Raw genomic sequence first — 124,233 nt, forward strand, 5'->3', positions numbered from 1 at the left:
TTTATTTTGTTCAATTATTCACTGATCATCCAGTTAATGTAGATTTGTTTATGGAAGTGTCTCGTTTTTTTAATGAAATTCATCGTTTCAACGCACAGAACATAAACACTCATTGAAGAACTAATCTCTCTCACGTGGCTTTTGTCTTTGATTTTTGTTTTCGAACTGCCTTTAGTTTATCGAAGTGTCCGGCTTGCTCCTGAGTCAACAAAACCAATAGAGCTGATCGCGAAAGCATCCGAAGGTCAGATGAAAAACAATACAAGCCCTTTTGTTTGAGGGGAGCATAATTAAGTTCAAAGGGCATTTCTTTGAACACTTCTAAAGTTATAAAAAAGGAAACGCAAATAATAAGTTAATGAGTTTATGAGAAATTTTTGCTAAATATTTAATATATACCAGGTACCAGAAACATAAAACCAAGCCCTCAATTGCTCGCCTGAGTTCACTTCACACAGATTGTTCAAGACCTGGTGATCTAGTTTTTGACACCACTTTACCCAGATTCAAACATGGCGTTTATTTTGTCAAGATAACCATTCTGACGATGTTTCATCGAACCTGAGTATTAAATGTTGTCTCTCGAGTGGTGACAAGGTTGTTCTAAAATTTAATCTGTTTACCTATGTTTTGGACGCATGTGGCCCAGATTCAAACTCAACGTAGAAATTGTTAAGATAAGCATTCTGACCAAGTTTCTTCAAGTCCGAGTCATACATTCGGCCCTTAGAGTTTCAAGGTTGTTCGAAGATATGATTCGGTTACCTAGTTTAAACACGCATGTGATTCAGATTACAAACTCGGCTAAGATATTGTCAAGATAAGCATTCTAAGTTTCATCTAGATTGAGATATAAATGTTGCATTCGGAGTGGAAATAAATGTTTTCAAAGAATCGATCTGGTAAAATGGGTTAGATAATGTCGTGATAAATATTCTGACAAAGTTTCATCGATATTGAGTCTCATGTGGCCTCTTAATTGGTAAAAAGATTTTTTTGCTCAGATTTGGTATGTTGACCTTGTTTTTCGACGAACAACAGATTTAAACTTTTAATAGATATTGCCAAGAGAAACATGCTGAACAAGGGTCATCAATATTGAGTGCTAATTGTGACTTCTAGAGCAGTAACGCGGTTTCTCTTAAATTTGACCGGGTGACCTTGTTTTTGGACGCACTTGACCTAAATTGAAGCTTTCAAAATATATTGTCCAGATATTCCGACCAAATTTCATCAAGACTGAGCCATAAATGTGGCTTCTAGAGAGGTGACAAGGTTTTTCTAAGATTTGACCTGGTGACATAGTTTTAAAAAAAAATCATTAGACAAAGATTCGAAATCGGCCAACATGTTTCATGATAAATGTGGCTGTAGACTGGTTAAAAGCTAAAATTTGACGACGCACAACGGACAACGCACACACCGAACAACGCCGGTCATAGTTAATCACAAAAGCTCTTCTTTAGCACTTCGTGCTAAGGTCAGCTAAACATTATCAAATATTTAATACATATTAATGATTATGTGAATCTGACAAAAACAATACATATAATTAATGGCACTGACGTAGGTCAAAGTACATATTTCTCCCCAGTAAAAAGCTGTTTAATTAATTGAAAATACATTACATATACATATAGTGCATAAAATGCTGTCTTATTGTTTCATCACAATAACATTCATGAAAGTAAAACAAAATTTGCAAAAATGTTAGTATAATACGTGTACCACCAGTTGGTATTTAACATAGCACATGTCTAAAGTAAAACGGTTATTACTTAATAAATCAGTCTTTTAAAGTTACACTATTTTTGAGTAGTGTAAGTTGTTTTCGGTTGTCTTGAATACATCTATGTGAGTGGTATGCCTGAAATATAAATATATCAGGAAAGACTATTTTAAATCTTAATATTTATTTTGTACAGTCACTTAAAATAATCACTTCTTATAATGAAGCTGTACCCGTATACATAGAAGGTGGGGTGTGTAACTACTGTAACTTCTTTATATTATTTACTTACACATTAGTGTAATGGCCAATCGTTTGTATTTTGTCTGATTTGGTATACAAAAAGGTGAAGTAAAGATCTCTGTTATATACACTTTTATAAAAAAAATGTTTAAAAGTGTTTCAGCTATTTCAAGCTGCAATAGTATCACATTTTGTGTGTACTATCTAAAAAGAACATGGCTGGTCGCGAACTGTTAATCAATAATACCATTCGCCCTCCAAACAGCTACGAATATGAGCTCTTTTTAAATAAATTTTCTTTTAATACATGATACTTGTCATACTTGTATATTGACACTGTTATACAAGCTTCAGGACATCTTCAAATGTCCATAAAATAAGTTTAACCAACTAAAGGACATGGTAACAATTGATATTCGTTGTTTTATTTGAATATCAATTTTCATTCAAACAAAATGATTTATGAATATCGGCGTATTGGACAAATTCTAATTTCAAAACTCAAAGATTATGATAAAGCTGCTTATTTTCAATGGATACAGATTTTCTTAATGATGCGAAATAAAGAAATGTTAATGAATAAAGATGGGTGGGCATTGTATACTTACCAGTGATTGATTCGATCCATTCCTGGTGATAGATGATGTTCACATAGATGGCAGGGGCATTCTTATCAGAGTCTCGCAGTCCCCAGCTGGTCACACCAAACTGTTTGAAACGGCCTGAAAAGGAATACGTGTCATTAAAAATCAGTATAAACGGTATAAAGTTAGTTTTTTAATATTTCAAACCAGTATTTATCTACTATATTTTACAAAAGTTACTATATACAAAGCGCAATTACATGTTCATACTGTAGGTATATCTTTAATTAATGTAATGTATAAAATATTCTCCAATATCGTATACAACAGACTATGCAAATGGGCAGATTTAAACAATAAAATAGCGGAATCACAAGCCGGTTTTCGCAAGGGATATTCAACCATTGATAATTTATTTACTCTTCAAAGCATGGTTCAAAAATATACGTGCAAACCTGGTGGTAGGTTTTATGTGCTTTACGTCGATTTTCAAAAAGCATTCGATAGTTTGATTATTCATAGACTATTTACAACTATGTGTAAAAATGGTGTTAGAGGGAAGCTTTTTCAAGTATTAAAATCCATGTATTCAAATCTACGCGGATGTGTACGGATAAATGATAAAACTGTCACGCAAAACTTCAATATAACATCGGTACTAGGCAAGGGGACGTAGCCAGTACAGTAATTTTTAACTTATACATGAACGAGTTGTCTACCTTTCTAAAATCTAAAGGTCATAGGGGTATTTTTATCACCGAAGACATTTCCAATATAATTTGCATTCTTTTTGCCGATGACGTTGCGAGCTGCGCTGATACTGCGATCGAGCTACAATCACAATTAAACTCTATATCGGAATTTTGTGAAAACACTGGTATGACAATTAACCAATAAAAGACGGAAATCATTGTTTTTAGAAACGGAGGTCCGCTAAGATCATACGAACATTGGGTCTTTAAAAATAATCCCGTAAATGTCACATCTGTATATAAATACATGGGTCTTCTTTTTACACCTAAATTATCATGGAGAAAAGCGAAAGAAAAACTTGCAGCCCAAGCCCGAAAATCTATTTTTGCTATTAAATCATACCAAAGAAACTTTGGATGTTTTTCATACACTGAATATTTAAAATTGTTTGATTCAATGGCTAAACCTATACTAACATATGGCTCTGAGATTTATGGTATAGAATTCTCAGACATTCTCGAAAAAGTAAATCGAGTATTGTAAATATTTTCTTGGTGTAAATAAATCTGTAAATGATAGCATTGTACTAGGAGAATGTGGTAGATTACCTCTGTGTATAGAACATCATGTAAAATGCGTTAAATATTGGTGTAAATTGATTAGTATGACAGATGCTCGATATCCTAGCAATTGTAATATTATGTTAAAGCGACGAAATGACGAAATCGAAAGAACTAATTGGGTGACATCTGTAAAAAATATTTTGTACCGATATGGATTTGGTTATGTTTGGATAAGTCAAGTGATAGGAAACGTGGAATTATTCTTAATGTCATTTAAACAAAGATTGATTGATTGTAATTTACAGAACTGGATTGAAACTATCGGAAATTCATCAAGATGTGATACTTACAAACAATTCAAATCTTTGCTAAACCCAGAAAAATATTTGTTTATCGACATACCATTTTATGTTCGAAGTCAGTTGCCAGATTCCGTAGTTCAAGCCATAAATTAGCAATTGAAACTGGTCGAAATTCAGGAATTTCAAGAGAATACCGAATATGTACATATTGTTCCGTCTATTTTAATAATGTATGTATTGAAGATGAGTTTCATGTATTTTTAAATGTCCCAGATTCAACCAAGAAAGGCAAATGTTTATCTTTTCATGGTACAATGGTGAACAAAATTTCCTAAATTTTTGCAATCTTATGCAAATTTCTGATAAAAATAAATTAAAAAGCATAGCCTTTTTTATAACTGAAATAATGAAAAAGAAAGATGTAGCACAAAATTGATGTTCAAACTTTATATAATCACAACTCAAAAATAATAATATGTTGTTACTAATATATGCTGTATTTTGGGCCGGTGACCTTTGTTTACGAAATAAACTTTTTGTCCTTGTCTTGTCTTAAATGTAAAATATTTTTGAAACTAGAGCAGTACAGAGCGAAAGTTGGTTTGAAGAATGGCAAATTTCGGCAACCTGGTTGTAACTTTTGAATTTCGCTTCTTAACAAGAGAACGAATTGACACACTCATGTAACAGTAGTTTTCAAGTAAGGTCTCAGTACAATGTATTTTTATATAACGTTTCATAAAAAGGTTGATTCATTTCCGATAAATTTAGTAAAACCGATTTTCTAAGCAACAATGCCCTTAACCATGATTCCAAACATATTTCAACTATCAAACGTGAAGTCACCATTCATGTTTGGAGTTTCATTATAATAGCTTATGTCACTTTTGGGTAATATTGTGGAAACAATTTTTCTTATAGGTTATTTGACGTTTCACTGTACAATACGGAGATATATTTGGACGAGCACACAGATTGAAGTCATATTGGAAGAGCCGTTAGGCGAGTCCAGTAGGACTTCAAATTGTGTGCGAGTCCAAATATATCACGTATTGTATAGTTTAAACGTGTAATACGCTTTTTATTCTATACCTCTTTCTTTAGCTCTCTGTATGATTTTAATTTTAAATCTGATTTTAAAATGCTTTAATTGTAGCTATGCTATTTTCAAGACAAGCGCTCGTGTGAATCGATTATTGTACATTCGGATACGTTTTCCCTGTAACGGCTTTAATCGTTGTAAAACAGCTGCTTAGTACATTAGTACTCAATCTGCAATATGGAAAAAATACATACTTTTTGGATCCAATACCGGAATATATTGGGCGGTCATGTGGGTCATATGAAGCATGCGCATTTGATGAATTTATTGGATATAAAATAATATCTGTTATTACGGTGACATTGACAGTGAGCACATCAATCCTCTATGCAATCTACAGCCAGGTTTTGGCATATATATTTAAATATATGTATATCGGTGCATTTATTTAATCAAACGTGTGTAGGGTAAAAGAGCACAATAAGCTTCAGTCACTCGTAATGATATATTCACCTATGACGTTTCAAAATGATACCTCGTGTACCATATGCGTTCAATTTCATCAAAAAAGAGAACAATGAACAGAGGTTGATAACCAAAGAATAATGAATTGAAAGTAAAGGAGTTTGTTACTGTACTTTTCCTAAATGACATCAAACCACTAAATTACATGTTATGAACAAAAGACATTCTCAAATTGAATCTGCTGCAACTACAAACCTTAAAGTCAACAATCAGTTTTTGTGCACCGAGGTCAATGCCTGTTATAGTTCAAGAGTTATAGCCCGGGAAAAAACAAGAGCAATAACTCCATAATAATGATACGCAGAGTAATGAATTCAAGCACATGTTCGTAATCTTTCTTGAACCTTGTTCAGTCTTAATATTTTGACGATTTACCGCTGCATATGAGAGAAATGTGAATCATAAAACGCCCACTGGTAGCTGATTATTTATCAGCATTGGTTAGGGGCTGTGGTAAAAACTTGCGACTTAATTTATAATCGCCTGTGGTAATAACAATTGTAACAAAAAACTTAATCTATGAAATACCAGTATCTAGTAGTTCTTTAAAATACACTTAATGAAATATAGTGATTTATAGATAAATTATGAAATAATTTACCATTTTCGTCTTTGCAAACCATTGGGCCACCACTGTCACCCTGTAAAGGTTAATGAAATCTAATCAATAACCATATTCATTTATTATATAAATAATAAAATAATATAATTACATACTCAGGATATTTTACATTAACATATATATTTAAAATCAGTGTAAGTGTTCACAGCTTAAAATAACAAAGCAATCGTTGGGTGCCAAGGATCTTATACAGGAAGTCATTGATTACCAAGGAAATCATACGTTAGGAAAATATTGTTGGTAAATGACGTAATATGTTGCAAGGGATTTCCATGGCTATTAACAATAGTTAATAATGGTAAGTTAATCGTTTTATTGATTATCATAGTTTGTTTTTAGACGTCATTACTGTGCCCACAAAAATCTGCACTAGAATAAATTACGCCGATATTCATACACCTTATTTTAATACTGTTAAGTTTCATCCAAAATCCGTAACACACAGCACGCAAAAACTTTTCAGGCCCTTCCTACTTGAGGCTCGTCACAAACGTTTTGATCTGTCATAGCATCAATACAAAAGGCTATTTTAAACGATGCATAATTTATTAATAAGTAGATCACTGCATGTTTTCCATACTTTATGATGATGTCATATGTCAAGTATCAAATACATTTCTAGGAAATGGGAAAGTATAACGCTTCACAAACTATTGACATTTGATATCCAAGACATGCACTGTTGTTTAAGAGGTCATTGGAATATAACTAAGTAACAAGTGGATCACTATGCTGTGAAATTGTTTCTATCACATCTGCACTTTATGGAGATGATATAGTTCTACATTCAATTCAATCGCTAGAGAAATTTGGAAGTAGTTTTCCTAAAAAATGTTATGACAAAACGACCAATAGGACTCTTTCATATTCCTCCACACACTTAATTAACAACATCATCACACTTTCATACAGAGATTTATCTTTCAGGCATAACATCAATCATTTCGCTCCGCTCTTTTACTCGGGTAAAGAAAATGTGTTGCATGGCAACGCCAATCTATGTTTAAACATGATACGTACATCGTTAGATGGAGCATATGGCTCCCGGTTTTCCAAACACAATGCGTCGTCAGCAACATATGATTTATTCAGCTGGAAGTACATCAGATTGTCGCACAGTTGAGGATCTACAACATGGACTTTTGATTCCTTCAGATGCCGATTTTCTTGGACTTAAATGAGAATAGGATAAATGTCATTTCTTATGTTTACATACAACAATACATTTATTTTTTATTTTTAGACAACATTAAAAAGAAACAGAAGATCTGAAAATCCCAAGATCTAATTGAGAAGGACGATCTTTTGAAAATTAAAAAAAACCCAAATCAATTAAAAGCAAACTATTAGTAAAATACACCATTTAGCATACAATTGCTAAACAACATGTATTAAAATCATGAAATGTTCACATAGGGGACTAGGATGAACATAAGCTTTGTCAAACACACAAAGCCAGTGTCCTACTTGAGTAATGATGTCGGAGCAAGAACGCGATTTTCGTATGTTTCATAATGCTATCTTAAGAATTGTTTAGGATAATAATCAAGTGTTTCAAATTATTTCTGTAAACATATTAAATGTGTTTTTTTCTGACAAAAACACCAACAACAAACAAACACACAGCATGAAATAATGTGCATATTTCTCATACTTAAATTCTTTTTTATTTGTTGTTATATCCATACTTAAATCTGCACTTATTTTTGTAACCATATCAATCAAAACAATAAATATCAAAATAACGTACATAGTCCACACATGGCCCTGTATGCACTTAGTTTTTCAAATATCTATGTAACCTTTGACATTTTTGAGGTGTCACAGGATGCGGCATTTAGTTTCATTTTATTTCTTTAACAATATAAATAAATATTTTCTGACAACAAACCACCCTCTATCAGCATATAGTGTTTCATAAATCTATCTTGAGTGCTTTTAGAATTTGCGCAGTATAAATATTTTAGTATCCACAAACTGAGTTTTATCATTCTAGCTTAAGTACTTTTTGAGTAATCAAAGGATTTATATTTTTCGAACAGTGTTTACGTATTTATGTAATCATAGAAACCACTTTTTTTTCTAAAAAAGCAGACTACAAAAGCTTGCATATTCTTCATATGGCCCTCTATTTCCACACGAAGTTCCATAAATCTAGTGTTAATATTGTTAAGTTAACGCAGTATACAGATTTTTTGGACAGTTTACTTTATTTTGTGTAACCATAGCAATCACAATTTTGTTGGACCAAAAGATCTTAAGTAACAGCGCATATTCCTCATATTGCCCTCGATCCACATACCAAGTGGCATCAATCTACTTTAATAACTTTTGAAGTCATCTTATCAATCAGATTCAGACGGACCAGGTGTAAAACTATAATCTCATCCTGTGAAACCAGTAGTATTAAAAGACAAATATCAACTATAGAACTGGGATAAGACAAAGGATAACCTTGGAAGAAGTCCGTCTCTTGCTTCCCAAATCCAGTGATGTAACATTCCGCCATTTCGCCTTTGTCAATGATGTCCGTGTAGCTTTTTGCATTCCCCAAGCAGACAGGCCGTGTATAGTTGTCTGTCATTGGTTCGTATGCCATCTCCAATAGTGCGAGATCCGATCCGTTTGTGAAGCCATTCGATCCGGTGTCAAAGTCAGGATGACGATGTATGCGTGACACGTCGATTTCCTGAGAGTAGTTTTCTAATACCTCTGCCATAGTCACTCCAAATCGAACATAGAAAGACCTGAAAAAAGAGCATCAACATTAATAAGGTATTTCACGCCTGGTAATTTTGATTGATCTGAACCTTGACGTTCTAAAACATTGCACTGCCTTCTTTGATTAAGAAAGCTTAACAAAAATGTATATTCGGTATTGGTCAAATTAAACTTGAATTTACAAACTTGGCCTGAAATTGATATTGTAGAGGAAAAGTTATCATTTACTTGAATTTGAATGTAAAGTAGTGCGAGGTAACAGGAATTTTTCGTGTGATAATGTTAGTAAACTTTGATGATTTGAATAATTGGCATGGTTAGACTTCAACTGATGATCAATCAACTACATAGGCATTGTAAAAACGAGACTTTTTAAGAGAAAACAAGACAAGATCTTACTACACAAGTCCATTCAAAAGTAACCAAGTGACAAGATCAACAGTAAAACATTATGCATTGGATATATTGATCAACATCCGTTTCAATTCTTTTAAATAACAAATAACTGTCATATATCAATTTTTGTGCACCAATGTTTATTATATTTGAATGGGCCTTTTTAACGCATACACACAAATAACAACATAAAAAATTGCATTTTACTTTTTCAAAAGATCATCTAAAACCCTTGAGCACATACCCAGTAGATTCAATGCAGTGGTACGCAGTGAGAACCCATTTTCTCCCAATATATGTTCCACCACATATATGCCGATTGTTGTATCGCAGGCTGATCTGCCAGGGCCATTCACCTGGCTGTGCATCCCTTCCATTCATCACAAGTGGGGAAATAAAGTTTTCCAGGTACACTGGACTGCCACATTCTGAAATTTAAAAAAGTTTTAATAAATGTGAATAAAACAATCTCAACCGTTAAGAACTCAATCTTTCTGCGCTAATTCACAATATTATATGCAAGGTTTCCACTGAAACACGATAGTTTATATTATATTCATCACAATCTATGGCATTCTGTATCTTCACTCTTTAATGATCAGCAATACGATGTTCATTATCTACATATCACAATGTACTGCAAACCTTATCACGACAAGGTCACGATACTTTATACACTGCATCCCATCTAGCGGTATATCACCATCGTTATATCTGCTGTATTAATATATGTTATACACTGTTTGTCCTCAATATAACAATGTAATGTACACTGTATTTCTGCCTAAGAATCATCTGCTATTCACTGTATATCCGCTGTATTATAATAAGCTTTTCACTTTAACACTGTATCATTATTTCCTATACAATGCCTTTATACACATACCACAATCTGCCGTACTCTATATGCGCTACATCACGATCTGCAAGATCCTGTATCTCTTTTTGTGTCTTGCACTTTACATATGTTGTATCTTGACCTACTTTAAACTGTATTTCTGCTATATTTTTATCTGCTATTAATTGCATCTCTGTGATATATTGATTTGCTAATAACTTTAACGCTGCTATATCATGATATGCTATTGACTGTTCCTATTTTGTATCTTGATCTGCTATTAATTGTACCTATACTGATCTGTTATTAACTGTTCCACTGATACGTCTTGATATGATATTAAATGTTCTAATGTTATATCCTAATCTGTAATTAACTGTACTTCTGCATATCTTGATATACTTTTAACTGTAATTATGCATATCTTAATCTGCCTTAAATGCACTTGTGCTTTATTGTGATCTGCTAATAACCGTTCTTCTGTTATATCTTGATCTGCCTGCATAAATGTATCACTGCTGTATCATTATATGCTATCATCTGTATCTTGTATTAATAGAAAAACGCGTCATCAATAATGTTTACAAATAATAGTTTATGATTTTTTGATTACGATATATAAACCAAACAAACCCACCTGGCATAGAACACTCCAACACAAGAGGGTAACATCTCCTGTTATGTAAGAATAAAACATTGATAACATAGTTATGACGAATAATATATTTTTCTTGAATTTTCTTCATTTTGATAGCAAATATGCTATTTTGTTTGAAAAGAAACTAATATTTAAATTTAATTTTCCAGATTATATATTTTCTTTAATGAAGCCCTTTTTTAAAACCACTTCAGCAATTTCAAAATCATTACAAACGCATCTAACAAACACACATTTAAAACACGACAACCACAAACAAAAACACGTATCGGAAAGAACAAAAAATTAACATTCAGTAAGACAACAGAACAGTAATAAAGGTTGAGTAAGAAACTGTAATATTAAATAGATAAACAATTAATGAGCTACAACATGCGTCTCGCCCTTGAAAAATCACAACAGACCAGCAACACTTCTTACTGATTGGCTCTAGCTATCCGAATGCCGCGTACAACAGAGCTGCCATTGGTGGATGGTACGACATGCAGACCATCAGATATTTCTGCACGACCGTACTTGATTCCTCCTGCTACTATTGTACTGAAAACAGTAAAAAGATACGTAATACTGCAAACAAAGTTATTATGTCCCGAGCTTTATAGACCGAAATAAAATAACACATAGTAAAGCGGTATCATAAGCGCAATTATGACTCCTCATTATACGGATCTAGAGGCAAAAGAAGAAATGGAGAAGTCTTTTAATTGTTATTGAGGTCAGTTTAATATTTTAATTTGGATACTCGTTAGGTAGGCATTGATATTATAGTATGATCAATAAAGACATATGCACACACAAATGGAAACAAGTATGAAAGTTTATAAGCATTACAAACCAAATACATGTACAACAAGATATGTGTTTGTCAGAAACACTATGTCCCCTTCTGTGCCGCTTTGAAGCTATATATTTGACCTTTGACCTTGAAGGATGACATTGAACTTGACCTTTCACCACTCAAAATGTGCAGCTCCATGAGATACACATGCATGCAGAATATGAAGTTGCTATCTTCAATATTGCAAAAGTTATAGCAAAATGTTAAAGTTGGAGCAAAGAAACACACACACCAACCAACCAACAGACAGGGCAAAAACAATATGTCCCCCACAATAGTGGTGGGAACATACAAATCAGACCTGTAAAGAGTTATAACCAACAAAAATATAAATCGCTTGCAATCATAAATGACACTAAAGCATTTATTGGGTTAGTAAAATACTCTCACCCTTTGCCAGCAAAGTTGCACACAGACTCGGCCATTTGTCGGTTAACATCATTCATGCACACCGGCTTCATGACTCCATTGTGTGGAAGGTATACCATGTTTGTCTCAACAATGGCTGAAACAACATCGATAAAATACCTCTTCCAGTTTTCTAACACACTGTTGATAGCATCAACGTGACTGTTGGAACTTACATTTCTTTGTTAGACTTACTAACATAGTCAAAGTTATTCAGCAATATTTTACATGAAACATAACACGCAAAAAAGAAATCTTATTAAAAGGGCAATATCCCCATAAATTGATTGGATCAGAACAACCTGACATCTACAAATATCGACCCTATAACACTCAACGATCATGTATATTAAGTTTCAGCGAAATCGGATAATTATATGTTCTAAAGGTTACGTGTGGAAACTACAAAAATGACTATAAATTAATACTAAATAAAAAGGCAACAACTCACTGAACAAATATTGGAGCCAACGACTTAACATAGGCGCATGTCAACCCTTAATATCAGGTTTTATCACTTTCCGATCATTAAAGTAAGAGATTTTTCTTTGAAACAAAGTTTGTAAAGGACGTAATGACGGACGGACATCAAGAAGAAAGATAAGAGGAAATACTTATTGGGGGAAATTCCGTATACAATCCCACACATTCAATTCAATGAAAAAAAATTGGAATGGACGCACGAAAAATGTGGGTGCAATTTCATATTTTGGGGAGTATAAAACAGGTAATTAACGATATGAAAAGCAGAGAAACTTACCACATCTGTATTCATCGGACCCATCACTGCAGTGTTTGATGCCATCACATCTTTGAGATTTGAGGACACACTCATGGTTCATACATTCGAACTTGTTTTGGTCAGTACATGTCTCTGAAATAGTACAAGGATTATGTTCTCATAATAATATCCCGGTTTAAATTAAAATCAATCTTTTTTGAAATACTACATATTCGTAAATAACAAAATCCGTTTTCTATTCAGATCGTCCGTCTAGACAACTTATTTGTGAGAAAGAATAAGCGTAATAAAGAACGCATGCTTTTTTAATAGAAAGTATTTGCAACACGTAGGAAGCCATGGGAATGTGTAGATTGAACAATAAGATTCATGAACAGTGTTATATCAGAAAGTAATATATAAGAAAGATAATATTACGGCATTGCTTGTCGATGCATTCATCGAATGTTTTTCTGCATCTGTTATCATCAACCGCGTCCATATCACAGACTGTAAAGATCATACGAAAATTATCCTCAAGCAAAAACAATCATGTCATGCCACACATTACATGCCATATAATTTCCTTTATCCTATAAGTACAACCAATCCGTTAGTAAACTAAGCCCAGTCAGGGCATCTTCTTGCGCATGTCACGTTTGTTCATATGTGTGTTAAGCCATGTGCCATTAACATCTCGTTTATCAATTATGCACATGATATTCACCATTGTCTTCTACAATTTTTTTTAATGAAAAATATATATTTATTCGCCATTTCAACTTATCTGAAATATACTATACATCTCAATAATAAATATTACTTTTGTTACAATGAATATATTCACGAGTTCTAATTTAAATTTAAATAATTTTATGTGTGTTCGAGCATTGCTTTTACATATGGCATAGCTTTTATTGATATGCAATTTCCCGAGCTCTATGTTGTTCACACACTAAAAATGTGAGTATTGAAAGAATGAACATAGTAATGTCAAATTTTGTTAAATTGTATAATACGTAATGGGTTTTGTTGTCCACTTCTCTCTTAATTTCACGACTTATATTAAATGTTTGAAGTAGTTTTTCAATAAGCTAAATTTTAAAAGTTTAATTGCGCAATTATTCAAGTCACTTCTATTGTAAAGTGTGAATAAGCACATACAGCACTCCATCTCGTCCGTGTTGTCCGGGCAGTCCGGCAAGCCATCACAGAATCTTGTGTTTGGAACGCATGTGTTCACCGTGCCTGAGCAGAGCCTCTCTCCCGAGAAACACGCTGTGAAGAAAGTATTAAGAGGTCAGTACATCTCAAAAGTTTTGCCTGATTGTTACATAAGAAATGTATAGGTCGAATGTGTCACCTAACGCCTGATAGATAACGTCAAAAATGTGTGACTATGTCACAAAACAGACCATCAGCTCTTAGAAGTCTAAGGCTCACCATCTGCAGTTTGTTTTCATCTTAACTAAAAAATAAATACAAGAACTATGTCACAACCGTGACTAATTACTCCGTATTTCCTTGTCAGCTATGTTAACGCGCAAATGACGTGGAACTTTGTTGATCATTTGGCATAAAAAAGTGTATTGCACAAATAAACGTCGTGGTCGTGACATATTTGAAGTTTCGATTAGAGTGCTAAATAATTGTCGAAGCAGTAATTTGCTTCATATATTTGTAACATCTAAATGCGGACATAAACATACCCATATCTTAAGTAACTCCATACAGTGTAAGTTATCTATAGAGAAAACAGTATGACGTAACAATGTTCCGTTTTTATCAATATATAATGAAGTCAATATATTGTCGATATTACCGATATAATGCTAGCATTCAAACTTAAACTTAAACAAGAAAGCTATAATGGGTCGATATTGCTCACATGGGTAATTTCGTATGTACAGATTCGAACTGAGGGGTATGATGTGAGAAAGCTTTGTGACGGACCACTTTTAAATTCGAATATTATGCCTCTGACCCTTGCGATTTTAGAAAATGTTATGTACACTTTATGTTTCTATGCTGTTGACCATATGACCCCTGGGTAATGACCAGTTTAGACCCCTGAACAAACTATTAAGAGGACAACTTGACAATGTAAAACATCAGATATCAAACCCCTGATCATTGTTTTGTCTTCTTCATGAGTTCTAGATTTAGCTCTTGTGACCTACGTGTGCAGCTGACCAAAACCTTTTGAACAACTGTGAACGAGTGTCATCTAAGTTATTTAAGGATCAATCGTGTAATATTTCTTAAAATCTGCCCAGTGACTAGGACTAGTTGTCGCTTTAATGAAAAGTTGTCGGACGACTGACGTCTGAAGAAACACGACAAAAAAGGTCATCTCAGTTAATCAATCTGAGCTAAAATAAAATACACGTCCAGAACAGCTTAGTAAAAGACAGCAACAAAATGCGGAACAGAAATGTGACAAACCATAATTTGAGCAGCGAACTCCCAGTGTAGTTGAACAGCTGTAAGAATATGCCGTGCATGAACCGTTACTGCACGAGAGCTGCACAGTGGAGCCATACGTATATCTGGAGATTCTATATGCCTCCACACGACCCCTGAAATTTTCATATTCGATGATGACGATGACACCTTATAATGCTGCTGATGTTCTCATGATAAATACAAAAAAAGGTTTAACTATTAAATTACTATTGTTAATAATTTTAAATATTGGCTTAAAAAAAATATTGAACAACCCATTCTCAACTTTATGGTATGGCAAAATAATATATATGTTTTAAATTTCAATAAACATGTATAATAAGCATAGGCTTCTCATGGCGGTATGGCAAACTGTTTAATGATTTAAAGATATTAAGCCAAGGGCTACCAAATGATGATGCAGAATAAAAAACACTGAGGGTTTTGGTCTGAGAAGATTTAAAAAAAAGTTTGCATAATAAACAAATAAATTATCTGAGCTCCGTTGTGTGGCCAGTTGCAACCAACGGGCATGACTTAAGTCAAAAGTGTATAGGGCCACAATACGATGTTTAATTCCAAAAAGGTAAACATCTGAGCATTGCGATTGAGAGGAGTTTTTATCTTAAAATCTATTTCTAACTATCTGGTGACCAATATATGGAGCGGACATGAACGAGTTTAATTCTTTGAAATAGTACCATCCTAGGATGATTCCTGGTGAATGAAAAATACTCAGAGTTTAGAACATGACATGAGCAAATGGAGGACGCACAAACGGACAAAGCAAGATCGACGAAGGCCATGTCAAAAGCTCACATTGTGGAAAACAGTTGAGCTGAAAGTATATACATACACAAATCCATCCAGTTCACAAATGGTGTTGGAGACTGCAATCGCAGTTGCATTTGATGACGGATAGCAGACTTCTTTCCACATCCCACCCATAAAATAGCGCACTTCGCCGTAGGTTCCATCACCCCCAGATAGTTCAATAGCACCGTTTGGACGACGTGCTGGTAAGTACATACACATTGTGAGAAACATTTATTTACTTATCGTGTCATGCTTCCCCTTTCTTTTTTGAACGATTGTAATTACTTGTTCGACACATATATCTTATCATCCATTGGCAGCTAAAGACATATGATGAGTCTGGACATATGGCATGGTCTCTAACCTTTCCACTTGTCGCAGAAAACAGAAATTTGCAACAATTTCTGATAATTTGAAGTTTTCTGTTAAATTACTGAAATTATGAGATCAAAGCCACTTGTTTTTGTTCAGACTTTTATTGTTTTTCAGTACATACATATTTGCGTTTGCGTTGTGTTCTATTACACGAATTTGCTCTATTATTGAATTCTTTCGTTTGTATGATACCTAAGCAAACTCAACTCCAAAACCATTTAACTAATTAATTTAAACCCGGTTATCTCATCCTTATTGCACCGAAAACTTAATGCATTTCTCCGAGACGCTCTCGATCCCCTTTCCTGTGGTTTGTGGTTGGAAATCTCGAGCTCACTGCCACAAAAGAGATCGAACCTGGCACATCTAGGCCTGTACCTTGCAATGCGCTTAGTGAACTTTAAAAACTTACCACAGTTAGCCTCGTCTGTACCGTCAAGGCACTCCCAGTTTCCGTTACAGACAAAGGTCTGAGGAATACAGACAGAGCGGTCTGCACACATGAACATGGAAGACGTACAAGCTAAAAAAAGAACAATACATTATTTACTTAGTTTACAATTGACCGTTTTTAATTCATTATAACGCGTAAAATATAGCTATTGGTAAGGTGTGTTTTCATTAAATACATATATTTCTGATAATAGATTTTACATGAATGTGTTTATTAAAAAGGTAAAACGATCAAATAAAGATAATTTAAGAAGCTATTACTGTACAATGCTTAGCCGATTAGCTGATTGTCAATTGGTCAGAATAGCCTGTCATGCATACGGGTTTGAACAATGTTTCGTGATAATTGGATAAAAAATTGTTAGAGAACGGAAACAGCAAAAGAAGCTGATTATTTAAGGATCGTAAATAATTTGATTTATTATCAAATAAGCCAATATATAATACCAACAAACAACTTATGATGACTTTGTTTTAAATGTATAGTATGTCACTGATATATAAATAATAAGTACATTTCATAAAATTGTCTCATATTTTTATGTAAAAAATATTTAATGAACCAACAACTCCATCAATCTTAACCCAGACAACATACACTGTACTATGCGGCAAGCGCCCACTTGGTAGCTGATATCGTCAACGGCAACAGTGCCGGGCCAGGCTGTAGGGGGTTCAGAGACGATGGCGGTGATCTTCAGGTACACCTCCTGATTGCCACGTACTGGAACCCCGCCCTGAATCCAAGTATCGATCTTTCGGTTCACCTGGTCATACCTATAAGTAAGGAATATCATAAGAGTACGTGGTTGCACGACAAGGGACATATATATATATACAATACACACTAAGGAAGCTATATGCACATTTACAGCGTTATTTCAAATAGTTGAGCTGAGAGTACACGACTTTCTAAACAAAGCTGAAATATTGTGAATGCAAACAATAACGTAATTGCTCTTAATATAATTGGAGAATATGTTATCCTGAAAAACTAACATTATGTCACTTACACTTGTATTTACTACTTGACAAATTGTAGTGACGGAATAATTTGAAAATAAACGCATGTACACTTCTTTAAAATTTGGATAATTTTTGTTTCAGATCAATACCAAAAATGAATTCTTATTTGCGCGCAATAACTCTCGTGAATGTCAAAGGAGTGAGGCAACCGTTTTAAACCGATATTGCAAGCCTCGCCATTTAATCTGCCAAATCAGATTCTGATATCACATGATATCAAAAGTCACCAACCATATATTCTCTGTTGACATCTCTGGTTTGCATAATTCTTGTTTTACCTTAATGTGTAGTTATTATGTTTTCTTATTTCAAAGATTGTAGCAATTAATCCGTATGGTTTAAATACCAGCGCAGCTCCGTTACACCATTGCTGTACAGTAGGCGGACATAGATCTGAGCGGACAAAGCGTCTGGTTGAGTGGCGGTTCCGTTGAGGTAGTACCAGAACTGGATGCAGCCATCTGTGTTGAAAGTCTCCCTCGGTGAACTCAGATGTCCCGTATGTGGAGCGAATGACGAAGAGTGGACCAGCCATTCGGAGAAGTGAGCAAAGTGCCCTTATTTAGAACACAAATAAAACTGGTTACTTTTAATGGCCATTATTTTAACAAATATACACGTTGAGGACATTGTATTGATTTAGTACAGAAATAGGACATATCGTTCAGGTAACTAACAAGTTTTATTTGTTTCAACATAAATATATCGTTAAAAATCGGCCACACAAGATGTTACACATGCGTAATCCTGTAAGATAATGTGAAGAAGTAAAGCATATAAATTGGTCAGTTGCAAAGGTGAACATATTATGTGAAATTTTAAAAAGCTATCAGCAACTGATAATCATTACTTAAATAACAATATATTTAATTAATAATAACATATGTTACCAATGCATAGCCAAGAGTTTTCATCTGTGCATATAAACAAAAAACAGAAAAAGAGCTTTGTCACAAAATTGCATATGAGGTCAGATATATTTAATGGTGAGGTGGAATAGAATTTTTGAATATTCAATAAGTTATCATTCTCCAATTAACTGTGATCGAATTCTGGTTTCAGCCGAAGTAATTGATATACCCATCCATCATTCAATATTATACCCTCGTCACATCGTGCGGATGTTCTTGCTGCTTTCTAAAGGCGACACAGGTAGGATCACATAAAAACGGCGTGGGGTCATCAATCGAATGCATGCAAATGGTACCCAAGGCAAAAAGCGCCAGGAATACGGCGACAACAGTGGGTAGTATTCTCTACATATATTTAATGAAACACCAAAGGATGCCATAACCGCAGTGATAACGCAAAGAATATCAGCGGGACATGGAACAGAGGTTGTAACAGTCACCGTTTAAGCCAGAAGAAATTGTTTATAGCATGATAATACCATAACGACAGACAGAGTGATGAGCAGGGTTATTCAAGTTATATTTTGATGTTTAAACAGCATAGCTTTCATAAAAATAAATTTTAATATTTACCTCGATCATCTCCGAATGTCTTGTCGTATGGTGGTATCTGATGCGCATATCCGCCCCGTCTACGCCATTGACCGTCGGGATTGGCGAAAAGATCATTGGGATTAATAAGGTCATACCCGCATGCTGCTGCATCCTCAAAGTCACATGGGATCAGGTACACTGGATGTAGGTACAAACAGTTGAATATGAAATACAACATCACCTGTATAATCCGTTATAATTGCAGCCCTCATTTGTTTCTTAATATACAAAGTTCTATGGCATTTAATATTGAGTTTGATGAAACGTTCAATCCAAATACATTTGTATCGTAAAACGTTAGACTTAAACGTTTCCATAATGAACTTTACTGTCAAACGCGGTTGTTCATACAGTAGTTTGTCTAAAAGAATGCCATTGTTTCTAACTTTACTAAAACCCCTTTTTGAGAATAGTTATAATCCATCGAAAACTTGTATAAGAGAATATCAGTAAGTTCAGAATTAATAAATTGAACATGTAAAATTTTAATACGAAAACGCTCAAGATAACCGAATAAACACATTACAGAAAAGGGATAAATCAGACCTAAAATATATAAAAATAAAAAGATAATAAAAAATTAAATATACTATTGCTAAATGAAAAACATGATAAAGTTATATCAAAATAAGTCTATAGGCTCGATTTATAACTGTAACAAAAAAACTACTGAATTGAACAATAACTTAAGAAACTTAAAAAGTAATCTCGTCTTACTTTCTCCACAAACTGCCGTGCTTTCATCTGATTCATCATCACAGTAGATACTTACGATCACATGTGTTGTGGTCACCATAGCATTTACTGCCATCGTTACATTTGTAAGGCGTAGTTGATGGGCAAACTGCATATACAACCATAGTTGCTAATATTGTTTTACAACCGTTTAATTAAAGGTTTTAAGTTGACCGATCAAAATTTATCAAATGTTGCAACTACTATTTATATATATATATCGAAAGCATTAAAATTATAGTTTGAACTGCATGCATGTATAACATAAAACCAGTCATTCTGCTAAAGTATAAGTATATATAAGAAGTTTATTTGTCCCGTTTTTTTAAGTGTTTCCATTACTTTATTAAATACAATACATTGCACTCCTAATAATGCATCTCGAGTTTATTTTTCTCCTTTATGTATAATGTTTTTCGTAGTTCGTGTTCCAACCAATTCAATGAAATATTACAGTAGATCACCTGACAAGTTCAAGTCACACCGTCCGGTTGCCAGGACTATGTTGTCAATAGCCACGAATGGCTGCCTGTCAAAGGGATCTTCCGTATATCCAATGAGACTAGTGCTTATCAAGATCTCCCATGAGCCTGCAGGAATTGCCATCTGCAACAAGTTGTAAATGCGTGATTTACATATATCAGTATATTAAATATTACAGTAGTTAAACCGTCACTATTAATATAAATAAATGTATACAATACATGAGATGCAACCGCTTTCTTGTGGTATTCTGCAACAACGCTAGCTTGATTTGTAATTTGTCTCAAATGTATTTAATTAACAAAATGTCTTGTTCTCACCTGACCAGGTCGCCATTGGCCCTTCCCTTGATTGACATTATAATCGCCCCAGGTATGGTTTTGGGCACCTTCTGTTGACTGGATAAGAACGGAGAGAGATTCCAGGGAGCCGGCGTACGTGAAATAAAGACACGAGTCCTCCTTAACCGTGAACTGTATGGAGCTGGCAACGGACAGGGATAGGCTGCTTCTTGATGTGATTTTTGTCACAAGCATATGGTCCCCAACGGCTTAAATAAAACAAGAAGTTAAGGTTTAAAAGAAACTTGCATCTGAGTTTAAGAGTTTAAGTTGTTTCTAGACATGAACTTTGTCATCATTTTGTGTTCACGCATGACTGAAAATGAAAAGATTATCTGTGAACACATCTAATTTCTGTTTGATATTTTTTGCAACAGAAAGGAAAAGGTCGGTTATTGAGACAAAAGGGCGTGACAGGAAATGGCCATCTTCAACTGATCAGTTTAAGCTATTATGAGAGTTGACACAGTAGCTTCAATTTCTGCAAAACAAGTGTACCTTAGTATAGGGCCACAAATTGCTCCAATAATAAATAATTGTGTATAACAAATATTTTTGGTTGTATGGAGCTTGTTAAAATTAGGTGAATCAGCTAATTCTTATCTATACCATTTATATAATTTTATGGAAACCTAAAGCGAAGCGTTGAGTTGATTTATTAATTTAAATCAATTATAGAGAACACCGATAATATGGCAGATAATTGAGAGTAGTTTATTAAGTTTGAAATCTTTTCTGGTTTACAAGTGAATGTGTTGATCTTTATAAATAAATCTTTATGAGCCTTCAACAGTCAATAGATCGTAAACGAAGTAATTTAGCACATAACTGTAGTCAGGTGGTATAGCTAATTTGATTTGTGTCCAAATAAATTATCATAAGATTTAGTTCTGATTTTTACAAAGATTACCTGGTGAAATAGTAAACGTGTTGTTCCCCTGTCTATACGTGTGTGACTGCTGGCGTGTCCACCCTATAGAAGAAACCGGGCTAGCCGTATATCCGCAGTCTGAGGTCGAGAAGTTACACGAGATGCTGAAGCCTATAAAAGAGATACAAAAACATGAGCTCTTCACAAATACGTAGCAAAGGGAATGGATATATTTGGTTATTATTGATGATGTGTCAAAATTATTGAAATATTTTTTTTTTTAGTTTAAGTGTTTTCTCGCAAAGATACTCCAAATATATATTCAAAAATAAATGTATTATATATTGTGCACAATTTACAAAGTTAAAAAGTCAATTATTGCTAAACTTTAACATATTATCATATATTATAATGATTTGAAAAAAACAATCAACACAAGTATTATTTTATCAATTAAACAAGTTAGAATTTTAAGAAAAGAAAATTTTCCTTATGATAATATGAATCAGTTACATAAATAGTTTGCATAGAGTATCGTTTGTGATAATATTGTATTTAACATGTATTTAACATGTTGAAACAGTTTAAAAAAATCATTATCGCTTACCACAATCAAGTTCATCTTCACCACCAAAGCAGTCCATGACCTTATCACACACGCGCCCGGTCGACAAACATTGCTCGGCGCAGCGTGGCTCACACATTAAAACTGCAAGAACACATATAATTTTGGATTTGGGTTTCAGTATTGCTGACCTCGAAAATAAATAGTTAAATTCCTATAGCCATACATATTACCTATAGGTTCGAGATAACAGGACTTTAAAAATAGACCGAATCCCACACAAACCTTGACACTGTCCTGATAACATTCCAACTTCCTCAATCTTTACTGATGTATTCTCAGAGAAAAACGAAAGTCTGAAAGTAAAAAAAAATCTTAACATAACTTTCTAGAAACTCATAATCAGATATTGATATTCAGCAAAATAATTATGAATTTCTGAAATCTGATTAGTCAGGGTTATATAAATAGAGAGAGGAAACTTCTTCAGAAAAAAGTTCTCCAGTTTTGATGTAAAACATATATTTTTAATAAATGTAAATTATTGCTTAATTATAAAAAAACTAGTGTTTTAATATAGTATGTATTAATTCCTTTTATTTTTCCAGAGTTGAATTAAACTGTTATCATGTATGATTAATTTTGAAAGCATGTATATAGTGTTATATTAAGACTGCATTTCGTATTTGGAAATAAATTGCCATGTTTTTCTATTTGGCGTTGAAGTCCGGCTTCCTCCACCCTGTCTACCTCTCACATCAAATAATAGAAGCCGTTACTCAAAATTAAACAAACCATCAACATTTGAATGAAAATTTCTTGGACAAACATTTCGTGATTAAACAAACCCGTTAAAAGTGTTGTTACAGAAAAGGTACAGCTTAAGAAAACAGTCCGACTATGTTAAAATTTCATGTATACATATTTCTAGTTTCTAATATTAAACATAATGTTTAGTCACGATTCGTTATACAAAAACGGTAAATTTGGTACTATTTTTAAATTCTGCATTTTCGGTAAAATTATCCATATCCTCTGCACAATTACTGTTTTAGAATAAACCGCACTGTATTTCCATTATTGTGCATGTATATAAAATACAAATGGCGCGTCGCGTTAGAAGAATGTTTTGTGATGAGAAGGTTTGTTTCTGCTTGTATAAAAAACACAGTAACACGACTGACTTCCTTTAGGTTACAAAACATTGCTGTTGCATGTATTCAATCAAACCTGTTTAAAGCACGGACTGTAAATGTGCCAACTAATCCTGTGCCATTTCCGTTATTGTAGAATTTACGGCGCTCAATGTTGCCCGTCTCATCTTCAGCTTCTACGACAAGCGTGTCTTCAATGCCAGCGGAATACTCTACTGATATGCAGGTGTCACCGTTAGACCAGTTCACTGCATTCATCGGAGCATCAAGGCGCCCAGGAACGGAGGTTGAGATTGACCCATCTACAGTCAGATTATGTCACTCAATAATAATGTGAAAACCTACACACACGTTTTATGACAATCATAGCACCTTAGGTTTAAATAATTATACTATTTCAATGACAAAAAATAAATAATTTTTGACAATGAAATAATATATACATATATAACGTCACAATAAAAAAATAACTGCTAACATAGTTCACATTTGAAAATTATTGTACGGACCTTTTAACTCCCAACTTCCACTGGTGTGAATGTATCCACATGTTTCCGTCTCAAAACTGCAAGCTACTGACTTTACTACAAAAACATAATGAGGATTTAATTTATATCAAAATAAAACAAGATTACAGAATGATAACGTTTTAATTCACTTTGTCTGTGAATGTTTTAACAAATTAATTAACCAAGGAAACAAATATACCAACACCCGAATTAAACATTTCAATATATGATCATATAATTGAACATTTCAACATTCAACTGGTTCAAAATATAAGCAATTCAACACATACACTTGAACATTCGATATCATATTTTAATATCTGTCTGGCAATAGAATACCTGGACAAGGTCCCTGGAACACCTTCACATTGTCGATAGCAATGTCTCCAAATTCACTGTCTCCTCTGACAGCTCGGAGGAATATATCTCCCTGGAAACCATCTGGCAAGTCATAGCAATCAGAATCCAACCAAAGATCAGTATTGAGCGAACGGAATGCTACGAACAGGTCCTAAGCTCGAGCCTCGTGCTTGAATAAATGTATCAAGTCGACCGACTCCGGCGCCGAGCATGTGATAGGAGAACATGTAGTGCGCGTTGGTGCTATCTGTTGGCATGGTGACGTGGAACCACACCATAGATCTGTGTCCAGCATCGCCCATTGAATTATCAACATACAGGTAGTAGCCTGAAGGAAAATATGACGATGGCATGCAAACAGATAAAGTGTCCCGAGAATTGCATAGACAGTAACCAAAAAATAACAACCTTTAAGACAAATCAAATAAAATCTTTCAAGACAAATCAAGCGTTAAAGTCACTTTATCTTAGCATGAACATAAATAGTAACATTTAAAAATTAAACAAAAAAATGTAACAGGAAAATCAGAATTCTTCAAATTCTTAACACAATTATTTTATTACAATTAAAAAAAAATCGCACAGCAACCGCGAACATTTTATATGGTTGGAAATGATTAAAGAGATACTGATCTAAAAACAGGCTGGTCAGACAAACCTGTTGGTGAGCCATCTGCGTCTGCCGAAGGCCCAGTCAGCAAGGTGTCTGTGTTTCCATAGTGACGGGTCCAAATGAAGCCAGACCCGGCTGTGCAATTCACATCGTAGTCACATAGGTGTGGGTTGGTGAAGCTGCACATGTTCAGATCCTGAAGTCCCACTGAAAAAAAAACAACAGACGGTGTTTCAATGTGCGTTTTTATAGTTGGCAATTGGTTGGTGATGATTAATTGCTGCAGGGAAGGTGTTAACAATTCTGTGTTTACTGATATCAAAACAACAGCAACAGCATGACCAGAATGTTGTGAAAGGAGAACACAATTTGCAAATAACGCTTGTGTGCTTATTATCAGAAGTTATCAATATTTTATTAAAGAAAATCAATCGAAAAGTTAATTTCTCTCTTGATGACTTCTAATTTTCTAGTTTTCAAGTTTTCGTAATTTAAAACAAATCGTCCAAAAGAAGGCTAACTTACTTGTGCAGTCCCTCTTCTTAAAGGACACATCATCGACGTAAATGATCTGGCTATAATATGACGTCCCAGATCCCCTTTGAGTTGCAACAAATTCAAACACAGCAGAGTCGTAAGTCTCTTCTATAGGGATGTTAAATAAAGTCCAGTTTGTTTCAGTATTTTCTATTTCAAACATACGAGTGGAATTATCGGGATAATTTGCCTCTAGTGTAAGTACTATTTCATTTCTACCGGTGCTTTCTGTGTAAATGTAATAAAATTCCATGCACTTGTAACGTTCATCTTCGTGTAGAAGTTCAACCGATGGTGTTGATAATTTAGAAGATTGGCCTTCACTACCATAGTTATTGTATAGATACATCGAATAACCTGGAATAAAAAAGGTCAAACTTAATAATCCATAAAGCTATTAGTTAACAAAAATGTTAACTTCATTTTACTGCGGAGGCCATTGTCAAGCCTTGTACAAAGTGTAAACTTTTACCATATTGCTTTCGACTTACCATATCCATTTGCATTACTGTGGTCCATGTTGCTTGTCCTGTACCAATTCAGGGAGTAGTAGGATTGTTGTACGGTGTAGTTACATATTGAGGACATCTCAAAGTCACATGCTGCAGGATCTGATATGAACATTATGTCATTATAATAAACATAACATCAATATCGTGACATTCTTATTGCTAAATGTCTTTTTTTCATAAATAACAAATATGACCTATCATAAACATAGCGATACTTGCGTAAACATAAAGTTGTAAACTATGGCACTTTAATAAACATCCATATGATACAATTGTCTGAATCATTCTAACTATATCATAACATTAAATTGATATACACAGTGCCCCAATATTTTGTTAAGGCCATGGCCTTACATTGGCATTATCATTAACATATTGTTTCGTCGCATAAAATATCAATATAAATATATGCATCAACACGTGATTCAGTTAACATCTGGGTGTAATCTACGGGTAGAAAATATATCGTTCAACCGGCAAAAATAATAATATTTATAAAATTTATATTTCAGAGTACTGATATTTTATCTCTGTGTCATAAATCATAATGACCGACATCCGACACCCGACCGATGAACCGACACAAATAGAATAACTTCATTATCCCCCTCTCACATTTCGTTTGCTGGTGTATAATGAGACCATACAACCGTGCAAAAAGGTTAATGAAAATCCACTATTTGCAAAATAATGTGGACGTCTGACATGAACCTTTCAGTTGGTTCAAAAGGTTAGCGATAATCAAGAAATGTTGCAACACTTGATGAAATAATTTGACTTGAAGAAAAACATGCCAGTTGATACCAATGAAGGTCGGCATAAATGGTGCTTACGTGGGCAAGCTGTGTTTCCTAAACTGATGTCATCGATGTAGATCTTTCCTGACGATAAACCAGTCTGAAGAATGAAGCTCACCTCTGTGAACGCAGTCTGGGCAGGAATGGGGAGGCATATTTTTTCCGTTCCAAATCTAGACTTTTTATCTGAGAACAGCAGTTTGGATCCAACTCTGACCTATGCGAACAAGGAATGAATCAATCCATGTTGAGGCAGACATGTAGTGAATGGTGTGAATACTTATGAACAATAACGATATATGGAACAAGAGCTCTACAACCACAACGCGTCCCGTTGAGGTAATAAATACTGTAATAAAATGTCTTTTTTGTGTGAACATTAGAAGAGAAATGCTTAAAATTGCCGGTTTAGAGCAAAAGGTATTGCAAAAACTATTAACGATAAATTAATGTTCATTCATGCCGAATCATTATAAACTTAATTATTACAACCTTATTAGTACGATCTAAGATATAATAACAAATACATTTTTGTCATGAAAATAGGACAGGGACGTTTGGATGAAGACTGAACAGAAAACTTCTCGAATGATACTATTTACGTTTACCGAATTGTGAAATCAATTGTTCAATGATAAGAATGAGATTTGTGTTTGGCACTACTAATCTTGTACAATTTTTCCCAGATATTTATCAGTGAAAAAGTATACGTGATTATACTTCTAAGCATGGGGATTTAATCACATCTAAAATACACATCATTTCAATTATGCCTAATGTAGAGCGCAGACATGATTTATTGTGCGTCATTTTAACGTTTAACCTTAACAAGAGATCTTAAACTGAGAGGCAGCCATCTGAGTTTTGCGCACAACTCACACAGGTTAAATTTCGTGTTTAAATTTAAAAATGTACGGGAAAGTTATATTCTTGATAAAGTTCGCCACAGTCTATTCCAACAGACACACATCAAAAGAAAACCCAACTGACTGGGAATGAATTATTTCTATAAAGGTCCTCTACCCCCTGCTTAACGGGGACATAATGACATTTCATAAAATTTACTTTGAGTTGCAAGTCGTTGGTTCTTATTCCATAACCAGACTGAGAGTATCTAAACGCCAGGAACCATGGCAGTGATGCATCCAGATTAGGAGTGGACATGTTGAATGAGTGCTCCAAATCTTGAAAAGCATTTACTGCATCCCCGATGAGCATGTCTGAAAATAAACATCATAGTGAAAAGAACTATATTAAAATATTAGGATGATGCTGATTTTAAACTTAACTGTTATTTGTTAAATTTATTGTTTTAATTTAAGTTCAAAGTGTACTATACATAACACTGAACATGATACAGTAAATAAATGGACTTTGAAAGCAACAATTATATAAACACAAACTGATTAAGCATTGTATGTGAAGAAAGTCAATATAAAACATTTTACTTTCTGCAATGGACCACACGTCCTGTTGTACACAGATGGAGTCTCCAAAGGCACACACATCAAGGTTGTCGAGTCGGCAGATACTCTTTGGGAAGGTAGCTTGAAAACAGAAACACATTTATAAAGACTTCATGAATTTTGAAAATCATGTTGAAGACTTTAAGATATTTTATCTCTGAGTCATAAATAAATACAGCTAAATCCAGTCCCAAATACTATCAAATTGAATTTTCAACATTTTCAAAGAATACATTTTGCTGTCAGAAGACTCAAAAGAGTCAAATATAAAAAATCTCATAAATTACATGTATATCAAAGTCGTTATTGAAGCAACCTTAGTCTCAATTGTTATCTCAGAGAGATATTTATTCACATTTGACATTTATAAACTCACCGATACTCACAATGCATAACACTGATTTTGAGATGTTTACATTATAAGCAAACAGTTGGTCCTGAATTCTAAGGGCAAATAAATTCAATGTCTTAGTTAGAATGATAATATGATATTTTGTATTAAAATGTAGAATAAATACAATCGATATAGGAGACCTATGATATGTTTAACTCCCCTTTTCAAGAATATGTTATTTGACTGATTTGCGAGCTAAATTGGATCAAGATAACAGTGAGGTCAACTTAAATGGAACGATGTAATACGTATCCAAAAATAGTAGAACGCGGTTGTGATGGTAAATAAATGATAAAATTTAGTTAAATGAAAATATATCCAAATTAGTAAAAGAAAATTTCCAAAGCTATATTCGAAGATATAGGTGGATTAGAATGTGTGGATTTGAAAAATGCACCGGAAAGAAATCCAGTTAACTTCTGAATGAATCAAATAAATAAACGCTAATGTCAGACATAAGGGATTGATGGACATACACAACATCAGACTTAACAGAAAGTATAGTTAACCTCTTATGAAATCAAAGTGTGATACCATACTAAACAGAAAGTGAGGTAAAACCGTGCGAAATCAAGGTAAAACAGGTCATTAATTACGAATGGCTCCTGAAACAAGACATATACCTGGGCATCCGTTAGCATGAAGCTTCACTTCTTTCAGACTCATAATAAATGAACTGCTTGATGATGAACCGTTAGATGAGATGTCATTGATAGTTAGCCGCTTGAAATCGAACGCAAATTGTGCGTTCTTTCCGGAGAGATTTGGCAGCTGCACACATGCAGTATACAAACCGCTGGACACCGGAATGTGCCCAAATGGAAGTACTGTCTCTGAACCATCGGTTCCCTAAAACATCCAGGACACTGTTTTGACGGTATGAATTCAGGTATTATCAACAATATCTATCACAACAGTAAGTTTATCGTAATATACAATCGGTGATTCTACAGGACACCTTCTAAATGGCCACTTTCACATGGCAACTTCTTGAGACTTATATTAACCGGGGTGGAGGATCACGTGACTTTATGGGGTTCACAAAGGGATGTTAATGAATGTAAACACACCGGTAATTGATGCTTTTTAACTAAATAAAATAACTATTTACAACTATTTTTCTTAGGAATTTCAATTAGTGCATAAAAGACATAAAAGTTTTTTATGCAGCTTTTGGCAATGTGAGAAACATCATAATTACTGTATTTAATAAGACTGTGTTTTTAGCCAATAACTCGATTTTTACAGTCATTCATATACACGGTTATTCCACACGCAACGTCTAATTCTCGCACCGATTTTAAACGTATTCAATAATAAATTCTTAACTCTTAATATATCGGCACAAACTGCAAGTAAAACTGTCTTGTATGCACTTAAGATTTTAAGATAACATTAGATATTTGCAAACATAAAGTTGTTAACGGTGTGTTTTCATTTTGTCTTGCTCGTGTGTTAACCCCGTTGATCATGCACCCTGTAAACATGAATGTAAACCTAGAATGGTTAAAGTAATTATGATGGAGGTTATATTGTCGTTACTAAATGTACTCAGTGAAACATTTATTATCTGTCACATGAAAACATAGCATGTTTGACATTGTGACTTTATAGGAAAAGGTTGTATAATGAAAACACTTGATATTATACTTTTGAAAAATCATCTTCAGAACATGACGAAATAAGCTGAACTAAAATCAACAAAACATTGTAATATACCTGCAAACTGACGGAGATTTGTTGTTCCTTCCCTGATACCATATAGGAAAAGGTTACGTAAGATGGTGTCCGGTACGAGAAAACAGGGGATAGTATCATTCTGCTGCGAATGTTTGAATTCGTTGCAGCCAACCCTGTCAAAACATTTATAATAAGTCATGTTTTAATATGAAAAAAAAACACAAGAAAAGATGTTCGTCGGGAATTAATTACATGTTTTATCACATACATGTTAAATGAATAACAACGTTCTTTAATATTTCATTAAAAAAATCATTTCTGCAATTTAAATTCATTTTTATATTAAATCGATATTCATCAATCACATCATCAGTGCTCTCGGTTTATTTAATACGTACTCAAAACAAAATTCAGAATGGTGTGTGTTCTGATAAAAATAGTTTAACTATTTCATATCATTCTTCCTATCATATACTATGAGGTAATGGATTTATCGTCCAATGTCCACTGTCAAAATAACATGAACTTATAATACAAAGGTGCGTGTTACCGTATGCATAATGCAAATAGAAATCCGCGTGTGAATAACGATAGCCACAGTCTGACCCGGACATGTTGCATGAGATTATCGGCATTGCTGTAACACATAAACATTGAAAGAAACGTGTATAGACCTTTCTCAGAGATCAATGCACAATTAAAAAAGAAACGTGCATTTATTTTGACAGAGACCAATGTTCAAGCAAACATAAGCATGAATGGATATTCAATAAAAAATAAATGTGCATTGATATTTCCAGAAATCAATTTTCAATAAAATAAACGTACACTGAACTTTCGCAGAGAACACTATAGACCTAAAATGTAATGTGCATTGACATTTTAAAGAGATCTTTTTCTAAAAGGTTTCTCGCCTTTTTTCAAAGTGTTATTCATAACACACAACAAAATTATAAAATGTAATGCTGCAATCGTTTGTTAAATTAAAACCTAGATGTTTTTACAAACGTCCGAAAGCATATAAATATGTCTCAAAGGAATGGAGAGCAAGTTGGTTCCTTTTTCCTTGTTCCTTATTCCTTATTCGAGTAAGGAATAAGGATCAGTTCCTCATTCCTTATTCAAGCTTAACATATTTGATATAGGATTTTATAGAATAATAATGCATACAATTATTAAGTTTATCAAACTAAAATACCTCAAATAGATTAACTGTATGAATAACGTTACATATTCATGCTTCTTTTAAATAGGATTTGCATAGGATTTATTTTAAAACCAAACCGCCATTTTCTTCTTGAAATATTAACCTCACATCAACAAAATCTAAGCATGTCACATTATTTTACATTTATGTGATATAACAGTTAAATCTAGCACATTTCAAAATGTTTTTTTATTTATAATCTAGTTCCTTTTTTCGCGGCTGAATTTGGAAACCAGTTCCTAATTCAAGCCGAATAAGCCATTTGCTTACTTTAACATCAATGATATCGAACCAAAGTGAACCACATATAAATAAACGTCCTAACATATATAGGTTGAATATTTAAAAATCTTATTGCAATGCATTTATGCTTAGTTTTTAGAAATGATAATCCAGTCTATTATTCAGTTTGAATAAGGAATAAGGAACGGGTTCGTTTTTTTCTAATTCAAATCGAAAAAGGAACTGGAATGTTCTTTCGATAAATTATAAATCAAAATAAACCAACGAGACAAATAAATCAACGAAAATCCGTGTAAATTTAGGATGGGTTATAAAAAATAATAATAACAGTATATTTATACTTTGTTTTACTTGACGATAACCTAGTTTCTTATTCGAATAAAAAAAAAGAATATGGAAAATGTGGCTTATTCCTTATGCGAATCGAATAAGGAACTGGTATTTTCAATCAAGGAAAATCACTGAAAATGAAGGTTGGGTATCAAATAAAATATTATCTGAAGTACATTTCTACTTAGTTCTCTTTTGTAATGATAGCAAAGCGCCCTTTTCGCGGCTGCATAAGGAAAAGTTACCAATTGCACTGACTCAAAGTAGGACTGATAACAACCGAGAATAGCGCCATTTTGTCGTTTCTCAAACCTTTAATCGTGCGTCAATGTTGAAGGTCGCCGGATGTGCCGTTGGTATCCAAAAGCGAGAAAACGCGCTTTCAGAGATAGAAAAACTATTGAAATGAAAAAACACCCAATTCGATGAAACTTTTCTGTGTAATAGAGACACCTTGGCCGCTGCTTCCGGTGCTGTCTTGCCTTGATGGTGACGTCAGTGACGTCGCACTAATGACAATGCTGTTCGACGGCGAAGGGCTTTTTACCATCAATCAAATGCCGTTTTGCAGATCCCACAGTCGGAATTCGTGTTCCGAGGTTGAAAGTCGCCGGATGTACCGTTGGTATGCATTAGCGAGACAAATGCGTTTTGATTTAGCTTTTCAGTCTGCTTGAGGCACCTGGACCACTGCCGCCTCCTGTGCAGTATTGCTTTTATGTTGACGTTTTGAAATCACTTTGCCTTATTTATAACATCATTTGGTATCTATTTACGTATGGGAACGGAATGAGCTATCTTAACATGTTAGTATTCAGAGTCAGATACGACTTAAAGAACTGTCTCAGATATATAAATAACCAATGTAACACAAAACATCGCCAAAAATAACGAATATAAAGTTGCGCAATGCAAGAGTGATTCGAATTTAAGTATCCTTAAGTTTGGCCTATGAATAAGGTATTGGTAATAGGTCATTTCCTTATTCAGAAGCCTGTATTTCAGACGATCACGTTCGGATATTAAAAATTTAGATTTTGTGTGTGTGTTATTTAAGCTTTGTCATTTTGTATCGACGTATTCTGTCGCATTTCTATTGTATATTCTATTTAACGACAAATGCTGAAAACAAGTATTATGAAGACGATAAAAGAAATTGTAATGTTTTACTCAAGCATCAATTAAAATAAACCAAACATTACTTAATGTCAATGAAAACCATGGTATATGTAAGTTCAAAATTGAAAATATATATTGCTTTATATTTCTACCTAGTTTTATTTAATGATAACACTGTCCCTTATTCGGTTTGAATAAGGAATAAGAAACTGGCATGTTATTACTATTTTGTTTTACTAAATTGAACCAAAGAGACCAATAAATGAATGAAAATTATTGCAAATTTAGGTTGGGCATTAAATACATTCATTGCAGTACATTTCCACTAAGTTTTATTTAATGATAACCTAGTTTCTTTTCCGGTTTAAAAAATGAATAAGGAACTGGTTCATTAATCCTTTTTTAAATCGAATAAGGAACTGCATTTTCTTACGCTCAGAAAATAAAATAAAATGAACCAAAGTGACCGACCAATAAATCAATGGAAATAATTGTAAATTTAGGTTTTCAGCCGCGAAAAAGGAACTGGATAATCAAGAAAAACAAACATGTTGAAATGTACTAGATTGCACGTATATATCCCATACAATGTAAAATAATGCTATATTCTTTAGGATTTGTTGATGTGAAGTTATAATGCGATGAACAAAATGGCAGTTCTGTTTAAACAAAAACTCCTATGTAAGCGCGGAAGAAGAAACATGAATATGCAACGTAATACGTACAGAAAATGCATTCGATTTATTTTGTATTTATTTACTTAAGAATTGTATGCATAATTAATCTGTAAAACCCTATATCAAATATGTTAAGCTTGAATAAGGAATGAGAAACTTTCCCCTTATTCCTTATTTGAATACGGAAAAATGAAATAGGAAAAAGGAACCAACTGACTCTCTATCCCAAAGCACGCCTTGCACACTAAAACGTATTGGAATTATGCTTCGAACGAAAATTAATATGATTAAAAACAAACGATAATAACTCCATGAATACACCTTCTAGTGCATTACGTTTAAAAATAAGCTACATCTACTTAAATAGTCTATTATCATTTCCCTCGATTAAATTTAAGCTTGAAAATATACAATTAATCAAAAATACGCAGAATAGAGTAATTGTCTTTTTGTTCTTTATTTCTCTGCAATGGTGTCTCCCTAACTGCAATTGTTTAGTTGGCAGCTTTCTCGGTCTCAGATTTATTCTTCGTACTTAAAATGCATACTTACAATTACAAAGGTAAAATAGTATGTGGTTCAGAGCAATTGTAATTGTGCACCTATTTTTACACTTACCTCAATTGGGTTCAAACAGGAACAAGTAACTCTTGCCACTTACCACACCGCAGACCAATAAGCATTGGCTGATTTTCACACTTGCAGGACGATGCTCCGAAGCTCGGATTGCATCCATCGTACCAATTAAATCTGCATTCCTCCACTTTCTGTGCAGAGGAGCTGCAGGTCAGCATCGTCATGATGGCCTGCTTGTTGGCAGACGGGCTTGCATAGTACGACCCGGTAGAAGATCTAAAGAACGATGTGATTTTAAATGTAAAGTTTCTTTAAAAAAGTATAGTACTGCAACTGCCTATTGTGTGATATGGTAGAAATGTTGATATTTCAAAAGCTAGCTGTTGAGCTTGAAATAAAACGTGTCTGACAAGTTAATCATCGTCTCAACATTGTGGTCATTAGGGCTAATTATTTTCCATTCGCATTATTAATGATGAACTTACAGCCCCAAGAAGTTACTCTACACAAGTATATCAATACAAGTATGCAAAGACAGACAGACAGACACAAGTGTTCTGATTGACTTCAAGAGGGGTACACAAAACATGAAAAGTTATTATAGTAATCCCACTCACTAACAACCAAAAGTGAAACATTTAAATGTGATGTTGCTTATATTACAAAAGCTCCAAATATTATTTTAAATACTAGTAAAATGTTAAAAATTAAAATTTTCGAGCCCCACATTCCTTAAATAAAATTCAACAAATTACTTTATGTTCAGACGATGTTTAGTAAAGAAGCATGCAGATATTATATCGCTTAGGCAACATAACACTTGTTTCAGCTCACCCATAACCAGCTGCCCTGCACAAATGGTCCCGCTCTGTTTGATAAATGTACCCACATACGTAGCCTGTCGCCCCGTCACTTCTTTGTATGTACACAAGTCCGTCCCCGTTTGCACCCGTAAGAGAAACATTGAATGTTTCTGGAACTGAAATTTATATATACCAGCATTTATTTACTTTTACATATCTTCCACACAATATATCGATTGTGCAGACACAAAATAAAACGCATATATACAAAATAAGTAATCATGTCCTCACGTATGTTCAAAGATTTTATCTTATAGGACTTTTTCCATGCAAAACTTGCGATATTATCTCACAAGCAAAGAAGAATAAACATCTTCCAGAAGTAGTAAACTTATAGCATGTTTATATTCTGTTAAATTATTGGTAGGTGGTAATTGAAGGTCAACGAAAAGCAGCTTAGCAAAAAAATATTTTTGATCAGTAGCAGGTAGATAAAGGTAAGGTTAATTTAATTATAAAGCCGAAAGATCATATGTAAACAAATACAATCTCCCAAAACAAAAACAAAAAGAAGCAAACGACAAAACACTAACGCCAGTTGTCATAATTAGCAAGTTCAACCACAAAGTCCTCCACTGCCTCCAAAAGAACGCTGTCATTCAACATGTAGGTGTTGTTCACATGCTCCGGACACACCGTGTGGATAAGCTCCTTTGTGGCAAAGCTTATTATTTTCACACAGCTCTCTCCAGCTTGGGTAAACGTTATGTTGATAACATACTGAACATTGTAAGGAGTCCAAACACCTGTCCCTGGAAGTGAATGACAGATGCGTTACCTTTACAACAATTCAACTGACCTCATCTCCCACAATATTATTACTTGTGCATAACACTCATTAATTATAACTTGACAAAATGTTTAGACGCAAATAAATGTTGACGGACGAACAGATACGAAATAATGTTTCCCTATCGATAGCACAATAATAACTATAGCTTTGTCACAAATATGGACAAATACCAGAGCACTGTTTTGTGAACAACAACTCAATGACTAATACAGAGGTGTGGATCTTTTGTCATGAATACTTAATTGCTTATCTACCGCTACCGTACACTTCATTTTATTGACATATTTTATGTATTTTTTCCATCGTTTTAAAAATGTGAAAGAAGTTTGCTCAACAAATGTATGGTGACTGAATCATGCACTGAAGAAAACCATAATTCAACGTACATTTGGTGGTATTGAATATCCATGTGTTGCAGCTACCAGTCTTTTTTGACGTATATACACTATTGTAGTTAGTAGTGTCAGTACTGGTTTCAATGTAGTCGCATACACCTGGTGGGAAAGCTGAAAACGCCAACATTTTAAAATCTACATGAACTTTTGAAATTAGCCATTACTTGGCTCATGTGAATTAGTCTTGGTAAAGAATGAAGTCAATTATAAGGACTAAAGTGGGTCAGGTTCTGTGAGTGTACTGAGTGTTGAAAGGAAGTGGCACAGCGTTTTAGTAAGTAGTACTGATGTTACGCGAAGGGTAAATATTTGTTCACCAAGGAATTTGACATTCTGGATTTGGCCAAGTTCTCAATTATGTCAATGGCATGGTCAAAATGAAGTCATGTGATATTGTTGTGTTGAGAGAATGTTCAAAGATTGCATTCATGCGAGTATCAAAGATTTGAATCAAGCTGTCTTCATGTTATTTGTGGGTTAACAAAGAACGTAGAGCTGCTGATTTAGTCAAAATCAAAAAGTAGGTCAATTTCAATATCCAAATGCTATGAGTTGATGTACAAGGTGTTACAGGTGACTAAAGAAATCATAAATTATGCAAGTATGAAAGTTTTAAAGCAAGCAGTATTGATGAGGCAAAATGCATCGTTGTGGGTTAACAAAGTGCGTAGAGCTTCTGAATTAGTTATAATCCAAAAGTATGTCAAATTTAATATCAAAATGCTATGAGTTGATGTGGGGGAGTTTAGGATGACTAAAGACATCATCATCTATGCAAGTATGACAGTTTTAAAGCAAGCAGTAGTGATGAGACAAAACGCATCGTTATGGGTTAACCATGAGATATTAGCTTCTGATTAAGACCGAATTCAAAAGTATGTAAATTGCAAGATCACAATTAGTTTAAGTGCTGTGGGTGTGTTGTTGGTGTTTTAAGATTCCATGCATGAATCAAAACTATGTATTAAGCAATGTAGACGGAATACAAAACGTGTCATATTGGGTTTAACTCGCATGTACAGACGGTCAAACGAACGGACAGACCTTATACTATATGCCTATCGCGTCAGTAGATAATATAGGTCGTAAACAAATTGCTATTTGTATGACTTAAATATGAACTAATGCGCTAATTTCTTCAGTTACCTTCAGACACTGTTATTTTAAAGCCACCAAGCTGGCTTGCTGCCGATTGAATACGTATCGTCGTCTTCGTCTTGTTTGAGATGACTATGGATTTATCAAGTGAATCGTAGCAGTACTTTTGACCATCAACCTGTAATATTAATACGATATTTCCGTAATGTGGCAGTATTTCTTCCAACCAAACTTTATATTTGACAAAACACAATATATTTAAGCTGGAGTATATTGTTTGATTCATATCAGTTCACATGTAAATCAATCTCTTATATAAATCTTATTGTTTTTATTGAATAAAAAGTCACACAATAGCAAACGACAAAATATAGTAGTTTTTGTACAAACATTCCAACCACCACTCTCAAAGGTTGAAAATATATATTCGGTCCTTTCAGATGCCCTCGCTATAGGAACATTATGGCAATAACTTAATAACATACAAGAACCACAACTAAACACAGAATATCAGTATTCCTCACCTCAATATAGTCCGTGTCACAATCTGCACCAATAACTTGAGAGTACTCGATTGTTGCTAAAAGCATCATGATTCCATGCGTCTTAAACGTGTAAGCGCACGAGCGGTCAAACGGCACACTGGGGAAGTTTTGAGACCAAAACATTGCATTGGTTCTGGAAACATTCACGGTGGCTCCACAACCTATGGAATAAATTTTCTGATATTATTGTGTTTGTAATTCTAATAGGGATGTACGAATATTTATATGTCATATTGACTTCGTTCGGTTGCAGTAGAAAAATCAGCTTGTTTTTGCTTTTAATGCACATATTTGACCTTTTTCTTCATGTTCATATGAATTACTGATAACATTGTTAAAGAAGACATTCAAGTATTAATTGTAAAACATTACGACATGGCCATTTAATAGTCAGCCTAAATCCTCTCCAATACTCGTTTAAACTTAAAGTTGCTACCGTGGCTTTGACCTTGATTTATCGCTTCTGAACATATATCAATGGCATTAACTTATTTAGAGAAATCCTTCAATGAGTGTAGTGACATAAAGCAGATACGAATAAAATTTATGGTTAATGTTTAGACCTTCAAGTGTATTATCAACTTTAAGCAAGAATGACTATGTTATGTCTACTGTACATCATTTCGATGACCTTAGAATTTAAGCTTTGTTTAAGAGAAATACGCTTTAAAGGGGATAAGGAGATATGAAGCGGACACAAAATTGAAAGTTCGAACGTTTTACCTTGAAGTGTGATATGACCATGAACCGAAAAACCTTACTCATTTAATGTGCACACGTTTCTATTATCCGCAACACTTGAGGCAGGTTTCATGGAAAACCATTCAATTTATCGGATATATGGAGTATACACAACATGGATGCTAAAACTTTTGACTTTCAAATGTGATATTGACTTTGAGCCTTTGCCCATTTTCTCAATTACAACATACATTGTAGCAAATTTTCATATAACCTCTTCAAAAGGAAAGGGAATATGGAGAACGCTCAAAAAATGAGGCAAACACTCTTGACCTTGAAGTACGATCTTGTCAATTAAATAATATGAACATCTGTGCTAGAGAATATTAGATATGAAGAGGTCACGAAAAAATTACTAACAGACAGAAGGACGATGAAATGGCATTCTACAAGTTCTTGGCTTTGGGGCGATTTTTTGCAGGTGAGGGGGTGGGGGGGGGGGTGATTTCGCGGCGGAGCGCTTTGTTATTTTAAACAAGTCAATAAACAGTTTAGCGAGAGCAAGCATTATTCCCGAAAAGGGAAAACTTTCATTATTCCATTCATCTGAGTGATTGCATTAATGAAAAAATATCAATTAACTATTTTTCAGCAATGAAATAACACCTATTATACAGAAAAAACAGTATGTATTGACTGATATAATCTTTACATCATAATTTTATTCATTGTAAGAGATTTGTAGTACATTCATATATAAATTGTAAAGGCAATTTGTCAAATGCCTTTACTTATAAAAGTATGAGTAAAACTAATTCCTCTCGTGATACCTAATGCTTCTTGATTTTTTTTTGTTCCTAAAATGTTAGTGGCAAGTAACGTGCCAGTAGATTTTCAATTTTAAAAGATTACTTTTTCACTTTTTATGTATAATATTTTTATTAATAACATTAATTTCAATACCTATCCACACTTCTTTGCAAGTGCGATCCGAGGAGAAGGGTAGGAACTGGCAGTAGTGGCCTATGTCTGAGTTGTTTACATTTACAATTGAAGGTTGACCGCTGCAAAATCGGTTGGTCACTAAAAATAAAAACATAAATAGTATTAACAGTATACACTTGTTTTCACGCACATAAAATACAGGTGTTGTATTTTCTATGAAACATAACATGGAAAATAATAAAATTCTATATATACGAGAAAAGCCCATATGATCGCTATGGATTTAAAAATTATACTTTCGTCAAGTTGATTAAAATATGCAGTAATGTGCGTTTGTTTACAATCACAAATAAAAACAATATTGGTGTACTCTGTTGCAAAAACATGCAATCTATGTACAAACCAATCTACAGTCAATCGACTACTGACTAAGAACAAGTCAGGAGATATTCCATATACCAATAGACGCTGCAAAATTTATAAAATAGTTAAATTGGGTTTTCGCCGTATTCAACAGTATTTTCATACAATTATATTTGTCACTTACCAATACTCACACATTTCCTGAGTAAGGTGAATGGTTTACCAATACTCACTGCACATTATTATCCCCGTAATTGATAACTTGAATCCGAGATATGAAGTACATGGCCGTAGAAATAAAAGCCCTAGAACGCCTGCTGATAACAAATAAATTATAATCTTACTTTCACAGTGTTCTCTACAGACGGGTACAGCCTGGCCGTTGACACACGGGGTGGCTTGTAATCCACACGCCAACTCCATCAGACTATGATGGCATGGGTCGGGGGAGGAGCCGTTGTAATAGTTATCAATAATGGACAACCTATGCTGCATCTGCGACAGACTAGTGGCACCACCAAACGACGGAAGTGTAACGCGGCGAATTCCCAGATTGTGACACACAGCGTTGTTTAAAGACAGGCAGCCGTCCCCTGACAAACGAAATTTATTATCTGTAATATCTAATTATGTGCACAAGGAAATAGATACAAACTAGCCATGTCTCCATTAGACCTGGATGCCCCAACATTTCACTTTTGTCTCACAACTCTACTTAATTTAAACTGCCATTCCTCATAATAAAGGTAAAGTGTATACAGTGTCATACAAATCTGACAAAACAACAGCAATAGCAAAACGTTTTCTGGATAAAATAGCAGCAAGTCGACCAAAAACAATCCAAGAAGCCCACCAATATAACTTTTGTTCAAGAAAATATGTCAAGAAAAGTAATTTTGTTCAACTTTTGCAGTAAGAAAATAAGCACGCTTATGAATGTTGTTTATCACTTCTTTCAATATTTTGTGAATATTTTTGCAATATACATGTAAAAGTTTACGAATCAAACACATGTTTTACATTTTAATATTTGAGCCCAACAAGTAAGCTTGTCATTTGTTACTTGCTTAATGTAATACTCATAAGTTAAGCTCAAGAAAGTATATACAACAAGAGCATCGCATAACGGGTGCAACGCTCGGTTGCGGGTGCAGTTTTGAATAAATAAAAGCTTGTCAGATTTTTTTAGAGGTCACAGTGACCTTGACATTTGACCTAGTGACCCAACAATGGGTGTGGTATGTAGAACTCATCAAGGTGCAGCTACATATGGAGTTTCAAAGTTGTAGATTGAAGTACTTTGATTTTAGAGCCAATGTTCAAAACCTTTACAAAATGTTAACGAGCTGACTATGACAATGCCTCGAGTTTTCTCCGAAAACAGCCGAGATAATAAAATGTGTTGTCTATAAGATTAAGTTTTTTTGTATAATAAATAATACGTGTTCTTCCATATGAATACTTTACAAAAAGCTGAATAATATCTTCTTTGAGTAATTTATTATTGAAATTGAAGTAATTAAGGTATGTCACCTTGAATATTGAGACGGACGCTATGATAAGGCCAGTACACCTCAGGAATGCCAACGATATCCGAAATGCATGTGAAGTCTTCGTGTATATCTTGTTGCTCCACAACACCAACTGTTAAGATGTATGTTGTTGTGGTACCGTTGTTAGTCAGGTTCACGCTAAATTTTCCTCGAGTAAGGTTTTTGAATGAAATATCCACCATTAAGTCCCCGTTTCGTGAGATGTCCCCCCACCGAAGGCTTTTCCAAAATAATATCACCTAAAATAAACCAAATTTCAATGATATCAGTCGATAAAAATATTAAGTTGACCAAATGTAAGAATATAACGAAATATGAACAGCAATTGTGGCTAATTATTTGTTTAGGAATTTTCCAGAATAATACCAATTTAAAAAAAACAAACACGTTTACAAAACAAATAAAAAGATAAAGTACAAATTGTTAACAATATTACAAAAATGGTGTATAATTATGAAATTGAAATCTACACCATGGATGCAAGTTTAAAAGAAAAATCAGAACATTGTGTTTAGAAAGTAAGAAAATTAGGATCGAAACGGTGGATGATAATATTATGGGGTATACTGATATAAAAACTCTTGTATTGCTTTTCTCTTCTGAGAACAGTTGTAGATGTAAATAACTTGTGTTCCTACTTAGTGTGAACGTAAGAAACTACCAACTAAACAATTATCCAAAAAAGTGCAAGACAATAAAATAATCAGTACTCTGTTTCAACAGTTGTATGCACGCATACCTGATGATTGCCAGGGTTTTCCACAGTACATACAAGGTCAACAGACCCTGATATGGTCGTTGCGGGAGGATCGGACACACGGACGGATGGATAGTCTACATAAATATATATAGAAATGTGTGTTTAATATGATATGATTATAATGTAGTTTAATTTTAATATTAGTAAGGATTTAACAATATGTATAGAATTTTATTACAAACATTATTAATTTTAACCCTGTCAATTATTGATGTTCGATTGTAATTAATTTTCATGTGTTTATGTTATTACACAAACTAACTGAATTAAACATGGTAGGTTAGAACTAAGGAATGCAAATAATGAAAAACTGGAACCAGCAGGTGAAGACGTCATATCATTCCAAATGCTTTGAAATATTGAAAACAATAAATGATACAAACACAAACCGCCAACCTTTCTAATTTCTATTTTGTAAAGCGAAAATTACCTTCACATATATTTTCGTCCATTCTGTCAGCACAATCGTTGGTGCCGTCACATATCTGTTCCGGCGATATACAACTGGAGTTATCGGAGCACATTTGGCAACCTACTGGAGTTGTTGGTCCTGTTGCATGAGTTGTCCATCCTGAAGTGGAACCTGTCCAAAACAGACGCTTAAGTCTTTATATATCATGCAACTCATTATATAAAGATATATATAGTAGCAAATGTGCTTGTAACATGTATTCAAATATATTACAATCGTATTGCTGACACTTTATAGAAAAGCCCTTTGCAACGGTACACACCAGACAAATAATTGAAAACTGCACAACACTACTAAGCTAGACTTAATCAATTGGAGACCTGATTTCAATTGCTGGTGTCGACCTCTCTCGCAAAACAAAACAATGCAATGTGCCGCAATGGACAACATGTATAAACAATATTTCCATTTCTATTGCTGAATGGTTTTTAAAGGATTCAAGCATCCTAGTTGTTTAATTAATATGTATCAAAGTGTCAGATCATTATTAATGAGTAATCAATTTTTTTTCTCAATTTTTAAATGTTACCAAACAAAAAAATATTATTACAGTATTGCTCGTCTTCGCCTCGAAGACAGTCAGGATTTCCATCACATAACTGAAACCAATGTATGCAAGATCCATCATAGCAAGCGATAAATCCATCTAGACAGCCTAAAGATGATGTCGTTGACCATGTTGGCATAGTTGTATGATGTGGTGTCGTACTGTCCTGTGTTGATGTTACCCATGGCGCTGTTAATCTTGGCGTGGATGTTGACCATGTAGTGGATACAGTCGGTGTTGTGGTTAAACCTACACAAGTTGTGTTTAAAACTATTATCATTATTTTTATGGAAAGACGTATCGATTTCATGTTTTGACTTATTAATTTGATTATAAAACAAATTTGTCACTTGTTTGCCTTTGTTGCCTACATATTTAGCCTACATATGTATCCTACATGTTTTGAACGTTTCCATAAGGTAACGTTTGATAGAGGTATATTAAATATATTTTCAAATATTTTTTAGTAAATGGTAAAAAAAAGAACTTCTAAAAACAGATTCTTTTGTTCATACGTAGGTGGTGTAATATGTAAAATGTGTATGGTAAAGTTCATTTTCATTGGTGTCTATCTTGAACTGTATGCAAATATATTAACCCAATTATATGATTTCAAATCAGAAAATGCCTCATTTTTTATCAACTTTAATCATGCATTTGAAAAACAACACCAGACCACATTCCATACAATTTAACATATTGTAAAACCAAGGAAACTAGTTACATAGTTTTTTCAACATAAAACAGCATATGTTTAAGGTATATGAAACTGCCAAAAAAGGACGAAAGACGGACACAACTGAAATGTAGTGCAAATCACTCGTATGGTCTTCTGTCCAAGAACCAAGCTTTATAAATCCAACTAACGTAGTTTTTAAGTTATCACAGGATGTCAACATTTTAGCTTAGTACTTTTTGCATACTAAAAGTTTTGTATCTAATTATGTGCTTACAAATTAATTCATCTTCACTGTGACTACATTGTGGAACTCCATCACATATTTGCAGAATGGGTATGCAGGTCCCATTATAGCAAGGAAACTGGTCATGACTACATGCTGGTGTTGTTGACGGCCATGTTGAAGTCTCCGACTCCCACTCTGTTTTTCCATAATTAGTGGTGCCTTTGAGTAAAAAAGATCATTATGTAAATAGTCCCTTGAGAGCCACATATTTCATCAGCATGGGTGTAGCAACAAATTGTAGCACAGAAAGTCTTTTAAGCTATGTTCAAGTCGCAAACACACAACTAAGAACAAGAAGATCATATGGCATAAACATAGTGGCTGGAACATCTACACTTGAAGATAACATAAGGTGAAAAATGTGCAGTCACTTCCAATTACTTTGATTTATTTTCTTTTTACAATATCATAATTTATAAGGACAAAAGATGGACCGACAATGCCACCAACATACTGAATGACTAAAATATACCCACGCAACATAAGCCAAACGCTTATCCAAGATTGCCAGCAGTCGGCACAATTTAATGCAATCAAAAACTAAGACAATAAACATTATCCTGTACATAATTATCATAATTTCATTCGAATTTGTCAAACAATGAAAACTGAATAGCAAAATATATTGGAAATATCAAACTCAAAATATGACATCAAACACAATTATGCATCACTTCATTTTCGATGTGAAGAAGTACTTCAAGGTACGATAAATACGAAAAAACTTGAAAACCACCCGTTCAACAAAACAACCACCTAACAGTCCAACGACGCGAATATAACCTATTTGATTTTAAGAGAATGCATACTTGACCTAACCTATACTTCAGGTTTGCCTATACTTACAAACGATGAATCAAATAAAACATTGAATGTTTATTGCGCATATCTTTTAAAACATTCGGTGCAAATTTATTTTATTTTTAAAGGCTTGTGCACAATTTCTTCCCTAAAACCAACCTTCCCAGAAAGATGTTGTCGTTGTTGAAATAAGCTCCAGGAGATTTAAGACCTGTACACCTGTAAAGAAGTTAACTTTCATTTTCATAAAATTCAAATCAATCAGTTGGCACTTTTGGACAATGAGCTAGATATTCAAACCATATTTTTATTACGTATGTAATAATGCATACCTTTTTATTTAACATGTAGGCCGATCCTGATTTGATTTATAATGCAGTTTACAGTGCTATTCAATCAATTAACACAAATAAAGCCACACATAATTAGTGGACCTAAATTAATCTTTGTATTTATCTAAAGCTGATTTATTGTGTTAGACAAGTTAGAATATTTTGGATATTTACAAATTCTTACGAAATGTAATTATTGTTTTTTAGTAGACAATAACACGTATTCAGTTAATCCATTAATGCAAACAAAAAGTTTATTTTATTAATTATTTCAATATTTTCATCAACATTGTATAAGGTTGATTCAATTAAGTTAATTTTAATTTTCTAGAAAACCTGTGGTGGAATAAGTAATGAACACTGTATTATGTGAACTCGCAATTAGACATCACTTTTGCCATGGACATAATTTTGGTAATTTTCTTAAACATATCTGTTCATAAATGTTATGTATGTATTATGTACAGTTAATGTCTATTTATTTTAAGGTTAAAAAAAGCACTTGTCCATTACAATTACATAAACAGTGAATATGTGTTGAGTTGTCAGTTTGGCTGTAATTTTTTACCGTATCCATGAACGCATGGACACGTTTTCATTTTTTATGATTGAGAAAAATCAAATAAAACATCCAGCATTAAAGTAAATTCCATTAAAATGATGCATTGTATTTTTAAGTGTATTTACTTAAAATATATGTCAAATTAATAATTACATTAGGTCAAAGTGCATATAACGAAATATTAAAAATGAAAGTGTATTCCAATATAAATGTCTTATTACAATTTCACATTAAATTGTATAAATAGAAGTAGAATTCACATACCGCCAGTTGTACATTCTCCTGGGAAAAGCTGGATATTGTCAACAGCCTTTGGTTCGTTGTAGTTGATCATTGAGTAAGATTGTACCTCAATAAGAATTCCATCATATTGCCCTGACGAAATATTTACATATATTACAAATGCCGAGATATAGTAGTTGAACGGCTGCAGTTCCCATTGGCCCACGGTGTGGTAAGAATTACTGTTGAATGTTGCTACCCGTACCACAGACATGGAATAGGATGACACAATTGCAAAGTGGAATGTGAAACAACTGTTTTCTACAACATTTACAGGAGCAGATCTCAAGTAGCCCATCGATTCTTCCATATAAGCTGAAAAGTAAAATAGTAACATTGTTGTTAGGAATCAGTGTGCAAATTATTGAATCCGGACACATCCATAACTGTAAATGTTTTTGGAAACAGACAAAACTGGCTGTGCTCATCTTGTTGATGTATTCTAGTTACCAAAACAGAAACCATCTTTATATACATAACTTACATTTTCCTTCAACTGTGTGACTCATAATGGTTAGATTTATTAGAATGCTTTAGAATTAAACAAGGATGTAAAACGTCATATTCTGAAAAATCTAATATTTTAGGACGTAATGCGAATTGTACCTATATTGCCATACTGGGCTAGTTGTTGATAATACCCGTAGTAAATAGAAGTATCACGAATGTCGACGTTGTGGAGGTAGTACATACAGGTACCGTTAGTAAAATCGCATGTTACACTTGCCATTGATTCTGTAAAATAAATGACAATAGTTAGTCAATGAACTAAATTGGTAACCATAGTTACCTTCACAAAAGAAGGTTTTGCTCTATACATACGTTACTATTTCAATGTTTTTTTTGTTCTTTAATATATGATTCACCCAATAAATAAAAATATGTAGTTAATTCAAAAAATGCTCAAACGTTCAGTATTAATGCACTTGGTGACGTATTGGGCAAGTCGCAAATCCCAGCTCACCTCAAAATCTGTCTTAGCAACTATGAAGGAAATATTAGAAAACATTTACCACAATCTTCGTCCGACCCATCCTTGCAATCCCTAACACCATCACATCTGAGGGCCGGGTGGAAACATTCCCCACTGGCACAGGTGTAGGTGGAATTTAAACATTCTGAAAGATTAGACGGTAAATCTGTGCTCATATCATTTACTACAAATTTCAATCAATCACACGTATGTTATCGAGATGAACACGCATTGATGAAGCTGATGTCTGTATAAAATATAATGTTGAACGGTTTCAGGATACAGCTTGTCAACCACTTGTCAAACATGGGTCAACAAGCTTCCCCAAGTACTCATGTTATGAATAACACTTTGTTGAAGTGAAAAAAAAAAGAATAACCTTAAGGTCTTCATTATACTCGTAAGGAAAGTAAAATATTAGCTTCAGTAGCAGTAGAATTACCTCATTATTACATTCGTTGCTTTATGTCTGGCAAGGAACCAATTGCTAAACTAAATAGTATAACACAAAACAAACGCACCAAACACAGCACACACACGCGGATAACAAAACACGGAAAATGAATATGTATGTGGTCACCGACTTGGAACGGTCAACGCAAAGCGCATAGGAAGCTAAAACCGGCTCCAAAACTCACACGTGGCGCCCAATTACTCACGAAACAATTACGTGTAAAAACCAATAAACCAAACACCACCATAATGCAATTAAATAGCAATAAAAGATAATATCATTTAACATTATTACAACCTGTTTTACATAGGTATAGCAAGGCAAACTTACGGCAATTGATTTCATCAGTTCCATCATTGCATTGACGTATCCCATCACATCTGTAGAGCTGTGGATAACATGTGTCATCACACAGAACTGACTGTCCACTACAATGTTTTTCTAACAAAACAAACAACAAATTGGTTACAAAATGAAAAAAATGCGTGAGCGACATTGTATTTGTCTACTTCGTATCAGCTACAATACTATTTGGTGATAGTTTGTTACAAATAATTTTAAGCCGTTTATTTCGAAATATATAACACCTTCCAAATGCAAAATATGTAGTTTTTTGTTCCGTATTTAAAAAAAAATCCACTGCAAAATTAAAATCAACAGTTAAACCAAATCTCTATAATGTAAAAAATTGAACAACAAACGAATCAATATAAAAACAATCAACTGTGTTTATTAGGTTAAAAGGTAAAGTTATACTGACAAGTTAATATGTTTGTACAATCATAAACCATTAAAAAATGGAAAGATAAATTTGCCCTATGGAATGTTTTATACCAAAAAATTCGTCAAAGGATACACATGTAACGGACTAACCTGTGATGGCGCATGATCCGTCTGTCACATTCACAGAGAGAAGGCTTATCGTGTACGGGTAGTAATAAACATAAACGTACAATTCCAGCCATATTTTCTCTGAGCTCGATACATTAAACGAAAGCAGGCTTGTTTCATTAACAACCATATAGAGATAGTCATAATGTATCTTGGATCCATTTTCTACATGTACGCTTACATATAGGACACTTGAGGAACTTTGTGATCTCGCCGTTATTTTGACGCACGTGTTTGAAGAAACTGGCGTGTACATCGGAGAATTCAACACCAAGCCCGAGAATGACTCATTAGTCACAAGATAGCCTTCTAAAAACAATGAACAAATAATAATTTTGTTGACACCCAATTGTTGTGTTGAATGTATATGAAAAATATATTTTATAACGGAAGAATTTAGCGTCATATTGCCTTCCTGCTAATCCCTTCTATAAATTTGAATTTGTTTGTCCAGAGACATAAACCGGATGTGAATAGATAACAATTATCCCGGATTCAGATCCGTTCCTCCAACATAACTTGGGAGGGGGTAGGTGGTGGGTGGTAGTTCTAAATTATTTGTACAGCCATTCCTTTCTAACTTAATAATGAAGGACTGAAGTTACCGCTCTTTAAAAAATGGAAAAGGTAAACAACATGTATTTAAAGGCTAGCATAAATCAATACAGTTCTTATTTTATCATTGTAACAATTAACAATTATAACAATTCACATGTAAAATTACGGAAATTCATTTCATACCGGCAATTGTAGCGCGTGCTTATTTCAAATTTCCAACATTTTCCGAAATTATGTCAAGCTAAATTATAGGCGCATTTACCGCTATTCCAATTCCAGTGGCTGTCTTGTGGCCACTGGTACCCACACATCTCACCATTCCTTAACACGCAATCGATTGATTCCTCTTCTAGCTCTGAAGAATGAGATATATGGAACGGACAGATGTAACCTTCATAGATGAAGCATAATAGGCATTTCATAAAATAAGGTCACTCAGTTTAATATGTAGTATTTGTCTTAGTCGACAAGTACGCATTAAACCAAAAGTTAAAGCGACTCTGTTATATATGTATATAAATATGTTTGTAAAATATTCCTGTCGATAAGGTGGTACAGTTCGATGTGAAATATGCGCGAAGGAGCATGTACCACGTGACTATAAACTATATAAAGGACTCACTTAGTACGGATTGTGACCTGGGAAATTATTGCATTTCGTTTTTTTTTTACATCATGTTGATTTGTTTACGGAATATTAAAATATATTAACTAAATACACTATTAAAATTACTTGCTTCATATTTAGAAATAAATAAGTAACTCTAATGTGGTGAAACAAAAATACAGTCCTAAAAAAATAGAACTATTTATCACTGTTTGAACTTATTAAAACATAAAAAATATATAGTAAGTTTAACAAAACGCACAAATAATGCATCAATAAAGAAACATAAGCTTTCATGCAGCAACTAGATGTGTCACAGATGCCATAGTTGATCTGTTTAATGCCCATATTAGTTCTTTTAACGAACATGTGACCTTGCATGTACTTTACGTACGTTCATATTGGGTGTCCGACAAATACAACATACGGCGAGGTTAAATGCCTTACCTTCACACGGATCATTCGAAAGAGAGATGTTATCGATTGCAGCAGTAACTGCTATTGCTCTGAATGTGATATTCAGTTGTGACGTCGCATAACCACAGGCATCGACGCAGCGTTCCTTCCAAGCCGATCGACGGGGATGAAATGTTGATAGCAGATCAGTTCGTACGTCGTTTACAATGACTTGTAGCCTTCCTGGTTGTACTACAACAAAGTCAAGGTGATTGTATAAAATGTTTGTAACTGACGTATGTTCAGGAATCACTTCCCGGAAGTGACTTAAGGGAACACTTTACATAATAATATGGTATATTTTAAACTTAAATATAAACATCATAACTTCTACTGAATTCAAACACCATGATCATAGTCAGCATTATAACAACTATACTTTCTTCAAAAAGATATATTTGTAAATCCTGTGTGCAACACCAACTAACATGACTTTTCAATGAGTTCAATGCTACATCTAATGGCTTTATTTAGAAAGTAGCCTTGCCATTAAACTGGCAGGTACATAATTTTCTCGAACATCAATTAAAAAAGTGTTCATATTAAAAGGAATTGATTTCATGCAAGTTACTGCAATAGCATAACATATTCAGTTACTAAGAAAGACAGCGTGTAGAGTTGATGTATTGTTTAAAGTGAAAGTCTACGTAAGGGATGGTAACCATGGGAATTTACGGTTCTCAAAATTTACATGTACTTATATTAATTCATGTTTAATTTCACTGTTACATTGGCATTGAACTGTTGACATCCAAACATTAGATCTTCCACGTTCTTCCCTAGTAACCATTACAACATTTTGCATCATTGTAGGTCAATGCATTTATCTAGTGATTTAAACGAAACGACCGACTAATACACATCGAAAAAGAGGCATAACTATAGGAACAACATTATACATGAGTGTTCATTATTTACATGTATTTGACAAATATAAGCAACAAGTTCCATTCCAAACAGAGCACCACTTTTTTGAACAAACCTTTATTCATTTCGTCCATGTAAGTGGAGGAGTTCATACTGAGGTAGGCAAAGCGCAAAAAACAGCTGGAAGAGTTCAATACTTTTCCCAGCGACAAATCTGTGAAGTCCAGGCTACCCATGCTGATATTGAAAGGCGCTTCTGCCATCATGTAATGGTCTGTGAATTGCAAATAATCATTGATTGATATTTATGGGATTGTCTCTCCTATTTAGATACAAAGAATTTTCAGCAATATCAACGGCCTTAACTATCAAGATAAGAATTAAATATATTATTAGTATTATTATTACAAGTGTTATATTAGTGTCAACTATAATAAATATAAATAAATACAATAACTATATAACAGGCACAGGCCAGTCGCTGGAATGTTTCTGTTCAAGTCTTTGCAATAACGTTATGGCATAAATGCAAAATAGTTCAAGCAAATATGTTTCAGGGTGAATTTAGCTAAAAAGAACAAATTATCGATACCTTGAAAAGACAGAGCTATTAAAAAGCAGTCCATTTTGTCTCCAACGACACTATAATAAAATTACCAGATTTTAGTCTCCCCGACGTGTGTTTCCATTTGTATTGATAGTTACATCCATGTCCGCCTGCTGTCACAGTGTAGTCGCAGAAATCGTGTTCAAAAGAACAGTTCTGTTTTTCAAATGTAGCTGAAATAAAGTCATATTTTACGTTTAAGAATTAACTGCTTATTAAAATATGTAAGGAAATGTACAGTTTAATCAGTAAATAATGTGTTCATTAGAATTGCGTCGATTTGTGTATATTTTTTTGTCGATTGAATATCCAACTATACCATTGTTGGGTACGAGAAATGGGATTTACTTCCAATGTGTCTATGTTCAAATTAAAGAATAAACAATGAGGTCATACGCTACTCGTCAAATTTAAAAACCAGCAACCAGTGGGTATTAAAACTCGCAGGCAACCTTACTTTGACAAATTTTAATTCAATGAAAAACAACAATCAACAAAACTACCTTTGCAGTGACCAGGATACATCTGAAAATCGTAAACGACGACATTTGAAGAACCCCGTGTTACAAAGGCTGTCACTCCGATCCGATACATGCCAATCAAATCCGATGGGACATCCACACAATACTGGTATTCATCCTGGGACGTTGTGGTCACTTTTCCGAGCACAGTTGTTTGCTCGGTTGCCATATTTTCAGCCCATATCTTCAAATAAAGTGTTCAAAAATACAGCTTAGAAGAGCCAAAAAATTACTTAAAATTAATATATAACTTTTTTTACCCACGATTCAAAGAATATACATCCATGTCGAAAAATAAAATAAACATAAAATACAGAGGTGAAAACGATGATATGTTGTAAAATGTTAACTCTAACAAGCCCGCTGTCATGGAAAAAATGTTCTGCGAAATTAAGGTACCGAAACGCCACTTATTTAGAAAAAAAACACGAATATACTATTGTGTCGAAATAAACATTGTTAAATGTACATGTGTAAAGTTCTATCACTCTAGAAGCAATACTTGTCGGGCTATGTGTGGCAGAAGCTCATAAATGTTTATTTGTAATACTCTACATATCTCATCTGATATCGAAAAAAAGAGAATTAAACCACAAGTTAAAATATTTTATTAAGTCATAAAGTCTGTGTTCGCTGAATAAACGCAACACCAAACTTTGGTGTTAATTTATACATGATTATGATCCATTTTTTTGGAGGTCTCCTATTGAAAGTCAAGTTAAGGCGCATCGGCTCACATGGGACGACACTTTACGCACATGCATTGTTTTCTCAGAGCGAGACATAACACTGCTTGGGCGTCTGATTTCACTGTGTCAACATTATTAGCTCGTACAAAATAGATGATGACATCTTTTTATACAATTGAATTTCTAAATAACGATATACCTGAAGCATTTCTGAGCCTGTCTTGCGATATTTAAACATGAACTTGTAGGGGCCACCTGCATGGTCAAACTTCGGTGATGATACGGTGGCCCAGGTTTCTGAAATGGAAACTGCCAGTTAATGTATAGAATGTGTATGCTCCATTTTATTCGTACAAGTTATTACACTGAATGTAAATGCAAATGTTTTTGCTTTTATGTTGAACACACAGTGAGGAACTTATAGGCAATATATATACACAGATTTGAACCAAAATATAAGTACATGTCGTTGAAAACATGTTTCTAAATGCTGATACAATGGAGACGAACATATATTTTATACATCAGACATATTTGCAATTAAAAATGCTTTCCATATTGTGTCGGTTCGTATTTGTTGATAATTTCGAGTTAGTTATTGCCTTCCAACGAGTTACTTAGTCGTTCCAACGAAGAAGCTATATCGTATTCACTACTTAGTTTTTAATACAAGTTAGCTATGTCGTTAACATGACTTACTCATTCGACTAATTAAGACATTCCCAAAAGCTGGTTATCGTGATCCCATGACTTATTTAGTCGCGTGAAATGGATACTTATAAGTTGTTACGATTACTAAGCCGTTAAATAAATGTTAATAAAAACCAACACATCTCACAGCTGCTTGGATTCAAACCCACAATTAGAATAATGATTTTATGTAATTTCTGTATTTGATGTTTTAACATGATTTTTGACGCCACATGTTTTCAAAAAGCTTTGTTGAAAATTTTGGAAGATTATCATCGATGGGATTTTATTGCAAAACTAAATATAAAGTCAGCAGAGGGTTTCGACAATCCTATAAGGAAAATTATTATGTCATAATGTTTTAAATGATACTAGGAACAGGCCAAAGCTACTTTTTGATGGAATATAATTACGACAACCCGACTGTATTCCTGTCATATTGAAAAAATCAATAAAACTGTTGCAAAAACAATAAGTTATAAACATAATATCTTAACGATAATATAAACGACGTGCGATAGACGACAGACGTAAGAGGGTTACTAAGTTAAAAATGTCTTTGGGTGAGATAAAATATTTAAAAACGCTTACCATTATACTGAGTAGTTCTCAAGTAAAAGTGCGGTTGATTGATGTTCCAAATCATGTTGTCTGGAACAAATACATATATTAAATTTTCATTAAGACACATATGTTGTTGTTTTTTTAAAGATGCCTACATTAACTGCATAATGACGAATTGTTAATGCACATACATTTCCCATGGAAACGGTTAAATAAATTGCTAATCTTAACATTTGCATATTTGATAGTGATAACATAATAATTGCAATGTGAATAATGCACGAAATTTTCATATTTGATACATTGAATCGTGTATTTTTCATTTAACATATATCAATCAATTATATTCTAAGAGAAGTAACATGCAAACGAAAGACATAAAATCCTCCATTACAACACAAAACAACATACTGAATCCAGAGGATAGTCCTTTCAGCTATGATATGTGCAAGCACTAAGTACGTGTATGATTATATCTACTAAACAAGATGCATACTTTTTGTTCCATAACATGCCAAATATGCATATTCGTTACTGTAACAGCCCACAGTATTAAACAGGCCTGCGTGACTACAGTTGTACAGCGTATTTTCCGTTGACGTGCAATAAAGATTCGTTAGAATGAACGATGAATTTCCACTTCGGCAACAATCAGCATAATTGCTACTTGGATTGGAGCTAAAGATAAAAGAAAAGAAATATGTTACAAGCTTTAAACGACGGATTTTATTGTGTCATAATTTTTTCTTTACACAATTCACGGTTTATTATTTGCTTATATATGGGTATGCCTATACGCGAATTACTTCTAAAAATAAAAGACCAACTCATAATCAAATGAATTTGTGAAATTTAAAAAGTAAACTTTAAAGTATTTCTTTCAATATTATGACATTACAACAAAATAAACACATGTCTCAATTTAAAGCCTCAATCCACCTGGATAACGATACCATGTTTGCATGTGACAGCACATGTCACACATTTGTGCCAATTTATATTATCTATGCTCGACATTAATTATGTCTCGACATTAATTATGTCAAACCCAAAACTGCCCACAAATATATATAAAGTCTTAAGCGATTCCTTATGTTAGACCATTCTTCTGTCAATGTCTTATAAAAACATTACATTAATAGGTATGGAGTGTGTTGAGCTATTCGAAGTTGGTTATGTATAATATATATTATAGTATTTATGTTTTTCACGTAATATGGTCGTCCATAGATCGTTGCGGGTTTGAGGTGACATTGCTCTTTACCGTGCAGAGATTTGTGTTAGTTGTACTGTCATGTGTTAGAAGCTTTTGTTCGTGATAGTAAATTGTATTAAATAATTCTATATGATATTAGACATACTATGCAACACTGACTTAGTAATTGATATTAACCGTACCATACCATAAACTGCATTGTAAGATATATATCAGCTATGTTACACATTTTATAAAAAAACAGTAAAGAAAATAGTTTGAGAACTCACAAGCCTAGCCAGCGACATGCAACTGTAGCATCGTTACCGCCCCAGCTATTGTCGCAAACACCGTACCACCTGCCCTGGTAAAAAAGCTCCACGAGGCCAGCATAAGAGGTCGAACCTCTAATTCGAATACCTCGGGCTTCATCCGTTTAAGTGCTTCCTATTAGGGAAGAACACACATAAGATCATGGTAAATGTCATGCAGCGAGTATAACAATAAACAAGTTGTTGATGGCAATCAGTTATATAGGTTTTCCACTGTACCCAACATCGATGCCATGCCAAGTAAATTGATGAATTTGCCGTTTAGTTTGATCAGTAGTGATGAAAAAAAAGCTTGAACCTGAAACGATTTTTATTAAAACAAGGGACAAAATTGTCACAAAACCAGGTTTTCAACTCAAATTGTGACCTTGATCTTGGAGATATTGACGTAAATCTTTGGCTCGACACACCGTCCAATGATGGTGAACAAATGTGCGAAATGATTATAAAAACTCACAATGATTGACATATTTATGGCTCGGATAAGCTCATTTATGGCTATTTTTGACCTTTGAACTTAAAGTGTGACCTTGACATTGGAGATATTGACGCAATTCTTTCGCGCGACACACCGTTCAATGATGGTAAACAAATGTGCAAACTTATTTTAAAATCTCACAATGAACGACATAGTTATGGGCCGGACAAGCTTGTTCCGCCCGCCCGCCCGCCGACATTCGCCAATCTAAAAACCAGTTTTTTCCTTCGGAAAACCTGGTTAATAAAATGTATATTGTTTGGCTATAATAACTAAGCACAAACACTTATTGAGAATGTTTAAATGATCTTGATCAGTTAGTTTAGAACACCTTTTTGATTAAATAATATTTTTATATAAAGTTCACATTGAATTAAGACTGATATTTTAATTCATATGTTCATTTAAAATGAACAAACGTGAAAAAGTCAACATGGAATAAAACAAAGCCAGCGCCATTATAGGCAGAATAATAAAGCCAGATATACAAGCAGAATTCAACTAAGAAATCAAATGAGGTTCTCACCGACAAATTGCCATGATACTAAATTGCTCAGTTGAGTCATATTCCAACCACAGTTGTTCTCAACACGGTTACAGGAAATGAGATCTAAAGGAAAGATGTCAAACACACTTTATATAAAAATAAACAAATAAAATGCGTTTATAATGATGTGTTTTTATTTAACAAAAGGACCATTTTTGTTGACATTTTATTAACATTCTGAGATTGAAAATGGACAATGAGTGTTCTTGACAATGACACCACATGCCACATTTTCATGATTGGGAGAAATGATTTACAATGAGTATGTGGTTGTTAATGAATTAAATAAAAATATCTACGCAACAGTGTCATTAAAAACAGGCCAACACAATATTTCAGTTAAGCAATCGTCCAACTATTGCTTAGTCGTTTAACATTAAAAGAGATACAATGTATAAGTAATTTGTAATACATCTGTTATCCAACAGGCCACTTATCAATAGTAATGACAAAAACACATTAAAAGGTCTTAAGAACGTATGCCTCAATGACCTTAAGCCATTTTCTGGACAAATGTTTTAATTGTTGTACTGTGTTGAAACTTACTGTAAGTTAATCTTTGCCCTAAAATTATTAATCAAGAAGTAAATATACATAAATCATGTCAGCTTCATATAAAATGTTATATATTCCACATTAATTAAGTGCGATATCCTCGTACAATTAAAAAAACAAAAGCTTTACATACGCGGACAATGCTCTGCAAGCTTCACATTGTCGATCCCAACATCAGACGTGATTTGCGTGCCGCGGACCGCTACAAAACGTATCTCAATATCAAAGCTAGATGCGACGATTGAGCTCAATTCCATACATTCAGTTACCCATGTGTTAGCCCTGCTAGGAAGGTCGGTGTACGTTTTCAGTGTGGAATGATATGCCCCATTAAGATGCAACATCACCTGCAAAGCAATCACAATACTTAAATATCCATTAACACTCAGAATCAACTGATACTTCGTAAAAAAAAGTTAACCACTCAGTATTCATTATAGCAATAGCCAAAATGTCCATGGTAGATCTCGTATGCAAACATTGATTCAACGAGATACAAACTTCCCGTTTTATTGTTGTGGGATAATATAATTTATGTAAATTTTCGGCGTATATATCCGAACATATACGAGCGAATGCGAGATTGACTTCGGGCAGCGTGACGTAGATCTCATGAATAATCATTATGTCATTAATTAACGGAGCTCAAGCGATGACGTCCTGCTATTAGCGATTCAGTAAGATAAAAGAGCGTGCACAAAATGAAAGTGTATGTGGGGAAATACATTACTGAATTGAACTGCTTCAAGGCAAGAATGGGGTTTTTCCTTGATTTTGAAATTGCCCATTGTATTTTATAATAGCGCGCGAAATAATATAAAGCAAAGGCAAGTGCGCTCCAAATTATGCACATTAACGCAAACCAAACGAATCGGATCCTAACTCGAAATCATCCGTAAAACGAAAGAAGATGACATCGTGAAACCATTTCTAGACGCTTAAAAGTTGAAAAAAAATGTGTGTTTATATTCGTTTGCAAACAATTGTTACTTGTTATAGGGTCTTTCTATTGTAATCAACATTTGTATGACAATTTTTTTGTGTGGAATTTTTCATATAGCATAATAGTCTTAGACAGTCCGTTTGGATCTTTAACACTTCATACACAGCAGACAAAGTAATATTAAAAATCACAAGTAAAGTCCAGATGAAGAAAGAAGAAGAATCATATCATAATATGTTTATTATAAAGTTAATTACAGGGCACTTTTGATTTATGGCTTATGAAAGGTCATTTCAAAGCAGTGACGGTATAACCCGCATAAAAGGGATGCGAAACGTCAACCGTATTGACCTGAATTGAATTCCACAAAAAATGCGATTGTAATAAACAGTAACCTCTCTACATTTAAATTACATAGAAATATAAAAGGTTATTCATTCAACTAGATTGCGTTTTAATTACTAAATTGTTAAATATTAAACGGGGTCACATAATTAAAACGTTATGTTGCACAATAAAATTAAAAAAATCCAATTCCCTCCGTAATGGTAAAATTTGAAGACGAAACACCATCAAATCCTTTGCGACACTATATTGGGAACAAGAGTTATCTCTGTTGACATCATTAAAAAAAAGCCTGGTGTTACAAGCAAGAATCAGCTAACCTAACCATACACAAATCAACTATTTTGCAGTAAGATTTAGATTATTCAACATAAAGTGGTGTAGCAAGTTATTGCGCTTCTAATTGGGAAAAATATACTCCAATACTTGTTGGGAAAATATACTACACTATTTGTTTATGAAAATAAATGTTAATACTCGTTGAGGAATAAATCAATTCAAGATAATGGCGCAACAGGTTTAAAAAAATTATATAACGATATTTGTTGGAAAAGTATACTACAATATTTGTAAAGAAAATATCCGAATATAGAACATTTCATTACTAGGGTCGCACCTTTAGCTGTCCATCAAAATTTGCTTCAAAATAAAAGTCAAACGTCAGAGCTCGTAAGTCTCCTATGCTCGGAAGATGGAAGATCATAACAGCCTCATCACCTTGGAATCCGAAAGACGAATCAGCCAGCATGTAGTATCCTTTTTAAAACAAAAAACATGGGATTTGATGTTCGTTTTGTTCAACCATATGTTTTATATTATTTTATGATTTCTATAACACTTTTGAAGATGCCGATATATTCGAATAAACATGGCTTTTGATCTTCAATGTGAACAGTTTGTTTTATGTGTACATACATATAAGAAATGCACATTTCTCTGTATGATAATCACATGTATTATGTAAGCGCTCTTTAATTCTAATAACAACTAACAAAACTATTTCAAATTATGATTGGTGAATTATGTTTATGAAAGAAACAAATAAGGCATACTGTAGAAAACAATTTTCTGACTAAATAAACACCATGTGCTTTGTTTGAAATTAAAACTTTCACAGATTAGCTTATTATTTAGTTAAACACATGCCTTCTCCTTTGATTCTGTTCAGATATGGGGCTCCGTTGGTCCAGATCCAGTTAAACTGCAAGTCGTTACGGTCGCAGTTGGAGCAAACCACCTCCATGCCGCATGCATATGTTTTGTTGAAATCGCAGGGACCATCCAATAAGGATTCTAAAGTGAGACAATCGTGTCCGTCATAAGTATTAGTTTTGCCACCTCCTTTTTGACACGACCATTGTATTTCATAACATATTATCAAACACTAATAATATGCGCACCGACCACTTAAATATACCCTTTAAGATAAATTAAGTTACTAATTTAAAGTTTGACTGTATAGTTTTGAGTCCCTTTAAAAAACAGAATAATGTTGTTTGGAGCTGGTTTTATTTGTCATAACAAATTCTATACAGTTTATTTAATATTAAGATTGTATTTTATTTTTGCGAAAGTGTTTGGGCATTGTAATATGTCTTGACATAACATGTATCTGGAGGTTTTGTGTGAATTTATATAAGCAATATTTCATTATACAGTATATATTACATATTTGTATTAAGTAGTTCTGCACTCACCTATATAAAATGTAAACGTGTGTAAAAACGCAAAAAAACGGATAAAGTACACCATGTTGTCAATGAATCAACTAAGGTCATGACATTACCAACCGATTATATTGTTTATCCATATTTGTAAGTATATTTTATTCATATTTCTTTTACTTTTCATGAATATTCCGAAATTCATCATTAAAAAATAACAAATTATAGTAAATTAAATCAATGGAAGACCAACTTTCACATAGATTTATTGACACCTAAATGTTTTATATAAAGAAATGAAACTCCAGCTGTTGGAGCAGTATTGCATTCTCATTATAAACAATTAATTGGTCTTTTATTTAAGGCAAGTTATCAATTGATAAAACAGTACGAAACAGCACACTACAAAACAACATACACACATAGAAGAATAAAGCTGTGGTCATCGCCTTGAAACGGTCAATGCAAAGCATTGGGGGTTTACACCGGTTTTAAAGCGCTCAACCTCACACTTGGCCCAGCTATATTCATGATACACATAAGTGTAAATAACATTTAACCTCCTAGCATTGCAACTCAAATTAAACAATAATAGAAGGGATTTTAAACGCATTCAATTTTAAAACCAGTTAATAATTCTGGGCGAACTTTGAGATTTGGAGCTCCTTAAAATTGGTAAAACCCGAAATGCTTTCTATTGACCGTTCTAAGTCATTAACCCTAGTTTTATTCATGTGTATGTTTGTGTTTGAATGTTTCGTAGTATGTTCGTTTTGTGTCTCATTGTTTGACAATGTTTCACAGGGAATAAAGAACCGCGTGTTATAACAATATTTTTCTTCTTCTTTGTGTATAGTATTATATTTATAAAACATCAACATCTACAACAACAACAAAAATTAAAATGCAGTTACCATGGCATCGGCCGGCTTGCACATTGACGGTATCTATGGCAACAAGGTGTGATGCATAATTCATATTCGGTCCTAGTTTAGCCTCAAACACCAGACTATCTGCAATTAAATAGGCATTGCGGAATGAATACAATATTCTAGAAAGTATGGCGTAAAAATTGCGTTTTTGAAATAATAAGATAACAAACGCCACGACACGGCAAATATAAACAGTATTGACTTGGCTTAACTATGTTATTGAACTTAAAATTTGAAAAAGTAGCATTTATTGTAATGTATCTTCATTTTACCTGCATCATCTTTGGACGAGTGATATCTGCGCATATAATTATATATTTGTTTAAACAGCTATGTACATATGAATGATTAGCTTGAGTAAAAAATACAATAAAGAATTTGTAATTCAAGGTTCACTCACTGTTTTCAAAAAGGTGCCCGGCGGATATGCTCACACACTGATGTAACCACATCCCGTCTTCTTCAACTCTCAGATATCGGCTGTTCCAGAGTTTGTTTTCACTGTAAATTCCAACGGATTCACCTCGGATGAAGACAACCAGATTACCGTATGAGGATTTCCGAACAAGGTAGTTGAATTCAACCTTCATATATTGCGCACGTAATGGTTGAAACAGCGGTGTGCTCAGTCTTGACCGGTCTGCTTCCATGCCATAAGGACTCATGAAGTACATGGAATAGCCTGAAGATAGGATTAGACCATATAAAATAAGCTTAAGTATAAAGTTTTATTTAGCTTGTAAACTAAATTATGTTTTTATTATTATATATTATATATGCTTTGATCTGCAAATATTTAAAAGTACTATGGCATTCTTATTTGATTTCAATTATTTTGGCAATATTAAAGTGATAAATCTCTTTAGACATTTTACAAACTCTGCACTCTTATTCAAACACCAAGTTCTTTATTAAAAACATGCGACCAAAATGCTTTAACAAGCCTTCATCTATGCATCAACATACTCAAAACAGAAGAAAAACTGGGGATATATTGGATCTTTGCATTGTCAATATTTTACGATCACTCCTCTTTCTTTTGACAAATTAATGACTTGAAAATATGGGTTTTTCACCCCAGAATATAGCAATGCATACCCACTTTGATTGCTTATAAAAACACTATTAATCATGATAAAATATAAATGTTGACATAATGTGCCCGAAAGGAAAAATATTAAGATAAAAATAAAGATGCATAGTCAGTAATACTCGCGTTGCAACCAATACCATCGCTAGTAAGTAGCATGTGTTGCTTTTTGAAACACAAAATGTTAAGTCACAAGAATCACTATAGGCCAACGATTTGTAACTCGATTAAAATAGCATATTACAGTCTAATGGTATGTTATAATTATTTTGCAAACAAACCAGAGCTAGTAGTTGGATCATAGACACCTCCATTTCCCGAGAACAACCTCGCCCATGTAACGTTGCCCTTAACAGCGGTCACGTTGTAGCCACACATGTCATTGTTGAACGTACAATTGACGCTCCAAACGCTTGGTGAAGACTGACAACTTCCAACTTAACGTATACAAGATAATGCATTATCGGGTCATCTCAGTATACGAAAGGTAAATACTAGATTTGAACTCACGATTGGTGAGGAAATTAAATCTTTTTTTAACCGTGGCACCGATTTTCAGTCGCCTTTTAAGAAGAATATATTGTACTTCTTGGGATGGGATGTATCATGTATTAACAAATGGAATTCAAACAATTAATCATTTTGGACTTCTTAATAGTTTCTTATACATAATATAAAACATATTGGGAAATAATGGGATCTATCAAAATTTAACAAATACACCGAAACAAGGTTCATACCACATCTTATAAACTGGTCCTCGGAATGACCGCAATTGTGTTTTCCCCACCCAGGATGGTTACAATCCCAAAGATTTGTTTCGAAGCCTGTACAGTGCAAGTCGTCTAACCAGATTTGACTTGGGTAAGTGTTTGAGGAACTGGAGTAGAGCCATGACGAAGCAGCTCCGCTAGAAGGGAAAACGTCCATTGCAAGCGACAAATGGACAAACATTTAGAATGCATAATTTCATATCACGGTCAACCAGCAAGTCGTGGGCGTTAAAAAGTTAAGTAGAAAACTACTCAATTGAATGAATGAGCAAAATAAAGGAAATATAGTTGATAGAACACTCATACAAATAATCCGAGAATTGTGCATTTATTCATTTTGAAACCGCAATTGGTTTGAATTTCAAATGAAGACTTTGGTTGTATTTTTATTATGTTTGATGAACAATTATTTAGGCTAATTTAACTTGTATGTTTATTGACTTTTTAAAAAGCCAATGTTGATACTTTGGTTAATGATCATCTGGACCAAGGCATGGTGAAAAGTGGGATTGGTTGCTATTTGTTTTCCACTTACCTAAATCCCAGAGATCTACAAGCAACACCAGCATCAATCGCATCAAAGCCATCATCACAAACTGTGCCCCAAATACCGTTGTAAAGAATCTCAATTCTGCCTTCAAAGCACGTGTTGCCATCAACAAGACGTATCCGATTGCCTACAACTAATAATTACAATATATTAAACTAGAACTGTTATTGTCGTGTCTGAAATATGCCGCTTTGTAAAATGGATTTTCGGTTTGAAGCATAAGGATAAAAAAAACTGGGAAATACATCTGGGCTTAGAACCAGTACTTGGGTGTCTCTGGGAGAGTTCTCACAAGAACGCTTCCACAGTGGGGATCAAACCCGTGACCTCCCGGTAATTAGGTGGACACCATGTCCATAACATATCAGCGACCTTTGAATATTTAAGATATAATATAATATTATTTCAACATTAAATAATATAATGTTGCTACAAAATTGTGGAAAATGATTCATTCAATTCAATTGCAATTGTCCTAAATGACCACCGCTGCCACCATGTTGATAAGATGCCGATTATTGACAAGAAATACAGAAATGAAACGGTTTCCCGATTCTAACGTTTACTGACGCATACGGTTACAGACCAATAATTCAACAACTTTTCACAATATCTGACATGGTTCATACATCTGTTCCTACTTTATAGTAAAGCGTAATATGATCAACAAGCATATGCAGTGGAAATTAAACAATGAATTTAAGAACCTGAAGCACGTTTTGAATCGATACAGATTTTAAATGTCTAGTGTCAAATGTATCGATTCTCGATTAAAAAAAAAAGGGATATACATAATAAGTGTACAACAGACATATGTTTTATCTAAAAAAGATATTATACTTCAAGTGAAAGAGATGTACGTAGGTGCTAAAATATCGTAAATATGGTTCATCCTTTGTAAAGAAAATATCTTTACAACAGTGTCTGCAGATTTAAATATGACAACAAGGAAATTTGACAACATTTAACCGCGAGAACTGGTTTGATTACACAAATTTGTACGAATACCCGTTAGGTTACATTACGTACGCAATAATATTCACTTAGTTCTAAATTATTATGATTCTTCCAAGACTCTGTATAATACTTCGAATCTCTGGAACTAATTTCACAGTATTAGGCTTCGCCAACAGTTTGTTGTTGAATAATCCACATGTATGTTCATTCTTTGTCTATACAAATCAAGTCGCGACCGTGAAGTAAAAAATACATTTATCTTCGTAATTTAAAATTTAAATATCGGCGATGATCTATAGGAATGTTTAAAAGACGTTTAGAACCGCCTGCATTTGGCTTAAACCGATGGCCTAACGGAAACAGCGCAAAGCCACTTAACTGTTTTCGAGTAAGATACCTACTACTACCTTTGATTTGTATCTCGCACGCTGCAATCATTTGTATATAGAGTGCCCGACCTTTTTCGCAAACTTATGTGTAAACTCCCTAAATGATACCAAATGTTCAGCCTGCCACAACGGTGTGTATATGAATAATGTATTAACCGCTGAAAACACCAGTTCATTCGGATATTATTTGTGTTGCTATTATAAAAACCATGTACAAACCAGCATCAATACAATTAACATTAACTATATTTTTAAAGGATATATTAATTTCAACTCATTATTGAATTGTAAACTAGATTATTACCACGCACTGCTATCCAACGATAAATGTTTGAGCAAACGCGAAAAAAAATCTTGGACATTACAAAAAGACCAAGTGCAATACTTTTTTTAATAAATTTATAGGGGGAAAGGAAGATTAACACTTTCACATTTGGTTGCTGGCAAATTTCTTGGCATCTTGCATACAGATGGTTCTTCAGCTGTAAACGTTTTGGTACGCTTTCTCACAGCAAAATACCAAACGTTGAAGGAAATATATTAATCAGAGCAAACTTCTACCAAAACTAGTTGCAAGCAAAATTCCTTGACTACAAAAAACTTTTCGGACGCTTTACTAAAGAGGAAAACTAAAACAAAGGGATACAATTAGCAAAAAGTGGTCGCAGCTGAAAATTCTTGCTTTTAGATCATCTACACGCGGAGATCGTTCAGACGTGAATGTTTAAGCAGAATCCACCTAGCGGTTCGAAAGGAATTGTAAGAATTATTTTTGGGACTTTAAATTCCATATTGGAAAACAGAACAATCGATGATAGCCAAAGCTGTTCGCAGCAAAATCTTCATTATGGCCCTTTCAATTGTTTATTTCAACGTCATTCAGATGTGATTTTTGCGAAGTCTGGAAATCAATTTTAGACGACAAGAGTGCATATAACTTTTGCGACTACATTAAAATGCGGATAAACCGTCAAAGTGTAATTGTTTTACCAAAAATAGTCACACAAAATACCATCCTTGGTATTACATAAAGACTCAATTGTAGAAATTACGCAATAATTTAACCTTGATGCATGTCATTCGAAGTTATTCGATATTTTAGTCATTTCATTCTGTTATTTTAAAAATGAAGACACACAATATGAAAAAGTGATAATTATAATATAAGGTAAGTGTTGGAAATAAGAGACGTCTATTTTCTAGGAATGAAAACTTGAACCACGCATTCATAATTGATTTTTTCGGTTGATGTTTTCTTAGCCGCGATATATCTGTTAAATGATCTCTTTTGAAAACGTATCTGGTATTCACTAAATTAATAAGTGCAAGTCATTGATAAGCTATACCTGGTGGGTGGGTTGTGTATGACGATGTTGTTCTCATTGTCGTTGTTGTTGCATTTTCAGTTCTAAAGAAATTCCATCCTGAAATGAACAAAGTACTTTTTGTAAATCACAATTCTTAAGGCATAACGATTGCAAAGGTGATGACTCGCATGCTCATAACTCACTCTATACAGAATACAATTTACCATGTCTGAGAATTTTACAACATTAACAATAAAATACTAATTTAATTAACTAAAAGGTAAGCATTTTACCGAAATTTCTAAGTAGTACAGCATAGAGCCAATAAAGCCTTCCGTTAACACAATATTTTTAACATCTACGATTTCTCTCATACATATAAGTTTTCTATTCTTGGTTAATATGTTTTCATCAATACAAATCATTTCCATTACATCGACATTAAGAAATAAAGAAAACAATAGATTTATTCTTAATGACTGTAGCGTAATCCGCAATCAATATAATGTTTATCTTACCGCATGCAACATACACATCTTGCTGGTGACTACACTGGTGTTTTCCCCATTTAGCATGTACACAATCGGCCAGGTTGTTTTCCGAGCCTGTGCAATGGAGATTTGTCAGCCATATGGGACCCCATGCGGTATTGAACATACTTCCACTGTAGAAGAAGGCGGGTGTGTCGTCGCTGTAAGATAAGATAGAGGCATTATATCGCAAACATTTATTAACAAGAAAGCCATAGGCAAATTACAAGTTTTATTTACATATACAAACATAAATGTTAGACTGCATTTAAAAAAATATAATTAATAATGTATGCAAAATTTCGAATACCGAAACGTACTTTATTTTAATAACGATGACAAATGTGTATTCCGAAATTAAATTAGGATCCGTTTTAACAACACACCATAAAACTTGTAGTATTCAATAATAAACAAACTGCAAGTGTATGAGGAAACTATCGTATAGTGTTAAACACATTATGAGCAAATAATAAGTTTACAAATCAAAACATGTGTACCCATATCCCAACATTCTGCAAACGACCGAGGCGTCTCTCGTGTCAAAACTGTCGTCACAGACCGTTCCATAAACCTCGCTCATACCCTCACGTTTTACCATCAAACGACCCCAGGTCGGTGCTTCATTTACTGGGGCTTCAGTGATGTTTATTGTCAGATTGTTAAGGGCTACTATGAAGGCTTAAATAAACAACACAATAATTTAATTAAAATCTGTTATATAATCAATACAAGTAAATGTGTATGATCAACTATACATAAAACAATTGTTATTATTTTAACAATTAAAGATAAACTAAGATAAAAAACTATTTGTTTTACGCCTTCTTGAAATTTGAATCAAACCACTCATGGACAAGCCATTCAACGGTCAATCTTATTGATTTGAAATAAGTGTTAAGTTCTTAAACAATATATTATTTTGGTTTTAAAATATGAACTTTCTGAGTTTGTTTCTCATTCACAATACTAATTGTGGTGTTCTGAAATGTGTTCACTTGTGTATAGTATAATAAATACTGTAAATACATAATTAACTTCTATTGTATTTCTTTAAATATATGTAATATAATTCGTCTTAAGTTTAAAATTAATATACAAAACCAAGTTATATTATACGGTGTGTTTAACTATTATTGAAACCTTTTTCTGAAATCACATGTTATGATCCTGTGTCGTTTTAATTAAGAACTAGCTGTACTTGATGTGTTTAATTTAGTCACGACTCAAAACAGTTATGATTTGTTGTTCTGTTTTGCACGCAACCCTTACATCGGTAAATGCTAAATCAGTTTAATGCTAAATCAATTAAACTGATTTCTTTTTTTACACTCTTGTGATGCAGTAAAGGTTTTATTTACACGTTCTTTGGATAAGTATAAGGTTCAATGGCTGCGGTGGGAGGCTAAAATGCCCGTCTAAAAAAAGTGGTCTCAATTTAATAAATGTGCTGCGTGTTGCTTTTTCTGTCATAATATGACATGTCAATGACATGTTTGTTTTGGTCTTAAAATGACATACAAAGATGCCTCATACTGTTTCTCTTTCGTGTGTGTTATATAGTAAAATATGAAGAAATATATTGTAAATTATCAATACTTGCTTATGGTATTTTTTAATTATGTAATTAGAAAAGGCAATGGTAGACACCTATCTCGTCATAAATATATATACATGTAAACAAAATAACTATTAAGATTGCCATACGTATGATCGGTGCGGGTGTTGGCGGTTGACAACCGACATATTCGTCAGTTCCGTCATAGCAGTCTTTGTTGCCATCGCAACGGAGACTGGCTGGAATGCACTGTTTAATCTTGGCACAACCCCATTCATGCGGTTCACAAACTGTTAAAGATTGAATATAAGAATGATAATTGATGGTATTAAAGGGTCAACTGAATGTTTACATTCAATTATAGCAAAATAAGCCGAAATTATGAAGCGATTAAAGAAATGTAATTGATGATATGGGTAATGTATTATCTGTCAAAAGGATCACTAGAGTGCCAAGTTAGTGCATATTAAACCCAATCGAATGAACGACGTCGTTAACAGAACCGTAATGGAATGCTTGACACAAGTTATTAAATGAATCTAGAAAACAAATTCAATGACTTAAACATATATAACAAATGTAGGTGTATTGTTAATGCAGTAACACCATACCCCCCGCCCCCCCCCCCCCAAAAAAAAAAATAAATAAAATAAATATCTTTAACAGTCAGTGTAACTTGTACATGTGGTTGCCTTCTTTTATGTGTGGATGGACACATATCTCGGTGTAATAGAACCGAATGCCTAATGATTCAAATTCAAGAAAGGATGTATATAGTCTTTAATCACAAGCAAGTTTGCCTTTAAGTGATGAACGCTTACTTAATGGACAATTCATTTCGTCGGAGTTGTCCATGCAGTCAACTTTGCCATCACATTGCTGGCTGGAATTATAACATCCTTGTCCGTCATCACATCTCATTGCTTGACAGTCTTCAAAGAGAAAATTGAAAATTAATAAAAAAATATTATAACGAATAACATACGCATTTTAAAAATTTGAAATCATATAGATCTTAATAGTATATCACTGCTACCACCTTAACAAGTAATGATGAACACAATATTTGCTTAACATCAATGAAAATATATCTGAAATTCTTAAAAATCAACAGTATTCGAGTATCAATATCATTCGATTATGCTAAGTCATTGCGATGCGTCAAAGAGTTAATATATTGACATTAACGTAGCTACGACAAAATAGTAGGAACACACCACATCCATCTTCGTCGCTTCCATCATTGCAGCTTGCAAATCCATTACAAACTTGACTTGCTGGAATACACTGACTGTAGAACTTACTGCAGCTTACAAGATCACCCGTGCAGTCTAAAAAGAATAACAAAAGAGTTTTGGGGAAAACAATCCGATGCATTGATCTTGTTTATATATATATATATATATATATATATATATATATATATATATATATATATATATATATATATATATATATATATATATATATATATAAGCAACACAATTATATAGCACAATGCATGTCATTAGAGTGTGCAAATAAAATAAATATGTCAAAAACTAATATGCAATTGACTTTGTTTTCAATCAGCCATTAACTGCCATTTTGTTTAAACTGGAGGCACCATGTCATGTTGTTTTTTTTTGGAAAGAATCATAAAGATTACCTTTATCGTCAACTTCTTGTAGCGACATAACTTAAGTACTCGGACGAGATGTCATTGGAAAAACCTATGCTTGCTAAGTTCCACGAGGTTTTGCAATTAATGTAGACGTAAGAGTGATCAAAAGATAAGTAATAATATTCAACTGACCACGCATGGCAGGCGACGAATAAAGGGTGATCTAACAACGTCCGTATTATTAACATCCATCAAATTTTACAATAACAACTCTTAAAGTACTGCCATTAATAAGATAAAGTATAACTGATAGTATAGTTTCATTCCTGATGGAGTGTAAATTTGCTTGAAATGTATCTCTATCAAAATTTTAAGTCTTATACCAATTTATATCCGAAGAACAGTTTGCGAGAATCAGTCTCGATATGTTCAAATATATCGCAACATGTTAGGAGTTGATGAAACGAGCGCATGACAAATGGAGTGTAAAATACAGTAAAGAAGCCTTTACTGCAAATACGTGCCTTTTAAAGAGTGTTTGCGTGTGGTATTTCAAACATATCCTTTAAACGATGCAGACCCCCACTTACCTATACACTAAGAGTGCTGGATATAATAATTAATTTAAATGTTAAATTAAAAAATGTAGCTAAATCAATACTATTCATTTTTCCAATAAACCTAAGCGACAGTACTTACCACAACCGCGTTCATCGGAGCCATCATTACAGTCCATCACACCGTCGCAAAGCCGAAGAATGCCCTGGCAGCGGCCGTTGTCACAGGAGAAAAAACCCTTGGAACAGTCTGCAAAAACAAACTCAATTTATATATATTATGTAGAGTAAGGCTTGCAAGTTGATGTTTTCTAGTCCGAAGAACAGTGTGCGAGAATCAGTCTCGATATGTACAAACTTACTGCAACATGTAAGGATTTGATAAAACGACCGCATGACAAAGGGAGTTTAAATTCAGTAAAGTAGCCTTTAATGCAAAGATGTGCCTTTAAAAGTGGTATTTGTGGTATTTTACACATATCCATTAAATGATTAAATTATCATACATTCTGAAGGACATGACAGCACGCATAAGGTATTATCACAGAAAGTACATTGGTAATGGCTTAAGAATAATTAAATATAATTAAAGATGTTTTACAAGTTTCGACTTAATCTTGAACTATAAATTCACCATAGTTATCTGACAACTTACTTTCAATTGTATTGTTAACGGAAAAGAATGATGCAAGGAATCCTTGATAAGTGACACTGCCATCCGAAATGAACTGGACTGTCATAGAGGATCCAGAAGAACAAACAGTGGCCATTGTAACATTGATTCCAGAATATCTGAAACAAATTTAAGTTTTGCATTTAAATTTTCAAAGAATGTGAATAAATAAATAACAACAAAATATGTATTGTACTAATGTAGCCTATGCAATCGAACTGATGGTCTTGGACTTTTAAAGAATACGTCCATGGTTGAAACACTGCAATACCTTCCAACTGATCGGGAGTACGTAGTTGGTCCATCATATAATTGAACATAGTCATATGTAGATTCCGTATGGAAGAAATCAAAATACAGACATATTTTGGAATTTGACGGCCCAGTTATGTAGTAGATACAATTAGCGTAATTGAAATACGATCCCGGATAATTTGGAGAAGCAATCCGCCCACTTTCATGATATCTGCCACCACAAGTGCCCACCGATGCTGAAACAGATTTCTAGCTAAATCAAGTTGATCATTAAATAATGGACAGCATTCTCATTTAAAGGCTTTATTCGACGGAAAATGTTCCTGTAATTGTTTCTATGAGCATGACGTTTCAGACTGTTGAACAAATCGAACGACAATAGAACAATATGTTTTATCTTAATCTTTTTCATTATAAAATCTTTTATTTGCTTTGTTTATATTTGAATTGCTAAATAGTATCTTTGGTCTGACAATGTAAGCTATTCAACATTAACCTTTCATGATTAATACATATGTATAAATACTGTATTTATGTTAAATAGGCCTTTCCAAAAACACGGTAACTTCCCATGCGCTCTGCAGTTCTGGTATTTTTTAATGATTGCAATTCGAATCGATAGGTACTGACAAAGTAAATCAATGCATTGTTGATATATATCATAGCATATGTATGATTTGAGGTTTTAAAATGTGTGAATGTCTGAAGATTTTTGCTTTAAAATAAAGCTGACTTTCTTTCTTGTATTCACCAATGCATTTACTTAAGGTTTGGTAGCATACAGTATATCAAATGCAACTGGCTACAGTCAAAACTTTTATAGGTACCTCTGTAAACGTACGTGACTTTAAATATTAAATTGGCACAAGATGAGTGATTCATTTGGGTGAAACTGCAAGTAGCATAAACGGCAACAATAACAGTTGTTTTAATAATCTTAGGTAATTTCCATGGGATGTCACATAATAGTAGCAAAGGACTATAACTATCACGGTATTATGGCTAATTTAAAATCCCCAAAACTGTGTTAATGTTTTTCATCAAATTAAACGATGTATCTGCATAGAAGACATAATGCATTCACATTTACAGTTAAATGTTATTATTTTATTTAACAAAAGGACTATAACTATCACGGTAATATGGCTAATTTAAAATCCCCAAAACTGTGTTAATGTTATTCATCAGATTAAACAATGTACCTGCAAAGAAGACATACTGCATACACATTAACAGTTAAATGTTATTATTTTATTTAACAAAAGATGTTAATGCTTTTATTTTTATGAAAAGTATCTTGTTGATTCAGAATGCAGGTAGTCAATTTTAAACATCTATTGTCAGTAAATGCTTTTCGGCATTGACGACTCACACGATAAGCCCTCTATGATATAATACATTTTATTATATAAGTCTTTGTTTACGAAGTAACATGCCAATATATAATAACTTGTGATAAATTATCTATGTGTGAATGCGGATGCGTCATATACTAGAAAAATGAATTACACGCAACATTAACTTGAAATCTTCTGCATATGTATATAATACAAAGAGGCGCAGTTAATACGATCCATATAATTTACTATCGTTTCCAAATTTTTAAGATGACAAAATATGTGCACATTTAAATAGCATACCATTGTAGCCAGGGGTTGTAGTACCTGTAAATAAACAAAATAAAAACGAGATGGTGAAAAACATTCATAGCAACTGTATTACATAAATTCTAAGGCAAATGAATATGAAAAGAATAATTACTTGCTCTTAAATTTAATTAACAGTGAAAAAAACAGAACCCAATACGAATACTCATATACATCGTACCGCGTTAAAACCAATTTTGAAAATAATTACAGTGGTGCCAAATACGTAGTGCTCATAAATATGTACTAAGCATGCTGCTTAATAAATAACATAGTTATACTATTTGACTGCAACAAATGTCTCCATAGAATTAACTCGCTGATTTTTTTTTACAAAACACACTATGTAATTATTTTTACTATCAACCAACAGACAGAGGTTTCAAACCGGAAATTGTCTTCCTTTTTTATTGCACAGATACAAAATAAAAACACAATATTGCCTCGTTTTCGCTATTAATTAGTCAAATCAGTCAATTAACTACTCTGTGTCGTTCTGATTTAATAATTATTATATCTGTACAACAGCATGAATGACGCTGACGTAGTTTAATTTCTTTTAACCGATACAACATGAAGATGAAAAGAATTATTGATTCAATCGTATATGCGACAGTATAAAGGTTCCCGAATTCTTGATAACTGTGAAAAGCTGTTGTTGTCATGTAGACCTAAATTCAATAAGCTAAATTGCCGAAACCCTTCATGTTTTTATGTTTCCTCTTTTCATGTTTCATATTTTATAGCGAGCAATGTTTGAGCTACAAATATGTAATACTCATACTTGGAAGGAACTAATTAATATCATTTCAACACGCTAATATAGGCCGTGCTCTGTGAAAAGGGGGTTTAATGCATGTGCGTAAAGTGTCGTTCCCGATTAGCCTGCGCAGTCCGCATACTTTCCGCTTTTATGGTATTTTACGTTTACAGAAAGTATCTTCTTACAAAAAAATCCAGTTAAGGCGGAAAGTGTCGTCCATGTTTAGTCTTTTGAGGACTGCACAGGCTTATTTGGGACAACACTTGACCCACATGCATTAACCCGCTTTTCACAGTGCACGGCTCATATGTATACCACAATAAGCACACTATCATTGTTGCCGAATGTTGTTGACTGGAGTTCTTCATGAGAAAATAAATAATACATTTTACAATTTGTGCAACCAAATTTGATTTGTTTTGATTAAAACATGTAAGTAATGTATACATACCTAAATCTACAATTACATTATGTCTCCTGATTTGCACAATTATAAAATATTGTTTACAAACAAACAAGTACGCGACCAACTAAAAGAGTCTGGTATTGTTAGAACTTGCATTGTTGTTGTAAAACAAGCATCACAATTGACGTAATTATTACGCGTACACGTCAATATTTGTGTCAATAAACAGAGCTTAAATATGTTATAAAGTATTGGAAATTAGTACTAGAGTTCGAAAAACATAGTTATTGTTCAAATATAGGAATAATGAAACTACTTAAGCCTTACGAGGAATGAAATTGCTGTTACAATCCGCTCGTCTTTTATTTGTGTCAAATGAACAACTACTTGTGCAATACAGAACACAAGTTATTACACTAAACATGATTTTAGCAGTGGTCATCATTTAGGCACAAATTGATGTAAACAGCAATAAAACATACACATAAATACATTACTCACTCGTATACGTATCATTTGAAGAAAAGAATTGTGCATAGAATCCGGTGTCACTGACAGTTTCACCAGAAGTGAAATTCACCGTCAAATAGGGGCCGGAAGAGCATCTTGTAAAATAAGCACTGATGTTTCCGGAAAAACTGAATTAAAAAGCGTATATGTTTAAACCGAACTGTATTAACACTTAACTCAATTGTATAAAGTTTATATAAAAACCTACGCACATGTTCTAAAGTGATGTTATTAGACCTGAATTATATTATTTACCAGAACCAAAAAAAAAACAAAAACAAAACTACAGAATAAAAGCAGTGTAATAAAAACAAACTGTACAATACACAATTTGTCACAATCATAGGCAAATAATGATACCACATTTACATGAGTTTAAAGCACCATAAACACTCAAAATAAGCAAAATCAGTGAATATTTTGTGAAATATTTCGTAAAATAAAGTTTTTCCATAAACAATCAGTGTTTCTTATAGAAATAGCCAACATTTTTACGCTATATTTGGTATGGTTACATAGATTTAATGCGATACAAAATGCTTGTTTTTATTCTTTGTGTGACAATATATTCCACATGAATTTCCCTCGCCGATATCCGAACATTTACAAGCGAGGGCGAGATTGGCTTCGAGCAACGTCGGAAGCACAATGTAGTTAGTTCGCATACAACGCCCGAATCAAATATCGCGTTTGCTCGTACATGTTCGGATATCGCCGCGGGTAATTAACATGGAATATATATGCACGCGAATAATGTTACCAGACCACATCTAGTGTTGACATTTTGGCAATTGCTATAAGGAACACTGAAGTTTTATGTGTTAACTTTATTTTTCGAAATATTTAACCAACTATTCTTTGATTTTTCAGTGTTTACGGGGCTTAAAACGAAACCTATTAAGTAGCTCAGAAGTTTAAAAATGTTTCTTTTATTTCCAACTACTTTTATAAAAACTACTGGTACAAAACACCGTATACCTTCCAAGTAGTGTGTAATTCGTGTTTGGGCCGTCATGCGCATACACATAGTCGTACCCAGATTCTGTATTAAAGTCATCAAAACGAAGGCACAGTCGCGAGCTGGCGTTCGATTGTAAGTAGTAAATACAGGTCTGGCTATTTGGATAGTTTGATGGGTAATTTGGAGAAAAAATGCTGCCACTTCCATAAAATCGGCCTCCACATGCTGTGAACATATTTTTAAAATCGGCATCATTTAATGTATTTTGTAGGACATTTAGTTACCTCACTTAAATACATCAATAAGTTACACATGTATATAATGTATAATATATATATATAATATATATATATATATTCCTGGCACTCATCCACACTTTTTGCAATTAATTATTTAAACAAATAGTGTGTGTATATTGATACTTACACATATTTGGCGGTGTAGTGGGCATAGTTGTGGTTACTAAAATGCAAATGAAGAATACTTACACAGTCCAAAATAGTAAAAAAACTTATGTATATTAAATTCACAAAAATCATACAAAATGTTAAGCTTAGCTGTTTTCGCTCAAAACAATATTTTATGCAAAAGCAGATCTTTAACATTAAAATTGTCACAATCAGTACTTTGGAATGCTTGGTGACCGTTGCACTACGCATGTTTAATACTCATTTGATATATAGATATGAAGTATTTAGGCAGGAATGAATTGTTTCTTAGTTGGGTTTACTTGTAAGAAAATTGTACAACTTAACTTTACGTTAAAATATATGTCGATATATATCTTACATAATTAATGAAACCATATGTATGAAGATAAACTGATTATGCGAAATAAAGCATCTTAGAAATGTGGGAAAATATTAATACAAACCGAACGGTGATTCAAATACTGTTAGACATTTACTAGATTGCGTAGATCAATGTAGAACTAATAATATAATTTGTCAAATGAATCCATATAAAGTGTTTGTGACTTTACCTTACCAAGTTTGTGCAAGAAACACACATTTCAAAGAATTGAAAAGTACGACGAAAAACACGTTGACAAATATAATACGAAAACCTTGCTTCACTGCAGCGTAGAGTCTATGTTCAGCCATATGACTCAAAGATCGTTTCTATGAAACTGATATCTTTTACAAGTTCGACTGACACAGTGACGACAAATAATTGATGCGTGGTCAGCAGTCTAGTTTAGTACAACCTATTTATTTGAGCTCGATTGCGTTGAAAGCCCCAGGCTTATAGAAACGCTCTCGAGTCCGTTTCCTCGGCCTATAACTAGTACTAGGTGTCTTTGGGGGAAGATCTAGAGAACGCTCCCCGAGTGGGGATGGAACACATGACCTCCCAGTCGCAAGGCGGACACCGTATCCATTACGCCACGGCGAACTTTTAGCAGTCTAGTTTTAACTTCAACAATTACGTTTTAGTATGTATATGTATGAAGGCAATTGTCATGTCAAATGACGACTTTCCCTTATTTCCTTGTAGCAGCTAATAAATACGGCAGAACAAATACTTGCTTTCTACGTCCATAAAGTACATATAGCTGTCTGAGAAATTATTCAGCATGCCAAGAATCGCCTGGTCACTGTATTCGACAGAACCTAGTTGCACTTGTGAGAGGAAGCCTGTAATATTCGGACCGCTCGACGTCGCAGAAATTGAAGACGAAAGATTTCCAATTGGCATTCTGTTAATATTAATCCGGTTTTGAACACAAGAATTCGATATCTCGAAACTTAAATGCAAATTACACCAATGAACCAAAGAATTGTTATAAAACAAATGAAATTATTTAAGTATGTTTTACTTATAAAAAATATAAATATCACATGGCCAACGATTTATTGGGAAGCTTAATTCTACCCGTCTGCTTAAATAGCCGTTTAATACTTTAGTAATTCGGCATTGTGTGTTAATACGTCAATAATATACTCGTAAAATAACGGACTGGTAATACTTTTTATAGTGTGTGACATGTTGAAAGTATTCTTTGTCAATTAATATGCAGACAAATATTAAAAGTCTATGTTGTAGTAAACAACGGACGAACGTCATTTTTTTCGAAAGTATTAAGACTACTCTTCATTACGCTGAATCCAAATTAAAACAATTCAAACAAAAAAATCACTAAATAAGTTTTTAATGCAAATCAAGTATTATGGTATCTACTGATTTAAACAAAATAAATAATACATTACAAATTAAGAAGGTGCACTTACAATTTCACCATCATGACACACACGGGCATTCCGAAACTGCTCAATCGTATTGAAATCTACGAGAAAAAAATCATACAAAGTTACATGTGGCATACAACTTTCCATGTTTTCTCTCGGATTTTTATGTTACATTCATTTTTGTGTGTTTGCTATGTATGTGTGTGTCGTGTCTTGTACGATAGTTTTGTGTCTCACTGTTTAGCAATTGGTTATCGACATACGGAAAGGCCAAAATGCTCTAAAAAGGCTTGTCCCTGTAGTTGAATCTGAATTTGTACTCATTTATTTTTTTAATAAAATAAACTATAATAATAGTATTTAGTTATACTTACCAGGTCGATATAAATCTTGATCGTTGAACGATATTAAAAGCCCCATAAACACTCAAAGTCAACGAATATTTCGTTAAATATTTCGTAAAATAAAGTTAACCAATTAATAACAGATGTCACGTATAGCAATAGCCAGCATTTCAGCGCTAGATGTGGTATGGTAAAATATGAACTAGATACAAAATGCTCGTTGTTATTTTTTGTTTGACACTATATTCGTATATTCCATGTGAGTTGACCTCATCGATTTCCAATAATTTTTAGAGCGAACACGAGTTGGTCTTCGGTCTTCGGACGCTGCCCAGAGCCAATCTCGCGTTCGCTAGCAAATGTTCGCATATCATCGCGGGAAATTGACAAGGAATATACTGTCACACAATATATGTGTTAATTTTATTCACAAGAAATAGATTGTCGCACATTGTATGTGTTTTATTATTCGAAGTATTGTACGGAATATTCGTTGATTGTGAGTGTTCATAACATCAAAAATAATGATGATAATGTTTTCTTTGTTGTTTGAAATGGTGGAAAAATGTTATGTTTGCATCATAACTTTTTGAAAACTTGTCTATCACTGCTTACATTGCCATAAATAATATGTTTGCATATGACGAGATTTGCAGATTTAGTATTCAAGAAAAAGAATCATCAAGCATACCGCTTACATGTTTATACATAAATGTGAACTGATTGCGATCATAAACCAAGAACTTGCCTCATTTGTCAACATGGTGCTCATATTGTGGTAGAGACTTGAGTTAGTATCATCCATTGTCGAGCTCCACGTAGTATTCATCATTCCAGTAATGAAGTATGTGCTGTTTGCTACAAATGCACAAAACAATAAAATTTTAACATGCTTATATATGACGAACATTGAAAGAGAGCATAATGGACAATTCTATGGGCCAACTACGAATTAATAAGCTTCAAATCGATTACTGGTAAATGAAAACATGGGTTTCAAAACTATAACAATTAAATATAAACCATGCTTTGTATAGTTTTTGAGAAACTTTTAAATATTAATTCTAATTTCAAATATAATCAGGCATATCCGTCGATAAATCACCAATAATTGTCTGTCCGAGACTGTTCATAGTGCTATACTATAAATGAACATACGGTTGCAAGTCGGAACAGAAGAGGTAGTTGATCTTGGTGGTGTTGTTTCAGTTGTCGGAAACCATGTAGTGTTTGTTGCTGGGTATCTTGGTGTTGTTGTTTCAGATGTTTGGGTCCGAGTGGTTGTTGGTGTTGTTGTTCCAGATGTTTGGTTCCAATTATTTAATGGTGTTGTTGTGACAGATGTTAGGTTCCAAGTGTTTGCTGGAGTTGTTGTTCTATACGTTTGGTTCCAAGTGGTTGATTGTGTTATTGTCTCAGATGTTTGGTTCCAAGTGTTAAATAGTGTTGTTGTGCCAGATGTTTGGTTCCAAATGTTTGATGGTGTTGTTGTTCCAGACGTTTGGTTCCAAGTGTTTAATTGTGTTGTTGTGCCAGATGTTTGGTTCCAAGTGTTAGATGGTGCTGTTGTTCCAGTTGTTTGGTTCCAAGTGATCGATGTGTTTTGTGACGCTGTTGTTGAGGCTTTGGTTGTTCCTGCTGTACTTAAAGTTGTAGTTGACAAAGCTGGATTGGAAAATAGCAATAATGACCATCATCACATTGAATAAGATAGGTTAAATGCATTTCTGTCTAGAAATATGCATTTCAATTCGTTATCTTTAACAGATTGCTCCGTTTTAGACTGTGACTGGAGCATTAAATGAAAATATTGTTGAAAAATAGGAAACATTATTATATTAAGCAAACATAATTTAACCCGCATCAAAATTATTTATCCATATCAAAAACAGTCATGTTATGTCTTATATGTAAATCTGAGATATTAAACGGTTTGAACTCTTGTGACAATTTCGAGTTTGTGAATGTACATGTAAAAACTAAAAGGACACTAGTGAATTAGTCTTATTATTATAACTAAAATAAAGACATATTTGAAGAAAAAACGAGGATTACTGTAACTGTGTTTAGACCGTTTGCATGAGAATGTCACTTTTAACAGTCCACAGTGTCATAATTTATTTCTACAATGAATGCTGTTTGGATGTTAAGTAATCGTTGTTTTTGGACGATACAGACATGTCATGTGCTAGTAATATTGGTTTTAACAAGAACGCGGCTTAACCTGACGCATACAACAAGGATAGGTAGTTATTTTCACGCGACAAATGTCCTTGCATTTCGCATTATGCCGGTCATCTATCAAAGCGTAAAACAGACAGACTAGGGTGCGTTGCGATACCTATGCTAAGAATTTGATAAAGATAAAATTTCAGTTTGATTAGAACGAGGACCAACAAATAAAGCATATTGGCAACAAAATGATCTGCGAAGATTGTTTATCTTGTCGGCTGTATTTGATCATAGAATGTAGCCAAATATAGCCAACAATGAAAACACAAGTTCTAATACCAAAGCAGAACAGAGAAACCACATACAAGCTGTTAATCATGACCTAAATGTAATTTAAGAACATATTATCATTCACGTTGTAACTTTTACTATAAAAAGATGCATGTACTTTTGAAAAAGTTATGTTTCAAGTATTTGTGTAAAATTATATTTGAAAAGCCGACCAAAATTATAAATTTATAGTTTATGATTTTCTTTGCCAATTGTTAAGTGCATAATTTTCCGTTAAAACTCATTTATACGTTACTAGCGGATAAATCTAGTTTATGGCAATTTTGTTTACGTTAAAATTATTCAATAAGTGGTTGTTTGAAACTATTATTCAGCAGTGTTTACTGGTTTGAAGACAAACCTTGAAAACAAATGTAAGGGATTGGCATATAAAAAAAACTATTTTGCCAAATGCATCGCAATATACACTACACTATCTTAACCGAAAACAACAACATTATAAACATTGGAAAATTCGTAGGGTAATCGGTACCAAGACTCAGAAACATTGTTTTATACAGTTAAATAGTTGAAACCCTGCCGAAGAAGAGCTCATCCTTATCATAATTCTGTCAGGTGTAACCTTGCGTTAAGAGTGGGCGATAGCCGTAGGCGTTATTATGTCATAAAGAATGAACGAGGTCCGGGGGGGGGGTAACTTTCCAAATTTTAGGGTAGGGATGTTCCACTGAGAATTCCGAAATGTGACCCATTTTTAAACCGTAACTCTAATAAAATAGACCCATTTTAATACAATTTTTTTTGAAAAAGCAGACCCATTGTGTCGAAAAACACACCCGATATGTTTTGCACACCCCTATACACCCGTATATAGGAAGTTCCCCCCTGAGAACGAGGAACTCTTATCGATATCTTATGAACGTAAACATTAACAATCATAGACAAATTTAGTTGTTTGTGTCAAAGCAAAACAAAATACATGGAAATATATTTGGTACATTAGTTGCGAATGCATTACAAATAAAAGTATTCCTCCTTTTGGATCTACTAATAACGGAATACAAAAAACATCAACACGATGCCAATTTAAAATAATTGTTATAAATAATTTTAGTTTTACACCATCTTCACCTGTTTCCTTATTTATAAATTACCATTCAAAGAGTATTCTACTGTATCTTACATAACCATTTTTTTAAATTAAAATATGAGGATATAAGTATTTTTTAAAAATAATAAATATTGACACACGTGATATATGTAGAATATATTCAACACTGTGTTTACCAATATCACAATTCTTTCCATTAGAGCCTGGCCCGCAGACACAGAAATAGTCGTTCACTAGATCAACGCATGTGGAACCATTCATGCATGGACTCGTTGAGCATTCATTGATATCTAAGGAAAACATGAGCAACCTTTGCAGGGAAAGATGGTAATCAAAGCACAAGTATGGTATTAAGTGGTAAGTACACATTTTTTTAAAAAGTTTTTTCAAATGACAATGGTTAAAACAAGAGACTTAGATTTAAAAATAATTTAACGCTTGGAAATGTCGCAAGCTAAAATCACAAGTGGTAAGCGTGTGGCTATGATATTAATTAGTGAAAACATCATTTTGAATGATAAATGAATTAATCATATTTTAACGTACAATCAATTATTCTGAAAAAAAGTCACTATCAAATATATATATAACAAGGTATTCAACTCGAAATCACCCGAAAACAGGGTGCATCGCTTTGAACAGCCATTACTTCATCAATTTTGCAGCGATGTTCACAATCATGGTCTAATTCAACGCATAAATGAATTTTCTTTCTGGAAATGTACATGTTTTGCAATATTTTTACAAATATTGGGTCACCTTTTAAGAAATAACACGTCACACAACTCGTGTGAACCACTTGACATCGATCAGACAGGATTTCAGACTGAAAAATATACGGAGTAAAGGGCATTTTCCCAGCAAAGTTCACGGACCTCGATACCATAATTCAATAAAACGTATGACAAAAACATTCTTACCGTGCTTGCCGTTGCATTATGCATCAAACTTAATGTCCAGTGCCGTTTGAAACCTTTGTTTACATACATTTTAACTAACTGAGAGTTTAAACGCACGAATTATTTCATTGGTCCAATGCGAAGATGTGTCTTAACAATTGGAGATTTTATTCACGAATCCTGTCTGATCGCTGTTAAGTAGGTCACGCGAATTGTGTATCGTTTTATTTCTTAAAATTTGAGCCAGCATGTGTAGAAATATAACAAGATATATACATTTCCAGAAAGGAAATTCATTTCTTCGTTGAATAAGACGGGGTTCATGAACATCTCTGCAAAATTGATTAAGTAATGGCTGTTCAAAGCGATGCACCCTGTTTTCGGGTGATTTCGAGTTGAATACCTTGTTATATATATATATATATTTGATAGTAATTTAAAAAAAAAATATTATTTTCGTTATAATATGATTATTTATCATTCAAAATGATGTTTTCACTAATAAATATCATAGTTACACGCTGTGGCTAAAATCCGAGGTTGGCAACAATTGTTTTAATCTTAAAATGCTTCGAATACTGATAAAATTGTTACGTTTTTGTTGCGTAAGTATAGTTAATGCCAATTTTAAACATACAAATATGTCAACAAGTCCCATTAAGTGTTTTAACAGTCATATCACCCTTAGATTTGCCATAAATTATATGCTTAAATGTAATGAAAGTAAGCAAATGAGACATCATGACGTCTAATTACATGCATGTTTGATGACGTTGAAAGCCCTCATTAATGATGCGTCAAAATTTGTTTTTGTTTTTCATAAGTATAACCCATATTGTGTGCTCCCTCGTAGATAAATGATAGTGTGTGTATTCCTCTTTTTCATGTTTAAAGTAATACTATGTGTTTTTGATATTATACACATATTTGCATACAAAAATTATCTCACACCGGTTAACAGATATTATTAATGGACAAATAGTGTGATTTTTCTTATTATTTTCACTGGTCTTATATGTATCACTGATGTCGAATGTATTTTATTTTGCAAATAAAATTAATTCTATATTTCACTAAAAAGCATATACTTAATATATATCATACAAACATATGAACATCTTGAACGGTCATTAGAAATAATGTCATTTTAACTTTCAATTTATTAAAGTTTATGTATAGTTGTTTGCTTTTTTAAATTTTGTACATAACACATTTAGCTGTATTATATATATACGTTTTATTTGCATCAGAAACAAATAATGTTATTGTACTAAAGCAGTCACCACATGAATACATGGAATCCGCTCAAAGAATAAAATGTTTATGACAGTTATAATTGTCACGAAATACTTGAGTATGGTTATGCATTTTCAAACGACCTTACCTGTATCGCAGTTACGACCAGTATAACCAGCTCTACACAGGCAAGTGTAGTTGTTTACTTGATCAACGCACGTGGACCCATTCTTGCATGGATTTGGAGAGCACTCGTTGATACCTAGGGTCGATTATTATTCATCTCATAGATAATGTGTAACCAACACGGTAAAATAGAAGTTATTCATTTAACGTTTATGTTTTAAAACTTGCAATACTATGTAATGTCTTAACCTTACAAACTGTATTTCAATATTAAGAAGCACATATATAAGACGGTAAAATCCTGTGAACCCATCTTAATAGAAACTGACGAAGTTGTTAACTTGATAAATGCAAATGAATTTATTATCGACATGGCTTTGTATAGCAGACTTTGTTAAAACTAAGATAAGTTCAAGGTAGGTTCACTTTTTTTACTCATAAAAGTAAACTTCTGTTGTGTATACGTATTTACAAAGTAAAAAGTAAAGTTAAAAAAACCCAGCTAGTTGGAGGAAATGTTGAAGCATATTAACAACAGTTTATAATCGTTGTGAAATTTGTAGCTCACCTGTTTCACAGTTTCGTCCAATAAAACCCGCTTTACAGACGCATGTATAATTGTTCACCTGGTCCACGCATGTGGACCCATTATTGCATGGATTCGGCATGCACTCGTTGATATCTATAATGTATATTTAAACAGTGTTTAAAATAATTATGTGATAATAAGTGGATTTCTCCGTTCGTGTTGTGATGCTTACTATAGAAGTACATTTTATCATAATTCAACGGTTATGATAAGAAGACTTTATTGATTTTCACATCGTTAAGTATTGTCATATGGCATCAATTTCTTACAATTCATCTTGCAATGGGCACCCGTTGAGTAACAACCAATTTACGGATGTATGATAGTGTGTCAACGATGTCTGGTGAACAGATTAACGCTGAGATATACGATAAGGAGCGTAACGTGCATAACATAAAGGGTAACATCGATTATTTTAGCATTCGGATCCTCTTTTTCTATCCAAATACTTAACCAGTATTCGGTATCCGGATATCCAGATATTCGTTACCATCCATAATCAGATCTATTTTAATATCATTGTTACTTAACTATACCTGTCTTCCTTCATGCTTTCGTTTCCCGGCTATGTTGTAGAACACTTAAGTTTATGATAGTTTTAGCTTAATAAAGTGCATACAAAAGTGTTTATTACTTGAAAAATAGTAGCTCACCTGTATCACAGTTACGTCCAGTGAAACCCGCTTTACAGACGCATGTGTAATTGTTCACCTGGTCTACACACGTGGATCCATTATTGCATGGATTCGGCATGCACTCGTTGTTATCTATAATGTATATTTAAACAGTGTTCAAAGTTAGTGGTTATTAGTGGTTTTCTCCGTTCGTGTGGTCATGCATACTATATAAGTACTTTTTGTCATAATTCAACGGGCATGATAAGGAGACTTTATTGATTTTCACATCGTTAAGTATTGTCATATGGCATCAATTTCTTACAAATCATCTTGCAATGGGCACCCATTGAGTAACAACCAATTTACGGATGTATGATAGTGTGTCAATGATGTCTGATGAACAAATTAACGTCGAATTATACGATAAGGAGCGTAACGTGCATAACATAAAGGGTAACATCGTTTCTTTTAGCATTCGGATCCTCTTTTTCTATCCAGATACTTAACCAGTATTCGGTATCCGGATATCCGGATATTCGTTACCATCCATAATAAGATCTATTTTAATATTATAGTAACTTTACTATACCTGTCTTCCTTCATGCTTTCGTTTACCGGTTATGTTGTAGAACACTTAAGTTTATAATAGTTTCAGCTTAATTCAATGCAAAAGAAGGTGTTTATTACTTGAAAAATAGTAGCTCACCTGTATCACAGTTTCGTCCAGTGAAACCCGCTTTACAGACGCACGTGTAATTGTTCACCTTGTCAATGCATGTGGACCCATTATTGCATGGATTCGGCATGCACTCGTTGATATCTATAATGTATATTTAAACAGTGTTCAAAATTAGTGGTTATTAGTGGTTTTCTCCGTTCGTGTGGTCATGCATACTATATAAGTACTTTTGTCATAATTCAAAGGGCATGATAAGGAGACTTTAGTGATTATCAAATGTTTAAGAATTGTTAAAAAGCATCAATTTCTTACAATCATCTTGCAACGTTATCTTACCTGAATCGCAGTTACGTCCAGTGAAACCAGCTATACACAAGCAGGTGTAGTTGTTTACTTGATCAATGCAGGAGGCCCCATTGTTGCATGGATTTGGAGAGCACTCGTGGATATCTGAGACCCAAAAGTATTGACATTATTTCTATTATGTAGTCATTCAGGTATACTTTTATACTGATCCGTAATTCAACACTAATTTATTTTAGAAATACAGAATAGCTTTAAATGTCATATAAATATTAAATATAGTTTGAATTTTATAATATTAACAGTTTTTAGAGACAAAGCGATTACTAAATAGTCCATGCAAGCAAATTACAAACTACATAGATTAAAAAAGTAATCCTAAATATATTCAGTTGTTATATATTAACTCCATTTTCAATATCATAGGCACTTGACTATACATGTCTTCCTACATTATTTCGTTTAACGGTTATGTGGGCGACCACTTAAGTTTATAAGAGTTTCAGCTTTATTCATTGCAAAAGAAGATGTTTATTTCTTAAAAAATAGTAGCTCACCTGTATCACAGTTACGTCCAGTGAAACCCGCTTTACAGACGCATGTATAATTGTTCACCTGGTCCACACATGTGGATACATTATTACATGGATTCGGCATGCACTCGTTGATATCTATAATTTATATTTAAACAGTGTTCAAAATATGTGATTATAAGTGGATTTCTTCTTTCGTGTGGTAATGCATTCCACGTAAGTACTTTTTCATAATTCAACGGCCATTATAAAGATACTTTATTAATTTAAAAATGGTTAAGCATTGTTAAAAAGCATCAATTTCTTACAATGATCCTGCAATGTTATCTTACCTGAATCGCAGTTACGTCCAGTGAAACCAGCTATACACAAGCAGGTGTAGTTGTTTACTTGATCAATGCAGGAGGCCCCATTGTTGCATGGATTTGGAGAGCACTCGTGAATATCTGAGAACAAAAAGTATTGAAATTATTATGTAGTCATTCTGGTATACTATTATACACCGTCATTCAACAAAATAAAAAACAATAACAGTATAGCTTGAATTGTAATACAATTAGATCCATTTTCAATATCATAGTTACTTCAGTATACCTATCTTTCTTCATGCGTTCGTTTAACGGTTATGTTGTCGACCACTTAAGTTTATAATAGTTTAAACTTTATTGAGTGCATACAAATTGTGTATAACCTGAACAATGGTGGCTTACCTGTATCACAGTTACGTCCTGTGAAACCCGCTTTACAAACGCACGTGTAATTGTTTACTTGATCAACGCATGTGGACCCGTTATTGCATGAATTTTGCATGCACTCGTTAACATCTTGAATGCATAGGAATATATGGAATAGTAAACAGTGTTGACACTCTTTGATAATAAGTGGTTTTGTTCGTTGGTGTTTTCGAGAATACTTGATCAACGCATGAGGCACCATTGTTGTATATATTCGGAGAGCACCCGTTGATATATAGGGTCAATTAGTATTGAACGTTTGTATACGATGTAGTCATTTAGGTATACCTTTATAATGGGCCGTATGTCATCCCAAATGTATTTTATACAAACAATATAGCTCACATTGTGTTATAATTATTGAATTTATTTTGCGGCCTACGATATTGGCAGTCCAAACAAGCATATTATCATCTATATCGATTAACAAAACTCATAAATGAGTGTTTATACATCCGAGCCACTTTCAATGTCCTGATCACTTACTGTACTTTTGTTCTTATATGTTTTCGTTCACGCCTATGTTGTCATCAACAGGAGTTTACAATAGTATTCACTTTATTTCGTACTGTTTAAATTGGGATCATTACTTGCACCATGGGGCCTCACCTGTATCGCAGTAACGTCCAGTAAAACCCGCTTTACAGACGCATGTATAATTGTTCACCTGGTCGACACATGTGGACCCATTATTGCATGGATTCGGCATGCACTCGTTGATATCTAGAATACATAAAAATTATGTTGATAGTCTTTGTTTATCAGTATTTTGTTCGAACATATGGGTGGGCATAAGAAAATGGTACTTTTTTCAAAATAACATTGCAATATTTAAGAAATTTTATTGGTTTTCTAATGTTGAAGCACTTTTAAAAAGCATCCATTTTTTACCATCATCTTGCAATGTTATCTTACCTGTATCGCAGTTACGTCCGGTGAAACCAGCTCTACACAAGCATGTGAAGTTGTTTACTTGATCAATGCAAGAGGCCCCATTGTTGCATGGATTAAGGGAGCATTCGTTGATATCTGAGGAAAACAAGTATTGTAATTAGTTATATTTTGCTGTCATTGTGATATAGTTTTTTTTACAGGACCGTCATTCAACAGATATCTTTTGTATGAGAATAGTATAGCTTACATTGTGTTACAAATCTTTAATTCATTTTACAGCTTACACTATTTAACGTGTTAAGAGACGCATGCGTAATTGAACTGAAATAGACCCTACGAAAAAATTATAAACTGTTTGATTATGATAGCACTGATTACTACCTTGTATGGTTAAACAGTAGATCAATTTCAATTGTATTGCCATTCAGCAATACCTTTGTTCCTTCAGGTTTATGTTTAGCTGAAACGGTGTCGACCAATCTTGTTTAGAATCATGTTAACTGTATTTAGTGCAATTAAAATAATATGAATTAATAAAACAAAGTTAGCTCACCTGTATCACAGTTACGTCCAGTGAAACCCGCTTTACAGACGCATGTATAATTGTTCACCTGATCCACGCATGTGGACCCATTATGACATGGATTCGGCATGCACTCGTTGATATCTATAATGTATATTAAATCAGTATTGACAGTCTTCGGGCATCAGTATTTTGTTCGCACATGTTATCGAGCATAGAACAGTAAAACTTCTTGTCAAAATGCAATAGCTATTTTGTTTTGGAAACTGTATTGGTTTTCTTATGGAGAAGTATTGCTATGAATCTTGTATTTCGTGCAATAGTAGCATACCTGAATCGCAGTTACGTCCAGTAAAACCAGCTCTACACACGCAGGTGTAGTTGTTTACTTGATCAATGCAGGAAGCCCCATTGATACATGGATTAAGAGAGCACTCGTTGATATCTACGGTAAATGATAAAGGATATTAAACAACATTTAACAGGGACGCTAAGACACAATTGTGATTCCATGGGCGAAAGTCCGTTAACCGTTTTGGATTGCCTGACTGGTTTCTATTTTGTCATTTAGCTCAAAATAAGGTTTTCTATTTCTTACGCTTCACGAACCATTTTCATACGATGCATCGACCTGTGGACGACTTTTACCGCACTAACACACAATGACAATTTAATTGTGTAACTATCAAAGTAATTTCTAATGCAAAACAGTATGACATATGTTTCATTTAATCTGTTAGTATTTTTTCAATTATTTTCATAAATAATGCATACCAAATCGTCTTTCATTTTTTAATAATCATTATTTTTAATACCGAGATATAATGAAGAGCTACCGCATAGTGCAACGAAGCTGCTTGTTACCCGAGCCGCGACGTCATTTTTCAGTATTTTGCACGCGCGGATAATCTTTAGAAATAAGAACTAGTAAAAATCTACAGTAAAATAGTGTGTTTTTGTTAATGTAAACCGATATTTTCTCCCGAAATCCTTTACAATTCTTGAAAGTTTTTTTTATTTTGTGCGGCAAATAAAAAGGAAAATGCTGAATAATAATTTCAGTAAAAAAGTTCCAAAATATGAGGTGTAAAAAAATCATATTTTTTAAACGCTGAATTAAATTCAATGCTGATTTTGAAAATGGTAATGTGTTTTCTAGAACATTATATTATATTATTGTAAACATAGTAACATTTAACATTAAATAAAGACATAGTTTACCATTTCAAAAACAAATCAAAACATACCAATTTCACAGTGGTCCCCCATGTAGCCAGCGTGACAGTTGCATCGGTAGTCATTTACAAGATCGACACAAGTGGCACCGTTCTGACAGACGCTTGAATTGCAATCGTTTTTGTCTAAAGATAACAAATGTTTATATGTTTGTTTGATATGATACTTGTTTTATTTATAGTTATATTACTTTCTCATATTCAAATTACGCGATAATTCCCTATCCGATATCTTTGTCATAAGCATGACTAATACAACCTGTGGGAGACGGATTTTACCGTGTGTACTTACTAGTTTCACACATCAGACCCACATAGCCATGTGCACAGCTGCAGATGTAGCCATTGACCATATCCCTACAAGTGCCTCCATTTTGGCACACAACACCGACACAGTCGTCAATGTCTGCAATCAATATATACGTTATTGTTTTTTTGTGTTTTTGTGTTTGCTATTGCAAACGAATCCCAAACGAATTAGGATAACAAAATGTAATATTTATAAAGTGGACATTCCAGCGTATGTGTACATAATGCATAGATATTTTCTAAGACTGCTTACTAGACAGAGTGTAAAATGGAGCATTAGTTTTTGACTGGACTTTCTACATTTGTATTTTCTAAGACTGCTAACTAGACTGAGTGTGAAATGGAGCATTAATTATTGACTGGACTTTCTACATTTGTCCATATATCATAGACCGAATACCAGTAAGTCCCTGGGTTGTGTCTGAAAAAAGTATTATTAAAGCAAATGTTTTAAAAAGAACTATATCATTTCTTAAAAAATGGAATGCGTTTTAGCTTATAATGCCTTAATGAGTGTACTATAATGTACCTGTTTGGCAGGTTGTGCCGGAGTATCCAGGGTAGCAAGAGCATGTAAACCCTGCTTCTTTATCCGTACAGTTACCATGCATACAAGGGCGGGAGGCGCAGTCGTCAATATCTGGAAAAGAACTCAAGCAAGTAGAACAGATTACTCAACTTTCTACATATGTAAACAAATCATAAACTGATTACTGCGGCTGTTTGTTATGTTTTAAAATCTTATTATTCAAACACATGTATTATAAAAGAAATTATATTTGTTAAACAACATTAAATGTGTTTCTGTCCGGAATTATATGGATTGTACTTTAATGTACCAATTTGGCAGGCTGTTCCTGAGTATCCAGGGTAGCAAGAGCATGTAAACCCTGCTACTTTATCCGTACAGTTGCCATGCATACAGGGGCGGGAGGCGCAGTCGTCAATATCTGGAAAAGAACTCAAGCTAATACAGATATGACAATGCAAACTTAGTGTAGATAAACTTACGATCTTTTATTTACTGTAATAAGAACTCTTTAAACACACTTGTATTGCAGGAACTTATGAACTAATTGGCTATAGCATATCGTGCTTCTCCATGGAGTATTCCCAACTATAAACCTTTGTTTACTTTCGTTTATCGAAATTTCCTGATAGCGGAGCACTGGTTGGGTGGATTGTTGTTTTTTTTTGCAGTGAACTTATTAAAGATGACGTGAAAGCAGCAGAATAAGTAAAAGAATGCGATGTTTTGCACACAAAAAAACGAGCAACATACGACACACAATACACAAATTATTTTTGTGATTGCTGAAAACATAATTCTTAAACTATTTTTATATGTTAAAACCCAGTTACAAATCCCAAGAATTCTGCGAATTTTCATATTGGCCATTATTCAGCTGTGCATTATTTAAAATAGGTGTGTTTTACTTGAAATTCAGATAACACAGCTGAGATAATACATGCATCTACAAAAACTAATATAGGTTACAAGTTGTTAAATATGTTGCGCCAACTAATTTGCTGAAAAACAATAACTTTGTATTAACGTGTTTTATCGAACTCCAATATAACTGTTTAATATGACATGTTATTGGTTGTTCGTAATTAAAATCGTATAGACTTTAATGGGATTTTACAATGGACGGGTACGAGTTTGATTTTACAAGTTTTACATGTAGTGCAAAGTAAATCAGGTTAACAGACATGATCCATGTATACAGGGGTTGGGTTCGCAGTCATACATATTTTTTTAAGTGCAGCAGTCACCAATCTTTGAAAGTGTCAAAACATCACCACCAGTTAAATGGTCGTATCTTATGCAGCTGAACGAAGATTAAGATGTACCATTTATCATTTTATAATACATGTGCTAATACCCTTACCGCATTTTACTGTCTACGTTAAAGACATGTGTTGATATTAAGTTATAATTGGCACATTATGTCATTACCTGTTTAACATTTAGAACCAGTGTTCACAGGAACATTTAAACCCAGCTACCCAGTGGGCACCCAAACGTTGCTGCAACGTTGTATTTAGGTTGAAGTCAATCGTTGCAGTTTGGTTGTACCAATGGTGTATATGAAAGTTTTCCCGACGTTTTTTCCAAACGTTACTGCAACGTTTTTTCCAAACGTCGCTGCAACGTTGTATTTAGGTCGCATTAAAAGGCAGTATTTTTAAATATTATTTAAAATAATATAAAATATATAATATACTATTTCGAGTATTAACGGCAGTTATGGACATTTTCGAGTCCTTTTCCTAGAAAGAACCATTACTTGATGTTTATAGAGAAGTTAATGAAACGTTTCCCGACTGGGAATCGAACCCACCAACTCCCGACCGCTAGGCGGACACCTCATCAACTACACCACGGCGACTGTTGAAAGCATCAGACAAAAATGTTGAGTATTTATTTTTGGTTATAACTTTGAAACTAGATTCTACCATTTTAATGCATAATACAACTTAAACAATATATTTTATCCGGCGATTTTGAGTTAAAGTTCATCTTTAGCATCTTTATGTGCCTCCATAGCTCAGTGGATAAGGCGCTTGCTGAAATCCAGAGGTCTCGGGTTCGATCCCGGGTCGGGGCACATACATGCCAGTCATGTTTCAGCGGAATGCTGACTGACAAATAAAGGCTTAGCTCGGCATTAAGACGTGTTTTTTTTTTTTTTTTTTTTTTTTTTTTTTTTAAGTTTAAGAAACTGATTTGTAAAATAAAAAAAAATGAATTTCTAAAATTTACAAGAATTCATATTTTCATTGATGCTATGCATGAATTGTATTATTATAAAGTACGATTCCTACTGGGGGAGCGTTTCATTATACCCTCTATAGACACCAAGTACTTGTTCTTTCTAGCAAACGGACTCGACAGTGTGCATATCTGCCGATAATACTCGAAAGCGCGGTTGGCAGTAAATAGTTTTTATTTTTATATTATTATTTTTTTTTAAATACTACGTTTGAATGCAACCTAAATACAACGTTGCAGCAACGTTGGAAAAAAAACGTCGGGAAAACTTTCATATACACCATTGTGACAACCAAACTGCAACGTTTGAATGCAACCTAAATACAACGTTGCAGCAACGTTGGAAAAAAACGTTGGGAAAACGTTCATATACAACATTGTGACAACCAAACTGCAACGTTTGAATGCAACCTAAATACAACGTTGCAGCAACGTTGGGAAAAAACGTCGGGAAAACATTCAAATACACCATTGTGACAACCAAACTGCAACGTTTGAATGCAACCTAAGTACAACGTTGCAGCAACGTTGGAAAAAAACGTCGGGAAAACTTTCATATACACCATTGTGAAAACCAAACTGCAACGTTTGATGAAACGTCCTGGTAATGTTTTGTATGCAACGTTGTGGCAACGTTCGTTAATGGTTGCCGACGTTGCGACCTAAATATTACGTTGCAGCAACGTTCGCAAAACGTTTGATGCCCACTGGGTACTTGGTCAGTGCAAGCACCATGAACACAAGGGTTAGGTGTACAATCATCGACGTCTAAAGAAAAGTGCAATATAACAAAACAGTTCGTACCAAAAGAATGCGAATACATATTTAAACAAAGACATGGATAAGTTAAGTGATAAGTAAAGTGAAATAAAAAACAACAACAGAGCATATATAGCGTCTACATTATAGAGAAAAATACATGAAAAATGTGGTTTGGTTTCGACGATATCTGTAGAAAAATACACTTACAATTACAGCCAAATGTTTAGTAAATATATAACTACTTTTTCCATTAGCCAATAATGAATTTTATAAAGGTTTTCGTATTTGTTGTGGTTTTATGTACAGTATGTGATGTACAAATACATCTATGGTATCGATAAAGGTCTCACCGGTTTGACAGTTAATACCAGTGTACCCAGGTTTACAGGTGCACGTGTACCCAGCCACTTGGTCAGTACAGTTGCCATGCACACATGGCATTGGATTGCAGTCATCAATATCTAAAACAAGAAATCCTTTTTAAAAAGGCACATTTGATATTATCAATTATAATGCACACAAGACATGGTTATAAAGTTTGAATCAACATATTAAAGGGACCGCCAACCAGATTGACGATAATAAGAAAAGTTCTAAAATACCGTAATTTTTTACATTTATTATTTTATATTGATTAAAATATCACGACTGATATATTACATTACTTGAAAAAATTGTTGAGTTTTCATATTTTCAGTATATTCGGTAATTTTACTGCGTATGTGTACCAGGTAACTACCAGTTAACTATAAATAACGCAAGTAGGTTTATCATCATCGTCACGTGGTAAACCCAGGAATGCCAATTATGCATGCGTAGTGAATTGTATATATTTTATTTATAAAATTATCAACCTATTTGCGTTATTTATAGCGTGTACATCGTAATGTCACTTTTTTCGCGATGTACTTTCGATTTCACATCGCAAAAGTTTATTACAAAAAATACTGAAAATATGAACTTGATTCAAGTAATGTATTATACCAGTCTATATTTTAATCAATATAAACTAATAATTGTAAAAAATACGGTATTTTAGAACTTTTATATTTCTATCTAGTTGACGGTTCCTTTAATAACAATATAAATAATTGACTTAAAAAGAATAGCACGCATTACTCCACTCACTATATGAACGTCCATTCTGATGAAACATAATTACATATGGGTTTATTTATGTATATGATTCTAAGACACAGTTATTAACTTGACTCAAACTCGTGTGTTCAGCACGAGCGCAATTATTGAACGATAATAATTGATTAGAATAATAAGGTCAAATATGCTTGTAAGGTAACACATTTTACCTTAAACGTTGTTTGTCGGAATAACGCATGCGTCTAAATACTTAACATAATTGATTTATTAAAACTTAGTTCGTGTGTTTATGTAAATAATTTATAAATATCCAGCCGAGTAAAGCCTCGCAACTCCGTGATTATTCCGTCAGTTAGAAAAACAACTGTATTCAAAGACCATGAGCATTCTTTCGTAAAGTTCTATTCATAAATCAGAGTTTAAACGTTAACCATGATACACTATGTCTATTCAACAAATGTTTGTTTTTATTTAAATTTGAAAAAGATACGTTTCCAAATTTTTGGAGGAATTATCTCAAATAAACCCATACAATCTTAAAAAAAAAATTCATTGATTCTACAAGCGATAAATTATCGAAATTATCGAATATTCCTTTGGCTGTTGATAATAGTAAAAATCTGGTTTACACAGCTACGCTGAAAGCATGACGTGTTCAGTCACCAGTATTCGAAGGGGGCAGAAATCAGCACAACTTTAATTTTATTTTTAGCAATTACAGTTGCTATTTATCTGAAATAATTTTAAAGAAAAGTTTAAAATGAGACAATACAGATTTTCTAGTACAAATAAGCACAAACAATATTATTTGTATGTATAAAACGTTTTTAGTGTATGAGGTACAAACTATTGTTCTAACCTGTTTGACAAATACTATCAGTGTATCCTGTTTCACATGCGCATGTGTAGCCTGCTACTTGGTCAGAACAGTTGCCATGCACACAGGGCTTGGAATCGCAGTCATCAATATCTTAAAAAAGGTGCAACAGGTGTCACTCGTATCTTAAAAAAAATTTAGTCTTTCTAGAAATTAACACTTGTTAACGCGCCTTTAGCATGTATTCATGAAGTCAGGAACAAAGTTAAACATGCATGGTCAAGTTTACTTAAATTGGCAGAAAGGCTCACTTATGTGAATGTATGCATATTTACGTATCAACAACTTTCTCACCAGTTGTGCAGTTCTTGTCTGTGTACCCACGATGACAGGTGCATGTGTACCCATTCAGTTCATCATTGCACGTGCCATGAACACATGGATTGGGTGTACAGTCGTCGATATCTAAAAATAGCAAGCACTATCCCATTGAAAAAAAAGCAGAATATTTAAAAAATAAAGTAAGATAATAAACAAACACGAGATGTGTTGGTCAGAAACACAATGCCCCCTACTGCGCCGCTTTGAAGCCATATATTTGACCTTTGACCTTAAAGGATGACCTTGACCTTTCACCACTCAAAATGTTCAGCTCCATTAAATGCACATGCATGCCGAATATCAAGTTGCTATCTTCAATATTGCAAAAGTTATGACCAAGGTTAAAGTTTAGTGACATACACACTGACCGACAGACTGACAGACACACAGACAGACAGGCCAAAAACAATATACCCCCGATCATTCGTTCCGGGGGCATAAAAAGCAAGTTACGCACGTTCAGGCTTAAACGAAAACGTTGCTTGCGTGGACCAATCTGATTGGTGTGACCGCCCTAAATATGCATTAGTACTCCAGGTTAAGGTTTCAAATCTTTTTTAATCATATTTATTTAAAATAAATTATCGCAAAAAAAATTAACCAAAGAAATAATGTTGAATAGATATAACAAACATTTATGCATGTAATTGTATATCTTTATTAAAAAGGTAAATAAATCGAGTGTAGTAAAACATATACAAAAACTATTTAGCTGACGTTACTAACCTATTTGTTTAAGATTTCAGCCTAAACGGACACCATGTTTATGCCACAATTGTTACATCCATGTTTCACTATAAAAAATGTTGTTTTCCAAAAATATTATAGGACGACAACACTTATGTATCACAGAATTTGAGCCAACAACAGTTGTGGCTTGCTGGAAAAAAAAGCATACACAGAATGTATGCTACAATAATGGAGTAATGTAAAGGTAAAGACATGACGTTTAATTCTGATTATGATACGATATTCGTCTGTAACCGACTTCGAACCCTCGCCGGCCGATAATCGGTTTTTAAGTCGTCCGTTTGCATTCGACGCATTATGCAGCTAAGGCATACTAGCTTATTTCCCACACATGTACATATTTATACACCCGGATGAAGAGGAGCAAGCGTAATATTAATGTTTTGTAGGAAAGTTCAGTGCCCTTAGCGGGATTCGAACCAGGGACCTTCCTATTCTAGACCAGTCTTATACAACTAGACCAATCGCCGTATGATATATATTGCTTTTGGCCCGGGTTATATTTTATTTTATTGCCATTCTGTTTGATGGTCAGCTGTACCTAATTTTATTGATGTATGTTATATGGTTCTTATGCTGTGCTGTGGATTTTGGTTTGGAATGTGGCCATTTAGAATAAATACAGAACCTTTTTAGATGGAGTTGCAATTAAAAATGTCTTTATTATTTTAATAATATTTACTTGTAAATAGATATAATATAACTATATTAGCTTACTTATTTCGCAGTTCCTGCCGGTTGTACCGCGCTGACACGTACAAGTGTAGTTGTCCACCGAGTCCTTGCAGATACCTTCGAGCTTGCACGGGAAACTGTCACACTCGTCGATGTCTAGAGTACAAGCAATTAAACACAAACTGTTAGCATTAAGCTATTTGATTAGTTTCGCTTGTTTTCGATGATATTAAAGCACTCGAATTACTCGAAATGAACATCTAACTCCAACATCCGAGATAATACAAAGAAACGCATACTGTATTGTATGTAATTCATGATGTAGTAAGCTGCATCATTCTTGATTTTTTGACGATGTTTCTACCGTTAATTAGCAAACACTTGATCAAAATCCATTATCAAGTATACTATATTTTTCTAGGCACGATATATATTTGAAATAAGTTAGTTTAAAGAGAAGTAACAGTTCTACAGATTTTGTTTATAAGATTTGAAGCACCGGCCTCTGGGTGTGTTTGTGTCCTTGTGTTTGAGAAAGTGTTCAAACCTGTTTCACAGTTGATCCCAGAATAGCCAGGTGGACAAAGGCACACATATTGGTTGATGCGGCCTTCACATGTTCCGGAATTCTGACACGGGCTTGAGTCACACTTGTCTACCTCTAAAATAAATATAATAGTTCAAAACAAAGTGTAAAATGTATCCATTTGAATGACTGTCAAAGACGTATTGGGTCTTTCCATCATTTCTATTAAAATGAGCGTCAAGACAGGCTTAACCTTTAAAAAATATGTGATTGAAAATTCGAACTTAAAGTGAATTAGTGTCATTTTATACGCGAGTAATTATATTTACAAGTTTTAAACTAAATAAGCATGTTATATTAATGTTCATTCAACTCTTATTTGACATATTTACTATTGGTGAGATGTTGCGATTTTATAACTCCGGGTATACTGCCGTTATGTTTTGACAGAATGGGATTGGTCGGTATAATAACATCTGCATCATCAAGCTAAACAATCCCATCAATATATCATCGGAATTTTTATTTTTTATTTTAATAAGTGGTGTTACTAACAAGAAAGCAGACTATTGAGAGGCGATTTGTGTGTACCTGAAATTGCGTTGGGCTTTATGCCTGGTATCTTCTCGATGACACTCATTACAACTTCCATTTTAAGCCCCAGGTCTTCGGCGCTCAGTTTGATTGTAGCTTGCGTTGTGGTTTCAGACGTTGTATCCGCCGGTTTCTTCTTTTCGATCTTGACCTTAATTTTGAATTCCGAGTTGACCTCGCCAATCAAACTTCCGTTTCTGAAATTGGTCAATATTTAAAACAAGATATTTTGTATTCAAAAGTTTTGAACGAGATAATATATTTGATATTACTTCACCACACAGAATCACATACACATATTTGTATAACGAGAATGTTTACGACGAGTAAATGTTGATAATCCTTGATAAAGCACATAAAGAGCAAATAAAACTTTTCTAAAATTATTGAAGTACTACTATTGGACTTATAAAAGACTTTACTTACCGAAATCCAAGGACGGTGGTTCCAACATATATGTCCTTATATTCACTGTTGGTGAACTGTTCATCATACTGAAAATAATGATGTTGTATATTTTGATTCGGGAATGTTAAGTGCATACGTTATTTCAAAATTAAAGCAAATGGACAGCTTGTTTTTAAGATCTTTTCGATGGTGCATGCCATGATTTTTTAATGTTTAAATATGGATATAACCAAGTGTTATGGTATTAATTACTCTATTGTCCTATTATAATGACCATGTTATGTTGGAAAAGTATGTGTTGTGTATACATTAGCGATTGCAACAACAGCAATTGTAATGAAAATGATCGATACATACTAAATGAACACTTATCTAGTTAGCATAATGAGTACACTGGTAGAGGTATTGCGCAATACGACTCACGAGGATTTAATTTTTTTTTTGTATACTTTCAAACCCATATCTATAAGCTGTATACTATGATGCGCTTTTCGAAAACAAACTGACATGTGTATTCTTTCATAAAGCACTAGGCTGATAAAGTTTAATTAATGTAGTAATATAATTGCATGGGGTAAAGGAACACATAACTATGACCGTTGAAAGCAAGTAAATGACGCACGGATTCCTAAGAAACGCTTGCATTACAAGTGTTCCCTAAGTAGTTTCGGTAAATTAGTCATGTTTCAGCATGGTTGATGTGTCGAGGATTTAATTTAAATGAGTAAACTGAATGTGCAACTGTATGTTCATTGATCATGAGACAAAGTCACATACCAATTTGACTACCAATCACAAGCTGGCGTATCGAACTTGTTCTTAAGATTTGCAATGTCGTATTGAATATCTAAAATAATTCTGTCTTCCAACATAAGCTATACATTTATAAGGTACTTTCCGCTTCTGGTGTACATTATTTAGGAGATATCTTCTTATTGTCTTGCACATAACAACAAGTTTCTACTTACTTGTTAAAAGTTGATATAACAACGATTGCGTGTAATATCTCTGCGGTATTAATTAATTCAAGACTGTCATAGCGGTATTTATTTACCAATTCCTTTTTATAGTTTATTCTGAACATATTGTTTGATTTTAGTCGCAATTCTTATTCGGAATAAACATTGGTTTTTATTGTTTTAGTGTTTTGTAATACACATTTTTTTTTGGTTTTATTTAAACATATTACTTGTTCTTTATATCAGTGTAAATGACTCTATTCTTTCAGCTTCTCTTTGGCTTGCCCTTTCTTTCTTTATCAGACCTTTAAGTACCATTATACAAGTTCGCACTCTGCACCTTACATATTTTAACCTGATTTTCAGGTATTCACCCATAAAACTTCCATTTTGCATCGATCATCTTTTTTTGAGAACTCTAAACATGTTTCTCAGCCACCCATAATTCTCTGCAAAATTGTTGGGTTCTTACCATTTTCTCAAGCTCGGCAGCGGCTTTCATGGACTTGTCAGATGACATGTTGAGGTAATCTACATGAAACTCTTTCCCGTCCAACGTCACTTCGGTTTTGATGTCCTTTGTAACTAAATATGTTTTTGATTGTTTTGAGAAAATGTTCGCTAGAAGGTTCATACTCTTTAATGTTATCCCTAAGGCTGTTTCATATGATTCAGGCCATTATGATACGGCGCTCGAACGATCAGTAATCCCGTTATGCTTATCGCCTAAACAACAGACATTAAAAATTACAATCAATGTATTTGTTACATAACCGAATTTTGAAAAAATAAGATATGACCAGTTAGCAAAGCATGTCGCCATTTTGTATCGCCTACTATATATAATTATTAATCCGACCAAGTCACTCATTGTGATTTGTCATCTGGATTTTATCCATGATTTGTCCATGATTATTTTGTCGGGTAATCCGTTCGTTCATGCTCATTATTTAGTGGTACGGAGTTAAAGTGTTAAGTCAAACTATTTACGAAAGGTTAAAAAAAACATACCGTCGATTTCCACATATTCTATGGGCTGATCGTTTCCATCTAAAATAATAAAAGATAAAATAATTATCAATTGTAGTACTAAATAACTTAAACACGAAGTCCATTTTAATTAATTATCTGTAACTTTGTAATATGAGCACAAAATTACTCATAAACTTCAAAAACATAAAATCAACAGCCCAAAGTTTTGTTAGCATTTTAAAATACCATGGTTTAAATGAGAAGCTATAAATTGATTTTCCGAAATATTCTGCAAATGCAGTGTTTATAATTTTTCTTCCCAGATGATTGTGTTTTCGCAAATGCTGTGTTATGCATTACATTTTGTTCGAAACTACTTCAATGACTGCCGGTTGTTCTTTTATAACTACTTCAACTGCTAATTCAATTGCTACTTCTACAACTTTAAATAAAAAGCATAATTAATTAATATTGCTGAAATCATAATAAGTAGTGAATGAGGTTAAGACAAAGAAAAAGAAGAAGAAGAAGAAGAAGAAGAAGAAGACGACGAAGACGCGTATGTGTCGCAAATTGTTAATCAAATACACACGTACTTCCTTGTGTGTACATTAATAAGCAAAACTATTGATGTTTAAGTATCTGGTCAGGTGTATTCGACTCAGGTTTCAGCGGCCATTCAGTGTTTGAATGAAGAATCGGTGTCGCACATTGCTTATCAAGGCATCCGTAATTTGTGCGTACGTGACATTAATGAGCAATGCTATGATATGTTAAAGAACCGAGTCAGGTGTATTCGACTCAGGTTTCATCGGCCATTCAGTGTATGAATGCTTTTGTATTCATAGAGTGTTAACGCATATAGAATGGACAACAAGCAGCGGGGCAATTTATCCCCCGAGCGTAAGCTAGGCGTTACATTTCACGTATATCCGCTTGGAGAGTCTGTATTTAACTCTAGGCCAAAGATAAAAAATCTGTTAATTGTTAAGTGTTAAAAAATACAACTGTCGATGACCTTTTAAATGCGAGAGAAAATAAATATTGTGTTCAATTGCCATAATCGCTTGCAGGGCAAGCGAGAAAACTGCTCATATGGTTATTGTTATTATAACATTTAATTATTAAGTTAAATCACAACAGCAACAACAACAACAATGAGATTACGCGACAATGTTGTTTACCTATTCGTCTGTGTAGTTTTATTAATGGAGTAAGAATCAGTTTTGGTGATAGTTTAAGATTTACTCAACAAAAAAATAATATATTTATTAAAAATGTTGGTTTCTAAAGTATTATTTCTCGAAATGTTCGTTAATGGCGGATCTATTGTATGGCACATAAAATACTTTTGTGTTTGCATGTGTAACGGTTGTGATTTTTTTGGTGGAGGTGTTTTTTATTTTGTTGTTTTTTTTTGCTCTGTTTTGGGTACAACACGCATTATCAGCGTATTGGTTTATTATATTGTAAAGTTAAACCTCTTGTGCACAAACAATAAAAGCATCCACACATGCAATTCATATTATTTGCTATATCGTGTTGCTAAAAGGAATCTTGTATGTTCCTGAGATTAGATAATGAAAAATAATAATGGACCAGACTCATGGGCTGGACATGTTAAACTTTTCGTGACATAAGCCGTATCCGTCCATTTATGTAAGTTTGAAAGATATGGGGCGTTATTGAGATGAACCCGGGTGTTGCACAAATATTCCTCGATCAACCTATTCGCGCTTCCTTTTAAAGTAACATTGCTTCTCAAAATCAACGACTATTTTGCAAAATATTTTGTAACATAAAGTAACCCATAACAAAATCAGTGTTTTAAAAGCAAACATTTCAACGCTAGATGTGGTCTGGTAACATAGATTTAACGAGATACAAAGTGCTTGTTTTTTGTGCGATAATATATTCGATGTTAATTTCCCGCCACGATATCCAAACATTAACGGGTGAACTCGAGATTGGCTTTTGACAGCGTCGAAAACTCGATGTATTCATGAGAACTACTTCATGCTTCCGAAGCTGTCCGAGGCCAATCTCGCGTTCGCTCGTAAATGTTCGAATATCGTGGCCGGAAATTCACATATAATATTTGTGACACACAAAAATAAAAACGAGCCTTTTGTATCGCGTTAAACCTTTGTTACAAGACCACATCTAACGTTGAAAGTTTTGCTATTCTATTAGGAACATTTATTGTTTATGTGTTAACTTTATTTTTTGAAATATCTTCGAAATATTTGTTGACTTTGAGTGTTTATGGGCTTTTAATCACAAATATCAAAATGTGCGCAAAGGGAAATAACAAATCGAACACGCCATTACTAACGATTCCTCCTCTGCTTTAGTTTAAGCCGATCCCTCTCGACTGATAACAGTTAAAATTTAAAACAAAACACTAAGCCATCCAGTCTCAAGATTGATTGTGAATATTTCTTTTTTGATTTCAGTAAAATTTATAAGTAAACATCACCCATTCTCCATCTTGACTAGTTTCACTAGTTTAGGTTCTGATTGAGCTTATTTGATTAACAGTTGGCCAATTTATGCGTGATCTATACCCCATGATAACTTCAAACATAAACCATATACCAACCTTCAGCAAGAGAAGACGCTATGACGGCGCCGACGATGGCCCCGACAATCAGTACACATGTCACTGTAACGGCGACTGTAATTATCACTAGTCGGCGTCGGCGGTCGGAAGTGCGTCTGGTTTCCCTGTGGGAGATGTTAAACATTTAGCTTTAGGCTTATTACCTATAACATTAAATGATTTACCATAGTAAATTATACACAATTGTATTGTGTAAGAGCTCAGTCAGCTGACTTTTACAACTTCCAGATCAGCTTTTTGTATTTTTGTTTGTGTCTGTTTTTGTTTTGTTTCTTTTATTTCGGTAAAACATTAACTATTTATTAAAATATATAAGTATTTATATATTTTTTTGGTATTTTAAATTTTTTAATGGTTTTGAGCACAGCTTAATACAATCCATATCATCATATCAATCTATATCAAGCATGTGATACTCATTTATTGAGTGATATAACTTATTACATTTGATGGTCTAACATAACATGTATTGGTTGCATTGTTAATGATAAAGTCAAGGTTCATAACAACGACACTTGCAGTAACATTCATAGAATGTTCAAATTGTATCTGAAGAAATCGTCGTCGTGGTTGAATTAAAAGAAAATATTAAGACTTATTATTTATATGTATTTCCATGATAAACCACACAACACGATCAAAACGATGAAAAGCAACGTGTATAATACACAACGACGCGAAAGACTATAACACTAATTACACACCTAAAAAAAGTGGTCATAACAAAAATTGAAAAACATTACAAATGTTAAATGGTCAGTGTGATGAAAAGAAACGTTAAGTAAACACAACATGACCGATTAAACGCTAATTAAACAGTGTATATGGTTTGACATATTCCAAACACACACCAAGAATGATTTACAAAAAAACATCACATGAATCGATACGTCGAAGATTAGACGCGTTTATAAAACACAACTTGAATCTCAAACAACGCCAATAACTCATAATTTGACAATATTGAATAAGACAAGTAAGTGATAAACCAAAACATGCTAATATGCTTACGACGAATATTCAGACGATCCACTGTCAGGCCTGCTTCCAACATTTGGGCTGTAGAAACCCGGGTACCGTGTGACGCCGACAAATTCTTGACCAACGTATCCTTCGTTGCTATAATAACCGCCCGCATATCGCCCTTGATAATCCGTGGGGCTCTGTTGAATAAAATGCACTCAAATATGTAATAAGAGTGTGTGCGTAAGGACAACACTTTTACAAAACTTTCATACTAGCGTTCAAAATGTCACCATTCGTCGTCATTTTCAAATGTCCGGTATGTTAGTACCAACCCATTCATAAGACGGAAATGCATCCGTTTCTCCTAACCAGTGTGAATTGTCGCTGAGAAGGTTAAAACGTTAATTGAACTGGACATATATAAGACAACTGAACGTTAAGTGTTCCTGCTTTATTTATTTACTTCAATGTAATTGTGCTTTTGTGCTGGCGATGCTCAGGTGTTGTTACCGTCCTAATATACTTCGACATGCGCCGAATGCGGGCGAACCGATGTTGCCTTGATGAGAAGCACGAATACTAACGATTACGTATTTAGTGATTTACCTAATATATCGATCAAGGCTTTGGAGTTAAAGGATCTTATCATAAACAAAATGTACAATCGAATGAAATCGCAACCATTGAAGGGTTCACAATGACGAGATACAAATAATGTATCGGTCAATCTTATTTCGAATAAGTTGGTAACAGGGGCGGATCCAGGATTTCTGGTTTGGGGTAGGGCGGGATATTAAAAGATTTGCTGGGTGTCAAGGGGGGGGGGGGGGCGAAGCCCGCCGTAAGCTCCACGATTTAAGTGATTTTGAAGGCTTTGAAAACCACTTCTAGAGCATGTCACACCTTATATATTTTCATCAAAGTAACTTCTTATAATGCCCCAAAACTGCATAGTTTATCGTTTAGGGGGTCCAGGGGGGGGGGTGGGGGGGGGGGGGGAACAAAGTCCCCCGGAAGCATCATGATTTTAATGATTTTGAAGGCTTTGACAACCAGTTCTCGCGCATGTCACGGCTTATATACTTTCATAAAAATGCCTTCTTAAAATGCCTAAGAAGAGCATTGTTAATCGTTTATGGGGTCCAGGGGGGCGAAGCCCCCCAGAAGCTTCACGATTTAAATGATTTTGAAGGCTTTGACAGCCACTTCTCGAGCATGTCACGCCTTATATACTTTTATCAAAGTACCTTCTTATAATGCCAAAATCGTGCATATATTAAAGTTTTGAGGGTCCATGGGGGCGAAGCCCCTCGGAAGCTCCACGATTTTAGTGATGTTGAAGGCTTTGACAAGTTTAAATAGGCGATTTAGATCTAGTTACGTGTGAAACATCCAATGAATTTACTTAACTTTGGCGATTTTAACGCGCTATCACTACCGGGTTGAATCGAGGTCAAACCACAGCGAACACGCGTTGCCTTTATGGAGACAGGCGAGTGTCATACGACGTCAATTTTTTTTTACAGGACGTTCGTATCCACCGTTCCGTTCGCGTTATGCGTAGACGCTGTTGGTTGTTAGCGAGTTTTATAGATACCATTTTGTATCTATACGCAACCAGGCCCTTGATGCTATTGGTTATAGCCGCATGTACGACTTGTTTTCATATCACGTCGTGTTTGTGTGTCCTTTACGGGTATTTGACTTGGTTTGGACAACATGCTTGAGTTTTTATTAGAATTTTGTGTTGAAATACGGCAACCCGTCTATTATATCTGCAAACACGCGCATTGTACTGAAGGGTGGTGGTGGTGCTTTATTGTCTCTTAACGATCACCAGAAGCAAAAATTATACTAGCATCAGTGATATAATGAGTCGTGTTCTGAGAAAACTGGACATAATTCATGTGCGGAAAGTGTCGTCCCAGATTAGCCTGTGCAGTCAGCACAGGCTAATGAAGGAAGACACTTTCCGCTTTAATGGTATTTTTCGTTAAAAGGAAGTCCCTTTTTATCGAAAATCTTGTTTAAGCGGAAAGTGTCGTCACTGATTAGCCTGTGCGGACTGCACATGCCATTCTGGGACGACACTTTACGCACATGCATAAAGCCAAGTTTTCTCAGAACACGACTCTAATAAAGTTAGTCTATGATTCCAAACTGGGTTGCTTCGTGTGACAGTAGAGATGAAAATCTATCAGCAGAATGGACATATGTTCATAAGTTCAGTCTTGTCATAACAGCTCATATACAGGTAATATTTATTTATAATATTCATTTTACATGTGCATGTTAATAGTTAAAAGAGAAGTTTCCGATTTCAATACATGGATAAGAAAAATAAAACATATAAGCAATTTAGAAGCAAAATCCTCTGTTTGAGAGCAAAGCGAGAATAAAATAATTTACCGGAAAGTATTATTTTTGTCTGTAGAATACCACTGTTCTTATTGCTTTTAATAATTACCGGAAATGTCACTTGACAGCTCCATTTTAACAGCTTCATTAAAACAAAAATTAACGGGGTCAGGCTGATATGAAGATCTTAATAAGAATATATTTATGCAAAGATAATGTGAACTCGTGGAAAACTTTTATCTGGCCTTTTTATTCACACATTACGCTCCGTCTGTCGTCGTCTGTCGTGGAGCAGGGTCAACGACGTTGCTGTTCTACACAACAATATCTTCAATGGTGACGATTCGAACATTTACAACGTCCATAAAAACATAGTACAGGTTTTCAATTTAAAAGTATAACAATTGCCTCATAGTTAAACTAGAGCGTGTTTTGTTTTTATAAAACAAAGGCATTCGTCTCATTATAATCAATATGTTACATCTTTAGACGCTGAATATTGCTGACAAAATATGTAAAGCCCCGCTATCGTGCACATAATAGTTAAATTATGTGAATTATCACAAAACGACTATTATTAACAAACAGCCCATGCTAATGAGTAGTGATTTGTGTATTTTAAACAATACTGGTAAGATATAGATAATACTATTGATTATGATGTGTTGCGGTAATGTGATTTACAATTATTCGCATATTAACATAACTTGCTTGAAACATAATTATCTTTAAAGGCGTAAGAAGAATAAAATCTCCAATTACACGTACCTTCGATCTCCCCTTTCTCTTATCCATCATGAATAGGTTATCAGAATAAATGCATTAACATTAAAATGTGGACTTTTAAAATGAAAACGATTAAATATTGCGAAAACTATTTCGAAATTGCGTTAGAACGGAAACCAGTATGCTATATGCGGAGACACTTAGCTTACGCTATTTTTTATTCCGATCGTCACACCCCGTTGCCGCATAATAATAAATGAAATGCTATTGCATGTACCCGTAATATGAGCTGTATTTGCCAATATCGAGCCGCGAAATCAAAAGGGGAATTCTTTCAATATCTGAATGACGATTTGTTAAACGTAATAATCGAAAGGTACACATGTTCGTTCAAATCTATCTAAAGGTCATGGTTTATTAATTCACATTGTTATGTTTGTGATTGACTTTATTTACCCGAGATTTAACCGTTCGACAAACATATTTTTTTGCGATGGTGGTAACAAGAATAGCACTGCAGATATTGTTTCTTGAGTTTGAGTATTACTTCATCTTTAATAAGAGCTAATCATGTTGCGTTTCGTACTAGTAAATGCATTTGTTTTATTCAAAATAAAAAGTAGTGTATTCGCAAATACTGCGATGTATTAGTTCAACTCAATGGCTAGCTATAAAGCTATGTCAACAGCCGAATGGACTGTCCCGGTTTCATGACATTGTTTCAATTTATTGCAACTCGTATTTAACACAAACACATTTTTGGAGCTGCCTTTAATAAAAGTAGGATAGGCAAAAATTATAATTGTAAAATTAGTAATACTGTGTTCACAAATGAATTGAGGCAAAGCTCTGAAAAGGTATTATTGTGCGACAATGTCAGCATGCAACAATGTTATGAAACATATATATATATATATATATATTGCATCTAAAAATGTGAAATGCTTTTTGTACTGGCAGACATTTATAAACGCCCCCCCCCTCTTGAACCGCCTATGGGTAATTTAAGTGATGGGCATCTAACAGTTTATAGGTGAATATCGAAACCGTTGTTTATTTTGTGTGTGTTCACTTCATATACACTTATATTTGTTAATGCATCGTCAACATACTAAAACAATATCCCGGAAAGAGAATGATAATGCATTTGAATATTAACCGTACTTTCGTTTGACAACTGATCATACATGTACGATGTGAACCTAAATTTAGTTTTAGATCAGATTCGTTCATACGACACAAAGACACAATTTTGTTTTACAGATCATTTCGGCTTAGAGGACTGGGTGAGTCATGTAAAATATTGAATATAAAATATATTGTTTTATAAACAACTGGTAGCAAGATGAGTTGCAGATAATTGGTCAGTAACCACATTTTAACTTACTCTTTTGACCTGTTAATTGTTTTTAGCTCAATTCAACAGTGAAAATACCCATAATATCACTTTAAGTGCAGGTGAATAAGTGACTTACTTGAAAATACCCATAATATCACTTTAAGTGCAGGTGAATAAGTGACTTACTTGAAAATACCCATAATATCACTTTAAGTGCAGGTGAATAAGTGACTTACTTGAAATACCCATAATATCACTTTAAGTGCAGGTGAATAAGTGACTTACTTGAAAATACCCATAATATCACTTTAAGTGCAGGTGAATAAGTGACTTACTTGAAAATACCCATAATATCACTTTAAGTGCAGGTGAATAAGTGACTTACTTGAAAATACCCATAATATCACTTTAAGTGCAGGTGAATAAGTGACTTACTTGAAAATACCCATAATATCACTTTAAGTGCAGGTGAATAAGTGACTTACTTGAAAATACCCATAATATCACTTTAAGTGCAGGTGAATAAGTGACTTACTTGAAAATACCCATAATATCACTTTAAGTGCAGGTGAATAAGTGACTTACTTGAAAATACCCATAATATCACTTTAAGTGCAGGTGAATAAGTGACTTACTTGAAAATACCCATAATATCACTTTAAGTGCAGGTGAATAAGTGACTTACTTGAAAATACCCATAATATCACTTTAAGTGCAGGTGAATAAGTGACTTACTTGAAAATACCCATAATATCACTTTAAGTGCAGGTGAATAAGTGACTTACTTGAAAATACCCATAATATCACTTTAAGTGCAGGTGAATAAGTGACTTACTTGAAAATACCCATAATATCACTTTAAGTGCAGGTGAATAAGTGACTTACTTTATACGATTAGCAATCGCTTATTTTGAAATATATTTCAAGGTCGACAGAACAAGACTGACTCAACCGTTGATTGAAATGTAGACTTCATGGTCGACTGATGCAACAGATACATTTTGTATTACAACACATGAAATCAGTTATTGCATTTGAAATGATTTACGCTAATGACATAACTTTATTTGAAATTTAAGATTTGCGGCTCTCGCACTGTTTAAACAAAGTTCACCTAACGAAGGTTATACAGTCTAACTTGTGTTTAATATCAAGTCAAGAGAATTTTTAAAGTGACCTTAACAGGCAGATGGCTACTAACTGCAGGTGACCACTTTTAGATAGTTGATCAAGTGACTGCATAATCCTCATTCAAAGAAACAAGAACAAAAATAAGCAAAGTCATACTTTGTTAATGTATAAAGCAGTGTGCATATAAATGTAGTCAATAAACTAAATCAAATATCTTGTTTAGCTTAGCAAAACAATGTAATTTAAATACATTCTATACGTGTGTTATGAAAGGTGCAATTCAAGCTCCGTTTCGCTGATACAAATCAGTATTTATCCCATACATGTATATCGCATTTTATATAACAGCTTCGCTAGCTAGCTGTTGTTGTTGACCTCAGCGAACTGATCTATTGCATGCTTCCAGGTTATTAATAAGGTCGCTAATTGCCGCCAAATGATAATGTTATTGTTACGTGGCTTCTGACAATTCCAGTAGGGGTTTGTGTGTCATGACCTTACATTACTAATAGCCCATGTATTATACCTCGTACATGTTGCATTCACGTTTGAAGGCGACATCTCGCTATAATTATAAAAAAATATTACCCGATACTAAATTATGTTCATAATACAGTCCCAATAACTGTTCTCTCGTGTGTCAGTTTCAAAGTAATTTTTAAACCTGTAGTTTCTGGCGGTTTTATAATGATTAATGTTAATCATGTTACCTCGGGGTCACATGTCGGGAGTGTACATCCTCTATGAATGTTGATGATAATTTTATTTATGGGACGTGTAGTTTCCACCAGGTTTATAGAAATTATGTTATATGTGCTTTTTACCGGATTTTACAGACTATGCTGACTAACATTAAATTAATGATGCAATGAAATTTTCCCTTTTACTGTATCAGCTTGTAGATTGCTTTTACTTGTTATCAGTACGGCCGTGATGGGTTTTTCCGGCGCAATATTACCCATCCCATGTATATTGAAGCATTCTTCGCATTTTTCGGATATACAGTCATACAACTGTAAGTCGACTAAATGTTAAATCATTTATGACGAACGTTAATACATCTGATGGTATCAGGGGTAAATATGTCTGAAGTAGGTGAGAATATAGTTGAGTCTATTACGGAGCGACAACAATGCTGAAACGGTTTTAAATTACAATATACACAAATCCTCTTTCTTGTTTCATCTTGTCAAAGAGATATATTTTTGGGACAGGTTTAAGTGCTTGCAATTCGGAGGTTTCTGAAGACACTTACTGTCTCGGAAAAGTTTCAAACAGCAATGACCGAATATAAATAGAAACAAAGTAACACATACCGGTAAACATATAATTATCAAAAAGAAATGACTGACAGAAAAGACTCCATCCGTATTGCACCATCCTTTCTTAACCAATTCGATTTTTGCTCACCGCATATATGATCTAACTAATACATGACTTTACGACTTTATATAAAACAATATTAAAGTCTGCAAAACGCATTCGGTCTCTGGTCATTTTGTGTTTAATACAATTACATCGAAATACTGTTAACGTGCAAAATCCAGTGACTGCATACCTTGATTATATCATGTTGAAAGGTAAATCTTGTCAGATCATATTTGAGCATCGACATATATGATATATTCGTATTAAAACTTTATTTAAGAAGTGGGTATACAGATATATTTCAATAATGAAATTAATCATATTCAAAAAAATTATAAATATGATTTACTGAGAATACACTGTTAATTTTTTAGGAAGTGAAATTAAATTCCAATCGTGTAAAACACACTGTTTCAAAACACAGAAATTAAATACTAAATACATTTACACACAGAAATGAAAAAAAAAACCGTCAACGATGCCGAACTGAAAATTATTAACTACTGTCACTATATGAATGTATAATGAGTATGCGTTATTTAAAATGTTATAAAATACGATCTGATACCGAAATCAAAAACTGTTTTATTTTCAATACAGTGAATAAAGAAAGTCGATGTATAACGTAAAAGCATTTGAACTGCATATCCACTACGATAGCTAAGCTATTTCATATTGAACTTTTCAGTTTGCTTGTTTCATTTAATCATCAGTCGTGCTTTCCAAAATCAAAACAGAATACGCCTTCCGGATTACCACCGAACTCGTATTTACAACCGTCATTGTGTCAAAAAATTTCATGCCAGCTCAATTTGGTATAGCGTTGAATTGTCAGTCCGGGGTTCGAGCGTCAGAATAGCAGCCCAGTCACATACGTTTTCTGAGATTGATTTCTTCGGACACTTATCCCTTACGCCTTATTAATAAGGGTAGATTTTCGTTAACTTACATGAATATTTGCATTTTATATCAGTTAACCGTTAAGTTTTACTAAGCTTTTACATTGAACGTTTTTGGTAAACAGACCGCTTTGATATGACTTAAATAAAGCCTATGGGCGCTTAAGAAAAGAATGGGGATACCTGTTGTATATGTAAACACAAATACAAACTATACGAAATGAAAGCTAAGGGTAAAGTTACAAAAAAGAAGTATTCAATGTTAATTTAACGGTTTTGCGTTACAAAATTTCTTTACAATTAACTAATCAATGTCATGGAAGGAATAGGTTTTATGTAAAAAATAAAATATTAAACGGTAAATATCTTGGATCTCACAACAGACGCATAATATTAAAGTGTAATAAATGAGACATTTGCTAGATGCCGAACGCGACCTATATTTTAAAAATTGTTATCTGTGTGTAACACAATTGATACAAAATAAACATATCATCGATTATTTATAATATTTTAATTATTTGCCAGATCTGCTCAGTTTATTATATCGAATAGAAATGAACAATATTAAAGTGGATAGCATAATTTCTTTTTTATATTATTTATATATTATATTTCATTGTGAGGCTACGCATGCGTTTTAGGAAACACACGATGATAATGATCATCTTAAACGATATGCTCCTTTTATTTTATATTACACACTTTTGAAATATTTTTACAAATGAAAACATTTACAACTACACAAATCACTGCTTATAAATAAAAAAACTTATCCATAAATACAATACATTAACAATAATAATAATATAAACTTATCCATAAATACAATACATTGACAATAATAGCATTCAATACAATACATCTACAATAATAGCTATAGATACACTTCATTTGCAATCTTTGCCATAAAAACAATAGATTGACAGTAATTGCCATAAATGGCAATAATTTCTATATAAAAAATTGCCACGCGCTGCACAGAAAATACAAGTCTCATTTGGTGCAGTCTAGTATTTGATAAATGTGTATTAAATCAAATAAATTAATAATAAATTTTACTAACCACTCATAAAAATTATAGTATAACCTCTATTTTTCTGTTAATGTATTCAGCAGTTTATATTTTATTTTCGAGGGTAAATCACAGTCAGTTGGATATGGTTTGATCTAGTTAATTGGAAGGTTTACTTTTCATTTTTTATTTTAATGCGTCTTGAAACTATGGTATCAGAGGTCATTGAATATGAAAATTGTATTTTTAAATAGATATAAATTTGTAATGACGTATATGATTTTAATATGAATTAAAATGTACGTATTTGTTGGGTTTATGTACCAAGATTCGAGATTGATATTCAGCAAAAAAAGATTGAATCTTATAAGTACACTTTTTGTTTTCAGACAATGAACACAAACGGTTTTTTATAAAACAAAAAAAATTAGTCACATTTCATAATTTCTTTAAGTCTTCAGTGTATAATTTTCTATAAATATATGTATTTTAAAAATAATGCATGACTTAACATTATAAAAAAATAAGAACATTACGTGTGGAGTAATGGTTAAAGATGATACATCGAACGAAAATTGAAATGTTATGTAGTTTCATTGAAGTGTCGTGTTATATGGCATGTGGAAAGAAGACATTAAATTAAACCTTGCATATCTGCGAAGACAAGGTAACCTTTGGTATCATTTAACAATCGGAGCCGGTGGTGAAGCCGCTTATGTTCGTGAATATGCGATTTTCTTTGTGTTTTTTAATAGGAAGTGTCATATGACGGAAACGTTACGCCCAAGAATGCAATGGATGTTTTGTGATAACTAAAAATTGATGCGCTATCCCTACCGGGTTGAATCGAGCTCAAAACACAGCGAGCACGCGTTGCCTTTATGGAGACAGGCGAGTGTCGTACGACGTTAAATGTTTTTACAGGACGCTCGAATCCACCGTTCCGTTAGCGATATGCGTAGACGCTGTTGGTTGTTAGCGAGTTTTATAGATACCATTGTGTATCTATATGCATGCCAGGCCCCTGATGCTATTGGTTATAGCCGCATGTAAGACTTGTTTTCATATCATGTCGTGTTTGGGTCTCCCTTACGGGTAGTTGACATGTTTTGAACAACATGCTTGAGTTTTCATTAGAATTTTGTGTTACAATACGGCAACTCGTCTATCATATCTGCAAACACATGCATTTTACTGAGGGGGTGGTGGTGGAGCTTTATCGTCTCTTAACGATCACCACAAGCAGAAATAATACTAGTGTAAGTTAAATAATAAAGTTAGTCTATGATTCCAAACGGGGTTGCTTCGTGTGACAGTAGAGATGAAAATGTATCAGCAGAATGGACATATGTTCATAATTTCAGTATCGTCATAACAGCTCAAATACACGTAATATTTATGTATAATATTCATTGTACATGTGCATGTTAATATTTTTTAAGAGAAGTTTCCTATTTTAATACATGGATATGAAGAATACAACATGTAAATCTTGCTCTTCAGAAGCCAAATCCTCTGTTTGAGCGCATAGCGATACTAAAATAATTTACCGGAAAGTATTATTTTTGTCTGTAGAATACCACTGTTCTTAGTTTTTTTTAATGCTTATCGGAAATGCCACGTGACAGCTCTATTTTAACAGCGTAATTAAAACAATAATTAACGGGGTCAGGCTGATATGAAAATCTTAATGAGAATAAATATTTATGCAAAGGGAATGTGAAACCGTGGAAAACTTTTATCTGGCCTCTTGATTCACACATTACGCTCCGTCCGTCGTCGTCTGTCGTGGAGCAGGGTCAACGACGTTGCTGTTCTATACGACAATATCTTAAATGGAGACGCTTCGCACATTTACAACGTCCATAAAAACATCGACAAGGTAATCAATTGAAAAGTATAACAATTGCCTCATTGTTAAACAAATAACTAAAGCGTGGTTTGTATTCATAAAACAAAGGCATTCGTCCCATTGTATTCAATACGTTACATCTTTAGACGGTGAATATTGCTGACAAAATATGTAAAGCCCCGCCACCGTGCACATTATATTGTGAATTATGTGAATAATCACAAAACGCCTATTATACACATACAGCCTATGTCAATTATTTGTGTATTTTAAACAATACCGGTAAGCTATAGGTAATACTAATGATTATGATGAGTTCCGGTAATGTGCTTTACAAAGGATTGCATGTAAACATACATTCCTTAAAACACACACACACACACACACACACACACACACACACACACACACACACACACACACACACACACACACACACACACACACACACACACACACACACACACACACACACACACACACACACACACACACACACACACACACACACACACACACACACACACACACACACACACACACACACACACACACACACACACACACACACACACACACACACACACACACACACACACACACACACACACACACACACACACACACACACACACACACACACACACACACACACACACACACACACACACACACACACACACACACACACACATATATACATACATATATATATATATATAAAGGCGTAAGAATAAAATCTCCAATTTCACGTACCTTCGATCTCCCCTTTCTCTTATCCATCATGAATAGGTTATCAGAATAAATGCATTAACATTAAAATGTGGACTTTTTAAATGAAAACGATTAAATATTGCGCAAACTATTTCGAAATTGCGTTAGAACGGAAATGAGTATGCTATATGCGGAGAAACTTAGCTGACGCTATTTTTTATTCCGATCGTCACACCCCGTTGCCGCATATATTAAATGAAATGCGTGCGATTGCCTGTACCCGTAATATGAGCTATATTTGCCAATATCGAGCCGCGAAATCAGTAAGGGGAATTCTTTCAATCTCTGAATGACGAACTGTTTTAAACGTAGTAATTGAAAGGTACACATGTTCGTTCAAATCTACCTAAAGTTCATGGTTTATTAATTCACATGGTTATGTTTGTGATTTACCTTATTTACCCGAGATTTAACCGTTCGACAAACGGACTATTTAACAGATTTTCATTGCGATGGTGGTAACAAGAATAGCACTCATGATATTGTTTCTTGAGTTGGAGTATTACTTCATCTTTAGAGCTAATCATGTTGCGTTTCGTACTAGTAAATGCATGTGTTTTATTCAAAATAAAAAGAAGTGTATTTGCAAATACTGCGATGTATTAGTTCAAATCAATGGCTAGCTAGAAAACTATGTCAACAGCCGAATGCACTGTCCTGGTTTCATGACATTGTTTTAATTTATTGCAACTCGTATTTAACACAAACACATTTTTGGAGCTGCCTTTTATAATAGTAGGATAGGCAAAAAGTATAATTGTAAAATTCGTTATACTGTGTTCACAAACGAATCGAGGCAAAGCTCTGAAAAGGTATTGTTGTGCGACAATGTCAGCATTCAACCATGTTATGAAACATATATATATTGCATCTAAAAGAGTGACATGCTTTTTGTAGGGGCAGACGTGAAATTCGAAAAATTGGCTTCAAAACATGTGCCGTCTAGGGCCATAGTTATCAATGATTAAAACAAACTTAATAGTCTTAAGTTATATACTTGACACCTGCAAACGAATATTTTCAATACTAGTATAAAGGAAAGTCTGAACACCATATCGGTCTGTACTATGAGGAGTAGGAATCCACACCCATTCCTTAAAGCAATCGTCAATTTCAATCGTGTGTTATTTTCATTGGACATGACTTGAGTGATTTAAGCAGCGGTATAGGTATTCCAAATCCGTACGAACAGTGCTATGCAATTCAATCCGACAGTGGGAAGGTTTTGTTGTGACAAACATATAATGAGGTCGCTTGCATCCTATCTACGAGCTGTAGCAACTTTTACTCTAGACAATCACTCCCTAGATTCGAAATCAGAGATGGAAATTCCCTCAATTTCCGCTTTTCTATCTCATTGTCAGGGTTTTGAGTTTTAAGCAGTTGTGTTGATTATTTAACAGAATGTACAATGTAACTAAAAAAAGAATTGAGTTACCTATAGTTATTATAAATACAAACTATACGCAAATAAAGCATAGTGTAAAGTTTCATACAGAAGTATTCAACGTTAACTAGACGGCTTTGTGTTACATCGATTCTTTACAATTACCAAATCAATGTCATGAAAAGAATCGGTTTTATGTAAACAAATACAAAATAACACACGGTAAATATCTTGGATTTCTCGCCAGAAGAAAAATAAATGAAAAGTTTGCTAGATGCAGAGCGCGACCTAAATATCAAAAGGAGTTACCTATGTGTTACATAATGCATAAATGCAAGTATTATATATTAATTATAATACCTTATATCAGAGACAACACTTTCCGCATAAATTGGACTTTTCCTAAGAAGAGACTTTCTTTAAACGAAAAATATCATTAAAGCGGAAAGTGTCGTCCCTGACTAGCCTGTGCGGACTGCACAGGCTTATCTAGGATGACACTTTACGCACACGCATCAAACCCCATTTTCTCAGAGCACGGTTCAAATGCATTATTAATTTGATTAAAAACTAATAAATGTTATATTATACCCTCTATTTTTAGGTACTGTATGTTAATATTTTATTTGAAATATCGTCCCACTGGCGCAAAAAGGTACAATGTACCCGCTAATTTTAATGTCAAGATATTGTATTACTGCTTAGTCAGGGTAACCTTTGGTTTCATATAACAAACGGAGCGGGGTGATACTATTATACGCTTGATTTCTTGTACATACGAGTACACGAAGTTTGTCACGTAGTTTTGTTGTAAGCAATAAATATAACAAAGAATTTTATGATTATGTGTTGTTGTTGTTCAAAAAGAAAATGCCTTATAACAGAAATGTTACGCGGTCGGTTTATATTGGTATTTTGCAATAATTTCAATGAATGCGAGGAGAGGGTTGATTAGAGCTCATGGCGATTTCGCTTCGAGAATTGTGTCATAAACAGGCACCGATGCACTTTAAAACGTCGAACACGATAACAAAGTAAAATGCTATAGGCAGTGTATCAAAGGCAGTGTATCATTCCACGCTTGGTTGCTTCATGTGCCCTATTGAGATGAAAAAAACTTATCAGCATGGCAATACTTTCATTACTTAATTCGCATATACTGGTTATATATAATGAGTTACATTCATTTTACATTTTTATGTTAACATTTCTAAGAGATTTCAACACATTGATCTGTAGAACATATGAAACTTTGTCTTCAAAAAACCAATGCATTTCTATTTATAGCGCTTAGTCTTAGTTTTATATGTTTTAAGATGCTCGTATTTTTTGTAACTGAAATGAACGGCGAAAATTTTACTTAAACAGATTAATGTTGAAATATACAAATGGATCAGGCAGAAATGGGAATCTTAATTAGAATACATAAGAAAAAGGTATTGTGAAACCGTTGCACTCTTTTATCTGTGCACTTGATTCACTCATAACGCTCCGTCCGTCGTAGCCGGCCGGTGGAGCGGGGTCTACGACGTTGCTTTTCTTAGGGATAATACCTCTCAAAGGGACATTGAGCACATTTAAAACGCCCATAAATACATAGACCAGAAAATAAATAGAGACGTATAAAATTATACAAACATGAGCTTGAACGTGGTTATTTCAACGTAGCTGTTTAACGCAGCTTTTAACCTTTAATGAGCTTTACATGACGCCAGCAGACCCGAATGAATACACGTAAACATGTATTCTATTTGGCGATTTGAGCAATATCACCCAGAACATAGTTACATAAGCAACATAAACGCGTTTTTGAAGTGTAGGACACTAGGACGTGACACTGTTGCGGGCACATTTTTGCCAACTTACAGTTACGCATTACCTGTAAATTCCGATCCCAAGACTTTCAGGATAAAAGCTGGGCTGACAGTACATCATAAGTTGAAGACGGAATGTACTATCAATAAACGATGTATGTTGATAACACGGTACTGCTTTCAATATATCAAATAACACGAATTTTAGGGAAAGAAAAATATGCGAATATTAAGTGACAAAAGTGCATGACAATACTAAAACCTTTGTTTTTAATTTAATAACTCAAAATCGTAAATTTTCTAACTTGATTTTAAAGTCAGGATATACGCCGATTATCTTTTTTAAAGATATTTCTTGTTATTCATAATACACATGCATATGTCTGATTATAATTTATACATAACATCTTTAGAAGGTGGACATCGATGACAAACTCTGTAAAGCCCCGCCACCGTGCACAAAATATTGTGAATTATGCTATCACAAAAGCCTATTTAAATAAGTTTTGTTTTGTGTCTTATAAAAAGTACTGAAAAGATGTAGATAATGTTATTTATAATGATTAGAGAATAGTTTTTATTATGCTGTGTTCCGGTCATCTGATTAACAATGCATGTAAAAATAAGTTGTATTAAACATCGATATATTAAAGGCGTAAATATAATATCTCTAATTACACGTACCTTTGATAAATCGTAACCTTTTGATCTCCCCTTTCTCTTATCCATCATAAAAAGATAATCAGAATTAATTCATTACTCATAACATTTAAATGCTGACTTTTTAAATGATAACGTTTAAATAGTGCTCAAACTATTTCGAAATTGCAATACAACGGGAACCAGTATGGGACATGCGGGTGCATTAAGTGACGCTATTGTGTTTACCAGATCGTCACACCTCGTTGCAGCTTCATAATAATGCTATGCTGTCGCCGGTACAAATGTACCCGTACTATAATCTTCGTTGACCAATCACGAGCCGCGAAATAAGATAGGTGAATTCCCTTAATCTCTGCATGATAAATTGTTTAACAAAAAATAATTGAAAGCGTTCACATGTTCGCTCAAATCTATCTTAAGGTCAGGATATATTAATTTATAGTGTTATGTCTGTTATTGACCTTATTTACAAGCGTGAAAAGGTCCCTTTAATGCGAGCTGCTCATGCTGCGTTGCGTCCTGGTAAATTAATGTTTATTCTTCAAAATAAAAACTATTGTATTCGCAAATACTGCGGTGTATTAGTTCAGATCAATAGCTGGTTATATAGCTATGTTATTCGCCGAATGTACTATCCAAGTTACGTTCTTTAACTGATTGCAGCTCGTATATATATTTTTGCGATGCCTATATAAGTATTAGCATAAGTGAGTGAGTATATTGCTGGATTTCGTAATACTGTGTGTATTAGTAAATAGAGCGATGCTCAAAATGGTCTTATTTTGGGACAAACTGCAAAATTTAGTATGCAAACATTTAATGAAACCGATATTCAGCACTTAAAAGTGTGATATGCTTTTTGTAGTGGCAGACATTTTTATAACACGTGAAATTTTAATGATTTACTTCAAAGCATGTGTCGTCCATGGTCATAGTTATTCATAGTTAAAACTAACGTAATGGTCATCAGTAATAAACTTGACACCTGCAAACAAAAATTTCTATAATAGTATACAGTTAAGTATGAACACCATATCTGTCTGGTCTATGAGGAGTAGTTAGCCACGCCCACTCCTTAAAGCAATCTGAAACTTAAATGGCGTGTTATTTTGATTAAAAAAACTTTTGTGGTTTAAACAGGTGTATAGGTATTCAAAGTCAGTTCTAACAGTGCTATGCAAATCAATCCGGCAGTTGGAAGGTTCTGCTGTGACAAACATAGAATACCGTAGCTTGCATCCTATCTACGAGCTATATCAACGTTTACTCTAGACGACCAATCACAAGATGCGAAATTAGAGAAAGACATTCCCTCAATTTCTGCTTTGCGATCTCATTTCCAGGGTTTTGAGTTGTAAGCAGTTGTGTTTGTTATATAACAGTATGTTACTATGTAGCTGGGCTTTAGCAGTCCAAGAGTTCAACATCATATAGCGTTGCAATTCGATGACGGTAACAAGAATTACTATCCTAAAAATGTTTCTAGATTTTCAATATTTATTTATCTTTAATGCGAGCTAGTTATGTTATGTAGCAGATATAGTTATACAAGTGTTCACGTTCGTTATATAAGGCTCCAAGCTTCGAGCCAACTAACTTTTTTACCCCATATTTACGTGAAATCTACTTAATTATACAGTCAACCCATGTTCTATATTTCCATATTTGATTGTAATGTTGTTTTTATATGTTGTATCTAGTCATATATCAATGTCATCAGCGAATTTCAAGTTGGAGATGAGAGATAGAGATAGAGGTGTGGTGGTCATGGAGAGGTGCCTGCATTATCTTCTAAAGGAAGAGGTTGAGCAGGACGGGAGGGAGCAGCCATTCCTGTCGGATTATGTCATAAAGAAGTCCCCTGCTGTCCGTTGAGTAGTACTGCACTACTGGCGTTTCCATGGAGTTTTTGAATGACTATTTTTAGCCCTTCTTTAATGTTGAATGCTCTCATAACATACCATAGGCCATCATGCCACACGCGGTCAAAAGCTGTCTTAAAGTCAATCAAGTTGTGTTAGAGCTCTTGTTGGTGTTGCATGTGTTTCTCAATGATGATTCTGCAGTTGAAGATCTGTTCCACTGTGCTCCGCTTAGCTCTGAATCCAGACTACTCTTCGGCAAGAAGTGTCTCGGCCATACATTCCAATCGACTGAGGATGATGCGTAGCATGATTTTGCTCGGATGACTATTAGACTAATGGTTCAGTAATACTCGCACAACTTGAGGTTGCCTTTTATCGGTAGGGGCATGACCATTTACTGGGTCCATTCTTTATGTCACTTCTTCTCCTCCCAGAACTTTTTACATAGTCCCGTCATTGATTCAGTCGTTGCCACTCCTCCGTGCTTAATCAGCTCGGATGGGACGTTGTCCACTCCCGAAGATTTACATACCTTAAGACTTTCCATTGCCTCCTCCACCTCTGCCTTAAGTATGAGAGGACTTTCGTCGTCCGCTTCTGGTCTGCGATCGTTCTGAAAGAGACTGGCGTTTGATTGAAGCGGATTGTTGTAGAGATAACTGCAGTATTCCCTCCACCTGATAAGGACTGCGGCACTCTCGGTAAGGAGATTCCCGTCAGTGTCTGATATAACACTGGCCTTAGGCTGACTGGTCTTGGTGAGGGTCTTGAGGGTGCTTTATACCTTCTTACTGCTGCCTGCGGTGATCTCTTTGACGATGATGATACATGTTTCCTCAACCCATTCCTCCTTGGCCTCTTTCATCTTCTTCAGTACCTCCCTGTTTGCTTTCTGGTAGTGTGCCATAGAGTCCAGGCTTGTGTACTTCTGATGCCTAAGCTCTTTTCTTTTGTCACATAGGTGCATGATGCCGGTCGTCACCCATAGCTTGTTATTCCTTTCCTCTCTCCCAAGCACTTCTTCGGCCGATGACAGTAGGACATCTTTATTTAAGTTATGCTATTTAATAGTAAATGATTTACGTGATAAAGATTTTTTTGTTTCGATACAATCACCCTCTATGCAATCATATAGTTCATGATATACATTTTACATGACTTAAAACCGTTATGACCCTTTACTTCCTGACCTAACATTAAGTTCCAGAAAGCTGATACAACATTATTTTTCGCTGTGACCTGTCTGAATTCCTGAGCATTTACTCATCACATAAAATGTCACGATTAAGTTTTTGAATTGTTTCTACATGTGTGTTTACGTGCTCAACTAAAGTCGGACCCAAAACAATCCAGTTACTATATATAGTTGATATATAACCTTTAAAGGGGCCTTTTCACAGATTTTGGCATTTTTTAACTTATTCATTAAATGCTTTATATCGATAAATGTAAACATTGGATCGTAAAAGCTCCAGTAAAAAATCAAGAATAAAATTAAAAAAAGGAAAAGAACATTGCCCGGATCAGGTTTCGAACCAGTGACCCCTGGAGTCCTGCCAGAGTCCTGAAGTAAAAACGCTTTAGCCTACTGAGCTATTCCGCCGAATACACATGCTTAACGTATTTTATACCTTATATAAGCAATCTTCGTAGTTTCACAAAATTTAACGACAAAAACAGAACTCTCCAAATTATTCAATCGTTTCGCGTTGCAACGCTTTATAATTTTTAGGTTTTAAAATCGTCAAAAGATGCATATAATGGCTCTATTAGACCATGGTAAATGTTCAGTATTACTGTTTCCTCACAAATATCATAACTAAAACGAAAATTTGCGAATCTTAAACAACTTTTTTCAATTTTGTCAATTTACCAAAGCGTGAAATGATCCCTTTAACTACGTGTATACTCTAAGGGATGATACGA

The 124,233-nt window shown here is 33.9% G+C and overlaps 4 protein-coding genes across 4 annotated transcripts; all 4 read right to left on the reverse strand.

Annotated features, from left to right (window-relative positions):
* Positions 1-350: 350 nt before the first annotated feature.
* Positions 351-20,843, reverse strand: LOC127845136 (atrial natriuretic peptide-converting enzyme-like). Its single transcript, XM_052375855.1, has 20 exons — positions 20,703-20,843; positions 20,221-20,347; positions 19,483-19,641; positions 18,345-18,555; positions 17,571-17,749; positions 16,932-17,042; positions 16,185-16,344; positions 15,329-15,462; positions 14,048-14,161; positions 13,322-13,393; positions 12,923-13,036; positions 12,145-12,259; positions 11,337-11,456; positions 10,896-10,933; positions 9,665-9,848; positions 8,758-9,050; positions 7,324-7,475; positions 6,283-6,322; positions 2,581-2,694; positions 351-1,867 (listed from the first exon to the last, which is right to left on the reverse strand). The coding sequence occupies exons 2-20, from the start codon at positions 20,312-20,314 to the stop codon at positions 1,851-1,853; spliced, it is 2,421 nt and encodes an 806-aa protein (XP_052231815.1). The 5' UTR covers positions 20,315-20,347; positions 20,703-20,843; the 3' UTR covers positions 351-1,850.
* Positions 20,844-23,901: 3,058 nt separating this feature from the next.
* Positions 23,902-56,124, reverse strand: LOC127844764 (uncharacterized). The gene is made up of 40 exons (XM_052375224.1): positions 55,992-56,124; positions 55,003-55,184; positions 54,534-54,593; positions 53,452-53,549; positions 52,546-52,747; positions 52,093-52,215; positions 51,551-51,709; positions 50,560-50,760; positions 49,768-49,860; positions 48,930-49,256; positions 48,387-48,497; positions 47,643-47,747; positions 47,236-47,364; positions 46,612-46,944; positions 45,613-45,672; positions 44,641-44,811; positions 43,691-43,936; positions 43,099-43,251; positions 42,648-42,742; positions 41,889-42,147; positions 40,700-40,948; positions 40,011-40,130; positions 38,346-38,527; positions 37,870-37,999; positions 36,715-36,834; positions 36,069-36,287; positions 35,507-35,651; positions 34,758-34,948; positions 31,071-31,157; positions 30,560-30,693; positions 29,464-29,689; positions 28,429-28,527; positions 28,046-28,200; positions 27,017-27,197; positions 26,163-26,282; positions 25,660-26,028; positions 25,180-25,341; positions 24,501-24,849; positions 24,162-24,236; positions 23,902-23,954 (listed from the first exon to the last, which is right to left on the reverse strand). Exons 3-38 carry the CDS (start codon positions 54,586-54,588, stop codon positions 24,638-24,640), a joined length of 6,021 nt encoding a protein of 2,006 aa, XP_052231184.1. The 5' UTR covers positions 54,589-54,593; positions 55,003-55,184; positions 55,992-56,124; the 3' UTR covers positions 23,902-23,954; positions 24,162-24,236; positions 24,501-24,637.
* Positions 56,125-57,020: 896 nt separating this feature from the next.
* On the reverse strand, positions 57,021-73,397 carry LOC127844782 (uncharacterized). The gene is made up of 19 exons (XM_052375242.1): positions 73,380-73,397; positions 71,756-71,975; positions 71,467-71,603; positions 70,954-71,061; positions 69,869-69,982; positions 69,473-69,583; positions 68,801-68,941; positions 67,594-67,774; positions 67,082-67,254; positions 66,603-66,680; positions 63,896-64,043; positions 63,328-63,497; positions 62,869-63,024; positions 61,898-62,179; positions 61,480-61,578; positions 60,048-60,194; positions 59,518-59,657; positions 57,747-57,960; positions 57,021-57,121 (listed from the first exon to the last, which is right to left on the reverse strand). The coding sequence occupies exons 3-19, from the start codon at positions 71,579-71,581 to the stop codon at positions 57,021-57,023; spliced, it is 2,478 nt and encodes an 825-aa protein (XP_052231202.1). The 5' UTR covers positions 71,582-71,603; positions 71,756-71,975; positions 73,380-73,397.
* Positions 73,398-75,047: 1,650 nt separating this feature from the next.
* On the reverse strand, positions 75,048-105,308 carry LOC127844783 (fibropellin-1-like). Its single transcript, XM_052375243.1, has 32 exons — positions 105,162-105,308; positions 104,130-104,254; positions 101,567-101,605; positions 101,028-101,140; positions 99,615-99,682; positions 99,186-99,385; positions 98,616-98,729; positions 98,111-98,224; positions 96,617-96,727; positions 96,305-96,415; positions 94,698-94,808; positions 91,649-91,759; positions 91,339-91,449; positions 90,793-90,906; positions 90,513-90,626; positions 89,597-89,710; positions 89,296-89,409; positions 88,764-88,877; positions 88,458-88,571; positions 87,447-87,560; positions 87,139-87,252; positions 86,615-86,728; positions 84,962-85,075; positions 84,416-84,529; positions 82,309-82,422; positions 79,717-80,223; positions 79,307-79,416; positions 78,257-78,312; positions 77,537-77,724; positions 76,452-76,487; positions 76,043-76,250; positions 75,048-75,192 (listed from the first exon to the last, which is right to left on the reverse strand). Exons 4-32 carry the CDS (start codon positions 101,073-101,075, stop codon positions 75,048-75,050), a joined length of 3,717 nt encoding a protein of 1,238 aa, XP_052231203.1. The 5' UTR covers positions 101,076-101,140; positions 101,567-101,605; positions 104,130-104,254; positions 105,162-105,308.
* Positions 105,309-124,233: the final 18,925 nt, after the last annotated feature.

Source organism: Dreissena polymorpha, chromosome 9 (assembly GCF_020536995.1).
Source record: "Dreissena polymorpha isolate Duluth1 chromosome 9, UMN_Dpol_1.0, whole genome shotgun sequence".
NCBI classification, from domain to species: domain Eukaryota; kingdom Metazoa; phylum Mollusca; class Bivalvia; order Myida; family Dreissenidae; genus Dreissena; species Dreissena polymorpha.

Coding starts and splice junctions, on each gene's coding strand:
- LOC127845136 (XM_052375855.1), bottom strand. CDS start 20,314: ATGGCAGTAAATGCTATGGTGACCACAACACATGTGATCGTAAGTATC. Junction 15,463..16,184: donor TGTGAACTGGATGGATTTGT/GTATGTATATAC, acceptor TGAAAATTTCAG/GGGTCGTGTGGAGGCATATA. Junction 9,051..9,664: donor CACTGCATTGAATCTACTGG/GTATGTGCTCAA, acceptor CTCTTTTTTCAG/GTCTTTCTATGTTCGATTTG.
- LOC127844764 (XM_052375224.1), bottom strand. CDS start 54,588: ATGATTTGGAACATCAATCAACCGCACTTTTACTTGAGAACTACTCAG. Junction 47,748..48,386: donor AACTGATGAAATCAATTGCC/GTAAGTTTGCCT, acceptor CTAATCTTTCAG/AATGTTTAAATTCCACCTAC. Junction 28,528..29,463: donor TCATGCTAACGGATGCCCAG/GTATATGTCTTG, acceptor TCTGTTTTCAAG/CTACCTTCCCAAAGAGTATC.
- LOC127844782 (XM_052375242.1), bottom strand. CDS start 71,581: ATGGCCACTGTTTGTTCTTCTGGATCCTCTATGACAGTCCAGTTCATT. Junction 67,775..68,800: donor AACACCCGCACCGATCATAC/GTATGGCAATCT, acceptor TGTTTATTTAAG/CCTTCATAGTAGCCCTTAAC. Junction 62,180..62,868: donor TGATCCAACTACTAGCTCTG/GTTTGTTTGCAA, acceptor TCCTATCTTCAG/GCTATTCCATGTACTTCATG.
- LOC127844783 (XM_052375243.1), bottom strand. CDS start 101,075: ATGTCATCTGACAAGTCCATGAAAGCCGCTGCCGAGCTTGAGAAAATG. Junction 98,225..98,615: donor TGGGATCAACTGTGAAACAG/GTTTGAACACTT, acceptor CTTGTACTCTAG/ACATCGACGAGTGTGACAGT. Junction 89,410..89,596: donor TGGACGTAACTGCGATTCAG/GTATGCTACTAT, acceptor TATACATTATAG/ATATCAACGAGTGCATGCCG.